A 121896-nucleotide genomic window follows, 5' to 3' on the forward strand; every position below is an offset into this window, starting at 1 on the left:
TGTTACGACGTAGGCATCCGCTAAGAAAGGATTTTGATCAATTCTACCCCCAAGGGGATAAAATGGGTGATGAAAATATTACTTCATATTTAAAAGTGGCAAAGTTCCCATTGGTAGAGTTCGACTGCAAAATCTTCAACAAAACTATTAGCTGAATGTAGCGCAAATATGTTTCACAATCACCTCTAAATCTCTCCACATATCAATATACCTTAATAACATTACACAAAAAGATTTGATATATGTTCGAAATAGGTATACCTAAAGTTGTTATGAAAAGATATCCTCATATATTTTACTCTTTATGTAGAGTTTGTTAGTTGCCAACCCTAATTCGTTCGCTTCCAAGAACGGACAGGTCATGTCTTGTCTTCATTCCATATTATTAGTTGCTTAAATAATTTGTATGCGTAATGTGTTTTTCATATTGCTGGCGTTTTTGAATTTTGTTATTTTCTATTTTCTAACTAAATTTCGAAGGTTGCACTTTGTCAGTATGTATGTAAGATATTGCACAATAATTACTAATATTTAGTAGATACAGTTGTTTTACTAATTAATCTTATTAATTGGCTTATATGAGTCGACCATCTTAATCAGTTTACTTACCATCAAGTGAACTGTGTATTCATTTTCTACTTATATTTGTACAATCAAACAAACTTACCAAGTGTAGTTCGATTGAAATTATGCTTTATAGTTGTCTCGTCCGAAGATGATCATAGAATACTGACTGTTAGTATTCTATGATCATCGAGGACGAGACAACTAGGGCATAATTTTTAAAATCTCATTTACTTTTAAATCGACGCATTTGTAAGCGTTACATTTTAAATAAATATATATTTTAAGTTTAGATCGACTTGTTTGTAATTGGTTGTAATTGTTGACACTTTCATTTCACTTTGCCAGTTCATCAAATTGTATTTATTTGCTGAGTATTATATAGTTGAATCACTTGGTCGAAAATACTGCAATAGGCCTTCTTTATTACCAAATTAATTGGTATCTTCAAATTATGCTAACGTTTCATTTTTAATAATGTATTAGCAAAGTTAGGTATTCTGTAATTAAAGTATTATCAAGTCGTAAGGAATGAAATTATTTTTATGCAAATAGTTAGTGATGATTGTGTTCCAAGAATGTATTTTGATGAAAGGACCTATATGTATATTATGTATATTCGGTTGTCATTACGATCGAATTGAAATAATATTTGAAAATTAACAAAATGTTGCGCCGGCGATGCATGCGATCCGGGCTTTGACCGGGTGCGGGTGAACGACCGCCAAACCGCGCTAATCCGCCATCTTGGATTCGTCACGGAGCGCGCGCATTATGTCTTCTGTGGCGGACTTGGCAACTCCATTTCGAACGATGGCTTGATAATTTGTTAAGCATTATGCTGACAAGCGCGCAGTGCGGTATGGCATAAGGTTCTTTGTAAACTGAATTAAAACTCCATCCCTAGGTTATTTGTCAAACATTGTGCAAACATCTGCGCACCAGTCCGATACACAAGTTTTAATAGGTTATACATAATATATAGGACCAAAAATCCTTAAAAGTCGTCTTGTCTACTTAATTAACCTTTAATACGAAATTAGTGTTCCAGAAATTCCTAGGCACTGATAAACAATGATGACGTATAAATAATAAATGAACTGCTTGAACTTTAAAAAAATGCTGGCGATTTTGTAATTTTAGAGACGAAAGAGATATATTGCAAATTAATAGTTATTATTACCTGTTATATTAATAAGGAAAATGTGTTATAAAGTAATTAGAACGAGGAATAAACTTAATGAATGCATGCATAATGAATTAATATGCATATTCATAATTTTAATAGCTCGCCAGACTAAAAATAGAGCACTCCATAAATTGTGGACGTTCACGTGGTTCCTTGCGAATAAAAGTAAGCTATTGGCTATACCCAATTTTTATTAATACTACAAAGGAAACAAAAACATCATAAACATAAGTTTTTTTTTAATCTGATTATTGAAGTGACTGAAACTTTAAATATATCCTTTTTAATGAAAGATATTACTGTAATAACCAAATGTAGGTTTTGTATAATAACGCATCCATAGTGGTGGCACGTTTCTTCGATGCTTGACCACCGCCTAGCAACAGTTCAAATGACGTGCAGGCGAGACAACTGTGCTTTGGTGTGACTTTTTAATGTAAGTAGAGACTCGCTGCGCTATTGAGGTAAATGCAGCCTGACTCTACATTTTATCGTGTCATCGGTACAAATACTGTAAATATATGTCTGTACCTGTCTTGAGTAATAGAATGTTATAAAGAAATTTAAAGATAAATTGCTCTACAAACTTGTTTGGTAACTGTGGATTGATTCTGTATATTCATGAAATTAATGTTATGTTTAAGGACGTCTTTTGTTCATAATTATCTTATGACTTGGTATTTTTAAAGTATCAACCCATTATTGTCCATTATTGAGAAGGATTAGGCCATAGTCCACCGCGCTGGCCATTGGTAGACTTCACATACCTTTGAGATTTTTTTATGCAGGCTTCCTCACGATGTTTTCTTTCGCCGTTTTAGCAAATGATAATTAATGTCTAATAACTAGTAAAATTTCTAATCCTTATCCTTACTATCCTTACTAATATTATTATCCTTACTAATATTCCTATACTAATATACTAAATCCGAAAGTAACTCTGTCTGTTTGTCTCTTCTTCACGCCTAAACCACTGAACCGATTTTAATGAAATTTTGTACAAAGATAGTCGGAGACCCGAGAAAGGACATAGGATAGTTTTTAACCCGGACATCCCACGGGAACTAGGGATGACGATCTAAGATCCATTAATCGGAGAATCGATGTTTTGGACCAAAAAGTCGATTTTTTTAATCGATATTAGTAAGGATGTATGTTAGTATGTCATATTATTTTCTTTTAAACGCGGGCTGTATGGAAGATGATGGCGATAGATGGAAGCCGCGGGAAAAAAAATGGTAACTAAATAATACGCACATAATTTCGAATTTTTAAAGTTACAGATACTTAAAAGTTACAAAAAAGAAAACGTCAACTGATATAAAATCAAAGTAGGCTTGATGACTACACTCTCAGTGACATAAAATGGTTTAGGGTCATAAATTTTAAAGCCTAAATCAGCGGTGTTTTGGGTACAAAATGGATATGGCAATAAACACTGTTAATAATAAGACTATTGAAACTTATTTTATTATTTTAAATAATTTTACTTCTGATACATGAAATTTTATAAGATCATTTCGTACATCGTACTTTATGTAAGAAAGAAGGAAAGAAAGAAAGAATGTAAGTAAGTAGTAAAGTAAACATTGTAAAGTGTATGTATTTTCCCCTTCCAACTATATAATATCTAGTTTATGAATAATTATTTAAACCAAGTAAGTGCACACCTATAATTAAACGCTTAAGGTAACGTTGCCGGATATAATTGGGGTTTAGTTTGGTGAGCAATCTTAGACCTTTTCCAGGGTTTTGCAAACTGCAGATGTATAATCGCATGTAGGTGACATTCCTCGTGCAAAGGAGAAACTAGTCGGACGGCATTCAGGGCCCGCCCTTAGCCGCCGCCGAGGCCGGTACCGTTGTTGCCAACGAAGCCTGACTCACTGAGGGCTGCCAGGACTTGTCTAGTAGGCCACCTGATCTTCCTTATCGTAATCATAGCTTATTTTTAAAAGATTGTATTTATGTTAGGTCAGTCTTGTTATTTTCGCTTCGGTAAAGATTCGAATTCGAAACAAAGCCGCGTAAGCAGGGTGGATTTTTGAAGAAGGGTTTTGTTAAAATTTTAATGTTATTTGCTGTAATGGGAAACGAAAGTATTGCAAGAAAATGCTTTGAAAGTTATGTAAAGTTTGTTAATTCACATTTAGGATCATCACGTGGCCTCGATTTCTGTTTCATACCGTTGTAAATGATGTATTTGTAAAATCGCCATAGATATTTCTCTCTCTTGGGCTCCACTAATTTACATACTCTCCAAGCTTCCTCAATTTGTAGGGAAAGTTCTAAATTCAGCAGAGGTAAGTTATACCTATCTCAACTTTTAGATACACACTACTATCGGTCTTATATGTATCCTTAAACGTGGGGTACAAATATAGTGTATTTGTTGTTGTTGTTGTTGTTGTTGTTGTTGTTACTGTTTTAGAGGGCACCCGTGTCTTGCAGTGGAACCACAATGAGTTGGGTACATAAGTATGCGGCAACTAAGTATTCAGGTACCTCTGAAGACTTACCAACCGACTCAGATCCATTGCAGTGCAACGCATAGAGATCTACTTCAGATATAACCCCTGGGATAAACTTCCGAAACGCGCATACCGCCGATCAATGTTAAAATGTGGGAGTGACGCCCCATAGTCCTAATCTCCGCTGTTCACACGCATACACCTTTTCTGGGGAAAGCTAAAAAATAGTCTAAATCGGTTAGGAATGCGCGATCATGCACACCGAACGAAAAGAGGTTCTCCTTCGTTTTTCTTATTCAAAATGGCGTTTGCGCCAATTTTCGTTATGATATTCGTGATCAGGAGGTCAAAGTACGTTAGTGTACCAAATTTTAGGTCTATCGGCGGTATGCGCTTTTCGAAAGTACACCCAACCCCTGTTCTAAAAAGAGCAGGTTACATTATAGGCAGTAGTGATCACTTCACCAGTTACACTGCAAGATCGTTTGCCACTTCAAACGTATTAAAAGGGAGTATTTTCCGTTGTTGAACTGTAACTGGCAACCCTGATCTCCACAATTCATCTAACACCGCTGTATGAGAGCGGCGAGCACGATCTGTCCTATTGGACCGACGCAGACGTTGCCGTGCGGCCTTTAAACATTCAATTTATTGGACATGCGCGTACTCTATCGACGATCGCTTGCCTTTTACACAACCTCCACTGATATAAAATGCAAATCGGTGAAATAGAACAGGAAAATATGTGATTAATCCACCTTCCTGTTCTTTACGGCTAGTACCCACCTAGTCTACCTAGTCTAATTTACAATTCAGTATAATCTTTACGCATTTAAATATTTCAAAGGAAACGATGTTGAAACTTCCATAATTACTGGCACTCATCATTTCTTTACAATTTATAAATGTTAAAATATTTAATATACTGTTAAATAAACTGTTAAAATATTTTACACATTCCATACGTTTTTTACAAAAATTCAACTATGCTAGAAATTTTTAAGTATTTCTGATACACTTTACATAGTATAATCAGTATTATTTGGTAGGTTTTGACTCATCTTAGCGTTCATTTTAACAAAATTATTAACGAATTTTGGCGAGAAAGTTATCCTTATCAACAATTTATAAACAAATTTAATAATCTGTTTTATATCATCTGGTTTACCTTATTATAAAATAATTCAAATCATTTTGCGTGCCTAATAAAATCTTATTTCATAGGTTTTCTAATAACATTTTATAACTTCTAATTTCAAATGCCGTAACTTTTAAATTAATAGCTAACATAGAATCGTCTGCATTAACGTTACTGAACTATAAATATAAAACTATTAATATAGGTACTATTATGCACTTTACTATTCTTATATGAGTGATTTTAATGTGTTTAATAAAACTAACAATGTTAACTCAGCACCTTAGTAGGCCGCCCGCGGAGTCATTCACCTCCGTGCCAGATTTTCGAATTTCACGCTGAACCCTAACAATTTTGGGGTACTAAATATCCCAATCTACATCATATCAAAAGAAGCAAAACTGTTGATAAATTTCGTGCAACAGTTTCCAAATTTAAACATTAATAAGCAGTTTTAAAAACCTATTTTAATATCTTGATATTGCAAAAAAGCATGAGCTTAGAATAGTTGCTATTTAAATAACAGACAGTAATATGAATTTATTCGTAGATACCTATTTAGTGGCGATATATAAAGGAATGAACGACCGGCCTTGAGGAATGCCGTCGCCGTTCATAGGGATGGCGATTCTTTCCGAAAAATATCGCTTCGAATCGGAGTGCAATAAATCGATTCACAAAATAATTGAGACCCAAACAATCGATTCTCCAAAAATCGATCTTCGATTGTTTCAGCTAAAAAGGGCGAAGATAGCGGGTAGAAAAGATCATCACGACGAAACAAGCTCTGATATGTATCCGTCAGCAAATAATGTCTATAACATATGCAACCAATTTCGAAAAGATCGACTTTGAATTTTCTAGGATGAAAGATCGATTCACTGTATCGATGGACTGGAGATCGATTAAAATAATTGATTTTTTTGCCACAACTTCGATTCTTCGATTAATCGATCTCAGATCGCCATCCCTAACCGTTCATTGTAAGGAGATTCGCAGCGCTAGCAACGAGGTTGAGATACCATCCAATCTTGAGTTTCATCTCCGCTAACGTGCCACACCGAGTTTAATTGGATCTTATTGGGTATACTGGCGGATTTGGAACCGAATATTTCTACCAATTTTCGTCTTCAAAGTTTATGAAATTATGCTTCGTTGTGATCGTAATCAAGTAATGATATTTTTTGCTTAGGGTTTAAAACACGACGTTGCGGTGATTTTATCTAATGGAATGGGTATCTCGCGATCTATGCATCGATTTTGAGTCTTACTTATAATTTTTATAGAAACCCCTTTTAAGGTTCTTAATAAATATGGTGTTTTCAAAAGATAAAAAAATAACGATTTTCTCCTTATAATAAGTGTATTTGATATTGTTATATTAATTTATATAATCTGAAGTAATGAATATATATTGAAATAATTATGAACGTTTATTACAATGCTCTAACGTAATTTTGTTACAAAATAAAAAGTATTATTTTATGGTTATGTACCGTGGTAAAGTTTGTTTTGCCTAGAAAATACAATTTTAATAAAGAATATCCCAAGTACAGCAATGTGGGCACCTGGGTGACGAAACTGTAGCGGTGATGGACAAAAACTTAAACATGTACCTTAAGGCTTAGAACATGCGAAGCGTTTTTCGTCCGAATCTGTGGGTGGATGCAGAGCTGCAACACGCCTAGAAATATGTAAATGTATTTTCGTCAAAGTATGTGCGTATTAGAAATTAATTATTTATTAATTAACGGTGAAGGAAAACATTGTGAGGAAACCTGCAAACCTGAGGAATTTATAAAAAAAAATCTCAAAGTTATGTGAAGTCTACCAATACGCACTTGGCCAGCGCGGTGGACTATGGCCTAATCCTTCTCATTATGAGAGGAGACCCGTGCCCAGCAGTGGGACAGTAATGGGTTGATGATGATGATTTTCTTGACGCGATTTATTTTAGCTGTATTGCGACTGTCTATCTCCGTTGCGACAGTGTGCAACATATTTTGTAATATATTTTGAAGGTGGTAGAACCCTTTGTGGTTCGACTCCGGCGGCACCACCGCCACACCTATTTCTACCTAATAAGCAGCGCCCAACACTGCTATGTTCCGGTTTGTAGGGTGTGGTAAGGCAGACAGACTTTTCCGAGGCGTTCCAGCTTAGTCCTCAGGGGTAGCGGCGCATCTGTGGCCGACCTCAAGTAGGAATACCTAATCCTATCTGGGGTTGATTACAGATGTCAATGGGCGGCAGTAGCCACTTACCATCAGGTGGACTGCATGCTCGTCTACTACTCTTATATTATAAAAAAAATATATATACTATTTTTTTTGAGTGAGTTCTAAGCCGAAGAAAAACGCTCCGTGTGTTTTCACTCTAACCAACGGCCGAAGATTTGGTTGTAATGCGCCATAAAAAGACATCAACGGGCTTTCAAAGCCCTCCTTTGTTCACGGACCGCCGGCGATTACATTTTTTGTCAAATTATCTTAGATAAAACACGAAAATATGAATTTTGTTCTATCATACTGGAGGTCCGGTTTTGAAACCGTTTTAGAAATCCCTTGATTCGTCGTTGTAAAGTTAAATACTGCTCTAGTGTTTTTAAGGAAGAGATCTAATGCCCTTGTCAATAGTGTTCTATTGTTTTAAAGAAGAGCTCTAACTCGTGCTTAACCAGAATAGTGACCTCCTTATTTTAACAGACTTGAGTCCAGTAACGGCAGTAATCGGCTAGTGGTTGCAACCCGACCTTCAAACAAAATTAAAGCTTTAGTCTTAAGTCGGTCGACTATGTACTCATTGCCTCGCACTCTAAGAGAAGACACATCCCAGCTGTGGAACACTTACACGTAAATTAAGAGCCCATAAATGGACAATTGACATGTAATAAAATATTACGCATTTACCTATTAAATTGTCTAATTTGGATATAAATGCGAACAATGAAGATAAATATGTTGAGACCATGATGCAATGGTTGGTGTTTGATTCATCCGCTTAGCGAGTGTGAGAGACGTGAATCACCACGTGTGGTGTGCCATTTACGAGTATCTCGCTACTTTGCAAGAATATCGGCGTAACTCAAAAAAAAACTCAAAAAAAAAAAGGTATTTTTCCAGGGGAGCCAATTTCAAATTAAACAATGTTTTTGTTTCGAGCTCTTTTTAATTAATGAATGAAGTTAAAATAAGCGAAAATACAGGTATAGTATAGCTATAGGCATATGTAATGACGGTACAGTTAGACCTTTAAATAGGAAATATTTTGGATTAAATTGTACTTTTAGCGATTGGCGAGGTTAATTTGCTTTTGGTATGCCGTCGTTTTAAAAGTACATAAAATGTTATGGCTTTCGAAATAAGTGTGTAAGGGAGACATACTGTACGAGGCATTTCAAGTCATTCCTCAAGGACAGCGGCGCATCTGTAGCCGTCAGGTGGGAATCTAATCTTATCTGAGGTTGTCTACAGATGTCCATGGGCGGCAATAGCCACTTACCGTCAGGTGGAATGCATGCTCGTCTGCTACTGTTATATTATAAAAAATATATTATGGAATATGATTTAAGTTAGCACTTAATTTCTATCTACTTAATAATACTACTACTACTACTACTAAAACTAAGTTATTTATGGATTTTATAATTTTAGTACAGAGTCGTTTTATAGGTTCGAACATGAGATTTTTTATGGTTTGCATACTATCTAATATCTATTATGGACGTGTAAGAACACTTATGTAAGCTATGGGCTACTTACCTTAATAAGTAGGTACTAATTCCTTACAATATACTAAAGCTTTGTTTTTAAAGAAAAGTAAAATTACATAAATTCAGGTAAAACATATTTAATATTAAGCATATACTTACAAATAAAGATTATATCTACCTACATACCAACTGAAATTGTAATTTATTCGTAAGTTATTTTAAAACATGATCCACAATTACTTTTATTTAACTTTTTTTAAACTGTGGCACCTTGGTAAGGTACGTATAACGAATGTAGGTATTTTAATTATAACTTGACGAATTATTTCAAAGCGAGCCGGCGTCAATGTACCATCTACAGACCGGAACGGATAAGAAGCGTTATTTTTAATTTCAAATAATAATTATTTCGTGCCATGTTCATTACAGTCATAAATATCATAACATCTTTTCATTGCGACTTGATTATAGTGTATATCAATATGGTCTTTTGCCACTGTTAACTTTTGATTTGTAGCTGTAAATCTTTTAAAGAGAGATTGTAGTTGGAAAGGCAGAATAAACATGGTCTCATAAAGGAGGTATGACCACCATTCTTATTTCTAGTGTGAAGAAATTCTGCGTTTTGGTGGAAGGGTATAGATGCCATCTGGGTTACATATAAGGCGATCAACGTGGCAACTTCAGTTAAATCCTCTCTTCTATATGGTTACAAATGTCTATGAACAGTAACCACTTACCATCAGGTAATGCAAGTTCGTATGCTAATTGCTTTAACCTAAAAAAACATTAGAATAATTGCGTTGAGAATGTAGAGCTTAACTCTACTGAGATAATGCTTAACTCCGTATGCATTGCATGAGGTCGTCACGAGCTTCGCTTAACTTATTAAGTATGGTCGTAATTCACCCATTTTCTCCAGCTAACTCAGTTAAGTCAACAAGGTCTGTACGGGTTTAATTAACTAAGTCGATCGCGACAAGGCATGGAGATCAAAGTGATCGGCACAGACGGTGAGCCAGACGTGGTGCATGGCGGGGAGCGCCGAGGGGGCAGGGTAGGGTTGCCAAGCTTGCACAAAAAGTATCGTGGAACAAGTAAGGAGAAAGAAACTAACAGTGGTACGTACAAGATTTTAAAATGTGTTTTATTGTTACAGAATAGTATGTATGAGTTTAAGTTTTTTCTGTCTCTATGTATTCTTTATTTGTATGCCATTCTAAGATTGAAATGCTTCGTTTACGTGCTCAATATCCACCTTACAAAGCACAACATACCAACACTGAATACATGTTATTAGGCAGAAATGTGTTCTATGTTTCTAACATCTTGAATATCAGTTATAAGGTTAAGATATATGTACAAGTACTTGTAATATGACCGTCACGAAAAAGTTGCGAATATTTTTTTTCTATTGTTTGTAAACCGATTTTATTATCTTTTATGGTAAATATTAATTATGATTGAATTTTGAGGGATGCGTGAGCTTTAAGATAAACAATTTTATACTCTATTCTTTTTTATTATCAACCGATATTCTTTTTAAGAATGAATTGTGACCGAGGAAAAGAAAAACCTCATCAATAATATATGATCGTACGTAGTCAACCCTGAGGCGGGGGGCGTCAGACGGTGCGGGGGTGGAGTGGGCGAGGGGCGCGGGCGTTACGTCAGACCACCGCATCCGGGTTCGCGGCCGGCGCACGCGCGCACCGCACGCCTGATGCTGGCAGGTGGACCAATATCGGCGAATTAACTTATCTATAAATTGTAGACTAAGAAATGCTAAGTGTAAAAGATAGGAATTCACATTTCACAGTTGCTAAGAGTGAACGAATTCTCTATTTAAAAAGATATGCATGCTTAGAGGTATATATGTATTTGTAAAAAGATAAATGCAAAATTGTACATTTATGATTGCTGGCAGGTGAACCAATATCGGCGAATTAAGTTATGTATAAACTGAAGAGTAAGATATGCATGTATAAAAGATGGAAATTCACATTTCACAGAGATGTTGCTAAGAGTAGGTATACGATTTCCCTATTAAAAAAGATGTGCAAAGATATGCATGCTTAGAGACGCTTAGAAATACGTTTAAAAAGATATGGTATAAATATAAAATTGTACATTATTCATGTATGACTTTTACCACACACTCTTGATGGTGGCAGGTGGACCAATATTGGCGTATTAAGTTATCTATACAATGCTTTGTATAAAAGATAGGTATTCACATTTAAAGTTGCTAAAAATAAACGAATTCTTTATTTGAAATGATATGCATGCTTAGAGATAGACGTGTATAAAAAGAAAAGGAAATGCAAAATTGTACAACATCTATCTATAAGTCCAAGTCTATAAGTGTATTGAAAATTTAAAAGCGAAATTTGGAAGTCATAGTTACCTGTGTTACATTCAAATTATACAGAATTGTCAAAATTGTTGTTGATGAATATTAGAAACATTTTGAAGACAAAGCATTCAAAAAATGTAGAGTCGATGCCTACAATTACTTCGTACTTTTATCAGATACTAGCTGACCCGGCAAACGTTGTTGCCATATAAATAAATAAAAATTTAAAGGTGAACCACCCTTATCACTTAAGGGTATGAAAAATAGATAGTAGCCGATTCTCAGACCTACTGAATATGCAATAAAATTTGGTGAAAATTGGTAAAGCCGTTTCGGAGGAGTACGGTAATTAACATTGTGACACGAGAATTTTATATATAAGATAATGGAGAAAGACAATTTTAGTTAGTTGCTTTGTCCATTCATACGAGTATACAGCAATCTAGATATTAATATGACAGATATGGACAGACTGCCTTTCAAATCACTCATACAGTGCTTGTGCCGACAATTATAGCCAACATAGAGCTTTAAGTAGTCTTCTAAAAATCTTACAAGGCACGTCTTCATTTTACACTATAAGTGAAGGTGCCTTGATATATTATATCGTCGTCAATCAATAACTTTCTGTCCCACTGCTGGGCAAAGGTCTGCCCTGAGAATAAGAAGAATTTTAGTCCACCGCTTTGGCCAAGTGCGAATTGGTAGACTAAAAAACTTAAGAACTTCAGATCTCTGGGAGTTAACTTCCTTTACTATTAAAGCATGTCATAATTTATTTTTAATACGCACATAACTTTGAAAAATCAGAAATGTGTGACTAGGATTCGAACCTTGCATCTCACGAACGACAGGGCGATTTTTAAACCAATTGATTGTCATATGTCTTCTGTAAAATAATTCAATTAAACTGTGAATATCTACTTATTTTCTCAAAACTACATACATACCCGTACCTACGTACGCATGTACGCTTCCTTACAATATTATAAGCTTGTAGCAAAAAGTAGTAACTTCTATTATTGGCAAGTCGTCGCAGTTGTGGCAATCGGAAATTGTCTAAATTCTAGGCCGTAGCTCTCTACGTCATATTCTTCTGTCCCGCTCACACGACGCTAAAAGGAAGACTCGTACAAAATAATTAGAGGCACATTTTCAAAGCAATAATACTCTGTCTGAACCGTTTATGTCTGTTTACTCTTTAGAGCTGTTATTCGTATTTATGATTTTATTATTTTAATTGCTTCTGCAACCAAATTATTTTGTATTTGGGTGCTTATTATGTCTCATTTATTGTAAATTTAAAGGCACCTCAGCTACAAATATTCTACTTAGTAACAATATCGTTAAGTTTTTTTTTTATAATATAGGAGTAGCAGACGAGCATGCGGTCCACCTGATGGTAAGTGGCTACTGCCGCCCATGGACATCTGTAATAAACCCCAGATAGGATTAGATATTCCTACCTGAGGTCGGCCACAGATGCGCCGCTAGCCCTGAGGACTAAGCTGGAACGCTTTGGAAAAGTATGTCTCCCTTACCACACCCTTCAAAACGGAACACAGCAGCGCCTAACACTGCTGTAATTAGGCAGAAATAGGTGTGGCGGTGGTGCCGATGGAGTCGAACCACAAAATGTTCTACCACCTTTAAACCTTTGGGTACTTATTATGTCTCATTTATGTTAAATTGAAAGGCTACAAATATTCTACCTAGTAACAGTAGTGTTAAGTGTTATTGAGTTAAGAGTTTGATGATTGTTGATATGTGTAATGTTGATGAGATGAGATGACACATGATCACATATCGTAATCACACATGATGATGAGTAATCACACATTTGTGATGAATGGACTCTAGTCCTGTCAGGAGTTAATCATAGATCCATAGGCGGTAGACGTCACTTAACATACGTGGACTGTATGCTCGTTTGCTATTTTATATAGGTAACTAGCTGACCCGGCAAACGTTGTGTTGCCATATAAATAAAAAAAAATGTTAAGGGTGAACTACCCTTATCACTTACCTAGGGGTATGAAAAATAGATAGTAGTGGATTCTCAGACCTACTGAATATGCATATAAAATTTGGTTAAAATCGGTAAAGTCGTTTCGGAGGAGTACGGTAACTAACATTGCGACACGAGAATTTTATATATAAGATTAACAATCTAAAATCCAAAATCTATGGACATTGATAGAGAAGTGTTTTGGTTAAACAAATGTAGAGAAAGTGATCACTTAATAAAATGTCAGTAGTGGGTGTGTCATACAAATGAGTGTATGGGCAAGTTGCCAGATGCCGATATCTTAATAAGGAATATCACATTTGTCTTACTACTGTGTTTTTAAGGATTGGATGTTTTATGTTCTTGGAGTATCAAAGATTCTCCTGTTCCCCTGATTAACCCCATGGAGGTCTGCAATCAACCCCAAATGCAATTAAAATCCTGCAATAAGTTAGCCATAGATAAACAGTGTTTAAAACTCTTATTGCAAAGGAGAAATGGTGGTGGTACCTTAAAGGTGGTAGAACCAACATTGTTTGACCGAGGAGTTACCACCACCAAGCCTACTGCTAGTGTGTAGCAGTTTTAGCATTTCAGTGGAAGGGTAGAAGGTGGTAGAACACTTTATAGTTCGACTGTAGCGGCACCACCGCTATATCTATTTGTGCCTCATAACAGCAGTGTTAAACGCTGCTGTGTTCTGGTTTGAAAGGTGTGGTAAGAAAGACATACTTTTACGAGGCGTCTGTGGCCGACCTCAGGTAAGTATATCTAATTCTATCCATGGGCGGCAGTAGCCATACCATAAGGTGGACTGCATGCTCGTCTGCTATTCCTATATTATACAAAAATACTGCACAATCACTACTTAAATTCGATTTGTGTTAACCAAAACTTACGCGTGTCTCATTATAAAACACCAAGTTATTATAACGTGACTGCTAATTTAGGCCTGAAACCGGAACTCTCGGAGAAGGCCACTCAGCGACCAGTTCAATGCAGTTACCTCATTGACAGACTGAGTCATCAAATGACTAGGAACTTAACATTGCAAAACTTAGTTACTACGCAATGCTTTACGACAGAGGTTCTCAAACTTATAGATCCACGTACACCTATTTATTTTTTTAAACCATGGCGTATACTGTAAACTGCGATAATACGATAGTTATAGATTCAATAATTACCTCAGTTCTCAGTCTTAGTAGGACTCTTATATTATCTGAGGTTGATTACAGATAACCATGGGCAGCTGTGGCCACTTAATAACAGATAGACTGAATGTTAGTTTGATGCTTCAATATTAAAAAAATAAAATCACATGCAATATGTGTTATTGAGTGCCTAATATGATAGTTTCTTGTTGTAAATGGATTATATTCTTAGAGTAGTTTTGCTTTAACTTCATTGCGCATGTAACATCTGAAGTCAAGCGTTTTTTACACGAGTGAGTCATCTAAACAATCACCAATACGTACATTTTATTGTGTATAGGTACTGGTACTAACGATTACTTTTCGTACACCAATGTTACCCATTGTACGCCACTTTGAGAAACACTGCTTTAAACTTACGTTGTAAACTGCCTATCGATTTCGACTTTTCTAGATCCGTATAAAGGTTGTGCTTTACGCAACATACGTATTGGTAATGTGGTAAATATTGGGTGATATTTAATGTATTTTAGTTTATATCCGTGAAAGTTCAGTAGAATAAAAATTGGATTATGCGTAGAGGGTCCGGGTTAATTTCGTAAGCTTTAAAAGTGAACTCCGAGACGAATTTTAAGCGAAACGTTCTTAATGATGTGTGCAGATTATTTCCGCATTTGTCAAAACATGATATCAGATTTCGGTAAGGCTGAAGCCCCTTAGGAACCCAAGCATCTGCCTGCTCGCCCTAGATCCGCCACAAGTTATGATATATTCATTTGATTTGTTTTTAACAAATATCTTTATCTCCGCCATATTTAATTTTTAATAAATGTTCAACAAGCAATGTTTGTAAATTTTATTTTAGAAAAAAGAAAAGATAGAAGAGAGGCGAATGCTTACACTATAGACATACTGGTACTGTGTAGGTTTTCAATCAAACATTTTTATAGCATTAAAATAAGAATTTCGAAAGTGACCGATTTAAATTGAATTTAATAAGGATCATAAAATATAAATACTTAATTATCTATAATATATGTTGAATTATAAACGTAAGAGATATTGCGGCTGAGCGTTTATTCAAAGAATCTTGAGTTTAATTGGCATATGAAAGTAGTTCATGCTACCTAGCTGTTTATTTTATCACCAACTCATCGTGTGAATATCGGTATCGAGAATTAAACATCTTGTATGTACCGTACTAAGCATTTGATTCATATAAATTTAACGGTCTCCTTTCTAGACCATTTGCTGATTGATTGCTGGCATTTAAATATTGCTAGAAAGTATTTAGCATACAGATTCTTTAAGAAAATATGCAGCTTTTTATCAACATGCTCGGTTATATTTATAACCCAAGGCAGTTTTTGGCGAAGCATGTAATTAAACGGCAAACACTTTGACGTTTGACCGTTTTTGTTAGATTTATAGAGTTTATTATAAAAAGTCCAGTTACCCCACAAAACATTGCGTCAACTGTTTCATTCATAAATGTTTTATTCATCTCTCGGTACGCTCTAAATATTTCGCATTTTTTTTATTTGATGATCTAGTCACGTACTGACAGTAGATTTTTGATTACCGCCGAAAAGCAGAAAAACACCTTAAACGGAACAATGTAGGTTACGACAAGACAAGGGAAGGCGGAATAATCGTTCATTTTGAAATTGTCTTCGAGCAAAAAAGCTAGCGTCGCGAGTGTTACAGATAGTTTGCAACATTCCGTGTTTTATGTACGCCGGTCGGAATCTTCTAAACTGGCTTCGGTCCAAGAACAGTGCATTTTTTGCGCTAGCAAGCGAACCGGTTACCGAAAGTTGCGCGGGCGCATAACGGCATGGTCGGCGAGAGGCGCGGGATCGGTCCGTGGGAAGAGCGAGTTCCGGCTGTGCCACTTGCGCCACGCCTTTCACCGAGCAAGGTCGCTGCGCGGCCGCGCCACTTTCTTTTATATAACCGCATGGCCGCCGCCGGAATGCGACACCCGAATTTATTGTAGTGACGTCATCCGAGGTGAATCACCGCTCCTTAGCTTTCCTGCCACGAATTAATATCGAGGACACAACAGGATCTTAAAAGTTGGACAATTGCAAAACAACAACACAATGTGTTTGCTTGTGTGTGTAGGTTACATGTATCGGACTCTTAAGATTGATGACTTGGTTGAATGGTTGTTTCATAGGCGTCTGAGTAGTCTCTGAGAAATTCAGTACAAAGTTTGGGATATATTCTCAATAATTTCTTTAAATACGGCTAAATTAAGATAAACACATGTTTATTGATCTCATATTTCTATACGTGGTGTGGGATCAATCTAGAATAGTAACACCTTCCTATTTTCCCATGCATTTGATTGAGATTTTAAGATGAATTGTAGCGAGAATAATACAAAGTGTAGCTTAGCGGAAGCTAAGGCAAGCTAGCAGTAATAAGAGCAGATAGATGAATGGAATTTCTAGCAATCCCTTCTCAATTGCTGCGGTGCTATGCTGTCTTCCTAAACGACAGAAAAAAATATATCTACAGTTTTGCCTTCTTTCTATCTCTCCTCTTTTTGATTCCTTTTTAGATTTGCTTGTTGTTGTTACACTTTTAAGGTAGATACTGCTTGCAACTCTCCACGTGACAACGTGAACATAATATGGCCTGGTGGCAGATGAACCCACCTTAAAATTCACCAGATTCACGCATCATTTGAAAACCTACTTGTATGATCAATTCCATCATTTGAAAATATGTAATCCGAGTGTGCATTAGCATAGACGTCGCCTTTCAGATTTTTTTGTGATTTTTTCTGTATTAGTAGCATTTACAGGGTCAGGGCAAAAGCAACATAGGAATGTTCAGGGCTTAGACGCCCCTGAAGGACCAGGAAGATTTTGTTACATTATATTGAATTATTTTCAGTTTAAAGTTATTGTAATTTAACTTTGTATTAGGGAAGGTAAATCATTTGCGATTGTCCTTATATTGGACATTAAGCCTGTTTAGAATTTGTAATCAATTATTTATTAGTCTGTAATGCCACTAAGCATTAGGCAGATATAAAACTCGCAATTTCGCAAATATAAAACTCAAACAGAGCGTAATACAATTAAGCAGATTACTATTAAGAATGCTGAAGAATGCCAATAAAAGCTTGAAGTGACTAATCTAGCGTTTTGACTTAATTGCCGAAATATCTAGCAAGCGGCGTTCGACATTAGAAAGTGACAGGTACATCCGGAACGTACCGATCCGGAACTAGCGAGTTTTGTGCGGAATGTGGTTACATCATTCAGTTATAACAATGTCGTCACAGTTCCCCACTTCATTGCCAGATCAATCACAATGAAGCGAAAGTACTGCAAAAATCAGCCAATTAGATGATTCAGTTTAGCAAACAGTTTCGTCTGATCATTGTTGTTTTATAGTTCTTTGTTAAGGCTGCTTGCGCTTCATTTGCGAAGCTGGTCATGTTACAATACATTTAAAGTATAGACTACATAATATATAATTGCATAAAGAAAGGCTTCCTTAACATTGAAGGAAACCATTCTCCACGATGAGCTTAAACATGTGTGAAACTTACTAACTTGTGTCTTTCGCTAAAGTGACTTTTCGTTTCACCGTCGGTCAGAAAGAAAATGTTGGATAAGGACCTGTAAGAGTTATTTAGACGCGTCGTTTAAATATTTATATCTGTATAAAATCTTGACAATGACTTTATAAATAATCAATGTTTCAATAGGATCTTATTTTGAACAGTTATTGATCAATACACAACTTAAATATATCATGCAAGCTAAGTAATTTTATAAACTCCATAAGGATGAATTAACCTTAATGCACAACGATGTCAGCCATATAAATCTGAGGTACGCGTAGGAAATATTTTTATACACCCTTGCACTGCTAAAGACCTCAGAATGAATTGCATAATAATATACATGTACATTGTTGAACAAATAGATATAAAATGTAAGCAATGTCTAATCAGGAATTGATCTTTTTGTATGTTAGATCAGCTTATTCCCAGCGTGTCTTAACTTTCCCCAAAAATGGTTTCAACATCATCACCACCAACTATAAATAAAATAATAATCTTTCATTAAATAATATTGTTACATTAATATTTATACGGTCATTAACCTCCTGGGACCCAGGAAAAAAAGTTGTTAGGAATTTGAATTAAATTTATCCTGACCAATACAATAGGTAACAGAATTACAGGAAAAAATATAACAAAAAATGTAAGTCGGAAAATATGGATTTTCTCAATGTCATATATATAACACGTGAGTTCCCAATTACAACTATTATTTGTGTCATATATATATGACATAGAACATTAATCATATATATTAATGTAAAATTTTGGTAATATGAGAAATGTATTGTAAAAAAATACTGTCTGTGTTGTGTACAATTATATCTTAATCTATAATTTTAAACAGTCACACTCAATTTAAAAAAATGATTCTCACAATCACATTCAGCAGTAAACTTAACTGTCTTAACTTAACTTAACTTGTATATTTTTTCTAACATATATCACAGTCATCAAATAAACTTAAAATATGTTCCGTTATTAAGTCACAGTACACAGATTATATAAATATTTTTTTAAAGTAAAAATAATACTATTTAATAAATTTGCGGTACGTTCTTATTATGACAAAATTGATAACTGAACACAAAATATGGTTACAAAAAGTATAAATTGGTGATTAAAAAATTCTTTTTTTGTTGAATTATAAGAAACAATTATGTTTTATTGAAATATATATTGCATTTAATACAATATGCTCTTGTAGTTGCTGTATTTTGGTTTTCTGCATTTATTTGGAACGTTGGAGTATTGGACTAAATTATGTACTTTATGATAACGGAAACTTTCGGTTGACATGGGTTTTATTTTAGCCTTCTATTAATATGTCTTCGTCTTCGAACTGCCAATCGAACTCGAATTACTGTCAGATTCAGTGTAATGACACAGTCCAGTGTGTTTGTTGTCCAACCACCATGTGAGAACTATTTATCCTAGCTAATGATTTCGATATTCCCGTCGCTTTTTTCATTAGAAAACTCGCAGGTCTTTGCAAATCTGTTTTAGTTGTCGTTATATGAAAACCTCCTTTCAAAAAGTCTTCCAATTTTGTATTAGTGAAATAATGAACACAATAAAAATGTTAATCTGATATAAGTATTTCGCAAATTTTGCGGACTGCCGATTCACCCAAAGTAAATCCTTAAGGCTCTAGGATGGCCCCTTCCATTAATTATAATTGAGGACCCGATAAAAATATCAAAACCTGCACAACTTTCTACTTCAATAAACCGAATTCGAATTCTAATTCGAGAAACCAGAATACGAGTCATTGTTGCCATCATGACATTGTAATGTTACGTCTTCTAGGTCATCTTCATTAGTTAAGTCTAGCTTTGAGTCGTCTAGCATAGCGGATATTTCGTAATTGCGTAAGCTCGTAATAACAAACAAGAATAACATTAAAATATGAAGTTCGAGAAAGAAAAATGTTTATGTCATATGAGTATTACACTGGGACTCTTCCATTCACAGTAGTAATTGGGAACTCATGTGGTACCAGTATGACATAAAACTTTCATCCGATATTTCATAATTTTTAATGTAACCTACAAGCATTGCAGACTCATATTTAGTAAAAATGATTTATTATAAACGATAAAAATACATATTTTTTATAAAAACATCGATATTTGAATAAAAATCTCAAATTCACTTACTACTTGTTTCCGACCGTGACGCCATCGTTTGGTTAAAATTCACAATGCAATAAAATAGTAACATCCTATGAGCTAATCACAGTTTTAAATGGTGGACCAACATGTTATCTATTGAATAAAACTAAAAGATCTCGTAAATATTGACAGATGGTGCTGTTACATTTTTTTCTTTTCTATGTAATATATATATGACGAAAGATCCCAGGAGGTTAAAGTAATAATTAAGCCATGTTGAATTCACAGGCGCTTTTTACCTTTGAAAGAATATTAAGTTAAAATTTCATGTCATTGTTAAGTTTTAGCAACTATCAATAGTGTTTCTCATTAAAACTTCTGATTTTTATATTTTAATTAGTATTAATTATAATAAAACTGGCAACTGGTATTGCATACTTTAGACAAGGTACGACTATATAGTAGCTTGTGTGCAAATGACAACCTAATATTTAATCTGTCCATAGACAGTTTTTTACACTACATTTTAAATAATAAACACGCGTACATGACATTTTAATGACAGATGACAGATGACAGCGATGATTGCGAAGAAGTTGGAGTGAAACTGGATATCATTTTGTTTTTGTGTGGCTTTAATTTAAAAAATAACGGCATTTATACTATGATTTTCCTTTAAATTAGCGCTAGTTTGTAAAGTGATAATATTATCTCTTGATTATATGAAGTAAATTAACACTAGAACAATGGATACTGATCATTCGACGAGTCCCCCGAAAAAGTTGAAAAGTCCACAGCCAGACGGAACCGTAAACCCTAAGACATCGGTGATGTAAGTTCACGTGTTTACCTTCTAACGCTGACCTTCATTCGTATAAACAAAATGATGAGACGCGAAACAAAATACGCATTTTGTTTTTATATTTTAGGTTATGTTAGATGAACACAAATATATTTGCATAGCGAAAATTGCTTTTCAGTAAACCGTAATATACGCCATTTTTGTTTTAATTATGGCAAATTTAGTAGTCTTGATTCTATATTTACAAACATACTTATATGGGATCACAACCAAAATGTTTAAATAATACCCTCAGATGTATAAGATTTCTCTTTTTATGTTCTCTTAATTTGAACAAGTCAAAAAACATAATTTACATCCCTTATTTCTTCTCTTGATGTGACCTGGGATTCTTTATTTCCTTAACCTGCTTACAGTGTATATTTCAACAATTTCCTTCTCAATCCTTTTAATTCATTTCAGATGCAGCAAAGTTCCAGAAAGTTTATTCGAAACAGGCGCAGCGGAGAAGCATTTCAACAAATTTGGCAAAGTCCAGAGAATAAAGTTGTATCGCAAGAGGCACATGTGTCTTGTAGAGTTTGACCAAGTGAAGGCGGCAGAACTTGCTGTTCTGAACGCTGGTGCCTATGATGGCTTTATGTTTGATGTCACACGAAGATGTAGGGTGTAAGTAATAAGGGTTAAAAGTGGTAAAACTCTCTGTGGTTCTTCTCCAGTGGCACCACCACCAAACTTATTTCTGCATCATATCAGCAGTGTAAGGCGCTGTTGTGTTCTGGTTTGAAGGGTGTTCTAATGGAGATATACTTCTCCAAGGCATTCCTACTTAGTTGTCAGGGGTAGAGGTGCATCTGTGATTGACATGTGGGCATCTGGTCTTGTCTGGCGTTCATTGCTGATGTTCATGGGTGGCAGAAGGTACTAAACAGGTAGACTGCATGCTCCTCTGCTACTTCTATCTTACACGTAAAAAAAGAGTAGACAGCATTCTCTTAAAATTAGTCATTTTATAAAACTGCTTTATAATTATCACTAGTATGGTAAGAGAAAGAAAAAAATCGTGTATGCTAATCATACAGGCATGCACTTCACATTGCGGTTTGAAATTTTGTTAATGACTTTTTAGTCTTACATTATAAGCAATTCAGTTACAGCCATACTTTGTCCAATCTATTAATAAAGTCTCATTTGTAGAAGGAGAAAGAGCAAGAAGGAAGATGATCCAGACTGGACTCCGGACCCTGAGGTAGAGGAGGAATTGTCAGCGATGAGTGGCGCACCATCTTACAGATTTACTCGGCAAAAATGTAAGTATTTACAATTTTTTCTGCAAGGCTACCTGATGGTAAGTGCATAATGCCATCCGTGGACATCTGTACTGTGTTGGAAAGCCTTGGATAAGTATAATGTACTTAATACACCTTTCAACCCAAAAGAAAGATGTGCTTAACACTGTATGCGATCACTTCTAACTACACACATCTCCAACATGCAGATAGAGAGAATGAGCATGCAGTCATGAGGGTAAGTGGCTACTGCCGCCCATGGACATATGTAATCAACCCTAGAGAATATTCATATATGAGATTGGCCACAGATGAGCCTCTACCCCTGAGGTCTAAGCTGAAATACCTTAGAAAGAATGTCTCCCTTACCACACCCTTCAAACCAAAAAACAGCAGCACTTAACACTGCTGTTATTAGGCAGATATAGGTGTGGTGGTGGTGCCACTCGAGTCGAAAAACAGTGTCCTTCCACCTTCAAAACTACTTGAGCCTGTAGTACCATCTAAAGATTGCACATTATGAACTAAAACTGAATAATTTTCATTATTTACAGCAATGGATCTAGATCCTATAGTGAAGAAACGCAAGCCTCCAGTGCGAGTTGCTAAATTCTCACCTGTTAAGAAGAGAGTTGATATGCCTTTACGATCTAATGCTGTGTTGTAAGTATAAGCTTATCTAAATGTTGTTATAGTCCGCGCCAAACATCTAGTCCGCTCTAAAGTTGTTGCGTGCATATACTCCGTAACGTAAGAGCACACTAACGCAGCTATCTACCCGCGAGAGAGAGCGGGCAGCGGACGGGTGCCTGGGGAGTCCCGAACTGTCTTCATCTGGCTAAGATCTACAATTTGCTATTGTGACGCGACTGTTTCTGTGTATATTAGAAGCGGACTAGCAGTTTGGCGCGAGGTTGTGTTTTCTGACAGCATGTATGTATGTCTCAATCCTTGGCATGCCCTACAGTCCAAATGCCTTAACAGGTCTAACATATGAGGTGTTGTTGGATTTGTCTACATGGAGGGTTTATTTTTAAGCATCTTTATCATTCCAAAAAGAATTGACTATGTTTATTGTTTATGTCTACAGACATTTAACTAACCAGACATGGGTTGCGTCAGGTAATACAACTTAGAATACATGCATAGTATGTGTAGAAATATGTTAATACAAATTGTACACTGAAATAACTTTGTCTAATGCACTCGATATCTGTATGGTTCATTTACTACTGTAATAAAATAAGTAACAATATGAAATGACACTGATATATTTTATGTATTTTCACAGTGCACAACCCATTTCTACTATAATTTCGGCGCCGGTAGAAGTGTCACCAGTGATCACTGTTTCAAACACGTATATAAGCACATCGGAAGCGGCAGCAGAACTGCACCAACTGAGCTTCAAGGTGTCACTAACACCTGATGAGCAGTGGAGGATATTGGATGCTAGAGACAAGTAAGGCACATCCTAATTCAGTAATACATATTCTTGCACATAATTTCTGGTTATCAATAATTTACATTTACTCTATTTTTATATTTTTGGATTATTCAGTCTTGCTTTGAGTTATGAAATGTCATCTGATTTTTGCAATGTCTTGTGATGGAAGTGTGATAAGTGGATAAAGATGTACATGTTGATTATGAAAGTATATATTGTATTTTTGGAAGTTTTGAGCGTTTTAAGAGCTCTTATTATTGTCATCATTGCTATGAAATTGATGGGCAAAGCTGTACTTTAATATGAGTGAAATTTATGGCATAGTCCATCGAGCTGACCTATTGTAAATTAGTAGAATTCATGCATTTGTGAAATCTTTTTAAAAATATTAGGAGAGAAATTTCTCACGTTATTGTCCTTTACAGTTTAGGCAAGTGAAAATTATTGTAATATGCACCAACTTTAAAACATGAGAGGTGCATGCCTGTTATTCAAACCTTAAAGTGAGAAGTTGGTATGAAGTACTAAGCTAAAACCACTTTTTTCTAGAATATTGCGGTCATGGGGTGGCGCCGGTTCTCGAGTGAAGGTCGGCGGCGCTACCATAGGCACGTGCCCCGACATGTGCCCGGAAAAGGAACTGCTACAGAGACAGTTTGAACATCAAGTGAGATTCTGTGCAAATTTGCAGTTTTGATATATTTTTAAATATGTTTGTAAGCACATTGTACATTGTAAGCTTCCATACAAACTACTATATTATTGCAACTAATACGAAACACATTCTGAAAATTTTAATCTAATGTGTCACTTAAAACTTATGTAGGTCTCTGGTCTCATATCGAAAAAAATAAAATAAAAAGGTGATTATGGTGGGAAAGATGAATAATGAAAATTATGTATGGGGGCTTGGAGTTGATTTAAAGTAACAGAATGGATGGATTTAATTCTCTGTTGCTTGAAGTAGATTTAAAGTAACAAGATGGATTTAAGTGTCCATTGGACATATGCCTTAAAATAGAAAACCTTGTAATGTTATACATTATACTATAATAATGTTATTACTTTTTAATGACTTATCTTTTAATTTTGAAATGGTAACAGTAACTTTCAAACCATTCATTGTAGGTGATGACGTTAGAAACGAGGGTGGATTCAGATGGAGATCTGGAGCCGTGGCGAGCGGTGAAGCAATACAGTCGCAGCTCCGCTGACCAGGAGATCCCAATGTGTTACGAGCTTCGCCCGGCCTCCGTGCTCATGAGGACCTGCGCGTATTTGTTGCACGAAATAGCTGATACTAAGCGACAGGTAATGTTTCTAGACTCTACAATGATATCGTCGCGGAATTGATATATTTTGTTATGTAATAGGTAGGTACTCATGATAAATCAACGCCGTGTCCACGAGTAAAAGAGTCGAAATAACGACGGTAAAAAAATTAAATTCATAGAGAGTACATAACATAAAGGTAATGTGTGGCCAGAGATTTGATAGATATGTCAGTATAATCAAGCCTGCTCATATGTATGTATGTAATGATTGACTTGGCAGAGTGTTCATCATTCTCATTAGACTTGCAGGAGATACCAGGTTCGTTTCTTGGCTAGTCATCAAAATGATGATATCTGTATTTATACATACGGAATACGGCATCATTTGAACATGAATTCCATTGTGGATATGATTATTGAAAGTCTCTTCTAATATTGGAGTCTGTGTATTTTTAATCAATAAATATTAATTTGTATGTAGCCAAAATATACACACATAATATAAAATTGTAAATATTTTAAGATCTATTTATAAAAATTGTATTGCAGGTGACATTGGCGGATTGGTTTCATTTCATGTGGGACAGATTTCGTAGCATCCGAAAAGATATAACACAGCAGGCACTGTGCTGTAGAGGTATTTATTTAATAGTAAAATAATTATGATGTTCACAAAATTATAATAATAATTCTTTACGTTATAATCATTTGTCACTCCTAGGTTTGAAAAGTACATAAATCCATATGTTAAAAAAAACTAGTAGAAGTTTTAGAATTTAGATATAAGAGTTCCTAACATAAATATCGATATTCATATCACAGGTTTTAAGTACTGATAAATTTAACGCGATATCATCGATAATTCAAATTATTCAAGTAGGGTTTGTTTTGGCCCACAAATATCAAATATTATTAATTTTAATGACATTTTTTAACACGCTTTTATTAGCTTGGGTTGTATGTATGTATGTATGTATGTATTTCCGATTCCTATCCACTTTAACCGTTCAGTTTAATTCAAAAATTTTAAGAATTATCAAAAACCGATGACAATACACGATTTTAATAATCTTGTACCATTGTCCTTATCAACATCCTCATCCTCATTAACGAGTTTCGAGGCGAGATTGTTCGAGCGCCTTAGAGAAAGTTCATGGCGAAGTTACTAGATTGCAACAATTATTACTTTTTAGTTTCAATAATTTTGTGTTCGAAGTGGTCATTCTTTATAAAATATTTGAATTGATATTCATCATCATAATATTTTCATTTTTTTCAGAATCAATACAATTAGTGGAGATATGCGCTCGTTTCCACGCACACTGCGCTGCCAGGCTTGCCGATCTAGAACACACACAGTTTGATCAAAAGTTGAACACGGATAACCTTACCAAGTGCCTGCAAACCCTGAAGCATATGTATGATGATGATGAGGTCACGCCAGAACAAAAGCCAAACGAAGCGGAGTTTCGGGGATACATTGCCTTGCTCAACCTCGGTGACTCAAACTTTTTATGGGAGGTATGATGTAATTTGTAGTTGGCAATCTCTTTATTATTTTAGTTATTGTCGGCAGAGAAATAGAAAGAAAATCTGAATTTTAAAATTTGGCAGCAGATTTGATTTCAGTGTATTTCAATTTGAGGATCAAATTATAAATAAGAAATATTACACTCCAAAAAGACTACTGTTTGCTTTAAATGTAATTTTGCAATTTACTTGGGTATTTTTCTCACACACACCACACAAGTCGACATACAACCAACATAAAATCTGTATATGGTATCCAAAATATAGTACAATGGGGGCTTTGATAATGAACTTACTGGTATCTGTGTGCCATGATGGCCATTTATAGAATGCAAGATTTTTATCCTAAGAAATAAGCATATAAATATGAGGTACTGTATGCTTATTTTTTGTTTCAGATTAAACATCTACCCCATGAGATACAGAAATCGGAACCAATCGTATTTGCAATTCAAGTATTCATCGCGCTAGACAATAACAACTACGTGAAATTCTTCCGGCTCATTAAACAAAGAGCCACTTATTTGCAAGCCTGTATATTACTAAGGTATTTCAACGATGTAAGAGCTCGAGCACTCGCGAGAATAGTAAAAGGTTTTGCACCCAGAGGAAGCTCGCGTTATCCTGCAGAAGAATTGATGAAAACATTGTCATTCGAATCTATTGAAAGTATGAAATCATTTATCAATCATTATGGATTACGGTTAAGTAGAGTGACAGATACAGATGAATATGATGTAATATTAAATCGAAATCAGTTTATAGAAGACAGTGATCCGTACCCAATTGCTAGAGCTATATCGCTTATAGAATCTAAGCGTCAGAGTACCGTAGGTCAGGTGATAGCCGGCGGTATACTTCCAGATTACGATTTCGCCAACTACGGTCTACATTCCAGTTTTAATAACGATGGCAAATTGAAAGTATCAGCGTTGATCGCAGAAGATCTTGGTTACAATACAATCAATGATAGCAACAAAGATGTTCAATCATTGAAAGCGGAACTTTTCAAATTATTAAGCGGCAGCAAAACTTTCGTAAACATAGATAAAACGCAAGAAATCAAGAGAAACATTTTTACGAAACCAGAAGAACCACCGAAATATTCGTTTGCTAATGAGGGTGTTAAACACAAAGGATTCTCATTTCAGCCAGCCATACCCATTGCACCTAAAGAGATTGTTAAAACATCTCCCGAAAAAATATTTGCAGCAGATACCAAAAATATATTTAAATTTTCAAAGCCTGAAGAGAGTCCCGAAAAAGATCATGATAATGTATTCAAATCAATAAGTAAATCAGCTCCAGAAAAATCTATTTTTGGTACAGCGACTAATGCTCATGTAGACCCCTTCAAGTCAAACAATAACTTATTTAAAGTACCAAAGCCTAACAATGATGTTTTCAAAAAACCGACTTTCGGAAACTCTATATTTGGACAAAAAACAGACAATAATTTAGATAGTACCCATAAAGCAGACTCAAAGAATATATTTTCAAGTGGACATACAAATTTGTTTACTAAAAAGGAAGAGGTTCCGGAGAGTCATAACATATTTAAACCTACTGTTCAAGCAGACAAAAATATTTTTGGCAAATCTACTACATTGCAGGGAAATGATATAAAATCTACATCAAATATTTTTGGTTCCATTGGAAAGGCTTCATTTTCCGAAAAACCTTCTCTATTTAACTCCGGCAACGTCATGCAACCTGGCGTTGTTTCAAATGGTGACAGTGTATTCGCTAAAACATCACCAGGAAGTTTGTTTAAGAATGCATTGCAGCCAAACGATCCAGAAACCAAGAATTACTTGATATTCCAAAGTAAAAATAAGCCTACAGTAGCCAACAGTATTTTCAATTCTGTGAATAATCGTAATATGAATGATGTCTATAATTTCGATCAAAATGCAGATGAAACAAATGACATGGTGAAAATGCGTGAAATGTATGATCAGAAAGTTAAAGAGGATGAACAGAGAGAAATGGCAGAACAGCTGAGGAGAGAAGAAGAAAGGCGACAAGAGGAGGAAAGACAGAAGGAAGAAATGCGGCGAAGGGAGGAAGAGAAACGAAGGGAAGTAGAGAGGCGGAGAGAAGAGGCAAGGAGAAAAGAGGAACAGAGGCTAAGAGAGGAGGAACGGCGGAGAGAAGAAGAGAGGCTGAAGAAAATAGAAGAGAGAAAACAGCAGGAATTAAAAGAAAGGTTAGAAAGAGAACGACAGGCGGAATTACAGAGAAAAGCTGAGGAAGAAGAAAGAAAGTTCAAGGCAAGAGTTGAAAAAGAGTCAGGAGAACTTATAAATGAACTTATTGACACAGTTGAAGGGGAAACGGTGAGAGAAGTTTTAAAAGAAGAAATGGACAGCTTTAAGGAACTTATGCTGTATGCTAATGAGACTACAGAAAACATATTTACAGAAGTATGCAGTGAAATTTGTCATGCAGAAATAAAAGCTGAAATGTTTTTAAGTAAAAGATTAATGATTAAATGGTTCAGTATTTGGAAAAAGCAAGTCGCTCGTAATGTAAAAAGAAGAAAGTTATTAGAAGATACTCCCGTTTGGTTAACAAACAATACGCCTTATGAGGAAGCAAAGAATTTACGGCGGATAGTAGAAAAGGCTGCTTTGAGAAATATGAACGCTATTCATAGAGGTTACCGTTTTAATGGTGAATTGAGGCAACTACCATCACCTGACCCGTACAATGTTATGGAAATAATAAGATCCCCATTGTTAAAACGTGCAAGGCAAATTAATTATCCGTATGATAAATGTTTCTTCTGGAAAGTCACTTTAATATCACCAGGGGCTGATAAATGGCTATGTCGAAAAGTCAATTTAGAAAAATGGTTGAAAGATGCATTTGGTGACAAGAAGTCGCACGAAATAAGTTCTTGTTTAATTAATGTTGGAAGGCATTCTTGGAATAATCTGATGAATTTTGCAATATCAGTAAGTTTGATAAATAAAGAACAGAAACACGTTTATAGCGAGGCGTTAGAAGGTGCGAATTCTTTACTATTTTATATTACTGAACATAATATTACTGATGTAATAGATGAGATAATGAAGCAAAAGTACCAATATCAAGTCATTCCGGTCGCAATTATTACTTCACTAGCAGCAAATGATCTGAGTGGTTTAGAGATGCAGTTAATGAAAATTAAAAATAACAATCTTATATCAGATTATAAAATATATTATATTGATGTAAATAATGTAATCACTTCTTTGGACAATAATACCAAACGGGCATTGAAGTGGCTGGCTAAAAACTACCAAAAATCTTCACCAATTGAAATAGATCATTTAAAATCCATCTGTGAACGATACCTCGGCAATGAAATATGGTGCAAATTAAAATTTGAAAACGACAGTCGGATGAGTATAATTCATAAAGATCTAAATAAACTCATAGAAATTTACAATATTTCTCTTGAAAAACTGACGAAAGTCCTCACCGATGAGAATTTGTTCAATTATCCTTCCTTTCCACTAGAATTTAAAGAATACTTGGACAATTCATCTCCGTATCCAAAACCATATGAATTTATTCCCAGTAACGTAAAAAATACGGAAAATATTGATACTATTAAAGATATAATGAATAGGCTTAAACTGCCAAGGTCTACGTTAGACTTTCAACCACAAAATAATGTCGGTATGCAAGAAAACGTACGTACATATTGTAAGCAAATAGGTTGGTTTGAAAATCCAGAACAAGTTGTTTGTAAAGTCGTTGCGATATTACCAGATGCATATTCAGTGATGCCGTGCCAAGATTTAAGTAATTTATATGAACATAATGATCTCATAGACCTACTAAATATTATAGTTTACGAAAAAATAAGCAAGCTGAGAAACTTTGAAAATAGGTATGCCATATATGATAAATCAGCACTTGAAGATTATCGCAATAGCCCTTGGATATATGAAACAAATGTTTTGAATAGTTTGAAACATAAAGCTGTAGACTACGAGGACGAGTTAGATCTTTATTTAGATGCCAAAAGGCGTAAAATGGCATTTGAGTCTCAAGAATGTCTTATGTTGGATGATAATGATCAAACACTCCTTCAGGAAAACATACAGGTAGCTGATGAAAGTATAAGCAATTACAATAATTATAAAGAAGCTGTGCAACAGCTTGAGAAGCAACTTGAAGAGGAAAGGAAGAAATCTGATGAACTCGATAATCTATTGAAAGCTGCGCTTTGTGATGCTGTATAAAATAGTTATTTTTGTAAAACAATTTAATCAACTATTAAATTAATAAATTTACTGATTTTTGAAAATATGTTTCATTAATATTTATTTATAAGATCGTACTTTTACAGGCGCATTATGGGAAATGTGAAAGTAAAATTTTAATACATTGAAGAAAACATTTGAATAAACTGATTATATTTTTTTCCATTTGCTTAACTTGATTCTATATTGACAGATGCTATCTTGATTGACCTTTATGAGGTACGGCACTAGGGTTGAGAGTTGCAAGTGGCATGCGTGTGGGCACAATATAGCATGATAGACAATAGGGCTAAAGAGTATTATGGTCATTATAATAAAATATATTACAAATAGATATCAAAATTTTATTCATTTTATTTTAGATCAAGTATCACAGACACTATCAAGAAGAAAAAAAAAAAAAAAGATACCGGCCGAATTGATAACCACCTCCTTTTTGAAGTCGGTTAATTAACAGTCACTAATCACTAGTTTGTTTATCTTGTACTACATTTAAACATGCATCCACAAATTCTATGAAAATAGGCTCTTGCATATATTCTTTCAGAAGCATGTCTGGATTAGGAGATTTATCCAACAGCTCCAATATTTCTCTAACATGTGGATTTTCCAAAACTTTTCTTAAATCTGGGGAGTTTTCTGAAATCAATTAAAAAATATTAAAATCATCAATTTAATTGTAATCTATCATAAGTAGATTTTGAATAGATATTTGGATATCTATTTGACAGATGAGGATCTGAGTCTTCAGGACACGAGTGCATCTCTGATCGACTTCAGGTAGAACTGGTCTATGGGTGGTACAAAGATGGCAGTGCACTGGCAGAGGTTACCATCAAATAGACTGCAAGCTTGTTTTCTACATCAAGTTACTTAAAATAGTATATGTCTATAACCAGTTGTTTAACAAGACTGTTAAAGCCTTACTTGAATTATGAAGATAGAAAAATATCCTATATTAGTTCAGTCAACTAAAGATAGTAGATTTCTACACTTCTTTCATATTCAGTTTTTAACAGCAGTGTTAACTGCTCAATTCTGGTGAAACATGTTTACAGTGATCACTAGCAGTAGCAAATGGAGTGCAGCTTTTAGCAAAATATATTGATAATACATAATATTGCAGTGTATCAGAACCTGTCATGCATTTGAGGTAATTAGAACATTAAGGCAATTTAATAATTAGAATACAATCCTAGGCTTATTATTGAAATGACTACAATAACAGGGAACTTTGATATTTATTACAAAAACTTGATAAATGTTCCTTACGTAATAACTTTAATTTTTCCAATGGGACAGTGTCTTCTGTTGGAAATTCATAATTGAAATTACATTCCACATCTTCTGGTTTCTCTGGAGGTGGTGTCGGTGGTGAACAAGGTGATGCTTTGTGAGCTTTGCAACAGGCAACCGAGCAACTAAATGAAATAAATATTTACTACTTTCACATCTGTATCTTTCAAGATTTACGTAACTGGTATTTTACAAAAAATATTGTATTAAAATTAAATTTGGATTATATATCAGAAAACCTTTGTTGAGGGTGCAAACCTTGCCCTTACCATAGGCAAGGAATTCAAAAAGGAAGAGGCAAATTCAAATTTGGAACACTGTAGCATGAACCACCCTATGCAAAGCTACATAAATGCTCTAAAACTCTTAACTCTAAACATAGATTAGTTATTAATCTGTGACTCTAAATGGCAATAATTTAATAAATAACCAGGTATAAAATTGCAATTAATTTAAAAGAAATACTTAAATATTGCTACCTATTATTAATATGTTTCATTATACTTACTATGGTTTTGTACATGTAGGACATTTGTATTTGGCACTCTCATTGCATTGGATACAATTCATAGTGGGAGGTATTAAAGTAATTTTATTCTTTAGTCTGAAGTGTGCTGAAGTGTCTTAAGTGGTGTAAAATAAGTTCCTATGTAGACACAAGATAGTAAGAGTAGAACTATATTTATATCTCGCAAATTCGAAGTTTCAGTTATCTATTTTGTTATAATAACAACTCGTATCATCATCAAATTACAATTTTATATTATCATGATCATTACGAATCATGTCAGAAGGGAGAAAAAGTATAAGTAAGTTTATTTATTCTCATATAATCACATCACATTAATGTAAACACTTGTATTTAGTTTGAATTAGAAATAAAACAAAATAATACTCCAGTAAAATACACACGTGAAAATGATATTTTATTTATGATGATCATAACATTTGACATACATGACTTTGACGCTGACATAACCTGACGTTTTAGAATTTTTGTAACGATAGGTTTTTTCTTCCGGGAATGACCGGAATTCTAACTTTTTGCCGATGCAAGTATGAAGTATGCGACTTCATACTTGCGTGTTTTTGTATTGAAAAATAGTATGAGCAAATTCATAGATAAGGTGGACGTTTGATAGATTTTACACAGTTTTTCAAAATCAGTTGAGAAGGATCTTCACCGCAGGTTCCATGCCATTCGGAGCATCCGCCATCCGCTATCCGGCCATTGAATACATACTCCGTGCACATGCACCAGTTTCAATAGACGACTTAACTAAGTATATTACTTTAATCTAAGTAATCTAAAGTAAATAATCAAACTATAATACTATAATTAACAGAAAAATTAAGGTTGTCGTATTATTTAAAAGATTCTAGAGCTATAAGGTACAGGATAATATTTCAATTTTGAAATGCATCCTAAATAAAAGACCGATAAAAATGTGATAGTTTGTAGATAGTAGCTGTGGTAAGGGATACTTTCCTGAGGCGGTCCAGCTTAGTCTTCAGGGGTAGCGGCGCATCTGTGGCCGAGCGCAGGCAGGAATCTAATCCTATCTGGGATTGATTACAAATGACAATGAGCGGTAGTATCCACTTACCATCAGGTGGAGTGCATGCTCGTTTGCTACTCCTATATTGTAAAAAAATAGAGAAATAAAACACTGTGGTCATTGATTTTGTACTTTATTCACTCACAATAACACAAATAAATATTTACATGATTACTGCGCGTACGCATTACTATGATTTTACCATTGACCCGTAGGTACGTATTTGGAAATAAATATGCATAAACACAACGGCTTGTTCCACGTGTTCGACTTTTAATTGTTTTTTAATATATTTATGTTATATATATTTATCAGCGTGTCGAATTTAGGTGTCACGAGTTTTCCGTCGTGAATAGGCGTGAAAGCAATTCTTTAGCGCGGAACATAACTATTACATAATATGTATGCTTTCGAGCAAATAATGGGTCACCTATCTCACTCGCACAGTATTACAAACATAATCAACGGTAAAAATGTAATGCTAAACTTAACAGATGATACATCTAAAACATGAATTACATTCTATTAAAACTAAAATACAAATACTTATTTTCGTCTTTGATCTCGTTCCTAATAACTCTTTAATATAATAATTATCTTCAATTCCTATGCGATTGGCAAAGGTCACACTGAATAATATTAGATTTTAAAGGCGTACGTAATTACACAGTAATAGTGGTTAAAATTAATGAACAGTATAATAATAATTATTCTTAATATATATTAAACTTGATATGTCTTTTTATCTAAAATATGCACCCTATGTGGATATTACAAAATGCTTAAATTGGATAAGAGGTAGTGTCCTGATTTAATTTTATTTTCACAACCCAATGAGAAGTCCGATGTATAGTAGAAAAAAATATTACCAACAATTTATTTTACGAAATATACTGAAAAGTGCCTGAAAGGACGGAGTAAGGGCTCAAACACAAAACTGCGATGCGACGCGATGCGAATTCGCAACGCAGAAAATTGCGATGCGAATTGCTGCGATGCGATATCGTGCGGCGTAGCGTCTCTCAGGGTGACCAACAACAACAACCACTGTGCGATGCGAATCAATTCGCAAGTTCTTGCGATGCGTCGAGGGAGCTCGCAGATTTTTGCGATGCGACGTCGCATCGCAGTTTTGTGTACGAACCCTAAAGGACGGACTTCAAAAACGATTTTCGTAATTTTGCTTGTAATAAGAATTTAAGGCGCGTCTTCCCCAGAAGAATAAACTTGTAATGTTCAGATTCTAGCATTACATCACTGAATAAGGGTAACCGAGCAGTGCACACTGCAATGTAATGATACAAATTGTAATATTGAAGCGTAAAGACTATGAGAACTATCGTGATTATCCGTTGATTCTTTATTAAATAATGAATTTTTAAATTATGTATAGGCGAATTATCCCAGCCAGGGATCGCCTTTACGTTCTGTACTTAATTTTGCCTGAATATGTGAATATGGCACAATGTTGCAATTTATTTGATATAAGTAGGATTAAAATTGTTATTTGGACCTATCGACTGAAGTATGTTCTTGACTTCCTCATGTTTTGAAAAAATCTACCATTATTTCTGTTTATAGTTTCTAGAAATATAAAATAGATGGGTCTTTTCGTGATTATAAAACATTTTTTATGCCCTTTTATTTTTAGTTGAAGTCGGAGACAGAGGTGTAATATACCTATCAGCTGGGGTAGTCCGCTCCGTGCGGCACTGTATATGTGCCAAAATCTTAAAAATTGTGGCTTTGTCTTATTATGTCACTTGTATACATATCAACTGTTTCTCGCTGACTTACTTTCTATTGGCAAATTTATCTTGCACCCTTGGCAGTAAGTTTTAGGGGCGATACAATTTCAGTTTGCTCCCTGGGCGGTTTGAACACATGCTATTCTGGTCGGGAGTACAGTAATGCCTCGGACTTACACGATTGGTGGGACCGAGTGATAACCGCGTAAGTCGAATTTGCGTAAGTCGGGGTATGCACGTAAATAGCATCTTATGGTATGATTTCGAATGTTTTGACTTCTAACTCGAATAACGAATAACTTCGAATAACTGTAAAGCTTATTATTTATAATCGGGAGTTGTGGATGCTCAAATCAAAGGAGAATCGACGAGATTTGAAAATCGCTTAACTCCGAATTCGCGTTGGGGTAGCGTAAGTCGAGGTATTATTGGTCCCGGGTTCGATCCCCGGCCAGACAGATATCTAAAGACGACCCGCGTGGCGGAGCGGTTACCATACCGGTCTGACGCGCTGAGGGTCCCGGGTTCGATCCCCGGCCAGACAGATATCTAAATGAATTTAGATTTCTGTTTCTGGGTCTGGGTGTTTGCTATTTGTCTATGTGTGTGTCAACGGCACCCACGACTCAGGGAATCCTAGAGTGGGGCTGTGGGTGTAGAAAGTGTTTTAAAGTGTTTTTATTTCAATTTTTTATTTTTTGGACTAACGCTGTTTGTCCACTGCACCGTCACCGAGCCGATACCGATAATGAATGACGGCGCCGAAGTAGCGTACGCATACATTTACTATGGGATGACGGTGCTCGGGTGACGGACGTTCGGTGGACAAGCTGCTATAGTAAATGTATGTACGCTACTTCGGCGCCGTCATTAATTATCGGTATCGGCTCGGTATCGGCGGTCGGTGGACAAACAGCGTAAGACGTCAGTTTGCGGTTATAGTTCCTCGTGGTGTGGCGGGCGGTTGTCGCTGACGTAGTGGGGCGGGTCGGGCGGCGGCGCGCCGGCCTCGGCCGCGGCGAGCGCGAGGTAGCGCGCGCGCAGGTGGTGCGCGGAGGCCTTCGGCTGCCGCTCCCGCGTGAATATGCCCTTCTTGTTGCCGCCTACCCTTGTTATTGCTGTGGAACAGTTCATACATTTTTATTTTGTTCTCGTATATCTAAGTACCATAGTGGCAAATCTAGAAGGTCATATATATAGGAGTTATAGAAGAATCGTGCAAACGTAATTTGATTATAATTTTTCGGTATCTCAAGGATCTACAACAGTGGAATACACTGAACCATATCTTATATATAAAATTCTGCGAAACGGTTTTACCGATTCTCACCAAATTTTATATGCATATTCAGTAGGTCTGAGAATCTGCTACTATCTATTTTTCATGCCCCTAAGTGATAAGGGTGGTTCGCCCTTAATTTTTGCACGACTCATGATGCAAAGCATCAGAGAGTGCTTTACGATCGAAAAATTTTTTTCGCTTCATTTTGGCGGCTATTTTTTATTTATATGGCAACACAACGTTTGCCGGGTCAACTAGTATTATTGTAATAATAGACCGACCGCTCTATATCCTTTTGTATTTAATTTCTTTAGTAATATTGCACTTAATACTTACTTTGTGCTGTCTTAAAATCTGCGAAGTTCCAGATGAATTCTCCCGCGAAGAAGCCTGCGCGCCGAAGTCGGTCAAAAGCCTTAAAGTGTTCAGACATCAACGCCACTTGGTATTCTTCTGACCACACGTATTCAGGCAACTTAAAAATACATAATTGTCAATTAGAAACTTTTTAAATGATAATATTGTATTTTATTTTCGCCTTTTAGATATTATTGAATCAATCCATTTGTATTACTGCAACCTCACAAATATCCTATACGGTCTAACATAGTGTATTAAGTATAAGAATGAAGTCCTTTTTCGTATTTATATTTCTTGAATTTTGTATTTAGTATCAAACGAGTTCAGTACACCTGATGGTAAGTGGCCACTGCCGCCCATGGATCAACATCAGATAGGATTTTAGTCAGCTAAGGTCAGTCACAGATACGTTGCTATCCCTGAGGACTAAGTTGAACGCATCGTATGAGTATCTTTCTCTTACAATCTTCAAATTAAAACACAGTGGCTCTACACTACTGCTATAAGTGAATTTATCAGGCAGTGGTATCTCGGGGACAAACCACGAAGGATTTTATCATTTGCAAACTTATCTGGTAACATACCAGGTGCAGTCCAGCGATGGTATCCGCGCCGTACTCCAGCATGATGACGGGCTTGTTGTGTTTGCGGTGCCAGGCCGTGGCCTCGTCCGCCACGTACGCCGCGATGTTCAGCAGCGACCCCGTGTTCAGGTACCACCCGTTGTACCGGTTGAAGCTGATCACGTCCAAGTGCTGGCCCTGGTAACGTTTTTTGTTATAAACTTTGCAAAAATTTATTTTTTATAATATACGAGTAGTACCAGCATGTAGACTTCCTGATGGTAAGGGGCTACTGCCACCCATGGGGATCTGTAATCAACCCCAGATAGGATTAGTTTCCTACCTGAGGTCGGCCACAGATGCGCCGCTACCCCTGAGGACTGAGCTAGAATGCCTCGGAAAAGTATGTCTCCCTTACCACACACTTCAAAACAGAACACAGCAGTGCTTCACATTGCGTCACTAGGCAGAAATAGATGTCCCCCCCAATGGGTTGCCACCTTGTCGTGGTGGGGGGGCTTGCGTGTCCTTATGATCCCTGAGGCTATACGGCAGAGTTACTCATACCGGAAGGCAAAGGGTGAAGGACCAGACTAAGAGCGACCCAGGGGAGCTCACCCCTTAAAAAAGACGCAATATGGATAAGGTCAATTGTCAATGTAGTCCCCAGGTGGGTACCCGCAAGGGAGAATCCCACCCCTCTGCCACGGCGGAGGGCAGCCCCTCGTACTCTGGGGGGGGCAGCAATTGCCTCGTAGGTCGGCAATCCGTCGATCTTCGTGAACTCGACCACAGCAAACGTTTAACGGACACCGAGACGCTAAGTGAAATGGACAAAAGGCCCGCTGTAGAAACGGCGGCGAGGAAGGCTCGGCCGGTTAGGAGGAAGGCAGTAGCCCCACCTAAATCAGCTTTATCATGTGACGCTGATGAGCTGTCAGACAGCTCAATAATGTCGACTGTGTCGGGACAGTCAGAAGCTACGTCGGTGAGCACCGCACGGAAGAGGGCGCTGCCGACAAGTAATAGCGAAGGCGAGCGGCCCAAGAAGAAGTCTGTAAAGCCCCGTTCAGGCAAAGATGACGACTTCTTGGATCCCCTGGTTCCAGTGGCGAAAACTAGGTCGAAAGCCTCTCTCCCTACTACTGAGGAACTGAGCCGGGAAATGGTAGAACAGCACACCGACGTCCTAGGTTCTCGAATAATAGAGAACCTAGAGATCATAGAAAAGGTCGCGGATAAGTCCCGCAACCTAAAAGGGGACATGGTGCGCGCCATCCGTGTCGCTGTGCGCAAAATTCAGGCGGCGTCAACCGAGGTTGTGCAGCGGGCTGCCACTGCACACCTTGAGAAAGAGAATGCCACGCTGCGCTCTCAGCTAGCTGGCCTAAATGGTAGGGTGGAGGCCCTTACGGCAGAGCTGAACCAGCTACGCAAAAACCAGGCGCCGCCCCGAGTTGATGCGAGGAGGGCTGGGATCGGAGAGGATGCTCTCATGGATAAGATTGGGTCCATGATTGACAAAAAACTAGCGTCCTTTAGGGATGAACTTTTCCCAGACAGAGCCATTAGGCCTCCCCTAGGGAAGAAAGCCACGCCCGATGCAACAAGGCGTATAGAGTCGGCCACAGTTTCGATGCCGCCGCCGGCCGCGTCGACCTCGACTGAGCCTGCCTGGTCCAAAGTTGTGGGGCGGAAGGCCAGATCTAAGGCACGCATCTCTCCTCAGATTGAGACAGTGCGGAGGCAATCGCCAAGCCAGGAGCGTACCAAACGTGCCGCTCACCGGCAACCTGCAGTGTTGGCCGTTAAGACGCCCGAACCAGCTCGGACAGGGACGAAAAAGAAAGCAGCTAAAAAGCAGAGGCTCCCGAGACTGCCAAAATCAGCGGCAGTCACGGTAACAGTTCCCGAGGGCTCAGTCATCACTTATGCACAGGTGATGTCGACGGCGAAGAGCCGGATAAACCTGCCTGATTTGGGAATTGCCGAAATCAGACAGAAGAGAGCCTTAAACGGTGGCTTGCTCTTGGAAGTGGCTGGGGAAAGATGCGCTGAAAAAGCCGATGCCCTTGCAAACAGGCTGCAGGAGGCCGTTTCAGAAATGGGCGCCAAAGTGGCGAGACCCAGCAAGCAAGGCGAGGCCAGGGTGATGGATCTAGACGATTCCGTCACCCAACAAGATGTCGCTAACGCCATCGCTGCAATGTGCGGCTGCCTCGCTAGCGACATCAAAGTCGGCGAAATCCGCAGGAGGCCTACGGCTTTGGGGACGGCATGGGTGCGTTGCCCACTTACGGCCGTCCGCAAGCTGGCCACTGCGAAGCGGATTCTTGTAGGCTGGGTCTCGGCCAGAGTGGAGGTGCTGCCTCTCAGGCAGCTGCAGTGTTACCGCTGCTTCGAGATGGGACACGCCAGGCACCAGTGCACTAGCGCTACGGACAGGAGCGCTCTGTGCTACGCATGTGGTGAGCCTAATCACAAGGCGAGCCAATGCGGGGCACGGGCGCCAAAGTGCGCATTGTGTGCTGACCTGGGTCGTCCATCGGACCATCGTCTCGGCAGCAGGAACTGCAAGCCTCCGAAAAGGAGAACACGGGGCAGCGGCGGAAACCAGAAAGTGGCCACGATTGCCACTTCGACACGGGCAGATGGGCCTGCGCATGCCAGCGCTTCGTCCCATTGCCCACCAGAGGAAGTGATGGACACATAATGTATAGGTCTCCGTCACTTAAAATACTGCAGGGGAACCTGAACCACTGCCGCAGGGCGCAGGACTTGTTCCAGCAATGCCTTGCGGAGTGTTCAGTTTCTTTGGCAGTGGTGGCGGAGCCCTATAACGTTCCTGATCATCCTCGGTGGTTCCGGGACGACTCGCACTCTGTTGCGATATACTGGGCAGGCGGCGAAGGAGACCCTCCATGCTCCAAAGTCCACGCAGAGCGGGGTCTGGTCGCAGTGGAGTGGGGTCCCTTGTCCGTACTGGGGTGTTACATATCTCCCAACTGTAGCTTGACAGAGTACGAGTCGTACCTGGGTCGAGTGGAGAGGTGTGTTCGTGGCTGCTTGCTGCGACCCGTGTTTCTCTTGGGAGATTTTAACGCCCACTCCAGGGCTTGGGGTTGTGGCAGCGATAACGCTAAGGGTGAGGCTGTACTAAATTGGGCGGCGGGACTGGACCTGCGCCTATTGAACCGGGGCTCGGTCAGCACGTGCGTGCGTTGGCAGGGGGAGTCGATCGTGGACCTTTCGTGGGCGACTGCCTCTGCCGAGCGCTTGGCAGCGGGCTGGAGAGTGGCGGAGGAAATAGTAACTCTGTCAGACCACCGCCACATCCTGTTCGACGTGACTTTAAGGCTCCCGGTTCACACTGGCCGTCAGGGCGAAGGACTCCCGCGACGATGGGCTTTAAAGCGGCTGGACCGAGACATGCTCGTCGCCGCTGCCCACGTCGTGGACTGGTCCGGAACTGCCGTCGAAGATGCAGACCTCGAGCGACAAGCTGCCCGACTCCAGGCGGACATGGCCTCGATTTGCGACGCTGCCATGCCGCGGATTCGATCCGGCAAAAGGGCGCCGGTATACTGGTGGTCCGAACATATTGTGCAGCTGCGTACGGCTTGCCTGCAAGCCAGACGCAGGTACACCCGCGCCCGCAGGCGTCGGACCACTAGTGCCGAAGAGAAGGAGCAAAGGTACAGGGAGTACCGTGACTCGACTGTGGCACTTCAGGCTGCTATCTCGGACAGCAAGTCTCGAAGTTGGTCGGGACTATTGGATGGTCTGGACAGGGACCCGTGGGGACGCCCGTATAGAATGGTGTTAGGCAAGCTGCGCCCACGGGTTCCGCCGTTGACAGAGACCCTCGATCCCGACTTTGTCGCAGAAGTCATGGAAAACCTGATTCCTTGCCCTTCGGATGGCCCTGATGCCGTGAACGGAGTATTGGTCCCGTCTGTGTGGTCAGAGACGCACAATGTTACCGAGGCTGAGCTGGAGTGGGCGGTAAAACGGCTGGCCGCGAAAAACACTGCCCCAGGCCCAGACGGAATCCCAGGTCAGGCTTGGGTAGTTGCGTTGCCCGTGTTGGGGGAAAGATTGCGGCGCCTCTTTACCAACTGCCTTCGTTTTGGGAAGTTCCCTGCGCAATGGAGGGTAGCGAAGATGGTGCTCCTGCACAAGGCGGGTCGCCCCATGGACTCACCAGCGTCCTACAGGCCGATATGTCTGCTGAATGAGGCAGGAAAGATCTTCGAGCGGATAATTGCCGTTCGCGTCAGCAGACATCTATCGTGCATTGGCCCGGACCTGTCCGACAATCAGTTCGGTTTCCGCGTTGGGCGCTCGACAATAGACGCCGTTCTTCGCGTCCGAGCGCTCACGGAGAGGGCTTTTTCCAGAGGCAGAGTAGTCTTGGCAATAAGTCTTGACATAGTTAATGCCTTTAACTCTCTGCCCTGGAAAGCGATAAGGGAGGCCCTCGTACATCATCAGGTGCCTCCCTATTTGCGAAACGTTTTGGCGGCCTATCTGTCGGACAGGAACGTCATCTATCCGGGCCGATACGGAAGAGTCCATGAAAGGGGCGTCGTGTGCGGAGTTCCGCAGGGGTCAGTATTAGGGCCACTGCTTTGGAACCTCGCATACGATATAGTGCTGCGCACAGCGCTTCCTGTAGGAGTCACCATCGTTTGCTACGCAGACGACACCTTGGTCCTGGCGGAGGGAGAGTCCTATGAAAGGACGGCGAGGTTAGCCGAACTGGGAGTGGCACGCGTTGTTGACCAAATAAACGCCTTGGGTCTTCGCATAGCATCGAGCAAGACCGAGGCGTTATGGTTCCACGGCCTAAGGCCGAATGTGAGACCACCCTGCATGTCAGTGCGGGTAGGTGACGCAGTCATTGAAGTGGGCAGATACTTAAAGTATCTCGGGCTAGTGTTGGATAGCCGCTGGAATTTCGACAAGCATTTTAGCCGTCTCGTCCCCCGGATTCATAAGGTAGCGGGTGCGTTGCATAGACTGCTGCCTAATCTCGGGGGACCGAAGGAGGAAGTCCGTCGCCTCTACGCAGGTGTCGTGCACTCTGTCGCGCTCTACGGTGCACCCGTATGGTCGCAAAGACTGTCGGGCTGCCGGCGCCGCGCGGCCAAATTGAATGCCGCGCAGCGTTTGATCGCGATCAGAGTCGCGCGTGGGTACCGTACAATATCGTACGAGGCGGCTACACTCCTGGGGCGGTTCCCGCCCCTGGACATTCTGGCGGATATGACCGCAGAGATCTTCTTTAAGATCCGCGGTCTCCGCCAGAGGGCTGATCCTCAGACGGTTAAAATGCTTCGGACGAGAGCCAGCTGGCGCGCGTTAAGACGCTGGCGTGAGCGGCTACAGGAGCCACGGGGCGCACGCCAACGTGTAGTCCGTGCAGTACTGCCCAACTTCCGAGCATGGCTCAAAAGGAGGAAATGCGTCACCTACCGGCTGACACAGATGCTCACCGGACATGGCTGCTTCGGTGAGTATCTGCATAGAATAGGCAGGGAAGCGACAGCGCAGTGCCACCACTGCGGGCATGCCCAGGATTCCGCGCAGCACACGCTCGAGCACTGTCCAGCGTGGCAGTCCGAGCGGCGGATCCTGGTGCAACGGATAGGACCAGACCTCTCCCCGGAGGCTGTCGTCGCGGCAATGGTCCGTTCTGGCGAGGCGTGGGATAGCGTGGTTGCATTCTGCGAGCGCGTTATGCTCACCAAGGAGGACGCCGAACGGGCCAGGGAGCGCACCGATCCCGCGCGGAGAAGGAGGCGCCGAAGGCGCAGATAGCGCCTCCCGGCGCGGTGTCCCTGTAGTCCCGGGACTAGAATAGGGCTACGGTATCCCCTGCCTGTCGTAAGAGGCGACTAAAAGGGGGCTTCCGGGGTTGCGGGTGGCAAGATTGGGAGGTCGAGCCGCCCGGTAAGCAACTCCGGGAAGGACGGCGGTGTGTGTGGTCGCATACCGTCGTAAACACCAGACGGTGTGGCGAGTCCTGGAGCTTACCTGGGTGGAGCCCGAAGGGGCGACGCGTTCAGAGGTCTCCGGTTGCGTTCCGTAGGAGATCCCGGAGTCCTCTTGGCAACGTAGAGGAAGGCCACCGGGGGGGTTTTAGTGCGGTAAAAATCCCACATAACCCTGTGTCGCTCCCACGGCACCGGGTACCTTTTGAAGGTTTCCCCCTCGTAAAAAAAAAAAAAAAAAAAAAAAAAAAAGGCAGAAATAGATGTGGCGGTGGTGACGGAGACGAACCATAAAGGGTTCTACCACCTTCTATGCAATATGCATACAGGGTGCGAAAAAACTGCGGGGGGTAATTCACGTATGCAGGTAAGATAATTATAATAGGTTTTTGCGTACCAATGAAATGAAGTGAAGTGCACCCCAATATTATGCAATATGAAATATACTTCATTACATTAAAAATATTATGTACCGTAAAAAATATACTCGTTAGAGACAGATAATGAACCTTTTACTATCTGTTATATAATAGAATTCTCTCGTATATTTTTTTCATATACTCGGACCTACCAACCAATTACTGATCATAAACCAAGTCATAATTAAAGCGAAAACAGTACAATTAACTTCATAATAACCTCTTTAATTAGGGAACTCCGTTAACAATTACAAAGTTTACGTTTACGAAATGGTCCAACAGTATAAGAGAAACCTTTAAATCGGGTGACTCTCTACTCAGATGTTACTTTTCTAAAAATAAAGATGTATGAGATGTGTCGATCGTGCCTCTGGACATGTGATTGAATGCTAGTTATGTAAATTCCGTGCTAAACTCATGTAGAAAAGGCGTGCGTATTCAAAACGAATGCCTTTTGAAGTACGATCATGTCTCTAGAATGTAGAGCGCAGGTGCGGAATGAACTTAGCACGCTTTACTCTTGTGTGCCATTTATTGAGGGTATTGTTTGTAATAATGTAATGACACATAGATGTATTGTTTTTTTGTGTTAACCCACTGCTGGGCTCAAGTAGTCAATCTCCTCTCCGTGTTAGAGGGAATTAGACCATTACGGTCCAGTATAGTGGCCAAGTGTAGATTGCTAGACTTCATACATACCTTTGGGAATATTTTTAACTGATGATATTCTTCTTCACCGTTAGCAAGAGATAGTTAAAAACTAAAAATTAACATACTATCTTCCAAAAATTAGACGTGCCTTCGAATTTTACCTTGGAGTCCCAGATTGAAAGGCCGAACCATTGGGCTATTATTCGTTGTAGAGATGTAATTGGTTAGGTTAGGTTAGGTTATGTTTATCTACTTACCGACTTGTCTTGGCTGTAGCTCTGGGCGATGGCTAGAGTCACAGGTCTTGAAAGATCCATAGATTTTACGTGTTTAACTACCTCACTGAAATAAATACAAATTTGACATATTATTCACAAGTTATGGTCATTATGCATATAGAGTTGAATAATAGAATTTTGTATTTCGACTTCGATGACGCAAGTCATATAGCTTTGTTCTTCCTCTTAACAATAGTATTGTGCGCTGCTGTGTTCTGCTTTAAAGAAGCGTGGTAAAGTAATGCTTATACAAAGGATCCTAAAATATTCCTTACGTAAGTCTTATTAGCCTTGTCATTGACCTTTGTGTTTTCCACATACAAAAAGTTTAAATCAAGTTCTCAATTTATTTTTGAAGCGAAAACTTCTTTAGCGGTGTCGTGTAATTTTTGTGATGAGTAAAAATGTTAAACTCGCGAGATCACGTGTCCTGATCGAAAATTCGTAAGACGGCAAAGCAAACTGCAAAAGTCAAGATTTCATCTGGTGTCAGCATAGAAAAATATATCAAAGGGTGTTAGTTTCATTTTTATTCACTACATTTTATTATTCAGGTTAGGTTAGGTTAGGGTAGTTTTCACTTCTGCCGGCACTGCCGGCAACCCGTTGTTTTTTTTTAAATTCTGTTTTCGTTAGTAAATATAGATATTTAGTTTCTTACCCGAAGTAAGCATCAGCGTTCCTGTTAGCAGACCGCGGCTCGTTTGATATGGACCACATGATCACGCTGGGGTGGTTCTTGTCTCGGCGGATCAGCTCCGTGAGGGACTGTTTGTGCTTCGCGAGAAGTGTCGCTGTGAACATACTGGAAGAAACGTTACGAGGTATGACTAGACGATCTTAGTAGACAACTAAATGCAGTGATTCTAATGATAAATCTGGGATTCTATGTCTATTCATATGTTTGTATTACGGCAATTGTGAAAATGAATATACATAGTATATGAACTTTTGGATCTAAGAATAGACGATTTATGTAGGACATAGTATGCTAATAGAATAAATATGTCTCGATAAGGAAATAAATAAGAAGTTTTGATTTTATTTCGATGTACTATTTATGTTTTTCGTTTGTATTATTTTTTATGTTGTAAGTATACAACAAAGGTATCCCTGTTACGGAATCAAACTTCAAAGATCATCGTTGAGTTATTGACTAGCACTGTATTTTATTTTGTTTGGCAAATTCGTTGTCAAATTCTTAGAAATGAGACTATAACCTATCGATAAAAGTAAAAGACCCAATCAACTCACTCAGTGTCAACACTAGGGCACTCGTCGATGATCATGATGCCCTGTTCATCAGCCATTTGGTAGATCTCCTCAGCGTAAGGGTAATGGGAGGTACGGAAGGCATTCGCTCCAATCCATTTTATGAGGTTGAAGTTCTTCACCCAGAGCACCGGATCCCAACCTTTACCTCGAAGCTGTAAATTGACGTTAGTTAACTTTGTAGATAAATATAGTATTGGTGGTAGGTGAAAGTGGTTGTTCTATAACTTCCTTAGTGGTTCGACTCAGGCAGCACTGCTGCCAGACTTTTTCTGCCCAATAACAGCAGGGATAAATGCTGCTGTGTTCTGGTTTGAAGGGTGTGGGTAACAAATACATACTTTTGTCTGCGGTTGATTACAAATATCTATAGATGGTAGTAGTAGCCATTTGGCATCGCAAGCAACGGTGGACTAGCAAGCTCATTTACTACTTCAATGTTATAAAATTAATTGGTCCAATGCAAGTCCAGCTCGCACACGGAGGGTTCCGTAACACAATAGTTTTAATTTTTAGTATTTGATATATTAGCCATAGAAGTGTCTATCTATTACGGTTCAGGAGGTAGAGCCCTGTGACAGGCGCACAAGCGGAAAGAGGGGAGGCTTAGTAATATGGTTTCGTTTTTACTCTTCGGGTATCTGTACTTTCGGGGAATCCTGAAAAAGTAAAACTCACATCAGAATCCTCGTGCATTCCGAAGCCTCGGAGATAGATTGGCTTATCGTTGATGTACACTGTAGTGTTGCTCCACGTCACCGTACGGATGCCCACTTTCAGGCTGTATGTGTCAATCACTTCGCCATGCTGTCCCACTAGAGACGCCTGTGGAGTTTTAAATTTTTTGAGTATTATCTAATGTTACTTGAGTGTTTTTGTTTTTAAAGTTTATGATAAATGATATTTCCATTATAAGTCTTTTTAACTTGATATAATTGTTTCTAAGTGTCAGTTTTTCAAAAACTGCCGTTCTCTCGGTATAGTTCAAAAGTTCATAAGAGACATTATATAATACAGACAAAAATATTTATCCTAGATTTTATTATATAGGTAGAGTCCGCGCTCAACTGCTAGTCCGCTCCGAATATAGAAATGAGTCGCGTCCCAATAGCAAATTGTAGATATTAGCGGGGCAAATACAGGGCGGAACCCCCCAGACACCTGTCCGCTGTCCGCTCTCACTCAGGGGTATAACTTCAGAGCGGACTAGAAGTCTGGCGCAGACTATAACATTAGTATCGGCTTTAAGATTATCGTATCTTCAAAGTTATTTTGAAATGAGGTAAATTCAGAATTGGGGTCTACCAATTCGTTTACCTTAAACGTATAAAGGTACCCAGGACTTGGGTGCATCAGGTAGGGCCACCAGAAGTTAGCGTTGCCGATTTCGAGCAGCCCCGCGCAGTCCTGCGACGCGGCCACTTGCGTTTCGTTCTTGTCGAAGAGCTGCACAACGCATTCTGTGTTTGCCCTGGACCCTTTGAATGTCACGTTGTATACTACGAACCCTGTGAAAATGTTAATGATAAGGTTATTATCATTTTTTATCCAAAAATGTCCCGCAGTAATAGTTAAGTAGTTGGACCATCATCAACCCATTGCTGTCCCACTGCTGGGCACGGCTCCTCTCATAATGAGAAGGACCTAATCCTTAGTCCACCGCGCTGGCTAAGTGCGTATTGGTGGACTTCACATAGCTTTGAGATTTTTTTTTATTAATCTCTCAGGTATGCAGGTTTCCTCACGATGTTTTCCTTTATTTAGCAAGTGATAATTAATTTCTAATACACACATAACTTTGAAAAATCAAAGGTGCGTGCCTGGGATTTGAACCTCGGACCACTTGATCGAGAAACCGAGTTTCTTAACTACTAGGCTATCACTGCCTACTATTTGGACCACAACTTCTCATCTAAAGGGTCCAAGGTTCGAACCCGAGGCTAGTCTGTGTTATTAAAGTAGGTAAGTGGTAGGTACTAGTAAGTAGGTAATCAGAAATTAGGGGGATTGATTGACTGCTGTTGATGTTTTTTGGAACTGTTTGATGTGAAACATCTATAGCCACACGTAAAACCGATTTCTGGCGTGGCACGCTATACGATGGTATATATATACAGTCTATATGCAGTAGTGTGTACGGTGTGGCGACGCGTCGCCATGCGCAATCGAATTCAATAAATAGTCATCGTTATCTGGAAAAAAATCGTAATATTTTATTTTATCATTATGACATATTTAGTTCCTATCACAATATGTTCTTTTCTGCATATTACTTTTACAAAATAATGTCAATGTTTCACATCTGCCAGGCGTCCCGTGGCGGCTCACATTTTTTTTAAGAAAACTCAGACATGTACCTACCAGTTTGCTCTCGCTTTTAAAGCAAAAGACAATACATCTTTCATTTCCAATATCCGAAACATGTAAATACGAGTATAAATCAAAATCATCAAGGACAAACGGTTATTGACCTCTCATTCAACATTAATTTCTGTGTACTTACAATGTGTACGTTACTATCTATATTTGCTTATTGATAAGGATACTCCATATCAATAAGTCCTTCGGTTTTATTAATATTTCAACTGAATACATGTCATTTATTTCTTGCGTTGACCTCTGCTTCCATTCATCTCATACACTTATTGTGGTAGACAAATACTGATAAAACAGAATTGTATGAACCGTTATAATTTATTGTTGGCTCGTTGATCGCACGATAATATTATGTCTAGGTTCTCCTGAATGTGCCTGTATAGATATCAGCAGATCTCTGTTCTTTGTACTAGATATTCCGTTACAATATTCACACACAAAAGCTTATATTTTTACTTGCATACAACGTGTGTTAGTCATGCAAATTGAATGCGAATCGTAATGTGAAAATCTCATTGTCGAGTAGAGCGTATGTAGTGCGTGGGTTTGGTAATCACGATCGTAAATACTATATGAGGTATTCTAACATTGACTGCAGCGGCACTTCATGCCAACAATTCTGCTTTACAATCTGATGGATGGACAGTGGACACAAAATAGATGGCTTTAATAGTAAACATTGTAAGATTTCAGGTACAAGAACTCTCCGCAATAATCTCAAAAGCACAATATGTCGTTTTTTATATAATATTGGAGTAGCAGACGGCGACAGTACGTGGCTACTGCCGCCCAAAGACATCTGTAATCAACCCCAGGATTGGATTCCTCCTCGAGGTGCGCCGCTACCCCTGAGGACTAAGCTGGAACGCTTTGGAAAAGTATGTCTCCCTTACCACTTCAAATCAGATCACAGCAGCGCTTAACACTACTCTTAATAGGCAGAAATAGGCGTGGCGGTGGTGCCGCCGAAGTCGAACCAAAAAGGGTTCTAATACTTCTATTATTAGAACCCTTTTTGGTTTTTTATTATTATTATTAATAAAGCAATCCATCTAATGATAATTGATATTTTACAATTTCTTCATAAATGGACTGCACGCTTTTTGCGAATTCCATCATAAAAAGTGTTTATCTTCAGACCCCTTTCAGATTTCATTGTCTTTAATAACTACCATAGCTAGCTGACGTAATGCTAGAATATAAATTAATAGAATAACTGTTAATGAAATGTAGAAAGTTACTTGCCTACTTTCCAGATGAAGCTGATCATGTTCTAGTGGGTGGTATTGGAATTTAAAGTCCACGTGAGAACAATGATTTGTTTACTTTTAGACGTACCTACTCACGCCATAACCTAAAATTATTTTGACTGGTTCCTGATAAAGGATTTAATAGCAATGAAATAACAGAAAAGGTGTTTTTTAGGATGGTCGATTAGATAAAGATATTAACTAATATAACACACATGAGAAAGCGCCATACAGTAGCTAAAACGTTAAGGGATTTAAATAGAAATGTTTCTGCACGAACAAGGTGAAAGAAATGAACTGATATCTGACTTTTATGTTGAACCCTTAGTACATACATTTATACTATAACTACATTTATATTATAACAAAGCGAAAAGTCCCTTAACTTCACCAGAAATAGATATGGGGAGGGCGACCGTGATAGAAACAATAAATTCTACCACTACTAACTACATTTGAAGATATTCTGGGTTATATTATAAAATAATGTATTAGCACTTGGTAGTTACCAGTCAGTCCTTGTATGTCAGTGTTGACGATGACGTCATCGATGTAGACCTGCGGCGTGGTGTACAGGAACACGGAGCGGTGGATGCCCGCGTAGTTGAAGAAGTCGAATGTGTACGATTGTTCTTGGCGGACTTTGTTGTTTCTGGGTAGAAAATATTAATCAAAGAATTATTTCGTGACTGGTCATCGCAGTGGAATCTTTCGCACTTAAGCAAACATTCTTAAAAATGATTCTTTTCCCAAAGTTTCTCATCTACAGTTGCGTTCAATAATTTAATCCTTATAAGCGATACTATCTATTGGTGCAATGATAGGTACAGGATCTGATTTTTTTTAAACGAACCCGTTATAGACTTGATTTCTGATTAGGCGAATAAATTTAAAGTCTAGTGATGCAGTTTACATTCTCATTAAAATCGGCTTCTTGTCAGGATTAGTTTCGGATTTCGTCATCCACTTGAAATGTAATTCTGATTATACCATAAATGGACGGTATGATTTTGCAAATCAGTTTCTCACCCAATAATAATATCCTTAATGGCTCCTTGGGGCACAGTATCGATCAACAGCGTGTTGTCCACTACGACTGTTAGGAGGTTGCTAGAATTGTATACCAGGAAATCTGAGATGTCCATCTCGAAGGGTAGGTGCCCGATCTCGTGATACATCGCAGCTTTGCCGTTCACCCACTGCAAGGAGATAACTTATCACTAAAATGATACATTAAAAGGTGGTTGAAGCAGTGGTCCGACTGGGAGGATCGTCTCCATATAGAACCAACTCCGAATAGAACAGGAGTTCTGGATGAAGCCGATCGCAGGTGCGCTGCTACTTCTGAAGACTAAGGTGGTCTCCTCATAAGTAAGTCAGCCGGTACCTACAATATTTGTAGTATTTTAAAGCCCGTCGTAAGATTATATTGAAAACCCTCATACTCGTATAATATAATAATGAGGTTTTCCAATTAAATTTTCAGGGGTAGGCACTATTGCATCTGTGTCTCATTTGTCATCAGTGATTGTTGGCTTTGGACGTCCACTTAATTGAAAAAAATAACTGAAAATAAAATGATAAACTTGTTTCTGCTGCTAATTACGATAAAAAAACGATTTCGAATAACAATTGCCATTGAGTTATGTGGAACAATTGTTTTATTATTATAAATTGCGTACATACTACCATTATCATTGTTACATATTCTCGATAAGGATTCATAACTATTGACAGGTGTTTCAACTTTATTTATATCATCATCATAGAAAAGGTCGGTTATCACACTCGACTAGTTTTTTCGCTCTAAAGGCTGTATTAACCTAAATTGAAGCTAAAGTTAATAAAGGGTAGAACACTGGAATGATCAACAATGGAAGCATCACCGCCAAATTCATTTTTGCCCTACAATAGTGTTAAGGATTGCTGCTTCGATCACTAATATGAACCATCGAAGGATTTCTGTATACTGGTTTGAAATGCGTACAAACTTAGCAAAGCATCTATTACCGATTTAAGCTAAGACAAATCTTATTTTTTTATAACATAGGAGTACCGGACGAGCTTACAGTACCCTTACCATGAGTTTTTACGTTTTGACAAATATGACTGTTTTGGTATTTGATTACGTATTGGCCCATACTATTTCCAACCAGCGCCCCTAGCGGATTGTGTCAGAACTTGGAATTTGTATGGGCTAATACGTAAACAAATACCAAAACAGCCATATTTGTCAAAACGTAAAAACTCATGGTAAGGGTACAGTCTACTTGATGTTAGCGGCTACTGCTGACCTTGGACGCCTGTAAACAACCCCAGAAAACATTAGATACCTATCTGAAGGCAGCTATAAATGCGCTAAGCTGGAATACCTCAGGAAAGTGTGTCTAGTGGCATCTAGCAGATGCAAATAGATTCGCATTATAGTGACTGATTACCGTTAGGTGGACTGCATACTTTACTACTTCAAGTTGACAAAAGTTCGCATAATTGGTCTAATCCTAAGTAGTTTCTAATTTTTTACACCATCCCCTTTAATATGTGAAAAGATTTCTCGATTCCCTCCTTTTAGCTGTTACAAACTTGTATTTTTAAACAAACACTTTTTACACTCACAGCCCCACACTAGGATTCCCTGTGTCGTGGGTGCCATGGACACACACTTAGACAAATACAAAACACCCAGACCCAGAAACAGAAATCTAATTTCATCATTTAGATATCTGTCTGGCCGGGGATCGAACCCGGGACCTTTTGCGCGTTAGACCGGTATGGTGGCCGCTCCGGCACGCGAGTCTTCATTTTATTACGTTACTAATATCAAATCCATCAACATGTTTGTCTTATTGAAATTTACCTGTCAAATCACATAAATCTAAAAAAATAATAATTATTTGAGGACCTACAAATCTGATTTCATTACATTAAAAATATGTAAAGAAATATTTTTACCACGTCGCGATCTCTAGGACACTTCGATAAACACATAGTATTGTATGTGATCCATCTAATCTGACACTTCTTTTTGCATTAATTAACACAATATTGATATCAAGGAAGTACTTAATCACAGAATTCGATAGGTAAAAGATACATTTTTAATTATCTGTCCGCAGAATACCCTCTATGTTTATAATTTTTTAATGTATAAAAAATATACGTTCTTCATTGTAAACGATGGGGTTTTTATTTATAATATAGAAGTAGCAGACCAGCATGCAGTCCAACTAAACTTAAGTAGCAACTACCGCCCATGGGCATCTGCACTGACATTCAAAAAGTGCTCTGTAAAAAACCTATTTTGAATAAAAAAAAATGATTTGATTTGATTTAATACCACAGCCACACCTACTCGTATGTTTAGCGTAAAACAATTCTTGGGTTTCGCTAGAATCCGCTTCAAGATGAAAATCTGCTCTATATTAAGTTGGTTATCTATAACCACCTCATGGGTTATGGCAGTAACCAATTCATCAATTGAACTTGGTGAGGTTGGCTAGTTCAAACTAATATGAGTGTGTTCAAACTAATATAACTAATATAATTATGTGTATATAATTGTATATATGTATATGTATATGATATCTATCCTACCTATCTATTTTGTGCACACTTTATTTGCCATTCATACAATTTTTCTGATCATAGCTGCTGCTGATCATAGATCATAGGGGCTGCTGGAAGAAATTCCAGGTTGGAATAAGTAGTCCTTTGTACTACATTTCTTTTTAATGATCTATTTCTTTGTTATGTTCTGTGTACACAAATTTGTAAATGAAAATAAACAAATAAGACTTCAATTGCGTAAATATGTACATCGTAATTCACACCATTCAAGGTATGCATTTTAAAGAGAAGATTACAGTAATGGTAATGTTGCATGTTGATTTTTGCTATCACTATCATGTTTATAAATTGCCAGTCAATACGGGTGTCAATACTGATAAGCCAATCAGTATTGACACCCAGCTGTGAACGAATTAAGTACCTTCCTGTGCTCCTAATGTCAACATTACCTTTGCTATCGGTTAACTAAATAAATATTATCGGTATTGCATGCTAAGTACTTTTAAAGTCAGACCTAGAAAGAATATCTAAAGTATCTTGAAACCCCCAGAATTGATATTGAATTACTTTGTGGGTGTTAGAATCCTTCGTGGTTAGACTATGAGGGAACTACCGCGACATTTATTTCTGTCTTATAACAGCAGTGTTTAAAGCTGCTGTGTTCTGGTTTGAAGGGTGTGGTGAGAGACGCTTTCACAACCTTAATCCTCAGGTATAACAACGCCTTTAAGTAGCCGATCTCAAGTAGGAATTCAGTCAAATCATAATTTGATTACAGATGGCTATTGACTCCTTTTTTTTTTTATAATATAAGAGTAGCAGACGAGCATGCAGTCCACCTGATGGTAAGTGGCTACTGCCGCCCATTGACATCTGTAATCAACCCCAGATAGGATTAGATATTCCTACCTGAGGTCGGCCACAGATGCGCCGCTACCCCTGAGGACTAAGCTGGAACGCTTCGGAAAAGTCTGTCTCCCTTACCACACCCTTCAAACCGGAACACAGCAGCGCCTAGCACTGCTGTTATTAGGTAGAAATAGGTGTGGCGGTGGTGCCGCCGAAGTCGAACCATAAAGGGTTCTACCACCTTTAATACTCTAGTTATCAGGTGTTCAGCATACTGACTTCCTGCTTTAGGATAAAAAAAAACTAGTATATTATTAAAGTATCTTTTTGTCTGACCGGAAATCGAAACTAAATAAAGATTTCGAATGAGATCAATATAGGCCAATGTTTCATAGGGATTTCGTGATGGAAGAATTGAGAAATGATGATAATAACTTGTGTTGTAACTTGTAACTGTTTGCTTAATTCACCGATGATCTAAGTTACAAAAAATGTTTACCAACAATATTTGCTTAGATTTTTGTGACAACGTAAATAGACCGTTAACAAAAGTTAAACAGTATTGGTTTGTGAAAAGTAAATACGTACGTAACCATGATAGCGAAGAGCCTAGTGGTTTAAAACTTGGTCTCTCAATCTGGAGGTCCGTGGTTCGAATCCCAGACACGAACTTAGGACAACTGCCAATATTTTTTGTGAGGTTTATCTTACTGTATTAGTTTTTTTTATCAATATAACGGATTGGGCAAATTTGTCATTAGTTTAAGTTTAAGCTGGACTAAAAATGTAACAAATTGTTATTATTTAACTTTAACTATGCCCAGATTAGCATCATTTACATACTTAGTACTCGTACTTCATGTTGTGTTTTTCACACATGCATATATGAGGAACATAACACTATATCCTATTCATTGACACTGTTCTACTTACTTTCGCTTGTTCACACGTACCACAACCATACTACAATGCAATTGCGTATGCGAGTGCAGATTTACATAGAATTACAATTTTATTTATATTCACAACATTTTTCCATACAAATCATCCTAACCTAACCTTTTTTTTTTCGAGGGAGAAACCTTCAAAAGGTACCCGACGACGTGGGAGCGACGCCGGGTTATGTGGGATTTTTACCGCACTAAAACCCCCCCGGTGGCCGTCCTCAGCGCTTGTTGGAGAACTCCGGGATCTCCAAAGGAACACAACCGGAGTCATCCAAGGCTCTGCCCTGGGGGAGCGTTCGCTCCTCCCACAACATCTGGTGATTACGACGGTATGCGATCACACATACCCCCGGGGTAGCATACTGGACGGAACTACAGGGACAAACCCAACCTAACCTAACCACATCGCAACCATAACCTAACTACAAGGAACATGGTGCATGAGCTACTCTATTAGTAAACATGTTTTTGTAGATTTCGTGAACCCATTACTGTCTGTACTGAGTACAGGTTTTCTCTTAGAGGTTTTAGGTCATAGTCCACCGCACTAACCAAGTGTAAATTGGCAGACTTCACACACCCTTGAGAACCTTCTTTTAAAGAACTCTCGGTTATGTAGGTTTCCTGGCGATGTTTTCCTTCAACATTATAACAAATGATAATAAATTAATAATACGAAAATAATACAAACCTAACTTTGAAAAATCGTTGATGCCTTTCAATTTCGGACCCCCGATTGAGAGGCCGAGTACGAGCCAGTAGATTATAGCTGTTTATTATATTTTTCACGGATTTGGGTCTCTTTAAAAAAGATGAAAATAGTTCTCATCCAAAGCCAGCGATGCATTGGCGACTCCTCTGGTGTTGCAAATGTCCATAGGCCGCCTTGACTACTTCCCATCAGGTAGCACGTTTGCTTAATTGTTAAGTTAAACAATAAAAAAATCGAAAATGGAGGAAAAAATCGAAAATGGAGGAAAATATATTTCTTTAGTTACGACAACGAACCACAACATAACTATTGTCGATTTTAACGTTCTTTGTCATGGGTGTGGTTATGTGTGAATAGACACTAAGATTGCTTACGTCATATATTACATCGTAAGTAACGATATACGGGCACGTCTTCGTAATTTTGTCGCAATTTCTTGACATCGACAGATTGATCTGATGATCGATTGCAAGATCGATGGCTCCCGTTATCGATCTTGTTAAGTGACATTCTAATTGATGTATAAAGTAAATGCATTCAAAATGTAGAGTAAGTGTCCACTATACGATTATTTTTTTATGAAATTGATATGAGGAAGTCAAATGTTACGTGAGTACGAACATTTATAATATGATTGGTCTAATATAAAACCTCTACAGTATCAACTTGAGCATCCCAAAAATATTATTATCATTTTAATGTACCATTAATAAAATTTTATGAATTAATTTGAAGCACATAATTCTTAAATAGTGTAAGGTTATACACGAAATGTAGAGGATTAGGTACAAAATTCGTTGTTCAAATTCTATATTAATTTCATTGGTAGGTATATCCTATATAAACATATACAGTAGAGCCCTTAACGATTCCACTCCGGAGCCACCAAAACCACATATATTTCTTTCTCTCTTGATTTTCTGGTTATACCGTCTTATACTGCCAGTGTTCTACTTAGCTACCGGGGTAGCAACGCATTGGTGACCAATTGATAGAGACATCTTTAGGCGGAAGTGTGTCCACTTGCCATCAGTACCCTTCGTATGAGTTTTTACGTTTTTACAAAAATAGCTCTGATACAGTCCGCTGGGGGCGCTGATTGGAAATGTATGGGAAATACGTAAAAAAATACAAAAACAGTAATTTTTGCATGCTTGCTTGCTACATCTATGTAAGTATTTAAAGAAATCATGATCGGAAATTAGTTAATTAGGTTTTTGTGAGTATCTAGTTTAAACTGCTCAATAGTGTTACGTTACGTAGTAAGACTTATGCAGTGAAAATTACTCTTGTTCGTTATAAGGATGTCTTTAATATGGCTCAATTAGGAGAGGTCAGTGAATCTTGCCCTACAGTCATTGTCCATTAGGATCGTCATATTAGATGTTTTTCAAGGAAAACGTCAGAACGTAAGGTTTATTTAATAAATTAGCAGGATTAATCATCAATCCATCCATATTTGATAATCTATCAACTAATCAGCACGGGACAATTTGATAAATCTGTGCATTAGCCCAACTATCTATTAGCCTTTCCAAATTTGTCATTATGTTACGTACATTAATAACTCCCGCTAATAACATTCTTTATAATATAAATTTAGCAAAAGACTATGCAGTTCACTTGATGGTGATGCCCGTGAAAATCCGATGTTGGCCACAATTATGTTGCTTTCCCTAAGGACTAAGCTGGAACGCCGCGGATAAGTATGTTTCCTTTACCACGCCCTTCAAATCGGAACACAACAGTGTTTAATCTTAGACGGAAATAGATTTGGCGTGTGACCCTTCCGCAACGCAAACGGTTCTACCATATTAGCATCACGGTGGCCCTTCCGGAACCCAGACGATTCTACCATCTTATCATCACGTGAACTGCATTCTCGCTTATTAAACAAATCTTTGCCATAAATCATAAGGGCTATGATAGTAAACAATCCCACGATAACTACTATGTTATCCCAGGTAGATAACCCACAGTATACTAGCGGGTCAACACCGATCATCTGATTTAAATCTGCGTCGGCCGACGGCGACCTCACGAGACCGGTCTCGCCTAACAAATTGTCCAATTTCGCACTGACAGTTGAATGGCATAGACACCTCTTTGAGCGTGAGTGATGCCACGTTGTTTACGATCACGGGACATGAAGGGTATGGATATTTGTTGCAGCCAAGTAGCTTAATTATGAAAGTGATAGCCTAGTGGTTAAGAAACTCGGGCTCTCGTTCGAGGGGTCCGAGGTTCAAATCCCAGGCAGGCACCTCTGGTTTTTCAAAGTTATGCGCGTATTAGAAATTAATTATCACTTGCTAAACGGTGAAGGAAAACATCTCGAGGAAACCTGCATATCTGAGTGAGTTATAAAAAAAAACTCAACGGTATGTGAAGTCTACCAATACGTACTTGCCCAGCGCGGTGGACTATGGCCTAATCCTTCTCATTATGAGAAGTGAGCCATGCCCAGTAGTGGGACAGTAACGGGTTAATGATGAAGTTGTTTAATGAGCCGTCCAATTAATATCCTAGCTTTCGCAGTGGTGTCTAATACGAAATTTAACTTAACTGGTCGATGTTCAGGCTATTCATAGAAATAGAAAAATATGTGACAAAAAAGATAAATTATACTGACATAAGCATGTTAGGAGAAATCACTTTAACCTAGGCTGAGTTGGACCTCCTGTAGATTGACCACAATCGCTTCACGCTAGAAATAGGTGTGGAGATGGAACCCCCAAGTCGAACCATACTGATTTTAGCAATTTTCAAATAATAAGACTATCCCAAGCAAAAGGGTTCACCTGGCAACTCTAGTTACTTCGGGCAATAACGATTGGATTCAATGTTTCTATGTACTCTCAATAAGTGCGTCTGACTGAAGCACTCCGAACAGGATAACGGAGTTAAAGTAATTGGGCGTGGTCCAGTACCTTTGGAGTAGACTTTTACGTGATACATGTATGATTGAAGTAGAAACGTTTATTTTTAATTATTTCATCTTTATGAAAATAGTTTCAGTTTGTAAAACAGTTTTACATAACAAAGAGTACTCTTAGGCGCCTCCTTACTATTTTTCTACTTCAAGCATCTATATATAACAAGTTTCATAATAAAATTTTAGAAGTGTGGATTCTGTTGCTGTTGACTTTTTTTCTCAAAAGTATTATTAGATTTTATTTTTGAGAATTTTAGAATAAAAGTGCAGTGGTTGTTCCTAAAAATATTATTCATCAACGTCATATATATGCCGAGGTACCTACATCCGCGTTGCCATAGGTACTTAAATTATTTTTATGCTTACCTTTGACATATAAAATCTACAAAAGTAGGTACAGCAAATTTTTTAACTACAACTCTAATATATTTTTCATTGTGAAACTTGTGGTTGTATTTAACTTTAAGATTTACTTTGATATTTAAAGAACTTAGATGGGTAACCGCAACCTATTCAATATTTACAATTGTATACAAAAAAGTATATTATACATTTAAGGCTGATCGCCCATTGGCAACTATTGTTTGATAAACTTGTAGCTCATTAATAAATTCATCAATCCATTTTTTACCTACCAAAAAATTATAATTTCTAATAGGCAGAAATTGACATATTGTATAGTAGAAATCATATATGTAAAATTACGCCTTGATTGTTTATTAGCGGTTTGGGATTGAATTGGATGAGATTTAGCGGTTAACGCTAGAAGACTATTTAGTAGTAATACAGAAACTACATCATATATATTATACCGCCCGTAGGATGCTCTAACAACAAATTGGATGCCCGATGGCATCGACAGTCAGTCATGGTAGAAGTTGAAGGTAAGTGAAAAGAACAATCTTTTCGCTTAAAATTATAACTACTTAAGCAACCAAACTTTTGGTTCTTGTTGTTTAGAGTTATAACTGCTAAAGCTACCAAACTTTTGGTTCTTTTCGCTTTAAGTTATAACTGCTAAAGTTAACAAACTTTTAGTTCTTTTTTCTTAAAGTTGTAACTGCTAAAGTAACCAAACTTTTAGTTCCTTTTTCTTAAAGTTATAACTGCTAAAGTAACCAAACTTTTGGTTCTTTCTTCTTAAAGTCATAACTGCTAAAGTAACCAAACTTTTGGTTCTTTTTTCTTAAAGTCATAACTGCTAAAGTTACCAAACTTTTGGTTCTTTTCACTTAAAGTTACAACTGCTAAAGTTACCAAACTTTTGGTTCTTTTCGCTTAGAGTTATAACTGCTAAAGCTACCAAACTTTTGGTTCTTGTCGCTAAAAGTTATAACAGCTAAAGCTACCAAACTTTTGGTTCTGTTTTCTTAAAGTTGTAACTGCTAAAGTAACCAAAGTTTTGGTTCTTTTCGCTTACAGTTATACCTGCTAAACTTTTGATTCTTTTGGCTTAAAGTTATAACTGTTAAAGCTACCAAACTTTAGCAATTATCACTCAAGCGATAGTTGCCATTGTGTGGTCAGCCTTAAGACGGTAATTCCCAGTATATCGTACGAAGGTTTTCCGTGATAAAAATATATTTGTTCATTACTTCCAAACTTGTTTCTATCCTCCTATGGTCTGTTAAATGATATCTAAATATGTAAAAAAATGCGTCTGTCTGTTATTTGCAAATAACTACATTATTTATAAAGTCATGTTCTTATTAATTATTTTACATGTACTCACAACAAACAAAATGTATTGTTATCATAACATACCTATAAAAATAACCCAAATAAATCTAAATTACTATTAAATAGTACCTATTAAAAATAGTTTTAGCAATAATTAGTACTAGTAGTAATTCGTATTAAAAATACTATATTTACGATTTATGATTTTAGACTAAAATTATCGCGGAATTGAGACATTTTATTATGTAACGGGTACTCACGATATGCGTTTTTTTATTGCCGATATTTCGACCCAGTTGCATGGATCGTGGTCACGGCGAAACTGAGGTGGAGGGGAGAAACCGTTGACAAGTACTAGTGGTAGATTAATCTATCGACCCTACGTCTAGTTCGTTTTTCTTTTCTAGGTTTCATATCACGACACACAACACTGACAATATCCTTACGCTCCGTACTTTGCACTATTTGTGACTTGCATAAACTAACCACTGGATTCCACGTTTGGGCTAACTTAAAACCATCTTCTCTATTGAAGTTCCTAGGATGTTTCTTGATCTCTATTGCTTCTCTTACTAAACGAGGAAAGTAATGACGCTCAGTGGAGATCACCTGAGGTTTGTGTAATTCAATCCAGTGGTTACAACCTGAACTGAGGATGTGTTCGGCTACCGCAGATTTCTTAGGGTCATTATTTTTGACTGCGCTGATATGTTCCTTAATGCGTTGTGATATGGCTCGTTTTGTCTGCCCAATATACGAGCTACCACAACTACAGTCAACCTTATACGATTTACGATTTATTTTATACTAGCTGACCCGGCAAACTTTGTACCGCCTCAAAATCTATTTATCAAATATATTTCATATAAAATATAGCCTATGTTACTCGTGGATAATGTAGCTTTCGAATGGTGACAGAATTTCAAAATCGGTCCAGTAGTTTTTGAGCCTATTCATTACAACCAAACAAACAAACAAAGTTTTCCTCTTTATAATATTAGTATAGATATCATGTTTGGATTATGTATATGTTCGATATAAAAAGTAAAGGAATGTTTTAGTAAAAAAATACAGAAGCACATGCCGCGAGAGATACATTAGTTAACATTAATATTAGTATGTTAACTTGTAAATGTAATTAAGTAAGTATTGTTCTATCATGACATATCAATTAATTCATAAGGATAATACAATAGTTAATTTATTCAAATAACTAATTTATTCTTGTTCTTGGCGGATAAAGCTGACGGAAACAAGTTGTTTATCAAAACAGTATATGGATAGTTATGTACATGTATATAGTATATAGTGTTTATCATTTCATGTTTGTGTCCTATGAAAATTCGCCGATCTTATCTATCTATCTATATATATAAAAATCAATTGCTGTTCGTTAGTCTCACTAAAACACGAGAATGGCTGGATCGATTTGGCTAATTATAGTTTAGAATAATTTGTGGAAGTCCAGGGAAGGTTCAAAAGGTGAGCAAATATGAAATATATTTCATAACTAGATTCTGAGGTAGTGCAAAGTTTGTCGGGTCAGCTCGTAAAATATATTTTTAAGGGGTGTCACTAACATGGACATTCTATGATTTCTATGCAAAAAAATATATATATTTTTCATTGACTCTGAAATTTTGATGAGACCTTACAATTAAGATATTGTTAATATATTAACGAAAAGGATTAACAAAAAATTAATATATTAACGAAAACAAAAAGGAGGCAATTAATTCCTTTAATAATCATTATATCTTTTCACGTCTAAGTTTTAAATAATTAAAATTGATCTTATTTGTCGTCTTCAGACTTGTCTATGCAAAATTTTAAAGCTACTAAAACTCTTCGCCTATCACCTGCACTGGGACTACATAGCCATATATCATACATTTTAGGAGACATAGCAAGACACCTACGCTTATAACTAGGCATTTCAACAAAGTTCACAAGAACATTAAAGTCCGACCTCATCTAAGACTCCTGTTATTTGTACATAAGCGACAGTGAAAAGTTAATATCCGAAGGATTGCGTTATATTTTGTCTTGCCCTTTTATTGCTTGTATATATTTTATGCTTAAATTTAAAAATCTGATGTTGAAACAAAAGCACAATTTTATTTTGTGGCAAAAAGGTTACTACACTTACTGATATAAAGTAGTAACTGTCGCGTAGAGACATTTGCAACACCAGAGGAGTTCTTCCACATTTTTGATGAGTTCCTTGATAACGCTTCCTGAATACCTCAGGAGGTAGGATAGAGGATTATTTATCTATCTGTTCTATCCAGTGGCGGACTAAGGTGTAAAAAGTTGATTTGATTTTACAATAAGACAAATGTGCCATGTGACCCTGAACTACGCTTACTGATACATATTTCACAGATTGTTTGATTTTGATAACCTTTTTTAGCAATTGGGTTTGAGGCCCCCCAGGGTCAGAAACCGCTTAGGGGGAGGCGAAGGGTCGCCTCCCCCTAAGCCGCTAGAGGTTCTATCTAATAATATATCTGTTCAATTTACCACTTGTGCAGCATAGTGTACACTGCAGAACCGAAGCCAGACGCGCTGCTCCGCGCGGGCCCACGCTGTCGGCGCGAAGAACCGTCGGTCGTACCACACCAGGCCAACGTGGTCGCGTAACGCCGCGTCTTCAGTTATGTCGTTGTACGACGATGGCACTGGCATCGGGATCACGGGACCTGTCTGCGAAGAAATGTGTTACATTGAAAACAAATGAAGATCTGCGACCGGAGTCTAACAGTTGCTAAGTGATTTGATATGTAGAAAGATGTTATTGTTAATATTTTTTAAAAAGACTTTCTACACTCACAGCCTCACATTAGGACTCCCTTTGTCGAGGGTGCCATGGACACACACATAGATGAATATACAAACATCCAGACCCAGAAATCTAAATTCATCGTTCAGATTCGTCTGGCTGGTATGGTGACTGCTCCTCCATGCGGGTCGTTGAAAGATATCGAGGTGTCGAATAAAACCAATATAATTCGACAGGCAATGTACCATCACACCAACTTCCAGCGTGAATCAGCATTCGGTAGAAGGTTGTTAATACCAGCTAACTTACTTACGAAGCGAACATCGTAGTCCTCAGGAAAGGCAGCACATCTTAAAGAACTTTTGTTCTATATGGAGTTGTTTGTTGATGACCATGGGCAACAGTGACTACTTATCATTATGTGGTCTGCACGTTAATTCGCTGCTTCCATTATACAAAAAAAAGTTATTTACCCTTTCCAGGTCCTGTTCGTACCATCCATTTCTGTAACCAAACTCAGGATCGGTGGGCGATTTCCTGAAGTTCCATACTCCGTCCAAAGTTCTCAAATCTCTCGTTTCTGACGCATGAGGATATAATGCTCCTCCTGTGTTGATTGTGTTCTTCTTCTGTAGCTGATTTATCTCATTTGCACTAGCGGATCCCGGCACTGTGGCGTTGATCACCGATGTGGTTATTGTTGTGAAGAGGACCAGGAATCTTAACACGGTGGACATTGTCTGTAACAAAGATGATCAATAAGTTATCTTTACTGCTGAGCACAGATTTTCACTTAGAATATGGATTGAGGTAATGGGTTGAAAGATACTAATGCTTGATGTAAAAACTGGAATTGTAACTGTCATATATGGATTTTCTTAAAGTCTACTTCACATCTGTTCTTCTCACTGTTAAGTTGAAGTAATAATTAAGTTTAATCCGTAATAAATTCTACACAACAATAATATAATTTAATTTATAAAATAACTATTTTTTTAAATAAGTCTTCACAAGTAGATATTATGCTTCGCTGATCAACTTTCGCGACTAATATTTACATGTAGTACTGTTTCTACGGCCATATAAATCGCTTCGAATTGAGCTTATAACTTACTTATAATAATAATAACTTTAATGACATAAAATTGTAAGTTCAGAATGTACATTTCAGAATTTTGAAGCCTCTGGTTCCTGAGTTAGTCGAAACTGTGTTTCAAGAACCAAACTGTGTTTCAAGAACCAGACTGTGTTTCAAGAACCAGCAGAGCAGCACGCATAATTATGATAGAACTTCACATAAAGGTAAGTTCGTTTTATCAATAATAACATCAAAGTACTGGAACAAACAATCATAACTTTGCATGTTACACATATTTTACATTGTAGTGAAATAAGAATCAGTTCGCACGACGTACACTCTACTGTTGTATTGTCTTTTTGCTGTTTCGTAACATTGCGCGTTACAAATGCAATCAGATTTAACTTGACTACTGAGTACGATGTTTAACTGTTTATGGGAGTAATCTTTTTTAAATACTTATTTTATTTTCACATTAAAAGGAAAGTAAAATTATGTCATGTTTTAAATAATAGCTTCGTTTGGACTATAAATTCGTTTGACAGATTTTTTCTATCAATATTATTATATTTTAATAAAAACAATAAAAATGGAATTTAAGATAAAATTGATAAATCACACCATAATCAAATCAATCAATTCCCGTAAATAACCTTCACTAAATTTAAAGATATAAAAAAAATACATTTTAAAATAAATAAATAAAAATGAAATAAAATGAACAAAAAATTTCAATAAATAAAATACATAGCAAAATAAAACAATACAGAGGCGACATACCTGACGCGTTCAAATGCAATTGTAGTATGAATATGTGCAGTTTATGGCTTTAATATTAGTCGTAATAAATGAATTATTCAATACCCATATTTATTATCTGCCTTCCTATTAACAGCTCGTAAAATATTACAAAAACTAGCTTACAAAAAGCTAGTGCATATTTTTAAATATGTACATTACCATAAGAATATTATGCAATGAATAACAAAACAATGGTAGGTAAAACGATTTTTACCTTTTCTAACCGACTTCACAAAGGAGGAGGTTTGTCAATTTGACCGTATACATATATGTTTTTGTTAAAAAATTTGGATTCATACCCAAAACATCGATATAGCATATTAATATTTCATATTTACGTACGTAATTTAGTATTATTTCTATCATGGACAAGGCAAACATTATGAGGAAACATATATAGGTACCTAAGAATTTCCACATACCTATATACCTAAGGTTTCTCTATGATGTTCCCGGAGGAGGGTGCACTAGATTAGATTGGTCGAATCCTCCTAATTTGACCTATGATGCGTTGAGCAATAGTGGATGGGTCTTAAAATACAAATGATAATGATGACCTTGGTAGTAGCATTACCGCTAAAAGCAGCAGTGCTTTGCTCTTGTGGTTACGTTAGTAGTTCGGGAGATATAGTACGCGTCAAACTGCTAGTCCGCTCTGAAGTTGTTGCGCGCGGGTGTAGTCAGAGAGCCAATAAGATCGAACACAACTACAAGCATATACTCCGTAGCAACAGTAAGGGCTACCGCAGCTATGTAACCGTGGGCGAGAGCGGGCAGTGGAGAGTGCCGGCGGAGTCCCGCGCGTAGACGATATAATAGACGACAGCGAGTTTACACACGAGCAACAAATGTCGTGTTAACGACAGTCGCTGACGATCGCCGATTGTCGCTAGGTCTAGACTAGGTCGACGTCAGTGACGTCTAATTTGATGTTATTTATGCATACCTAAAGCAATGTTGTATACCTGTTGTATAACAATAGGTATAATTGTTATTGGTACTAACCACTTAAATAAATACCTATGATAAATTATAATCGTTAATGCATAACATTATTATAATGCTCAATGAAACCAGTTTTATTAATTAATAGGCGTCTATGTGTCTATGTCAATGTCTTCGGCTGTACAATTTGTATTTATCATCTATGATTTCCGCCTGAGGATCGACTGGCATGGGCCTCTATAGTCTATTTGAATATCGTATGTAATCGTACATAAAATTCATATAGGTAGTCGAAAAAATATATATCAAAAAAAGAATCCGAATGGGTAGAAATAATAAACTTAATCCTTACTTCCTTACTCCTTACTAATATTATAAATCCTAAAGTAACTCTGTCTGTCTGTCTGGTTGTCTCTTCTTCACGCCCAAACCACTGAGCCGATTTTAATGAAATTGTGTACAATGATAGTCTGAGATCCGAGAAAGGACATAGGATAGTTTTTATCCCGGAAATCCCACGGTAACTAGGGATGGCGATATAAGATCGATTAAACGAAGAATCGATCTTTTGGACCAACAATATCGATTATTTTAATTGATATTAGTAAGGATTGAATCGTAAACTATGCATTTGATCAAGTGATCTTTAGCAAAGTTGAAGGTACGAATTTTCAGTTTTATGTATGTTATATTATTTTCTTTAAAACGCGGGCGAAGCCGCGGGCAAAATCTAGTATGAAATAAACGTGACATACGACTTCTAAAACTTAGACTAATTTTTAGAAGTCATGGAATACATGTGTTAAAATTTAACAAGCTGTTTGGGTTGTGTAGTGTGTGTAAAAAAAGACATACATAACGTTTTAAAAACATTACTCTCCATAGTGGTGTAAAAACACTTTACTTTGTGATATCGTGCAAATTAGCATATTGGCTTAGAAATTTACTTATTAGGTTTTATATACCATTAATTTTGAAGGTAACAAAATTTGTTCGCATTTTTGCTACTACAAAATATTTTATTTTGTGCTGCTAACTACTCGTATATTTAGAAAATAGAACGAATAACGATAAAATTCATATACATTCATATGTAGGTAATAAGTAGTGTTTTGACACATTTATACTTTTATTATTATTATAACAGTTTTAAGTAATTCACCTGTATCTATACTAATATTATAAAGAGGAAAACTTTGTTTGATTGATTGTAATGAATAGGCTCAAAAACTACTGGAACGATTTTAAAAATTCTTTCACCATTCGAAAGCTACATTATTCACGAGTAACATAGGCTATATTTTATATGAAATATATTTGATAAATAGATTTAGAGGCGATACAAAGTTTGCCGGGTCAGCTAGTTATCTATATGATTACTTAATGCGTTGTTGATTCACTGTATGATCTTTGTAACAATTTAGTGTAACCAACGGGTTATCCAACATGTGTATTGAGTTGACACAGGAATGTTTAATTCATTGAAAGTGAAACACTTGTTAAGATGCAAGCCGAGACGCCGTCCGTATGGATCGCATGTTACTTGTTCAGCAGACGATAAAGAAAGTGACATAATGGGCATTGCCACTGAGGCAAGTAATGTATGTTACATTCATACTTAGTACTAGCCTGTACCCTTACCATGAGTTTTTACGTTTTGACAAATATGACTGTTTTGGTATTTGTTTACGTATTTGCCCATACAATTTCCAAGTTCTGACACAATCCGCTAGGTGCGCTGATTGGATTGTGCGTATTTGCCCATACAATTTGCAAGTTCTGATATAATCCGCTAGAGGCGCTGATTACAAATATTATGGGCAAATACGTAAACAAATACCACAACAGTCATATTTGTCAAAACGTAAAAACTCATGGTAAGGGTACTTGGTAACAAACTCATCATTATTAATTTATGTCTTTTTAATGCAATCATTTTGCAAACTTTGGCGGATGAATCTTCCTTTACTTAATCTAAATAGAGACAGTGTACCAATGATAACAAAGTTTAATATTAGCTGAATCTTTTACAAGAAACCTAGTTAAAAGCATATGTTATTTACTATTCATACGTGTAAATATGGATGGATAATAGGAACGTTTTACACCTCATGCTAATAAGACACTCAATGAAATAAACTGTATCTAATATATTACGAACGAAATTACGTACTTAATGTAAGGATATACGAGTGGGTACTCAATTATATAATACACTAATGCTTGTTTGCTTACAAAATACCGGCATTCTAGCACGCGAAGGAAAACTAATAATGTAGAGTTGAAAGATTAAACACAGTATTGTTCCAAAAATCATATTGCGGGGTCCTATGGTCTATCTAATACCGATTAAGACATAGACGGATAATATCGAAGGAATTTTAACCAAATGGTAAAGACGAGACCCTAGTATCATAAACTAGCGTTCCGGCACGTTCCGGTTTACTACTTTGGTACCCTAAAAAGGAGAAACCATTACAACACAGAAATATAAACTTGAGCTAAAAAGATGCCCTATGAAATATACAACGAAATCATTTGCATCATTCCATAATAATAATTTTATTACACAAGTACAAAGATCTGAATATGAGATGACATTATTTACTGCACAATTATGTTAATTACAAATTACAATTACAACATAATTTAAGATCTTGTCAGTGTCACTTGTGCTTGTTTGGTGCAAGTATTTTTTAGATAATAAAGTGTTATTTTTTTAAGTACTTATCTATAGGTTTCAAAAATGAAAATATTTTAATTTATTTAAAATATAGCGATTTTACGTTTTATTATATTAATACATTTAATAATCTTTTTATACGATTGAAATAGCGGGTATGTAGTGCATCTCAAATTCTCAATATCTAACGGTTAGTTTTATAGTTTAATATCAGTAGCAGACGAGCATGTAGTCCACCCGAAGGTAAGTGGCTAATGCCGCTCATGGACATCTGTAAACAACCCCAGATAGGATTAGATATTCCTACCTGTGATCTACACAGATGCGCCGCTACCCCTGAGGACTAAGCTGAAATGCCTCGGAAAAGTATGTCACCCTTACCACACCCTTCAAACCAGAACACAGCAGCGCTTACCACTCCTCTTAATGGGCCGAAATAGGTGTGGCGGTGGCGACGCTGGAGTCGAACTACTAAGGTTTACCTTTAAAAGTAGTCACTGCCGCCTAATCAGGTCCCATTTCAAGAGCAGTAATATATTTGTATTGCCCCACTCTTGTCAGTGATTGGTAGGCAAAACATTGGATAGATCGATTGTTAATGACGCGCCTAAGTCAATCAGCATCTAAAAAATACCGTAGTCTCTACCCGGTTTTATAGGCTGAAAATTGGGAGGTAAAAGTGTTTATAATTGGTGGCAATTGTATAAAAAATTGATATACAATAATTTTGGAGACAAAATCAAAAAGACGCTTTAACATATCGATTCATAGACTAAATAATAAATAAGAAGAATAATATCAGACTAGAACAACATTAAGTCTTACTATTATACCTATTATCCCAAGTGCGGATAATTGTGTATGGTCGCCCTATACACATACACATCGTAATAAATCATTGTTAATAAAAACTGTTGAATTCTATAGCACCTCCATACTCTTTGACTGGTATGCGCAGATAAACGTTGCAATTTCACACTTGTCAATGACGACATCGTTTATCTAATGGTCGTGTTTTTCATTCCAAAATGCAATAGAAATTCCCATGGCGCGTTCCATTGTTAGGTAATTTAGCTTTTCTACTTACGATTTTACTGTAAATAAAGAGTTCGATGACTTGTATTGTAGCGATTGATTTGTTATAAATAACAGCAAAGTACATATCGTGATTGGAAATCTTTTGTAAAGTTTATCAAATAAAGAAAGAGGTCCTCGCTATAAGAAAATGCGGCGCATTGTCACGAATGTTTACTTACAATTACAAATGTCACTTATTAGGTGCTTTTCTGCGAAATGAAATATATTCAGGTAGGTCACAAGTATGGTTCGATGTAATTTCTATTGTTTTGAATAAGCGCATGGCAACCTTATTTGAAACATGGGCTACTTATTACTATTTACATAATGGTGGGTCACGAAATAAAAGTCATCAAAAACTTGACGGTAAATAAAGATTGTCAAGAATAAAATTTATTGATCTCCATTTGTACATTTTCGTTGTTCATGTTTAAAAGGAACGCATAGTATTAAGTCCGCCTTTGTACCATCTTCTAGGTAAATGAAGATTTAATAAACAAATAAATATAACTAGGAGGTACCGCGGGCAATACTCAATGTGTGGTTCGCGGGCCGCGGGTTACCGACATTACTTTAAATAAATTCCAAGGATCTGTTATTATTTGTTTAATATCTACTTATGCAATAGTTATTTCGTGTAAGAAAACTAAAGACCGATTAAGATATTTAGCTATATTTCATGGGCTAGCAACGTATCCGTAGTCAATAAGACTTTATGTACTAAAAAATTAGGTACTATATTTGATAGTTAATTGTATCAGGCGTTACTTTGCGGAAATCCATGCTTAACGATTAACCGTCGTAGAGTCAACTTACTGATGATGCTCCGTTTTGGAGCGAAACACGTGTTGGTGGTGGTATGTATGGTGGTGTACATTTTTAATATTTTGCATCTGCACGCATCCTTTGAGGGAGGGAGGGTGGTACATACTGCATGGTTTAAAATATATACCATCATACATATTTGTAGCGGATTGTTGCGAAGTAGTTTTAATCTTAACTTAGTAGATACTATATTTATCCTGTCCTATTTCAATGGGCGAATAATGTGTCGGATGTAGTGACTTTAAACATCAGATGGAATGTATGTATTTAATATTTCCACTACATAATAAATCAGCACGCTTATTTAAGATGAATAGAATAGATAGAGATTAAAACAACGGATTACCGATAGCGCGGCCCGTATTTGAAGGTCTTAATATATTTGGTACTCGTTATGTATTATGTAGTTTTTTATACAAATCATTGTTCATTCCGATGTCAAATTCCCACCTGGGAATAGCGGCAAGAAACTTATTAGCATTAATAACAATGTTTGCGGCCGGATATGGGTAGGGTTAAGGGCGTTTCCATACTGTTGTCATTTTTACAAGCTTTTATTTAATTGCCTGGTTAGTAATTTATTACGGAATAAAAAAGGCTATAAATTATTAAAATACTAAGTAAACTATAATAACTTTAACTAAAAGTAAGTAAATACGTTTCCTTGTTTGTTCGTATTTAAATGAGTGTTAAGTTTTTAAACTTAATTTTAAACCAGTACCCTTACCATTTTATTACGTTTTGACAAATATGAATGTTTTGGTATTTGTTTACGTATTTCCCCATACAATTTCCAATCAGTGCCCCTAGCGGATTGTATCAGAACTATAGTGTCAGTAACGTAACGTCTAAATTGACAAAATGGCGTTTTATGTTTTGTCTCTCTTTTCTGCGAACATGTGAGGCAGACAAAAAGACTTAAGCACTTACTTATTGTTACGTTTACTCAGTCGTAAAATTCGTAAAGTCGTTTACTCAAACGTAACGTAAAATTGTGGGACGTTTTGAAAACTCATGGTAAGGGTACAGTTCACCCCAACTAACATCATTCTAAATATACTATTACGCACCAATTTATTTTTAGTGCACCTCTATGACATGGGTATATGCATGCAGTTATCTTCTATACTAATATTATAAAGAGGAAAACTTTGTTTGTTTGTTCGAGTTTTAATGAATAGGCTTAAAAACTACTGGACCGATTTTAAAAATTCTTTCACCATTCGAAAGTTATATTATCCACGAGTAACATAACTATATTTTATATGAAATATATTTGATAAATAGATTTTGAGGCGGTACAAAGTTTGCCGAGTCAGTTAGTCTAAATATATATAACTCAAAAGTGACTGACTGACGTAGTGATCTATCAACGCACAGCCCAAACCACTGGAAGGATCGGGCTGAATTTTGGCATGCAGGTAGATGTTATGACGTAGGCATCCGCTAAGAAAGGATTTTGATCAACCCCCAGGGGATAAAATAGGGGATGAAAATATTACTTCGTTACGCGAGCGAAGCCGCGGACAAAAGCAAGTGTAGATATAAAAGTGATAAAAAAAATATGAATCCCTTTATTTAAGAGGCATAAAATAGCAACTCAATTGTAAATTTATTTTACATGAGGCCTTACTAAATTAAATTGAAAATTAATTCAATTTCAAATCATTTCAATTTGACTTATTTTTAGAGTGGCATGTATTGATTAATATATTAATTTGTAAAGTGCTATGTGAACGCGGTGTTACCCGCGTGGCAACCGGCACTGTTGAATAAGGTTCCGTTCACACAGACCGGCTCGGAGAGGAGAGCAGATTTTTATCGTTGGAAACAGATTTTTGAGTAATTATATTATCGTTTATTTTTGCATGTGTACTTCTTTTGACATTAAGGATGCTTGAACGCGCTTCGTGTGAAATAATAGTGACTGCGTGCTCATTCTTCCTCGCGCAACCAATCGGCTCCTATTGCGAGCGGATCCGCTTTCAGGTCTTTACCAGCCGGTCTATGTGAAATAGTTGGCGGCTCCGCTCCGGCCAATTCCAAGCGTATACCATCCGGTCTGTGTGAAAAGAAAAATGCGGGCCGATGCTCTCCGAGCCGGTCTGTGTGAACGGACCCTAAGATTACGTCTGTAACGAATCTAATAATTATACACGTAACTAAAGATCACTTAACTTTGAGCATAACTTTTAATTTGCGCAAGATCATGTGGTGCTTGTAATCTATTTCACGCTATTATATTCATATGTTCAACATTAACAAGAAACTGTAGGTATATTTAGGCTTACCGTTGAGAATTGACATGGATTTTTTTTTCTTTATAATATGGGAGTAGCAGACAGCACCTGATGGTAAATGGCTTTTTTTTATAATATAAGAGTAGTAGACGAGCATGCAGTCCACCTGATGGTAAGTGGCTACTGTCGCTCATGGATATCTGTAATCGACTTCAGATACGATTAGATATTCGTACCGGAGGTCGGCCACAGATGCGCCGCTACCCCTGAGGACTAAGCTGGAACGCCTCGGAAAAGTATGTCTCTCTTACCACACCCTTCAAACCAGATCACAGCAGTGCTTAATAAAGCTGTTATAAGGCAGAAATAGGTGTAGCAGTGGTGCCGCCGGAGTCGAACCACAAGGGGTTTTACCACCTTCAACGACTTGCTATCATACGAGGTGTTTTAATCACACTTTCTTATACATTATTATAAACTACTTATGTATTTTTTATTTGAATGCCTCTTAGCACTGTAATCATTGTACAGTTGTTACTAGGCCATTACGAAGGCTTATATAGTGTGCTGAATTAACTCTTGTAAGGTTTCCAAGAATGTAATCAAATTATCTAGAGGAATATAATATACAGATAGGTACTTTAATGGAACTCTTACTTCTTAGAACTTGTGTTATTGTATAAAGTTGGTTATAATAAGATGATAATAATATTTAGAATTTCGTGTACCTACTCACGTGGTTGCAATCTATACTATTATTATAAAGAGGAAAATTTTGTTCGTTTGTTTGGTTGTAATGAATAGGCCCAAAAACTACTGGACCGATTTTAAAAATTCTTTCACCATTCGAAAGCTACATTATCCACGAGTAACAGGCTATATTTTACACAAAGTTTGCCGGGTCAGCTAGTATCATATATAATTACTAGCTGACCCGGCAAACGTTGTGTTGCCATCTAAATAAAAAAATGTTAAGGGTGAACAACCCTTATCACTTAGTGGTATGAAAAATAGATAGTAGCCGATTCTCAGACCTACTGAATATCCATATAAAATTTGGTGAAAATCGGTTAAGTCATTTCGGAGGAGTACCGTAACTAACATTGTGACACGAGAATTTTATATATAAGACCGGACTAAATTGTGAATGTAAACCATTCTCAAGTCCCCTTGAACACACACAACAAATTTCATCAAAATCAGTCCAGTCGTTTAGGAGGAGTTCAGTGACATACACACGCACATAAGAAATATATATATAAAGATTATATACTCGTATCTGATAGATACTGTGTGTATGTAAGCAAGGAAACCTTCTTGGTTCGACAAAGGAGGCACCACAATCGAAACTAAAAAATAGCTTCATGCTACAAAAGGGCTGACGCTACGAAGGTGGTAGGTATATTTCTGGTCGAACCGCACTTGCTCTACCTTTAAAATTTAGTTATGGTGAATATGGTGTTATATAAACTTTTCATATGTTTCTATTTTTATAAGGATGTAGTTTTTATATGTGGAATCAAAAAGGTTATAAAACACTAACATTTAAATGGGTTCAGTGCCAGGCCGTAAAAATGTAACGTTAAAACAACATATATGTACAGTCAGCTTTATTAGTAGATGAGCAGATCAAAATTCCAAAAATAACTATAGATACATCGAAACGTTTATAAGTAGCTAAACATCCCTAATATCATAATTAGTTGAACATCATAAAGCGTCAAAATTAGATGAACACTATTTGGTGCTAATTGTGTTCACCTACTTATGAACACTTGGGTGTATAGGTATTTATAAAACCTTAATCTGTTCATCTACTTTTGGAGCTGACTGTACATAACAAGTTATATGGATTGTTAGAGAACTTCGAGAGAAATTTAAAGCAAACCTGTCAATAAGTCAATGCCCGTTGATGATGTAACTTTTTTGACTATAATAAATATCAAAATAAACTGGATGTGATCATGCGTTAGGTATGTAATTACTCGTATAATAATTAAAAAAGCAACACTGTTAAACGTAGCAATTAATTAATTATGTTTATGGTATTGCTGTAAATAAAATATAATAATAATCACAATTTTAATGTAAAGTTGTATAAAACTACTTAAATATTCACATAATATAATTTACGGTATTGAAGATTAAATATTGGAAAGACGGTAAAAAGGCTCGTTTACACGTGTTCTACCGCTCGCAAACTATTACGTCTGTTTACATCATGTCCACTGCTACTTACGGCGAGCTATTTCGGCGAGTAAATTCGACGACTTAGACTTTTCGAGAGCTCTGTCGACTGCTGATTCAGCCCATTTTCGATTGCAAAGAACGTCAGTAGAGCAAGGTAAGCGAAGTCGCCTAACGACCTTATTGAAACTGGCTTCCCGTATTTACAGTTATCATTAAGCTTCCATAAACTTTGTTTTTCTCGAGGGGGAAACCTTCAAAAGGTACCCGACGACGTGGGAGCGACGCCGGGTAATGTGGGATTATTACCGCACTAAAACCCCCCCCGGTGGCCGTCCTCAACGCTCGTTGGAGAACTCCGGGATCTCCGACGGAACACAACCGGAGCCCTCCAAGCGCGATGCCCAACGGGCTCTACCCTGGGGGACCAGTTTTCGCTCCCCCCACACCATGTAGTGTTTACGACGGTATGCGACCACACATACCGTCGTCCTTCCCGGGATCGCTTGCTGGATGGTTCGACTCTTGCCGCCCGCAAACCCGGAAGCCCCCTTTTAGTCGCCTCCTACAACAGGCAGGGGATACCGTAGCCCTATTCTAGTCCCGGAACTATGGGGCCAAATCTTCCATAAACCTACGATATATGACGAGTACGTTGATTAATGATTTGATTTACTAACAATTTGGGAATATTCATAAAAGAACGAATTTTAACTCCTGTTTCCATAATACATTCCATGGTCTTCAAACAAGATCTGTTAGCTCATAACTTTATAGTAGAATCAATTACATGCTTAACTTAACCTTAGTTTTTGGGGGATCGATTGAAACAATTGTTCAAGACCCCACATAATAATACCACACTACCGCACTTACTCCTCACTTGTATTTCATATACAAACAAATTGAAAAATCTAGTGACATCTAATATACTATTCTCCTTTCATTTAACGAAAAATATTTAATCGTGCATAATGTTATTATTGTGGCTTAGCAACAATATAAACAGCGAGCGAAATGCACTCCACATCTGCCAATTTATTATGGTATTATATCAAGCGCATTAAAATTCCCCATTACGTTGCATCCAATGCATCCTGGCTCAATGGACGCATTGTGCCTCCAGGAATGCATTATCGTTCATCTCTTTTGATGTGTGCTCGCCTACATAAATGTTACATATCTTTGCATGTTTTATGCTACGTTCGAAGCGTTCAAATTACATGGGAATCTAACGCTGCGGTCGTCCTGTTCGGGAATATGATCTTAATGATAAAATGTTTGTCCGTGTCCCTTGCTGAGTTGGTTTTTATGTAATAGATTGTGATAATCGCTTTCTTTGTCCTAATCTGAAACCGTGTGGTCATATTACAAGGAAAAATCTAAATAATTTGATTACAAATATTATTAAGTTGTACTTACCTCTGTATGTTTAGTATAATACTTGCAACTTGCAATTATTACTTGCAACCGAAATAATATTTTATTGTTCTAAAGCAAAATTTGAAGGTGGTAGAACCCTTTGTGGTTCGACTCCGGCGGCACCACCGCCACACCTATTTCTACCTAATAACAGCAGTGTTAGGAGCTGCTGTGTCCCGGTTTGAAGGGTGTGGTAAGGGAGACAGACTTTTCCGAGGCGTTCCAGCTTAATCATCAGGGGAAGCGGCGCATCTGTGGCCGACCTCAGGTTGGAATATCTTATCTTATCTGGGGTTGATTACAGATGTCCATGGGCGGCAGTAGCCACTTACCATCAAGTGGACTGCATGCTCGTCTGCTACTCTTATATTATAAAAAAAAACCTAAATGTATTTCTGTCTAAAAAAATGTTGCTTCATGATACATAATATACATATTTTTTAAATTGTTGCTTCATACACATAATGTTTTGTTAAAAACCATACTCAATTTGACCTAAGAGTTCACGTAGTGTTTTAAGTATAAACTGAGATTCTCTTACTATTTTTGTTTCATCATTGCACATTTAAAAATTTCTTTCAAATTGATGTTAGAAGTATATTACAGTATTACACGTTTTAAATTTAATAATTCATGATATTTTACAAGATTTAATCGTTTAGCTTTCAAAAACATGAGTACGTTTACGAAACTATTCACCAAAAGATAAAGATAAATACAACAACAACGCTTTCTACACTCATAGGCCCACACTAGGATTTCCTGTATGTTCCGTGGGTTCCGTGGACACACACAGAGACAAATACACAAACAACCAGACCTAGAAACAGAAACCTAAATTCATCATTTAGATTTCTGTCTGGCCGGGGATCGAACCCAGGACCCTCTGCGCGTCAGACCGGTATAGTGACCGCTCCGCCACGCGGGTCGACAAAATACATCACTTTTGTGTGTGATAATACCTACTGTGCAAGTAGGGCTTCATTTACCGAAGTTATCGTGCGATCGCGCGCTTACAGATGCTCGTGGCCATTAGCGTATCTCCGCTATCGTATACAATATAATAATATACTGTGATCTCGTTATTTTACAACAAGTACTAATAATAACAGTTACACCGAAAAATCATAAATATATTTTTTTAATTTTTTCGTTCTAAATAAGTTTTGTCTGATTGTGATCCTGTATAAGTTTTACACTTTTGCACTCGAGTATACCTGCTATAGAAGTAAGTAGGCGTAATTTATAAGTTAAGCGATCGCGCGCTTGCAGAGGCTACTGGCCATATTAGCGTATCTGCGCTATCGTTGCGGACAATGTTAGATACAATATATTGTGATTTAGTTAATATTAAATATACCTCTATATGTGTTATTTATTCCCACTTTTTGATGCGAATGGTTACTCTTGTAGGTCCCGTGTTATGCAAATTCATACGCGAAGTGACTTTTTTATAATATAGGAGTAGCAAACGAGCATGCAGTCCACCTGATGGTAAGTGGCAACCCATGGACATCCGTAATCACCTGAGGTCCTGAGGGACCTGAGGGACCTGAGGTCGGCCACAGATGCGCCGCTACCCCTGAGTACTAAGCTGGGACGCCTCGGATAAGTATGGCTCCCTTATCACACCCTTCAAACCAGAACACAGCAGAGCTGAACACTGCTGTTATGAGGTAGAAATAGGTGTGGTGCTCCCGGAGTCGAACTACAAAGGGTTCTACCACCTATACGATACCCGATGCACTAATCAAAAAATTACGACAGGATACAAAGTAATTGAGAAAAATAATTTTGACAAGGTTTGAACTTAAGAACTAAACCTTCCTATATTTAAAACTAAAGTAAATAGAATATTTTGTGAACTTAATATGCTGAGCACGTAACTACAATTAACCTTTACATCATAGCACAAAACTGCTTTGTAATATTATCGTAAGTGCAGTGCTTCTATGTTTTACTAATGGTCTGTAAAGAGTGTAGTCGTTGACCCACTTTGTTACTTACTACACTACTTACGTTGTTCTTAATTAACATATTTTTGTGTTGATAATATGGAGCATACAAAACGCTAATTGCATTCCATTAAGATATTTTATCAGTGAAACAATGTAGGTGACATGTAAAGTGTAATGAGTTGAGTAATTAAGTTTTGGGCATGCAAAAGACACAAAGGGATTAAGGTAATTTTCATTCATTAATAAAATTTGTGTTGTTTATTTACATAGATAGTTATGTTGCGCTAACTAACTAAGGATTGTTCTAAACTTGATAACACTAACTGGACTGTTATAAACTCAATAAAGTTATTAAGCTGGCTAGAACATATTCTAACCACTCATTTACGAAAAAAGAAAATCGATTTTCGCTATTAATAGGCGATTTCATTTTGCTTAACTTTTATCAAGTTTTTCATAGATCTGTATCTACAAGTTTCACCAGGAGAATGAACGTTCCTACTCCTTTACTTAATTTTCAGTTTACACCGATTAGTTTCGGTTCTGTTCGCGGCTCTTCCTCATTATTATTGCAATCATGACTGTGAAAAACTACAGGGATAAATCAATTTAGACTTTCATTATGTTTATAGACTAAAAAAAAGTTTGGAAAATCCAAAAGTGCACGACTCATAATGCTCATTTAATTGTGAAATATAAAAAAAAAAAACTTAAGTCGTTCAAAATTAATTGCCGAAAAAACAGCTGTAGTAGGAAGAAGGTACTGCACAAGCGCCCCTGGTGGAATAAATGTACATAATATCTATAGATATGCAGTCTTGTAGTTTTCGTTTTTTATTAATTGCAATTAAACGACACTGAATTAATTAATCATTCGCATTCAGTGACCTACAATCATCGATTAGAATTAAAAAAAAAAAAAAAACTCAAATGATGGATTTTTTCACAAGTTACAGTGTTTTCAGGTTTCACACATGACGGACAGGAAATTTTTTTGACCTATTTTGGTGTTTTTTTTCCAATTCTATTGCAGTAAATCAATTTTTAAAAAGTATGGAATTAATCTCCATTAAATTATCTCGACAATAGTATGTATGGGCGGCGAGACCTTTTATACTATATAATATTAATTATTATCATGTTAATTTTGATTGTCAATGTGGAATTAATATTTAGATTAAAATATGGACAACTTCCGGTAGTACTTCAAAACACTTTGTTAGTCATACCAAATAAATTATATGAATTATAATAATATTAAAATATTTATTCTCGTATTTTTAAAACAATATTTTAAATATAATGTTATTTTATTAATAGTTAAATTTATTGTGAATCACGTCACTTGTTATAACAAAACAAGTGATGTGAGAGGGTAGTTCTTACGCTGTTTGTCACTCGAGTAGTATTTAAGTCCACGCGCTGGTAGAGCGTGATTCATTCGCATTTAGTCAGTCGTGTAAGCCGTTACTCTGCTCGAATGATAAATAAAAGTGAATATAAGTGATTTTCATATTAAAATCGTTTCGTTCAGTTCATTAATAAAGTGCGGTAGTGGGATATCGTCGACAGCAGCGGTTGGATGGACCTACGTGTCCACATGGTCATGATGGAGATCAATGGTGACGTTTATTGGTTCGGGGCAATGGCGCGCACATTTGGCGCGCGTGTTTGGTGATTTTCCTGGGATTGCTTTGAACGAAGCCTTAGGAAGCCATGCCGTTGGTAAAGCGTTTGACAGCCGTTGGATGCTTTGATTATGGCGGGACTGAACGTATGGAGCAGCGCAATTTTGGGGTGGACCCTAGTGTAGTATGACAAGTTTATTTCATACGGGCGACACGTTGCCATTTTGATACTTATAATCACTTGGATGGTCTATTGTTTCAATTTATTTCTATCTCGTAATTTTATAATGTTCACCTAATGTTTGAGTGTTCACAGGATAAGAATCTACTATAGCTGCTTATTGGGTGTATTGCAACGACACTGGGCTTGTGTTGACCGCAAACGTACCGGAAGGTGGTCAATATTACGGGTCGCTATAAGGCAGGATACTTTTGACTTTGGTAAAACCAAGGCGGTGAGTTAGTAAGAGCCTTTTCGGTAAGTGACTTTATGCTTTAAAAATTGAGATACTTGACGGTTTGTTAAGAATTTGGCTACAAGAATATGACCACTGTTGGGAAAGAATTTACTTACGAATTACGAATTTTTAAGATTTTTGCGGGTACACTCATTATTTCTTGTGAAAATTTTCTGAAGTTTGTCGTATTAATGCAATTTTAATAGTCTACACGTTGCTCAATGGAGACTCTTCTCTCTCTCTCTCTATAGTCGGTCCCTCAATGCTGAGGATCGTGACTTCTTTGCTTTATAGCGTCTTTCCAGAGATTGCGATTAGTGGCCTGGTGTATCACCTCGCTAACCGGTATCTTTAGATGGTCCGATACCTGGTCTGACCATCGTTTTGGGCTGTGTCCTCTGGGTCTTTGCCCTCCACCTTGCCTGTCACCAGTAGCTTTTCTAGGTTGTCATTATTTCTTCGGGCTATATGACCGAAGTATTTAAGTATGCGGTGAAGGCACAGGCTGAAGAGACGTTGGGAATGCTCTAGGTGTAATTCTTTTAAGATGGATGCGTTGGTCCGGAAGGCTGTCCACGGGATTCTTAGCATTCGCCGCCAGCACCACATCTCAAATGCGTCCACTCTTTGTCTGTCTGCTACTTTCAGCGTCCAAGATTCCGATGCGTAGAGGAATATGGAAAAGACGAGCGTACGAACTAAGTGAACTTTTGTACGCTTAGTAATATTCCCGTCCTTCCAGACCCTGGTAAGTTGGTTCATTGCCGTTTTAGCCATACCGATGCGGCGTCGTATCTCAGTTTCGCAGTTTCCTTTATCATTAATGACTGACCCTAGGTATTGAAATTCCTTGACGATTTCGAAGTCGCTGAGCTGAGATTTGTTCGTTGTAGTGACTCAGAACGGTCGATCATCATAATTTTAGTTTTGCTCCTGTTTATCAAAAGGCCAAAGTCCAAGCTTGTACTCTCAAGCCGATTCATAAGGTCCCTCATTTCTTTTTCTGATGAAGCGAATAGAGTTGTCTTCGGTAAAGGCTCAATAGATGTGTTTGTGATATGGGTTCAGCGAAGATATGATACCGTAGCGTTCAGTGGCGCTCGTGTTTGAATTTAACGGTGTGTTGTATTGAGCAAGGTGAAGGTGATTTAGGTTAGAACATTTAAAATTTGGGTTTTAATGTCCTTGATGAAATTCCAGACTTCTGTCATTTTGTTTTTCTATATACAAATAGGGTATATTACGGGGTAATTGGTGCTAAGCTGACTAAATTTATTTAAAGTAGTTACAATAATGACTTGAGAACTTGAGTAAGCACTTTGATCGGACTGTACCAGAGGTTGTCGTGTAGCCGTAGTATGCGGTGGACAGGCAGCTATGGCGGAGGTCTAGTTTCAGTAGAAACTATGTGTATTCATGTAAGTGGATTTGCGTTAATAAAAAGTAACAAGTGGTTACTGGGTTATCCATCAATCACATGTAGTGGTTAAATGTCTCTAATTATTTGATGTATTTGGTCTAAGTAATTTTAGTAATTAGAAGGAATTGGTCAGCTAAGCTCTTAGTTTATAAAAAAAAAAAAAAAAAACAAAAAAAAAAAATAATATTATATTAATAATAGTTCGTTGGAATTTATTTTACGCGTTTGAGTTTAATGTTAAGGTACTAATTCTTTTGTTTAAATGGTGTTGTAGAAAATGTGGAATCTTATACAGATAATGTGACCGATCGATTTTGTGTAAAATTTTGTTTAATTAGAAAAGTGATAGTAATGTAAAAGAGGTCGAAATTGAGTACGGTTGTATTGTGCGTTGAGAGATTCATGTGATTTGAAATAAACTATTCATCATTAGTCTTTTAGTTTAGCGTGGCGAATAACCTTAACACGAGTTAGTCAGGATTGGCCGAGCGGAAATTCTAATATTCGCCGTTTGTTTTTCTGTCTTACAGGAACAGCACACGAGGACGTTTGACTTATCACAATGGCCATGCCGCGGATGGCCAGTGGAGGGTTGGTTTGAGTGCGCTAAGTATGAGATGGCACTAGCTGGACAGACATAGGGGCGGTTTGTCGATACCTGCTACAAGTGAGTGGTCGGGGTGCGCGTGGTCCTTGGGTGCCACAACGCCACAATTTGGACCGCTGAACCTTCATTTCAATTTTTGTAACAAATTATTTTCTTTAAAAAAAAAAAAAAAAAAGATGCAAATTTGCACACGTGGAGCCGTATGGGCACTGGGTAAATGAGAACTTTGAAACAATTTGTAACTACGCTTTATTTATTTCCTTTCCGCATTTCCTTTCCCATAACGCTGGCCGATCACCATGCGTTTCCTTTTCCCGGTCTTGGGGGCTAGATCCCAGGATGGGTGATGCCAGATTTGTGTGTTGGCTAGATCCCAGGATGGGTGATGCCCGATGTGTGTTATTGTGTTGTTGTGTTGTTGTCTTGTCCGCATTTCCTTTCCCTGACGCTGGCTGGCCACCATGCGTTTCCTTTTCCCGGTCTTGGGGGCTAGATCCCGGGATGGGTGATGCCGGTTATTGTCAGCTTGATCCCAATATGGGTGATGGTTGTTATGGTTGGTTTGATTTGGATCCTGGTAAGGCTTACTGGTACCATATTGCAATACTGTTTATCTTATCTCTAATTTAAGTTTACAAATATTTATGTTCAAAGAAATGTTTTATTGTTATTTTTAGTTTAAAATGTTTTTTTATTTTTTTATGTTCAAGGAAATGTTATATTTTTGTTTTACATGTAAAATGTTTTATTGTTATTGATTCTCTTTTTTTTAAGTTCACAAAAGAAATTTATTATTATATTTAATCAGTATGACCGTATGGGCGACGAGGCATTTGATAACTATGTTATATTTATTGTGGGTTTATTTTTGTAACACCAGAATTGCGCAGAGAGCGCGCTGAGTCAGTATGGCCGTATGGGCGGCGAGACCTTTTATACTATATAATATTAATTATTATCATGTTAATTTTGATTGTCAATGTGGAATTAATATTTAGATTAAAATATGGACAACTTCCGGTAGTACTTCAAAACACTTTGTTAGTCATACCAAATAAATTATATGAATTATAATAATATTAAAATATTTATTCTCGTATTTTTAAAACAATATTTTAAATATAATGTTATTTTATTAATAGTTAAATTTATTGTGAATCACGTCACTTGTTATAACAAAACAAGTGATGTGAGAGGGTAGTTCTTACGCTGTTTGTCACTCGAGTAGTATTTAAGTCCACGCGCTGGTAGAGCGTGATTCATTCGCATTTAGTCAGTCGTGTAAGCCGTTACTCTGCTCGAATGATAAATAAAAGTGAATATAAGGTAAAGTCACCTATTTCCGCGGTATTTTCACCAAAACTAGAAAGAGCGTCAGATATTAAGCATTTACTACGGCTTAATAAGGAATTAGATAATTTTATCAGAAGCTTCATTATCTGTACTCTTGAAATGGACTCGACATTTTACGATTAAATATTGATTTAAATGTGTATTTAAAATAAATATGAACCAAGTCAGAAAATCCTAATTCCGATGTAAAAATCCTTATTCCGATGTATTTGGCTCCTAATTCCGAGTATACAAAATAAGGGAGTGAAAGAGATAGAACGACTGCTAAATGGTGCATAAAAATAAATGTTATTTATTGAATTCAGTTTAAATTTTGATTTAATTTTTTTTTTATTATTAAAGGAGTAGCTTTATCAAAAGTGTTCTTAGCTATGATTAAAGGGAAGCTGCCGAAATAAAACTTTTTTACAGTATAGTTTCTTGACTGGTTAACTCATCAAACTTCATTAAAACATGGCCATTTTGAAGGAAAACGCGAGCCGGGGTAGTTTAGTCCGCTAACACGCGAGGTTTACCGTTTATCGGATCCATATCGCGAGTTATAAAGCGACAAAGATCTTTTAAACAAGTATAACACACTTTTATTTGGGTCAAAACGGCCATGGTAATGTGGAACAGTGTTTTGTTTCCCAGTATCAAGCACTATAACACTATACCTCGTATTAACTGTTAAAAATTGTAGTAAGTTTTTTTTTATAATATAGGAGTAGCAGACAAGCATGCAGTCCACCTGATGGTAAGTGGCTCCTGCCGCCCATGGACATCTGTAATCAACCCCAGGTAGGATAGATATTCCTACCTGAGGTCGGCCACCGGTGCGCCGCTACCCCTGAGGACTAAGCTGGAACGCCTCGGAAAAATATGTCTCCCTTACCACACTCTTAAAAAAGGAACACAGCAGCGCGTAACACTGCTGTTATTAGGCAGAAATAGGTGCGGCGGTGGTGCCACCGGAGTCGAACCATAAAGGGTTCTACCACCTTCAAGTTATGTGACCTTTGTGGAATACTACACAATCACCAATTTTGTTGTGGATGTCGACTGAATTGCATGAAGCCATATTGCCCTCAGGAGTGTCAACGCATCTGTGGTCGGCTACAGTTGCACCTCGAGGACTGCTTACCATCCTTCATTTAGCTTTTTAACTATTTTTGTAGTTGTAAATGGGTCCAAAAGATCAATTCTCTGATTAATCGATCTTAGATTGCCATCCCTAGTTCCCGTGGGATTTCCGGGATAAAAAGTATCCTATGTCCTTTCTCTGTCTCAGACTATCTTTGTACAAAATTTCATTAAAATCGGTTCAGTGGTTTAGGCGTGAAGAAGAGACAACCAGACAGACAGACAGACAGACAGTTACTTTCGGATATAATATTAGTAAGGATAATAACAACAATGTTGAATACACATACTCATACAACGCTCATACTTTAAGTCACACACACACACACACACACAAACACTCACTACACATAGGCATACCGGACACATATAATAATTATAATTATTTTTAAGTTTCTCATTATAAGTGATGTAAAAGTCTTATGAGAAATAAAGATTCTTAAACCTAAACCTAAATATACCAAATAAATGTTAGTACCAGTCAAAAACACAGGCGTAGGAATATTTTTGTGTTTCCGAATAACACGGAAGATTTATTCGTAATGGCCAAGATTTGTTGTGATTTATGATGAGAACTACTCCCCGCAGCCTCCCATCTCACGTTCCTCTAATACTATTTACAAGCAGAGCGTGTATAGTATACGTGATCTTGTCCTTGCAACAGTAGCCTATTTCATTTTTAGGGTTCCGTTCCCAAAATTGTATAAACGAAACCCTTTAACTAAGTTTCGGATGTAACTCCATGTGTCACATGGCTCTATTTCTTGAACTCTAATAGATGGACAATTTGATTTTTAGTGAGTGTACTACTAAGGTCAAAATAACAACAAATATACAACAAATAATATCTTATTATTATAAAAAAAAACTAGACTGCTTAAAAATATAGCCTTTGTCCCTCCTACAATTAAAGAATTAAAACGAGTCCAATAACAGTACAAGATGTTAAAATCCGTAAAAATGTTTGAGCTGTAATGTGTGTCAAAGAATGAGACAAATATCTACATACATAGTTCTACTCTAAAATCAGTACCCTTCTGTCGCCTAAAAAAGAAAAAAATGTGGCACGGATCCTCCGAGTTGGAGTTCGTCTCGCACTTGGCCAATTATAACTTAGTATTCGAGTGTGGAGGTGACTGTCAGTGGTTTATGGCGATATGCATGTCCTCCGTGTTTATGAGCTCCGGCGGGAATACTAACGCTGCTAGCATAGATAATATATTGTTTGGAGACTGGTAGGGAAGCCCAGACCGGACTGACTAATGACGACCGCTGGTGGGAGCCGCTAGTTTTGTTTTCATTCCCAAGTTTACATTTACATTTCTGCCTTATAACAGCAGTGTTAAGCGCTGCTGTGTTCTGGTTTGAAGGGTGTGGTGGGAGACATACTTTTCCGAGGCGTTCCAGCTAAGTTCTCAGGGGTAGCGTATCTGTGACCGACCTCAAGTAGGAATATCTAATCCTATCTGGGGTTGATAACAGATGTCCATGGGCGGCAGTAGCCACTTACCATCAGGTGGACTGCAAGCCCGTCTGCTACTTCTAATTTATTAAAAAAAAAAATAACTCCTTAACGTAAACTGACATCATTATGTAAGTAAATGTATGTTACAAATAAATATGATTGGCGTGACATCTTTTGTATAAAAATTAAAAATGTTTTCTAAGTAAAACACTTGTTCTTATTGTTTGCGCGATTTTTTTACTGTTAGAAAATGTAGTTTATCTATGCCTCACACGGCTATTTTAGATGTTTTTTCTTATTTATAGTGATTATTTTTATTCCCCTTTTTTGTGTATATTTACATAAATATAGTTATAATATAGGTTGTTCTAATTAAATAATAATTAATATTTGAATAAAGAGATGTTTTAAATTCCAAAAAAAAAAGTTAAAAAACAGGTAAGAAATTGACGAAATGTCGAAAAGTTAAAGTTTAACGATCATGTTAGAATTATGATCATTGGACGAACGCAATTAGGTACATTGTTTGTTCCTTTAAGTCATTTAAATTTGCTCTTTATCAATTTAATATTAAGATCACAAAACAAGTAAAAATTTAATTAGTTATAGAGAACATTTGAAATATATACTGAAAATATATATATACGGAAAATTAATTCTGTAACATTTTATTGAACCTGTCATCGCAATATATGAGGTTCGACAAACTTGAATAAATTCCATATCATTTCTGGAAATGTTAATATTCAATATCAAACGAATTTAATATCGACGTATAAAGAGGCTCATGAATAAAATATTGAATTTCTCGGCGCAAATAAATTGCACACAATTGTTCTCATTTTAACACTGCAATTTATGTGTTATATTGTTATTTTTAGGGTTCTGTGCCCAAAGGGTAAAAACGGAACCCTATTACTAAGCCTGCGCTGTCTGTCTGGGCGTCCGCCTGAGATAGGGCTCTTATTTCCGGAACCGTAACAAGTAGAGCCTTGAAATTTCACTGAACATGTAGGTGTACCAAATGGTGGCCGTTATAACAACATATACAAAAATAAAAAGATATCCAAAATACATAGGGGTAGCCATACAAGAAGCCGGTATTTTTCGGCATTTTCCGCTTTATCTATTGCACCGTAATAGATAGACACCGGTCAAATTAGAATATAGAACCTCAGGAATCTAACTATAACGGGTTCTACCACCTTGTGTACTATGCCTTTTTGCTCTAAGCTACGTATATATGGACCTACCCATGTCCCATATACTTATATGTGACTTGAGCTTAATATTTTCAAGGTTTTCTTAACTTAAACTTTATTAAAACTTACCTTCACGAACGACTTGTCCATTCAATAGATAACCAACGCTTTTAAAAGCATTGAGTTATGATTTTACTGACGAAGTTATGATTTCATTGACGAAGATAAAGTTATTTGTTTCGAATTACTACTAAACAATAATAGATGGAGACCGATAAAGGTTAGTACATTTTAATTACCTGTATACCAAGTGTATACAATTCCGATTATATAGGAAACATCTTGTAATAACACATAAATGTGTTAAGCTAAGTATGTTAATGGGGCCTTCGATTAGATATTTATACTTTATGTTCGTAGTCATTTTCTATGCAACATATCGTAATTTTGTATGTAAACGTTTATTCAACTGTTTACTATGAAGTTATATAGCTAAAGGCTAAAGAATATTGCATAATTAAGTGTCTATATGGATGACATTGGAAGGTCTGAGTGAAGATAAAAAAGAATTGTATAAGAACTTCTAAATAAATGAGATTAAAAAAATAATTATAAAAACTAAAATAAACGAGAAAAAATATGGAAATACCAAAAGAATTTAAAATTACAGATTAAATTAAAAGTTACTGACAAAAATAAACTGTTTGTAATTTATATACTTATGATCATATTATGTATATTAATTTATTGTCGAACCCAAAAATATTTTTAGGTTGAAAATGTAATAAATATAATATAAAATAAAAAGAAGTCAAGTACTTACATGATTTTGCTCTTTTATCAAAGTTGATTTATTTAAGTTCAATTTTAATGTTTTTATAAAGAACTACTTGATTTCCGTTATAGGTTCCATGTTTTTAAAATTGAATAATGACCATTCAATGTTGAACGAATGAAGAGAAATGTTATATTTTCAACAGTGTTTACGTATTTATTTCACGGATATCATATATTACTGAAAATCATATCAATAATAACAGGCGTGTATTGCAAATCGTGATATAACACATGTCAGTGTAAGGCTATCCACACACGGGCGATTATAGTTGTGTAAATTATCGACTAACTTAGTGAACAAGTAGCTGTTTTGTTTTGCCACCCGAATTTCCAATACGTTGTTTGAGTGAAGAGTCGGCTCTTCATCACCGTCGCCTGTTTGATTGTATTCTTAAAAAAATGTAGGGTTAAAGTAATAATTACGGCCGAGTCTTTATATATGCGTAAACTTTTAAAAGTCATCTCGTTTACTTAAGTAAACGTCGAGAAAATTTTGAGATGACTTTTAAGTCCCGATGAACTCTACTTAATCGATAGCACCCGTTAGTAATAATCAACCCTAGGTAACTCTTCCCTACCAAAGTTCGTACACAAAAATATATTGATTTTTATTAAAAATTTAAGGGTGTAATCTGCCAGTTGCTCAAGCGATAAAAGTCAATGTGTGATCAGCCTAAACGTGGCCAAACAATTAGGATTAGTATAATCGATGTATGTACGTTAACTATGTTATTAGTTTCAATTCTTCACGGTTGATCGTGACTGATAGAACATGCTTGTAATTACTCTTTAGAGGAATATGATCGTCAAAACAAATAGTGTAATTTGGATTTACAGATTTGTTATTTGTTTTAGAACGTAGAACTCCCATAGTTACACCGTCAATACCGCCATGTCTGTTTCTGTTAAATATTATTGTCTATAGTTGAGTATTCTGATGAAAGGATAGTAAGGGTGGTTTTGAAGGTAGAACCCTCTGAGGCGAGACTCCGGCGTCACCACCGCCACACCTATTGCTGCCTGATAACAGCCGTGTTAGGCGCTGCTGTATACCGTTTTAAAGGGTGTGGTAAGACAGACTTTTCCGAGGCATTCCAGCTTAGTCCTATGGGTAGCGGCGCATCTGTGGCCGACCTCTGGTAGGAATATCTAATCCTACCTGGGGTTGACTATAGATGTCCATGTGCGGCAGTAGCCACTTACCATCAGGTGGACTGCATGCTCGTCTGCTACTCCTATATTATAAAAAAAAACTAATTACTTATTTAAGAGGTGGCATAATGAGGCGCCAGAATAGGAGGCCCATTTGTTTTTCACGCATTTTACTCTGAAACACTACATGTGTACAGTTCTTTCACAATACATACAGCAGTTTCTTATATTTCCTCCTCCCTTTCCTTCGAAGCCCATTCTTCCGTGATAAGGTCCTCCAAAAATTCCGCGATTCTTTTTTATTAGGTTACAAAAAGAATATTTTTGAAACTTATGTAAGTAAAAAGTTAATAAAATACCTATATTATAAAAAAAAACTAATTACTTATTTAAGAGGTGGCATAATGAGGCGCCAGAATAGGAGACCCATTTGTTTTTCACGCATTTTACTTTAAAACACTACATGTGTACAGTTCTTTCACAATACATACAGCAGTTTCTTATATTTCCTCCTCCTTTCCTTCGAAGCCCATTCTTCCGTGATAAGGTCCTCTAAAAATTCCGCGATTCTTTTTTATTATGTTACAAAAAGAATATTTTTTAAACTTATGTAAGTAAAAAGTTAATAAAACCCCAAATTACTCAATATAATAACAGTGCCATTGTTAACTAATTGTTCATGATAATTGTTATAATTACATACTTTTTGTGACTTCAGTGAAATAATACAAGGAAACTGTATGAACTGCTGTAATCATTATTATCTAATTAATGATGTTGTTGGATATAACATAAGTAATATTCATTTATTTTTTTACGTCATAAAAAGATGAATGATATTTTTCGCATTTATATTTGCATTTTAGTAAGGGTCTCACCGAATACCATAGAACCCATAGGCCATAATCCACTACGCTGACATTTATTCAAAATCATTGAGAACCCTCAGGCATTATTAGTAAAAAGTTTTTTTATATGATTAAAATAACAAACGATTCTGAAGTATATCGTCTGATTCTGAAGAGCAAAGAAAGAAAGAGATATTTATTTGTGAAAAATAGTACAGCATAATGTAACAAACTTTACGTCTATGTAGAGCCCCGGTTCAACCTGAAGTCACAGGTGAGTTGTTGTTGGAAAGATAATTGAAAACTAAGTTAACCCCAACGTACATACTGTACGTAGCAAGCTGATTCAAGAGTCAAAATTACTTACTATTACTTCGTAGGACTAAGATGGTCCCTCATAAAAAAATGTAGGTACCTAACTCAGACGGCCTGCTTTGCTGTTATTTTTTTTAATAAATATTTTTTTAATAATATAGGAGTAGCAGACGAGCATGCAGTCCACCTGATGGTAAGTGGCTACTGCCGCCCATGGTCATCTGTAATCAACCCCAGATAGGATAAGATATTCCTACCTGAGGTCGGCCACAGATGCGCTGCTACCCCTGAGGTCTAAGCTGGAACGCCATGGAAAAGTATGTTTCCCTTTGTGGTGCGCCGGAGTCGAACCACAAAGGATTCTTCCACCTTAAAAAAATTCGTAACTACTATGTCACCAAAACTATTTCATTTTCTCAAAAAATAGTGTAAAGTTGCCGAGGTCTAATTTGAAATGTCGTTGTGTTGTATAGGAAACAAACACATTACAACTCTATACAATATTGCATCTGTGGCCAATCTTGAATCCCATTTGGAGATGGTTGCGGATATTCTTGGATCGCGGCAATGACATCCAACTATTTAGTAGGTTGTAATAGACACCGGACGTGTGAAGGAAAAGTGTGAAATATATGTCAAACGATAATTAATCCGAGCTATAGATAGCCAGCGTGAAGAGATGAAAGTTTAAGGTATATAATAACAAACAACCTTATATATAATTATCTTATATATAACGGCGCGGGCTATTATTTTCAATTAATTTTAGTTAATTTTGAGTTGAAGCTATTTAATCTTATTTTATGATTTCCATTCAAATTACTTCATTAACAATTATTTTAGTAGACTGTATTTTTGGAGCGGGTAACTCCGGATGGGGTTGCAAGTGTCGCCTTTTTGTTATAAGAACTATGATTATTGTTTCGTTTTTGAGAGTGAGTTGACAATTGACGTTGATGGCGTGTGGACTTGTAAATCCATCGGCTCCGAATTTATTATTTTCTTGTGTGCTTCTTTGTTGGAACCGAAAGCAGTTGGTGCACTATGAAGGAAAGCCATCTGGCATTTCTATATCGGTCAGACGCGAGGCTCGGCGATCTGACATCAGAAGTGGGATGCCCAGGAGCTCCACAGCGTAGTGAGAGTGACAGTTGGAAAATTTTATTTGAAATGCAGAAAAAGCAAATGAAGGAATTCGTTCGTGTAATTAGAGAACCAAGCTCTTATAATTCTAAGGTCACATTTGGTGCACGGAAGCGACGCACGCGTCTGGTGGTGTAGTGGATTTAATATTTGCAAGAGAAGCCATTATCGGGTATTCATGTTATTATTACAATGAGTAAAGCCCTCAAAGGATCTACGACCTCATGGTTAGCACAAAATAGCTTTACTGAAATAACTTGGCCTCAGTTGGGAGACCTATTTTTGGCAGGTTTTGTTAAAACTCCGGCAGCCTTTGTGTAGATTGTGTATTGAGACCCCTACGGAAGGAGAATGCATGTCCTCGTAAATACACTCGTTTTCTTAGTACACTAATGAGTCAATGGCGATCTTTAGCGGTGGAACAAATTGCCATTGCTGTTACTATAGCACATGCTTCCAAATTGACACAACTAAATTGCCTAGTGATGCGAAGAAACCACGAATGTATCACGCTAGAAGATGATATAATTGTGGCAAGATGGGCCACGTTTCTGCTGAAATTTCTGCGTTTTTAATAAAAGCAAAAGAGATGTAATAACTAATCCCCGTTCTGAGTTTTTAGGTAATCGTACGCCACAACAAACTATGGAAGCAGTAGCCACTAAGAGACCCCTTATCTGCTATTCCTGCGGTGAAAAGGGTCACATGGTGACACACTGCCCGAGGAAGGTCGATTCCGGTGCTGAATGATCCTTACTTAAAGAAAGTGTAGCTAACATATTCTCAGGTAAACGACAAAATACCAGAGTTATTCTGAGTGGTATTTAAGGACCCGCGTGGCGGGGCGGTCACCATACCGGTCTGAGGCGCGGAGGGCCCCGGGTTCGATCCCCGGCCAGACGGATGGCTAAGTGATAAATTTAGGTTTCTGGTCTGGGTGAATGTATGTTTGTCACTGTGTGTGTCCATGGCACCCGCGAAACAGGTAGTAAGCTGATGTGGGGTTGTGAGTGTAGAAGGCGTTTTATTTTTTTCATTTATTTATTCAAATGTTAACTGTAACTTGCAATTATTAACGACAGTAGTGTTACAGGGCATTGCGTTTATCTAGTTGTTTCACGTTGTACCTAACCTGTGTATTTCACATGATATTATGATAGGTAGAGATTTACTCTCATTGGGGTTTTCCTTTGAAGTATGTCAACTTATTCTGAAGATACGACGACCATACCGACTTAGCCCTGAAGAGCGGCAAATGGCCCTAAATAAAATTAACGAACTATTGGACTCCGGTATTTTACGAGAAAGCTGAAGAATGGTTCTATTAGTTAGGAATAACTTATAATTTATAAATAAAACTAAAAAAATACACTTATAGTTAAAAAAACAGGTAATGATTTTTGCAATCTGGTTACGAACTTTTATCTCAATAATAATTAACGCCATCTAGCGAACGGTGGTGAACTTTGTGGATCGATAACAGCATCACTTGGTTAATTAGTTGTGATTTAGTCCGCACCGCGTTGCTGCGGCGCCACTTACCTCGAACACAGCTACGAAAATAATGTATTATCATAGGACCTTGATGGTTGTTCAAAATTTTGAATTGAACTTACCTTTAGAAATGGGTGGGTATCGGGTTCTGAGATTCCGTTACATGCATTCATACCTAGATACATGTAGGTAAAGCTGATAAAAGCGTAGTAAAAAGGGTGAGTGTTCATTATTTCATGTCCCTGAATATGGCGAGCGAGTACCGCCAGATTCTCGTTCATAAAGACTCTATTGAGCGTATTGCTTTCGTTATACCTGATGGATAGTTCGAATATCTCTCCATGCCTTCTGGTTTACGTAAGGCTCCTTAATAGAGCCATTCGCTGTAATTTACATTGATTGTGTTATTATCCCGGCTTGTACTGTAGAAGAAGCTTCTGACAGGCTTCAGTAAGTTTTAAAAGCTCTAACAGAAAATAGTTTATCATTGAATTAAAAAAAATGCTGGTTTATGAATCTAGGGTTGAATTTTTAGGATTCGCTTCATATTTGAGATTGTACCCAGTTTCTTTCAAAAGACAGGCCATTTATATAGGTGAACAGGAAAAGGCAAATGTAATTGGACACCCAACGTTGAAAACAATAGGAAAGAAATAGCAGTGATAGCCTAGTGGTTGATAAACTCGGCCTCTTGATCGAGAGGTCCGAGGTTTGAATCCCGGGCACGCACCTCTGATTTTTCGAAGTTATGTGCGTATTGGAAGTTGATTATCACTTGCTTAAGCGATGGGAAATATTGTGAGGAAACCTGCATACCTGAGAAATCTTTCCAAGTGTAAACTTGATAAGCGCGGTGCATTGTGACCTGGTCTTTCTCGTTCTGAGAGGAGACTCGTGCAGTGGGACAGTGATGGGTTAATGATGATGATGGTGAGAAAAAAAAAAATATTAACAGACAAACCGGCCGTATCGATTTTATTTTTTTTGATGTCGATAAATCAATCGAACTGCACACAGATGTGAGTGCCGATGGGTACGGAGCCGTTGTTCTCAGTCACCAGACAAAACAACAATCTAGCAATTGGTTACAAGCAAAACAGAACATAAAAAAATAATGCCAGATTAATGCCATAAATGCCAGATTTTCATGTTCCAACAGAATTAGATATTGGCCTGGAATTATCTACTGACAGAGAATCAGGATGCACCGATAACGGCGATGGTATGTTATAGAATATTGCCTCCTATTTAGGCAAGACCCGTATCTGAATTAATCGTATGATGTAAGTATTCTTGTTGTGTGGTATTTTTAGCGAACGAAACTTTAATGAGAAGTGTAACTTAAGTGGGGTGGTGCGGGAAGCCTGTGTGGCGTAGAAGCCTGTGTGGCATAAAAGCCTGTGTGGCGTAGATGCCTGTGTGGCGTAGAAGCCTGTGTGGCATAGTAGCCTGTGTGGCATAGTAGCCTGTGTGGCATAGTAGCCTTTGTGGCAGAGTAGCCTGTGTGGCATAGCAGCTTGTGTAGCGTAGTAGCCTGTGTGACATAATAGCCTGTGTGGCAGAGTAGCCTGTGTGGCATAGCAGCTTGTGTAGCGTAGTAGCCTGTGTGGCATAGTAGTCTATGTGGCAAAGTAGAATGAGTGGTATAGTGACCTGTTTGGTATAGTGGCCTGTGTGGTATAGTAGCTTGTGTGGCACAGTAGCCTGTGTGGCACAGTAGCCTGTGTGTCATAGTAGCCTATGTGGCAAAGGAGTATGTATGACACAGTGGTTCTGAATATATATCGGGTGAGTATGAGTTGTAATCGTAACGACTTAGTGTTTTGTGAATTTGTACAGTTCATAGTAAGGGGTAAGACTCTTGTCACGTAAGTTTATACGAGATTAATACCCAGTATGTACTTTGTTTATAATTTGCTCTCTGCGTTAATTTAGTAAAGGGTCAGTATGGCCGAGTGTATCGAGGTACGCAGTGTGGTATTGTTTGTTTTCAAAAGGCATCGAAGAAGCACACACGAGGACGTGTGATGATGCAGGACGGCCGTAACGGCGCGGGCTATTATTTTCAATTAATTTTAGTTAATTTTGAGTTGAAGCTATTTAATCTTATTTTATGATTTCCATTCAAATTACTTCATTAACAATTATTTTAGTAGACTGTATTTTTGGAGCGGGTAACTCCGGATGGGGTTGCAAGTGTCGCCTTTTTGTTATAAGAACTATGATTATTGTTTCGTTTTTGAGAGTGAGTTGACAATTGACGTTGATGGCGTGTGGACTTGTAAATCCATCGGCTCCGAATTTATTATTTTCTTGTGTGCTTCTTTGTTGGAACCGAAAGCAGTTGGTGCACTATGAAGGAAAGCCATCTGGCATTTCTATATCGGTCAGACGCGAGGCTCGGCGATCTGACATATATATTTATAATGTGATGATCTTTAGAAAGTTGTTGTGCATGAGCCCACGAAGGGTTCTGAGTTGGTACGACCAATTTTCGACAGATGGCGCCACTATCATTCCAATGAAGGTACAAATTTTCAGTCATACTACTACGGCTACTAGTAATCAATATTTATTTAATCTTTTTAAGACATGTGTATTATGTTTTGCGTACGATCAGAATTTGGAAACTATTAACTTGATATTGACAGACAAAATGTTATACCTATGTATTCATTCGTATTACTATATTTTATTATGAACCTTTGTTAATGTAGATCATAATACAAACGGACAAGGAAAATCGGAATCTGTATAAATATTAAACACAATACTTGCAAAAAGTATTCACGATGTGTATGGCAACTTTTTGCATTCCAACAACACTCTTTTCTTTGCAACGTCATTGCTTATGCGCGCATTCTCACACACAAATAAAAATGTATATAAAAATTCACATTTTAAGATGATAAGGAGATTCTTTTGTATTTTTTGTACTTTGATATAATAACTAAAGATATGTTACTAGAGGGCTAAACTTGAAACAAACAAAATACACCTATTGGTATTTGTTGACTCCAGTCGCTCTCTCGCGGCATAGTTCTTAATTTGTATGTCACTGTACACGTGATACGTATGCATATATTATAGTACCTATAGCAGTGATAGCCTAGTGGTCAAGAAACTCGGTCTGAGGGGTTTGAGGTTCAAATCCCAGAAACACTTCCCTATTTTTAAAGTTATGGCGTATTAGAAATTAATTATCACTTCCTTAAACGGTGAAGTAAAACATCGTGAGGAAACCTGCATACCTGAGAAATCTTAAGAAAATGTTTTCAAAGGCATGTGAACTCGACCACTTGACCAGCGCGGTGGACTATGGCCTAATCCTTCACATTCTGAGAGGAGACCCGTGGCTGTGGCACCTGGCAGTGGGACAGTAATAGGTTGACGAATATGCAAGTAAAATGAAAAAGCGAACAAAAAGCGAAAAGTGAAAAAGCGAACCGCGAGCGCATTGACAAGCATATGCACTGCTTGTCAATGCGCTCGCGGTTCGCTCACTTTTTTGTGTTGTTTGGGCAGGTAACATGTCTATAGTTTTAATATATCATTGGTTTTGTATTAAAGTATTTTTAAATCCTGGTTGAATAAAAAATATGTAATTCGTTGCGTAGGTGGCGAATAAGGCGTTTATGTAAACATTACTGTGTGAATATTCCTACTCTGATGATTTAATTGAAACTATAACTAAATTATCAGATAAGAAGGTCAATAGACCCGTTTATTATAAACACATTTTATTTGATTTTATGAATATGAGGAAATAACAATTATGAGGATAATGTAATTCTGTACTGAAAGTAGTTATTTATTATAGATTATACAGAAACATAGTAGGTACCTAATAATACTTATTATTGGAAACGAATTTAATTGATTTATTGGTTTTATGGGTATGACAAAGTAACAATTATGAGGATAGTGTAATTCTGTACTAAAAGTAATTATTTATTATAGATTATACAGAATCATAGTACCTAATAATACTTATTATTGGAAGTAATAACAACAACATTAATTAATTACTAAAATATTTCAATGATAGCCTAGTGGAGTTTGACCGACTGCCGCTCGACAGTTGGGCGGTTGTCGTGAATCACAGAACCGTTCACGTGAAATCGTAATGTTGTCGTGCGTCAATGCGACCAAAGTCGTACATACGTCAGCGCCCTTAAATGCTATGCCGGAGTGAGTTTTCAGACACACTCCAGATTTTTTATAATCGGTTTACAGCCGGTCTCAATAACCTACTTACCTTTAGCTAAAAGTTAAATTAGCTACCAAAAGTAGCTGATGACAGTTGTTTGCGTTTCAATAATTCAAGCTAGTTAGAAATTTTAACCTTTAATATTAATCTATCTTTCGGAGGACTTTGCGCTTACCATAGTTAGGTTCAGCTATACAAAATTGGCATAATGCGTTTCAATAACATTGTGACAGCTTATTTTAGTCAGTTTGAGATACCAGCTGTCAATAATTTGCTATCCCTCAAATCGGGCGGTAATCGTCAGATAAATCATTATAAATAATATTTTCTCTTGGAATAATGGTGTTATTTTGTGATTAAAGTGATAATAAGAAATTTGAGGCCGGTATATTTGATTCTGGTGCAAATACCGAAGCTGTAGAACGCACGACCTACGTCGAAGGTCGACCTATGATTTTACAAAGTTGTGTTCAAAAAGTGCTTATTAGTAATTAGTTTCCATATTCTATTACTGTGAAAGACAATAATGTGATTAAACACATAAGAGTTCTTTAAAAATGTTCTCATACGCGTGTGAAGTCTACCAATTCCACCAATACCAATATATTTGAGATCCATGGCCAGCAGTGGGTCAATAGCTTGACGTGGAATTATTAGTGTACAATGTACATATAATAAAATATTGTTATATTATGTAATACGTTGTAAGTATTCAGTAATCAAGGAACGCGTTTTAATAATATGTAACTAACACATGTATCTGGATATAGTAGGTATATTGCAAAACATGTATTTGTTATATAAAGTAAATAAAGAATATTCGATTATTTTTTACCCGACTGCCAGGAAGGGTTATGTTTTTCGCGCGTATCTTGTATGTTTGTCTTTCTTTATTTGGTCGGATCTAACAAACGGCTGGATGAATGTCGACAATTAAGATGTCGTTATATTCGTCTCAATGACCCGAGTGTCCTTATATAGGTGTTAGAATAAAAAATCAAAATGACGGATTTTTGGCACGAAATACTAACATATTTCGAAAAAAAAGCATCCGAACATATCGAGTAGGGTATCAAATGAAAGGAAATTAAACGGATATTATTAATAACATATTTGTATATATATAAAACAACAAGGTGACTGATTAACTAAATAACATTTTCATTTTTTAGAAATCAACGTACAGCCAAAACCGCTCAATTTAGAGTTCTGAAATTTTGCTCATAGGTTCGCTATATAGCGTTAATAAAGACTAAGAAAGGCCTTTTGGAAATTCTACCCCTAAGAAAGTAAAATAGGGGATGACAGTTTTTTTTGAAATCCTTTAATTTTGCAGCAACTACTATAAAATTTAGAATTTGCTTTCTGGATAGGAACAAGGACACAAGTATTTATCCCATTCCGAAAAATCAACTCCGTAGAGGGTAAAATAAGGGTTAAAAGTTCGTTTGAAGAACCGTCAATTTTGAAGCAAACACTATGAAAATTTGTATCTGGCTTATCCAACAGATAAAGTAATGAAATTCTACCTAAGGGGTAAAATAATGACTGGAACTTTGAATTACTGAAGTTATATATATAAAATATATAATTTCGGAAAAAATCCACCATTTACGCTCTAAAGAATGAGCGTAAATGGTGGATTTTTTCCGAAATTGTAACACGTTTAAAAAAAAGTTAATCAAACCTTTCGAGTAGGGTATCAAAATAAAGGAAATGAAAAGGAGATTACACGTACATTATATAATATATACATTATACATATATATAACACATCGAGATGACTGTCTGACTAAATTAGTAAGTTGCTGTGCCAGACATCAACGTAAAGGGAAACCGCGTAACATTAGCGTGCTGGAATTTTACACATAGGTTCTTTATATAGCGTAAATGAGCACTACGAGGAAAAAAAAATGCCGGCCGAATTGAGAACCACCTCCTTTTTGAAGTTGGTTAATAAAATAAGATAATATTGTTTGAACATCTTCTATTTTTGAAGCAGATACCTACTATGAATATTGTATTTGGTTTTCTGGATAAAAATAATGAAACGCCTATTTCACTGTTTTTGGAAATTCTACTTCAGCCTTTTTAGTGCAGTCGGGTTTTTGATTTTTTAATTAAATTACTTGTTTGTTTTTGTTGTTAAATATATTTTATATTAAATAGGCGGCATATGCTGTCAAAGTGCGTTTTGTTATTTCAGATTCGTATGTATTTTATTAGAATTATATCAGAATTTAGGAAATCTTCCTTTATACGTTTAATTATGAATGAAATTTAAAAAATGCAAAATATTACTTAAGCTAACACCACTAAAGTGTAATTAATAATTTATTTCACAATATTAAGCACGAATCAGTTTTGTTAAAATGCAAAAACTGAACGCTTCAGAGGGACACATTTGCTTACCGAAGATAAGGAATCTATCTGACTTTAACTATAGTTGGCGTTGCAAAAATTATTATTGAGACGACAGTAACAGATAGTTTTAATGTCACAGAAAAACTTTGGTAGTTTAACTGTTAGTAGATTATTGAGACCGGTCGTTACTATATAGGTATTAATCCTTATTGTATTTATATTTACTCACGTATCATTTACATACATTATTGAAATATATATAGCTCGTATACTACCTCCAATAAAACGTTTGGCGGTATATCTACCCACAAGAAAAGAAATACAAAATGAAATACATCTCTGTCTACACAATAACATTAAATTTGCTCACAAAATAAATTAATTTTGCATGTTATACATCAATTTGTATTATTTATAAATAAATACTTAAATAAAAATAAAAACTTACTTCAAACTAATCAGCAAGTTTTCCCGCCAATAATTTTTCGAACGCTCTCAGATTGACACCGATGTCCGTCGAAGTATTTTACGATAGGTCAATTTATTTATTCATGTTAATTGGAATGTATGTTCGAAATTCGAAAATTTCATTCGAAATACGATCGCGTGTTGTCGCTGCGAAAACGAAATAGCGAACGCCTTTACCACCCGACGCAAGTCGGTGGACTGGCCTGCCGATGTAAAAATCACACAAAACAGATTGGAACGCACCGGCATAATCCGACCAAATGGGAGCAAACACGGTTAACCAACAATCCCCTAGTTGTAAGGAAGCAACGAAACACAGCCGTCTAGCTATTTCACTTTCTAGACAAGGCGTAACTGCATTGCTCTAGTGGAAAATAAAGTCATGATTATGTTTGCAATGATAACGTGAATTAGGTCCACGGGTACATGAACATACGATAAGACGTAACTGGCCGGTTGTAAATAAGTAATTAAATTCGAACAGATGAGACGATTCATGTTCCTTGTGTTCAAGAACTATCTCTTAATTACTCGCGTCATTGATACGTGAGGTAATAAATACAGTATCTATTGTGTTCTTCCACATTTAAAGTTATAGCTGTAAGTGTCGAAGCATCAGTGATTATAGTACTTAATAATAATTTGAACCGTGGTGGTTCAGGCCTAAACCAGGACCTCTGAGCTTCCAGTCAGTTTACCAAGTCGCGCTGTACACCAAAATGTTTTCAAAACATTTGTATAAGCTAGAATAATATATTATTTACATTCCAATAACTAAATTGGTCGTATCAATATTATGATTACGACTAAAATAATTCAATGCAAGTGCGTTATAGGCATTAGGTGACAATCTTACGCCCGGTGTTAATAATTAATTTACTCAATTTTTAAGTGAAAACTTCTTTAGCGGCATTCTGCACTTTTTGTGATGGGTAAAAAATGTTAAACTTGCGTCAGGATACGTGTCCTGATCGAAAATTCGTAAGATGGCAAAGCGAACTGAAAATGTCAAGATGTCATCCGGTGTCAGCATAGTCAATGGGTGTCAGTTTCATTTTTTATTTATTAAATTTTATTATTCAGGTTTGGTTTTGAATGTTTTCTTTTCTGCCGGCAATCCCAGAATGCAACCGTTGATTTGTTTTCAACCAAAGACCGAAAGTTGACAAAATTTAGTAGCATTAAATTTCAAGACTAGGAAGTATAATAACAAATCTGAGATCTGCTTCAAATGGAACCGGAAATCAGACGATTCCAGGTTCGAATCCTGGCAGGGTCGCCATGTGGTGGGAAACGTAATTCAAACGACGAGAGTTGGCACACTACTTTATTAAGGCTTCTACAATGAGTTATATTAGAATAAGACACTACGTAAAGAGGTGTACACACTACAGTTTTATATACAGTTGGTCACAGATGTCTATGGGCGGCAGTGACCTTATCATTAGTTGAACTGCTATCGTCCAATCTCATAAATATAGCGTATAAATAATACCATGTAATCGAACAATCATTTTACAAAAGGTGATCCCTATCGAGGGAATTTCTCATGGGTATTATGCAATTTGATGAATGAACACGTGTACAGTCAGCTTCATTAGTAGATAAGCAGAACAAAATTCCAAAAAGACCTATACACCCAAACCGTTAATAATTAGCTTAACACCGCTAGCATAATTACGTATATCTACACGTAATTATGTAGCGATATCTAATTTTGACACTTTACGATATTCATCTGAATATCGTAAAGTGTCAAAATTAGATAAATATTAACGCGTCAAAAGTAGCTGAACACCGTATGTGCAAAATGGCTAACATCACTAATATGATGTGTCACTGTTCAGCTACTTTTGAAACTTTACGATTGAACGTCTAATTATGGTGCTAGTTGTGTTTAGCTTTTTGTTATAATATAGGAGTAGCAGACGAGCATGCAGTCCACCTGATGGTAAGTGGCTACTGCCGCCCATGAACATCTGTAATCAATCCCAGATAGGATTAGATATTCCTGACGTCAGCTACAGATGCGCCGCTACCCCTGAGGACTAAGCTGGAACGCCTCGGAAAAGTCTGTCTCCCTTACCACACCCTTCAAACCGGAACACAGCAGCGCCTAGCACTGCTGTTATTAGGTAGAAATAGGTGTGGCGGTGGTGCCGCCGGAGTCGAACCACAAGGGGTTCTACCACCTTCAGCTACCCGGGTGTATAGGTATTTTTAAACCTTAATCTGTTCATGTACTTTTGGAGCTGGCTGTACAATAAGTGGGTTCCAGTGAATTCAATGCCGGGACAATAAGGATTTGGGCGTGCCGCGACCTCGGCGCACAAACCCATTGACATTGGCCGTTCATCTGTTAGGACGTATAGGACATTAGGTAATCATGAGTGTAAATAAATCTCAGACATCCAGTTCTACTATAGTGGATACAAAACAACAAATATGGTATGTTATTGTAACCCGTACGACATTCGATACTTTTTTGTGTCATTTTATGCTGTTGACGTCAGTGACAATAGTGACAAATTTAGCAATTTTCCGAAAATATTCAGTTTTCAAAATATTGCCCCAACTTACGCTAATCATGGGCAATTTTGAAGTTGCGGGCAATGTTAATTAAAAAGCATTATATCAAAGAAAATTCATTCAAATTTATTTTGCAGCCCAGTAAAATAAAATTTCTTTTAGTCCTCCAAATTTGAAATTTTGCCGCCCCCTAAAACTGAATGCAGACGGGTTTTCCACTGACGCAGGTCTCTTTTGGCCCGCGGGCCAACGTTTGCCCATTGCATTGTCCAATAATTATAAAAGACAAAATATCTGCCTTTATGACTCTCTGTGGCAAAAAAGTTTACGTTTACATCTATGATGCACGTGCTACTGCAATACAAAAAAAAAAAAAAACAAAAATAGCACTGCGTATAACATTCTCATTTAACATGAATTAGATTTATTATTTTAAATATAGAACGTTTTTTCAGCATGCCAGAGGTAAAGGTACTTTTTTGTTTCATGTCGTCGTGTTGTTATGTTTTTCAATCTGTTTACAAACCCTTGCGTAAATACCGCGGTAAATAAAATGCAATCATTGTAATATGCAACGCTGTAACACGAAGATGACATTAGTTTTTATCTTTTTGTTCGATTGTAAGTTAACGACATTGCAAGTTGCGACACAAGATCTTGGTACATTAAACTTTTGTGATGACAACTTGCCGTCATTACAGTATTTCAATCCGCAATATACATTTTAATATATTCTTATATTTAGAACTAGTTAAATGTCTTGAATTTTTTTAACTTACTCTATAAATATATTATTTAGAAATACGTTAATTACTGGTTTTTAGATCTTTTTCGCTAAATTATAATTCACTGTCGGTAAAGAATGAATCCTAATGTTTGAAACTCGTTGTCGATACCTGGAATTCGCCTCTTCTACTTTAAAATGTGCTATCACTGGGAATCTGGCCAACGGATCTGCCCACATGGACCTTGTTTTCAAAGTTGATAATAGTATCACATATGTTAATTCATTTGTTTTTTTTTGGTAACACGACCTTTAGTGACAATCAATAAAAAATGATAACCGGACTCTACTAAACGAATTTCAATATAAACAGTTAATATATATTTTCTTCTTCATTTGTCAACAGATGTTCCGTATCCAAAGGGTAAAAACAGAACCTTATTACTATGACTCCGCTGTCTGTCCGTCTGTCCGTCTGTATGTCTGCCCGTCTGCACGTCTGTCCATCTGTCCGTCCGTCCGTCCGTCCGTCTGTCCGTCTGTCACAGGGCTTTATCTCCTGAACCCTAATAGATGGACACTTGAATTTTTTAAAAAGTATGTATTAAGGCGGCCGCTATAACAGCAAATACAAAAAAAATTGGAAATAAATGGGGCCACCATACAAGAAAGCGCTATTTCTCGATTTTTCGCTTTATCTATTGAACCATAATAGGTAGACAGTTCAAATTTTCCCAATGTATTTACTTCAGTGCCTGCTTTAATAATAAATACTAAAAATAAAACAAATATGAAATTGTTGGTGGTACGGAACCCTCCGCGTGCGAGTTCGACTTGCACTTGGCCAATTATTTTGTTTGGCAGTTATTGACAATCAAATTTGAAAACTATAAAATTTTTCTGTAATGATTAAGGATGAATTTGCCCTATAAGACGAAAACTACATAGCACATATATATAAACGAGCTTTTGTCCGCGGCTTCGCTCGCGTTACGAAGTAATATTTTCATCACCTATTTTATCCCCTTGGGGGTAGAATTGATCAAAATCCTTTCTTAGCGGATGCCTACGTCACAACATCTACCTACATGCCAAATTTCAGCCCGATCCGTCCAGTGGTTTGGGCTGTGCGTTGATAGATCACTACGTAATATGTACGTTGAGTTATATATATTTAGATGAAACTAAAAAAGATATTGTTTATTTTCCTAGCATTCCGTCATTCATTGATTACATAAAAAAGAGGTTATCGTCCGGAACATTACCATGATCTCATCTTGTGAAAACAACTTAAAATTCGATGTTTATTAATTAAACTATGTTGAGTTTTTCTAACATTACTAATGTCAAAAACAAATAAAAGTTCTAACCAATAGTGATAAATGGCTCGGCTTTTAGATACCGACTTTATTTTGGATATATTTTTTACCTACAAACTGTTTAGTTTCTTTAAAAGATTTGGTTTGAATGTAGGTATAGTCTCCGCCAAACTGCTAGTCCGCTCTGAAGTTGTTGCGAGCAGGTGTAGTCATACAAGTTGCTATGCAATTTGACTAGCAGTTTTACGCGGCCTACATTTTAGGGTTCCGTACCCATAAGGTAAGAACGCAACCCTTTGTGACCCTTAGAGGAGGATCAGATAACGTTATGAGGAGTTAAGTAAAATAAAACAATATAAAGTTGAAAAATATATTTTTAGAAAATGTTAAAAACATATAAATAGGTAATACCCAAATTGTGCGGTACGAATTTAATATATATACTTATTTAATAAATTTTACTAGATTTAAAATGTATGAGAGTAGATGGTAGAGAAATATTTATTACAGATCGTGCCAGAAAAAATAACTTTACAAGTAAACAGATTCTTCTTTTGCGTTATCATTAAGAATTCCGATCAGATAATAACATTATAAATATCAGAGATATTTATATAAATTACTCCTATAAATAACAGAATCACGGAAAAGTCACAGAAAGGCGCTTACCTTGTCTAAATGTCGCTGCTTTACTTACATTGGTTTACTATGTTTTTTTTTTTAATTTCCATAATCTCTTTATATACTAGTTTACAGCAGTCTAGAGCAGTGGTAGCCTAGTGGTTAAGAAACGCGGCCTCTCGATCAAGGGGTCTAAGGTTCAAATCCCAGCCACGCACCTCTCATTTTTCAAAGGCATGTGCGTATTAAAAATTAATTATCACTTGTTAAAACGGTGGAGGAAAACATCGTGAGGAAACCTGCATACCTGATACATTTATAAAAAAAATATATCTCGAAGGTATGTGAAGTCTACCAATACGCACTTGGCCAGCGCGGTGGACTATGGCCTAATTCCTTCTCATTATGAGAAGAGACCCGTGCCCAGCAGTGGGACAGTAATGGGTTGTTGATGATGATGATGATACTAGTTAACATATACCTACTAGTAGGTACAATCTCAGAGAACGCATTCTTTCAACCACAAAGTATCTGGTTAGCATTTTATATTTGCATTTATTTGCTACATTATCTTTAGAATTAGACCCTGTCATTCTAAGGCATTGTATTAGATGCTGTTGTTAGTCCTGATTGACACCTGACCGCTAGATCGATGTTAAAACAACTCACACAGATTGCTTGTACAGTCTAACGGTCTAATCCAGAGGTTCTCAAACTTATTTCATATACAACCTTCTATACAACACACTGTTAGAATCAGTTATTTTCTAGTGCTCCTCACAATTGTCAAAGAGCCCATCTTTGGAAATAGGTAGATACGTGAAATAACAACTGAAATTATCTTCTCCCCGTTGTATATTGTCATTAAATAAGTAGAGAAAAAAAGAGCTCCATGAAAATAACCAATTAGCTGTTGCCCCCAAAACACCCCCGATTTTTTAAGCCATTCATCCCCTTCCAGTAGGCCACCGGCGTTAACATCCACTTTCAGAAACACTGACCCCTGAAACATTCGAAACAGTATTATAGACACAGTGTAACATTTAATAGAAAAGTGATAAAGAGTAGGTATAAAATATAACATTAATCAATGGAATGGATCAACGGAAAATACGTCTCCATCAAACGCATCGATACCTACGAGACAGGCATCGAAGCAAAGACTATTTAATAACTCAATATTTTATGTACTTTTTATTAGCCACTGGCGTAGATAAGGACCCCGGCAGACATGCAACTTTTAGCATTGACGATTGACGATTTGATTTCGTTTCTGAAACTAGATTCAGAAACCATACACTACACTGCGTAAGAAGCGATGTACCACTACAGAGCTACACCATACAGTCGCTCACACTCCTTTTTGAATAACAAAAGAACGCAGCAAGTCGCCAAAACGTTAAGCAGCATTGAGCATCGATTCATCAAACTGCGAATCGCCTTTAAAACTAGCGCGTGTGCTAGGGTTAAAAATAACATTCAACGCGCTAAAAGAACTTCGGTTACTTTCCCTTGGAGATCCCAGAGTCCTCTACGCAGCGCCGAGAACAGCCACCGGGGGGTTTAGTGCGGTATGAGTCCTACATAACCCTGTGTCGCTCTCACGGCACCAGGTACCTTTAACAATGTCCCTGAAGTTCCGGGACTAGAACAGGGCTACGGTATCCCCTGCCTGTCGTAAGAGGCGACTAAAAGGGGGCTTTCGGGGTTGCGGGCGGCAAGAGTGGGACCTCGAACCATCCAGGAAGCGACCCCGGGAAGGACGGCGGTATGTGTGGTCGCATACCGTCGTAAACACTACATGGTGTGGGAGGAGCGAAAACTGCTCACCCAGGGTAGAGCCCGATCGGGGCATGGCGCTTGGAGGCCTCCGGTTGTGTTCCGTCCAAGATCCCGGAGTTCTCCAACAAGCGTTGAGGACGGCCACCGGGGGGTTTTAGTGCGGTAAAAATCCCACATAACCCGGCGTCGCTCCCACGTCGTCGGGTACTCTTTGAAGGTTTCCCCCGCGAAAAAAAAGAAAAGGGTTGAAATTTACAAATGGTTCACTTATCCATACTCATTCTCCCATCCATTAGTATAAATGCAAATAAAAGTGGTTAGAACAGTACCTTAAAATTGTACGTTAGTTTAGTAGGATATAGATAAACTGTTTTCTATATAATAAGAAAATATTTGCAATGCCGCCGGTGTTGTCCATTGTTCAGTGGTTTGCGGCAAGCTCTGGGTATCTATTATGTTATTATTAACTTCTGTGAACTGAACCACCAAATAAAATATAACGGTAATTTCCCATAAAGAGTATATTGGCACGGGTCGGTTCGTGAGTGGAGATATAAATCTTTATGATAAGGTCGATGGCAGAGCCATTTACATATTTTTATTGCGATATAAAATATCGAACGAGCGGGCAACCCGAAGTCACAACTGGATCTATCGTTCGAATCAAATCGGATTTAACGTAAGTATGTTTGGGTATAGTCCGCGCCAAACTGCTAGTACGCCATGAAGTTGTTGCGAGCAGAGGGCCTACCATCATCTTTTGAAAACCATCGTAGTTCAGGAACGTTTTATTTCCTCCTTAAAATAGTAAAATATTCCGTCATACACACTTGAACAAACTTAAACCCTTATTAATTTCTCTCTTATCCATTGTATAAAACCAACTGAAATTGTCATATTTTGCCATAGATAAGTAAAGATTACTCACTCCTAACAAGAAAATGTACCCAGTTTTAAGAATTGAAATAGTTGCGTAAAAAAGTTTTGCCACGTCTCCGTGCTGAAATGTCCCTAAAATATTTGAAATAATTATTTATTTATTATGTAAATTACGCAGTATTAGTTATTTATTCGTAAATTTTCTCTAAAAATGTTTTTATTTGTCAAGAATTCAAAAAAAGAACTTACTAATAACCCGTTTGTGGCTTCATTTAATTTCAAGGCGGCGAAGTATCTTTACTATAACTGAAACTGCTATTGAACAAATTAGGTGATTTTTCTTTATAGCTTAAAAAAATATTGCTGTTTGCTCGCAATTTTAATTTTAGGTCAAATTTGATCATAAAGTTTCTTATTCTCAACTATAACATTACAATTTTCAAAATAAATTTAAATATTACTTTTTGTTAATATAAGAAAACAAATTAGGTATATATTGTAAAATTTTAAAACAACGTTTGTAAGCATCGGTGGTTCAGTGGTAGAATGCTCGCCTGCCACGCGGGCGGCCCGGGTTCGATTCCCGGCCGATGCATATTATTGTTGTTTTCGCTATTTTATATATATTTTGTAACTTTATTTTATTTTTAATTATTAAGTATTTTATGTATAAAAGTACTTCATAAAATAATTTTCTTCTATATATGTTCGTCAATTATTTTCTGTCGATATATTATACTATAGTTATTTTTTTTACAGAACGTTATTTGATTGTATCGTTACTAATCTATGGATTGTATGAGTAATTTGAATTTAAATGATTTTTTTCAATAAAAGTTACACAATACTCTGAGGCTTAGTCTAAACTCTAAACATAAAAACTGTTTTTAGTAAAACGAGATATTCTTTTTTGTATTTTTTATTAAAAATGAATACTGAAATTGTAAGGCATTAATACATCCAATCGGAATATTATTAATAATAACGAGATAGAAACTATATTGTTAAATTTATTTACGGTTACGATGGTTAATACTATTGCCATCTTGTGAGTGATGTATGAACTATATCGTATGTAACGTTATGTAACTGTTACCATCCGTACCGCTAGATGGCGGTGTCAGCTGAAAAACATTGCATGAGGAAAACTTAGTTAGTTGAATAATATTATCAATTAGTTAGCAAATAATACTGAGTATATTATTTTACAATTATATTAAAGTTTATTCTTTATATATAACTGCCAATGCTACTTTTTATGTATTTCGAATATTTTCACATCGCCGAAATAGCTCAGTTGGGAGAGCGTTAGACTGAAGATCTAAAGGTCCCCGGTTCAATCCCGGGTTTCGGCAGAAATTTTTATTTTAATTTTCTATAAAAATTAACAGTATATTTTATATTATTTTTTTATTTAGATAGCTTTATCAGAAATTTTATTGTTTATGGAAGCGGTCAATGACATTTTCCTCTTTATTAGTAGTATATCGATGGAAGCAGTATTAACACATTTTCTCTTCTATAGTTTGTGAATAAATAAAAGATAATACTACTAATACGATAATAGTACTTATCTAAGTAGTATAATTTTTTTTTAAAGGTTTTTAGATGATGATGTTTTTAGATCTTTACGAGTGTGCTACTCCTAAAGATTTTTTTCTTTATTTTTATAATATAGGAGCAGCAGACGAGCATGCTCGGAAAAGTATGTCTCCCTTACCATACCCTCCAAAACGGAACATAGCAGTGCCTAACCCTGCTGTTATTAGGCAGAAATAGGTGTGGCGGTGGTGCCGCCGGAGTCGAACCACAAAGGGTTCTACCACCTTCAAACTCAGTACTAATTACCATTAAATTATTAACCACGGTTTAGAGGTATTTTCATGAAAATCTCATTCCTCCAATCCCACATCTGACCATGCTAAAACTTGCATTTATGTTAAAATTCATACAATCGCATTATTTGTTTGAGTAGCCATCGATAACGTTGAAGCTCGATTCATTGTAGACAGGGTCGGACTTGGAGATCTGGAGACCTTACGGCAACGAAGGATTGATGGTCCGTAATTTAAAATAATCATTGTAAAACAAATAAAATTATTACAAAAAATAATGTAGTAATTAGTTACTTAAGTGTAAATACTGCTTGAGCAAACTTAAAAGTTAAGTTTTTACATCAAAATTGGTATTCCTTTCTTATGGTGGTCCTAGTGTAATACCCCGCCTACCCCTAAATCCGGCCCTGATTGTACAGCTTAAAGGATAATCTCTTTCTGCTGGCCCGGAGCACGTTCCGATCCAGCTTAAACTCAAATAAATGAAAAATAACGGTATAAACTTTTGAGGCAGCTGTCTGAATGATTTTTAGGGCTCCGTACCAAAGGGTAAAAATGGAACCCTATTAGGTAAAGACTTCGCTGTCTGTCCGTCTGTGCGTCTGTCAGTCTGTTACAGGGCTCTTACTCTAGAACCGTAATAAACACTTGAAATTTTGACATTTTAGTATTTGTTGCTATAACGGTGGCCGCTATAACATCAAATACTAAAAATAAAAAAGTTGAAAATAAATGCTATATAAGGTCGCTATATAAGAAACCGCTATTTCCCAACGTTTTTCGCTTTATCTATTGAGCCGTAATAAGTAAACAATTAAAATTTTCACAATGTATTTATTTCAGGGGCTGCTATAATAACAAATACTAAAAATAAAAAAAATATATGAAAATGTTGGTGGTACGAAACACTCAATGTGCGATTTCGATTTGCACTTGGCCAATTATTAAGTATTGTAATGCCAGTTTATTTGGATCGCTTGGTCGTTTGGTGATCGCTGGTGACAAAATTTTCTTGAATTTAAATAGTTATATACTATAGTATAGTATATCTAATAGTTATATAGTTAATATTTGAAGGTGGTAGAACCCTCAGTGGATCGACTCCGGCGGCACCACCGCCACACATATTTCTACCTAATAACAGCAGTGTTAGGCGCTGCTGGGTTCCGGTTTGAAGGGTGTGGTAGGGGAGACAGACCTTTCCGAGGCGTTTCAGCTTAGTCCTCAGTGGTAGCGGCGCATCTGTGGCCGACCTCAGGTAGGAGTATCTAATCCTATCTGGGGTTGATTACAGATGTCCGTGTGGCCACTTACCATCAGGTGGACTGCATGCTCGTCTGCTACCCTTATATTATAAAAAAAAAGTTATATATATTAATTATTTAATACTTAATACATAATATTATTTTACAATTATATGAAAGTTTAAATCTTATTATTACCAATAATCCTGTCTATATATTTTGTAACTGTTCACATCGCCGAAATAGCTCAGTTGGGAGAGCGTTAGACTGAAGATCTAAAGGTCCCTGGTTCGATCCCGGGTTTCGGCAAAATATTATTTTGAGGACGCCACCATCGAGGCGCGTATTCTTATCTAGGGTCACCTTTTGACCAAGAGAGATCTCCCGCTGATCTCGGTAATTATGCCTATTATATTTACTTTTACTTAATTATTACTATTATTAAAACGCTCAGAAGGAATTCCAGAAATACAATATATTCTTCCATAATCATCAACATTTACATTATTACATCTTTATCCACTATTATTTTATCATATCTCCATTATAAAAGACATTGCAAACATCAGCTGACATTTCATAACTCAAAGCAAGACTCCACATTCTAAAAAATATAATAGAAAAGTATTTAATAAGTGACGTAAAGTATTAACAACCAGCAATATAAATGGATCAATGCGATGTGCCTGTAACATTCGGCCATCCGACAAAGTAACGAGTCCCCTCGTTATTCAATACATCAAACTTCTGACTGCTGGTCAGCGTTATTTGATTGTGCATCTCGAAGTATACCTATCTGAGATCGCAGTGCAATACTTTCGACCATTCAGCATCTCAACCGCTGTTTTTTTTTTTTTTTTTGTAGAAGAATATTAATGGTAATCTCCGCTTGACTCAGTACTCGTAAGATTGTGAAATATTATTATTCCTGTTTAATAGATTCTTCCAAAACAAATGCTCGTTTATTTTTCTCTTCAGCCCGTCGCCATCCACTGCTGGATGTCAGCTTTTCCATTGGTCTTACACAAGTCCCGATCTCGCACTGTTCTCATCCAATCTCTTCAAGCCAATCGTACGATGTCGTCCGTCCATCTGCATGGTTGTGTGTCCACTTTTCTGTGGCTCGGTAGACGGCTTAAGATGCCCAGCCTATCTGCATTTTAGTACAGGAACGCTGTTCCCTACATTGCCTACCTTTGTCATCTTTCGGAAAGTAACATTGGGGTTAGAAGTAGTTCATTCTCTGAAACTAAAACTTATTGAAAGACCAAGGCAAATAATTAAAAAAATATGTTACCACAAATAGGTGATTCCCTCTGAGATTATTTTTGTTGTAGCTATCAACCAGTACAAAAAAATGGTTCTTCATATAAAATTTCGCAAAATCAATATATTTCAAAGTCTGTCCAGTACGATTAATGTTTTCTAAATTTTTCGGATGATTGTTTCTCATCACTCGATGCAGCTTACATTCACTTAGAAATTGCTCTATCTTAATGACTTTGACCTACATGACTTTCCGTAATATAGAAGTATTCAGCTATTAATTTTTCATCTTTACTATTTCCATCGATAATTTTTAATAAATCTATTTTCCAGCGAATTGTTGTCGGCTGTTCGTTCTTTTAATGTCCTCAAAACACTCACTAAGGTACCCATCGATGTTGCAAGAATTGTCCATCTATTTGTGAAAATCGGCATTAACTATTAATATCCTTGCTTAATACTGATTACTTTAATCCAAAGGTTAAAGCTTCTTTGTCAATTTATTCATACATTATTATTCTCTAGAGTGCGTGAAGCCATAATTAGTGTTGTTCAGAACGGTCCTTCATGGCATATGTAATTATTACACCTAACTCATACTCTGATAGGTCCTGAAAAAAATAAAATCTCCCAGTTTAGTTCATATCCAAAGAATAGTTCCATATCCAAAGAAGTCTTAAATCCTATAAATCTATTTTTAAAGTTCTTAAATGCCGCTTCTTCTCTTGCTCATATAAACAATTTCGAGCCCCAACAATTTTTCCAAAGTATTTTGTTGATTCTTCGTTGGTGACTTATCTTGAATTTACTTTATTTTCGATGAAGATACAAGCCTTCAGCATCTTTACATTCAATCCAAATCTTAGCCGTTGGTATTGTTTTTGATTTTCCACATTAGAATAAGCATTAGCAATCACATTTAATTTATATGACACATATTCCTTTCCAGCAAATTATCTTATTGGGTCGGTTCGCTCGTATCTTACTAACAATTTCCGTAAGACGCATTCGCTCGATTCCTCCCCGTTCCCAACGTCAGTCAGCTTTATAACGCCGTCTGGAATACACACTTTCACGAAGTATCTACTGTGTGTTAACTTATTGGCGTCTCTGACTCGTTAAAATATACAGTTGACATGAACCTCTGAGGTTTTGCCGGTCCAGCATGAACTCCAAAAATATATATAGCCAAACATAAAACCACCTCCTTCAAAAATCGATTAAAATTAAACAATTCTATTTGTGTTCATCATTCTGCAGTTTCATTATCAACCTTTACTTAATCGTATGTTTGCTTCATTTTTATTATAATAGGTATAGAATGTCTACTTGACGTCACAACAGCCTCTATCGATGTTGAGTATGATGTACCTCTATCAATGGATTGACTCTTCGAAGGAAACAGATCCGTGGAAACCCCCATCTTTCTTCCCTATCTTAAGGGGTAAAGTTCATTTCTAATATTCCACTAGAATCATTATTTCCGCCTTGAACATAAAATCTATGTCTTCAACTTTTTTAAAACTTGTGTCCTGGCTCCTTATATCCATCAACGCCTTCTTGAAATACCTCGAAAACTGTTCTCTTAATTATTTCATCATTAGCACTGATTTTCACATTAAGTCTTCTTATGTTTCAGATAAAATATAATTTAGCTGGAATTAATTTTTATTATTGCAAGTAAGTTCCGATTTGCTCAGGGAATTTCAATGGGTTTTACGTGCATGTCAGTAATTTTGTCTTAAGCACATTATTTATAGAAAATATTTACAATAACTTTCTATGGTCTATTCATAATGAGACTGTGATGCGTATGATTCAATTATTGATAATTTTGTTCATAAATCACAATCGCAATCTTTATCATAGAACTGTAACATAAATACCATTCCTTTCGTTCCCCAAACAGACTGATGTCGGTATCAAATCTTATTTTTTTTTTTCAATTAATCCGTTGTTAATTCGTATTAGTTGTGTCATAAAAACACTTGCTTCTAAAAATAAATATTCCATAAGCCTATGATGAATATTTTGTACAGTTAAATATATCTAAAACCCTACTATATGTTAATTAGCCCAATATCCGTAGACTTTGTAATATGGCCTGGGGTTTGATTCGTCTATTTAGTCTTGGAATAAGTTAACTAATATCGCATGATATTTGTGTCAAGGTATATAGGTAATTTGTGTCAATTAATTTAACGTGTTAACTGTTTACATCACTTATTTTATACTCGTATAAATATGGTCTTCCAATTATTTAAAGTTAAATCACTATTTCAATATTTATGAATAAAGAGGATCATACAATTACATTTTTGTCTGAACTTAAATTTCATTTCAATTTCACATCAATAAAATGAAAACATATACATAAACATACGTATTTTATTATGCTATGAAATTATATATCGTTACCACTATTCTATCCCTGTGGCTTTGTAATAAGATATCTACTTTTAATTACTCAGTTAAGAGATAACTAAATTTGTCACATAACACTCATGCATGGAACATGCTCTCTCATGGACCAAGCTCATGTGATATGTAGACAGTATAGATATCCTTACACTGTTACATCTCATTATTCAATATCATAAATTTCATTAAAATAATTGCATGAATATATACGTATGTTATATACACGTATCGTATATATCATTATAATAATTATTTGTACTCATCTTATAAAAGTAAAATGTAATTATATGCTCCATTCAAATAAAACATTACTACCTCATCATTCATATAACATTTAGTACAATATGTTATTTGAAATAATAAAAAGATATAAACTATCTATTGTCTTTAAATGTTAATTATCACTTAAAACAGAAAACAGGATCAGGAAAGGTTTAATTACACATACTATAATTCTGTACGTTATACCATTTCGAGCAAGTGAAGTACCAAGTATTCTTTGTTATAAAGTACACTTTGAATTCAGTATCAACTCTAAACTTAGGTTATATTTTGATTTTCCTGATTTACTATTGTGATCACCTTGACAAAAGTCTAACTTAAAATGTTTTCACTACTTACATATTTTATATCATATAAATACACTACATATTTCATATATCTAATCTATTATATTTTACTTCGTTAGTCTAATTGTCCTTTAGTCTATTTTTGATAACGTGCTGCTGTGTTTATCTCTTCTCTATATTCTCTTATCTATATCTTCTTATTTTCACGTTCATAAAACTCTTCAGGAACATTATTTTGTGCGGAATAGGAAACCATAATCTCTTAAGGACTTGCAAAATCTTCCAAAAATAATCAGTAGAAAAAGAGTAGGTACTTTGATTTATAAAGCACTGTACTTTTAGTATCACTTCTGTAAGGAACGAATACTTTTCGTTTAAGGTGATTATTGAAGTGCAGTAACGTAGACACGAGTTGTTCATTTTGCTTTAACAGTTTTTCTTTAACAAAAGCAATCTTGATTAAGATTTTCGTTATTATTCGACCTTAAATTATAATAATGAGTAGTCTGTCGATTTCCCTCTTCTTTTATTATCACGTAGATACGTTGGGACTTAACACATTTCCCGTAATTAATGGCTTGCGATCTTTTCTAAAGAGACTTCGGCCGCGATGCTGATCATAACAAGTTCTCGGACTATGTGTGGAAATACTTCGGCTGCAGTGCTGATCATAACAAGCTCTCGGACTATATCTGGTACTTCGGTTGCAGTGCTCGGCTGCGTTGCTGGTCATAACAAGCTCTCGGACTACATCTGGAAATACTTCGGCTTCGTTGTTCATCATCGCTGGCTTTTTTAACTTCTGCAGTTGGCTACGAAGACCATCTAAAGTGCATTTATGGATAACTTCACTTTGTTTGTCTTCCTTTATCTGAAACTTACACATGAATCCTATGTAATTGTTCGTTTAATTAATTTTATATTATTTATCGTTTATGGGGTTTATTTCAAAGAAGTTAAATATATAAGGCTGTAGATAGGGCCTTATCAGTATTTTCATAAAAACGATCATCCTGGTTCATACTGACACCATTTCGAATTGGTGGTAATAAGTCAAGGATGATATTTTATTTCGCCATGACCACTATTTCTAAACCTCATTACATACGACGCACTTTTACAACATTGATATTATTGCGCTCAGACAAAGACAAAAAAAATATCCAAATAAGTTTAGTAGTAATAACCCTAAGAATAAGCCATGCCATAGGAATGTCAGGTTGTTAGAACATTTGGTCTGATTTTGTTATGGTGTTTTAAATACAATTTCAATTAATTTATGAAACTATTCAATAATGCACACCGCACTAGCTGGCTTGTATAACGATGTGAGTATCTTCAATTTAAAATTCATTGTAATATGAGACTGGTATGCATTTATATCATCAAAATAGAATTTCACACAGCATTTTAAGTACAAGACGTATGAATTTACTTAATATACGTTTGAATACGAATTAAAAATTAAAATTTGTAAGATTAATCGCGAGAACTAAAAGTAAAGTCAAGTTCAAATATCTATTCACAATATTTAATTCAAAACAGACATAATGTGCCGAATAGAAGAAGCAATATTGATATAAAACAAATAAAATTTTACAATATTATTTCTAAATACATTGGACCGACGAAAAAAGGCTTTTGTTATATTCCCCTTATCAGTTGCTAAGCAACGATTGTTGGTAAACATACTTCCAATTTCGCTGTCTTTAAATGTTTATTTACATGTGAAATGTGAAATTTGCGAAATTATGACGCCTCGATTTTTATGAAAAATGCAAAAATACATCACGTAATTCAAAACAAAATAAAAATCAGTTGAAGCGAAAAAACGATTAAACTTGTATCGAACATTTTAAAACAGAATATTCACCATCTTAACATATTCATATATTTCAACATTCTTTCAGTATTAATTTACTTCATAAATTCATTCGACTATAATTTCAATTATCGTGTATTCTACATTATTTCTTTAAATCGTTTACAAAAAATAGCAAAAATGACATGACCTTTGAGCATCCATCATCCGTGGGCGTTGCAAAAACAGTATATTTTTGCAGTAATCCCACTTCTGAGCTATTAAAACGCTCAGAAGGAATTCCAGAAATACAATATATTCTTCCATAATCATCAACATTTACATTATTACATCTTTATCCACTATTATTTTATCATATCTCCATTATAAAAGACATTGCAAACATCAGCTGACATTTCATAACTCAAAGCAAGACTCCACATTCTAAAAAATATAATAGAAAAGTATTTAATAAGTGACGTAAAGTATTAACAACCAGCAATATAAATGGATCAATGCGATGTGCCTGTAACACTATACTTACATGAGAATGATAAAATAGTAACATAAGACGTTTATTTTTTGATAACATTTGAACGCCTCAGATAAGTGTGTTTCACTTATCACATCTTTAGAACCAGAACACATTAGCACTTAACACTGTATAAGGCAGAAATAGGTGGTAAGGCATCGAAGATGGTAGAATCGTTTGTGGTTCGACTTGGGTGACACCACCGCTTCACCTATTTCTGCCTCATAACAGCAGTGTCGTCTGCTTCTCCTATATTTTTTATTTATAAAAAGAGGTGTGGCGGTGTTAACTCCGGATTCGAAGTACCTAACCTTCAAGTATTCTAAATTATGTTATTATGTATGTAAGTGGGTTATATTTAATAAAGGGAATTGTATTGTGCATTGTTTCAGCGTAATTCGGTTGCTTTATGAACAATATACGGCGGTAAAGCCAACCAAATCGGATTTTCTGGGCGAAAGTTGAAGGCAAGGCTATGTGGGTGTGGATTACTGGGTAATTGGACACAAACGCCGTAACAAAGGGTATACTTGTTTTGTATAAAAAACCGGCTAAGTGTGAGGTGGACTCGCATAAAGAGTTCCGTAGGTAATACCGTCAGATATTTGTAAGTATTGCGTTATAATCGCTTAAGATCTTTCTATGCTCATTCTTTTCTATATTTCTATCCTAAAACGCCGAAATAGCATTCTAGTAAGGAAACTTCTTTAAATTTTAACTTTATATTTTCATGAAATTATCGCTAAATGTTTATTAAGTAGTTTTATTTTAATCATTATTAATTATAGTATTTGCAATAGTAATAATAAACACTTTGTGATAATTTCTAATGCACATTTTTTGATTCTTTAGATAATTGACCTGTACCGGAAGGACGGCCAGCGGGGCCTTAGAAAAAACGTTCCGTTGGCACAATTTGGGTACGGAACCCTAAAAATAAATGAAAAGATAGCGGTACCCTTCCCGGGTGAATACGGTACCTACTTTTTCAAATTGTTCTGAGCTGCGTACGTATTAATGGAATAAAATTTATTGTGTGATCATCAAAACAAATTGGATTTGTAAGGCAGTTAAAGTTTTGCTGAGTAATGTTTGTCTTTCTTTTCATATTGATGAGATTAAGTGTATTGTGGTTAATGTGCACATAAAATACTGAACAAAGTTAATTTGTTACTTGACGATATGTTATTGAACTTTTAAGGGTAGTCGAAATCTATATAGATACGTCTTTTTTTTTATATTTGAGCCCAACGATGTAGCAGACGTGCTACCTGATGGAAAGTAGTCAACGTCGCCTATGAACATTTGCAACACCAGAGGAGTCGCCAATGCTTCGCCGGCTTTGAAGAAGAGGTCCATGTCATAGCTCTCTGGGAATACCTCAGGAGGAAGTTCATTTCACATCTTGCACGTTCGAGGCAAGAACGTCCGTGCAAACCGAACCGAACGTCTGAAAATAGCTAACGAAAAAACAGACAAATAGATCTTTTTCTCTTTTTTTATTAAGCTTTTTTGTTTGGTAACTATACTAACTATTGTGTATATACTAACTGATGTGATAATAATGGACTAATTTTAAGTGTATTTTTTGAGAAATTTATATTATTTATTTGAGAAATATAAATGCATCAACTCAACTTGGAGACAAATTTGCCAGAAACTTTTAAATAATTTCAAATATTTGACGTATACTAAAAAGTAGATACATACTAATACCTACTTCTTAAAAGGGCAGGTAGTTTTTTACTCATACTTTTATATATCAAGTCGTCCTGTCTTAATTAATGTGAATTAACACATCTAAATTACATCCATTCTGAGGACTAGGCCCTAGTGCACCGTGCTGGCTAAGTGCATATTGGTAACTTCACATACCTTTGAATTTTTTTTTTAATATAAATCTCAATTGTACAGGTTTCCTCACGATGTTTTCCTTTATCGTTAAATAATTAATTAAATTATTAATTTCTAAAAATAATGGTGCGTGCGTGGGATTTGAACCTGGGACCCCTCGATCGAGAGGCCGAGTTTCGACCATTAGGCTATCACTGGTCCTATATTATAAAAATACAACTCATATCATGGCATGTGTCTTCGCTGTGAGTCATTGTAGCATTGCACCGCAGACAATGCACGCCCACGTGTCCCAGCATTGATATTAATGCGCTTTCGTTTCGTTTTTACGCTTAACGCGAACAATGTTTACCGGAAACCGCAATTATTTGGGTTCCACAAAAAAAAAACGCTTTCTACACTCACAGCCCCACACTAGGATTCCCTGTATCGTGGGTGCTATGGACACACACAGAGACAAATGTACAAACACCCAGAAACAGAAATCTAAATTCAACATTTAGAAATCTGTCTGGCAGGGGATCGAACCAAGGACCCTCTGCGCGTCAGACCGGCATGGTGACCGCTCCGCCACGCGGGTCGTCAAAAAAAATGATATAACGAAAATCACTCTATTAAGAATTAAGTGCATTGGCAATGTGGCAGCTAATATCATTGACATGATATACTATATATGTATATCATAATTACATATATATGATATATTATACGTCAAAGATTTGAAGGTGGTAGAACCCTTTGTGGTTCGACTCCGGCGGCACCACCGCCACACCTATTTCTACCTAATAACAGCAGTATTAGGCGCTGCTGTGTTCCGGTTTGAAGGGTGTGGTAAGGGAGACAGACTTTTCCGAGGCGTTCCAGCTTAGTCCTCAGGGGTAGCGGCGCATCTGTGGCTGACCTCAGGTAGGAATACCTAATCCAATCAATCTGGTGTTGATTACAGATGTCCATGGGCGGCAGTAGCCACTTACCATCAGGTGGACTGCATGCTCGTCTGCTACTCTTATATTATAAAAAAAAAGAATAAGCTCTGTCCTTCAATGAACACGATGAAAATGATGATGTGATAGATGGTAAGACCAGCGGCTTGACAGGAGAGGTACCAAAACCTCGTGTGACGATTGAGGTTGCAAATGACCATTCAGCATTTCACCTGATGGGAAGTTGCCACTAGCGCACAAGGAAAGTAACCATGGGGTTGTAATTAAAGCAGATTACAGATGCGAAGGTGATAGAACCCTTTGTGGTTCGACTCCGGTGGCACCACCGCCACACCTATTTCTGCCTAATAACAGCAGTGTTACGCGCTGCTATGTTCCGCTTTGAAGGGTGTAGTAAGGGAGACAGACTTTTCCGAGGCGTTCCAGCTTAGTCCTATGGGGTTGCGATGCATCTGTGGCCGACCTCAGGTAGGAATATCTATCCTATCTGGGGTTGATGCCCATGGGCGGCAGGAGCAACTTACCATCAGGTACCTCGTCTGCTACTCCTATATTATAAAAAAAAATGCATTTCCATTCTTGAGGGATAAGATATTATTGTTTTCATTTCCTTATATTACTTTATGATCACGTGTTCTTATTAATTTTAGAGTAAATAATTTTTCAAACAAAGTAATAAGTGTTCAACATATCTTTATATATATATTTCTTATGTGCGTGTGTATGTCGCTGAACTCCTCCTGAACGACTGGACTGATTTTTATGAAATTTGTTGTGTGTGTTCAAGGGGACTTGAGAATGGTTTAGATTCACAATTTAGTCTGTGGCCAAAGGTTTTTTAATTAATTTTTAATTC

The 121896-nt window shown here is 36.8% G+C and overlaps 2 protein-coding genes and 3 non-coding genes across 7 annotated transcripts; 4 read left to right on the forward strand and 1 right to left on the reverse strand.

The window, feature by feature from the left end:
* The first annotated feature begins 20867 nt into the window (after nt 1-20867).
* On the forward strand, nt 20868-30940 carry xmas (RRM_XMAS2 and SAC3_GANP domain-containing protein xmas). Its single transcript, XM_073093260.1, has 10 exons — nt 20868-21127; nt 21560-21766; nt 22295-22407; nt 22941-23049; nt 23678-23848; nt 24383-24500; nt 24962-25144; nt 25657-25744; nt 26387-26628; nt 27036-30940. The coding sequence occupies exons 1-10, from the start codon at nt 21042-21044 to the stop codon at nt 30873-30875; spliced, it is 5157 nt and encodes a 1718-aa protein (XP_072949361.1). The 5' UTR covers nt 20868-21041; the 3' UTR covers nt 30876-30940.
* Nucleotides 30941-35825: 4885 nt separating this feature from the next.
* On the reverse strand, nt 35826-100934 carry LOC140757515 (beta-glucuronidase). Of its 3 annotated transcripts, none has more exons than XM_073093264.1 (13): nt 70013-70034; nt 63892-64158; nt 63160-63342; nt 50976-51145; nt 50456-50598; nt 47638-47828; nt 46999-47145; nt 46303-46475; nt 45710-45853; nt 45028-45112; nt 37726-37902; nt 37118-37256; nt 35826-36617 (listed from the first exon to the last, which is right to left on the reverse strand). In XM_073093264.1, the coding sequence occupies exons 2-13, from the start codon at nt 64153-64155 to the stop codon at nt 36436-36438; spliced, it is 1998 nt and encodes a 665-aa protein (XP_072949365.1). In that variant the 5' UTR covers nt 64156-64158; nt 70013-70034; the 3' UTR covers nt 35826-36435. The 3 variants fall into 3 exon arrangements, with proteins under 3 accessions (XP_072949365.1, XP_072949364.1, XP_072949362.1); XM_073093263.1 differs by lacking the exon at nt 70013-70034 and adding an exon at nt 65277-65390; XM_073093261.1 differs by lacking the exon at nt 70013-70034 and adding an exon at nt 100701-100934 and having other exon boundaries at nt 35827-36617.
* An 8164-nt stretch (nt 100935-109098) lies between these two features.
* TRNAG-GCC (transfer RNA glycine (anticodon GCC)) lies at nt 109099-109169 on the forward strand. Its single transcript has one exon. It is a non-coding gene; the product is annotated as a tRNA-Gly (tRNA).
* Nucleotides 109170-109856: 687 nt separating this feature from the next.
* On the forward strand, nt 109857-109929 carry TRNAF-GAA (transfer RNA phenylalanine (anticodon GAA)). The gene has a single exon. It is a non-coding gene; the product is annotated as a tRNA-Phe (tRNA).
* A 1960-nt stretch (nt 109930-111889) lies between these two features.
* Nucleotides 111890-111962, forward strand: TRNAF-GAA (transfer RNA phenylalanine (anticodon GAA)). The gene has a single exon. It is a non-coding gene; the product is annotated as a tRNA-Phe (tRNA).
* Nucleotides 111963-121896: the final 9934 nt, after the last annotated feature.

This window comes from Epargyreus clarus, unplaced genomic scaffold (assembly GCF_041222505.1).
Source record: "Epargyreus clarus isolate Ecla_fem2 unplaced genomic scaffold, WU_Ecla_fem_2.2 ptg000004l, whole genome shotgun sequence".
In the NCBI taxonomy this organism is placed as follows: Eukaryota; Metazoa; Arthropoda; class Insecta; order Lepidoptera; family Hesperiidae; genus Epargyreus; species Epargyreus clarus.

Coding starts and splice junctions, on each gene's coding strand:
- LOC140757515 (XM_073093264.1), bottom strand. CDS start 64,155: ATGTCCACCGTGTTAAGATTCCTGGTCCTCTTCACAACAATAACCACA. Junction 46,476..46,998: donor GAATGCACGAGGATTCTGAT/GTGAGTTTTACT, acceptor GTCAATTTACAG/CTTCGAGGTAAAGGTTGGGA. Junction 45,113..45,709: donor AACGCTGATGCTTACTTCGG/GTAAGAAACTAA, acceptor TATTTATTTCAG/TGAGGTAGTTAAACACGTAA.
- xmas (XM_073093260.1), top strand. CDS start 21,042: ATGGATACTGATCATTCGACGAGTCCCCCGAAAAAGTTGAAAAGTCCA. Junction 23,849..24,382: donor ATATTGGATGCTAGAGACAA/GTAAGGCACATC, acceptor ACTTTTTTCTAG/AATATTGCGGTCATGGGGTG. Junction 26,629..27,035: donor ACTCAAACTTTTTATGGGAG/GTATGATGTAAT, acceptor TTTTTGTTTCAG/ATTAAACATCTACCCCATGA.